The sequence below is a fragment of the Salvia splendens genome, chromosome 6 (assembly GCF_004379255.2).
Source record: "Salvia splendens isolate huo1 chromosome 6, SspV2, whole genome shotgun sequence".
Lineage (NCBI taxonomy): Eukaryota > Viridiplantae > Streptophyta > Magnoliopsida > Lamiales > Lamiaceae > Salvia > Salvia splendens.
In genome coordinates, this window is record NC_056037.1 from 33,557,723 (window position 1) to 33,699,413 (window position 141,691).

The window sequence follows — 141,691 nt, forward strand, 5'->3', positions numbered from 1 at the left end:
ATTTTTTTCATTTCGAGAAGTTCTCTCATAGTTGAGTCATTTCCATATATAGTAACTTTTTCTCTTTTTTACTTTACTCTCTTTTACTTTATTTACTTTTTACTTTATTATCTCTTACTATTTTTTTCTCCCTCGTACTTTTTTTTAATCTATTTATTTAACACATCAACTTCCCTTTTTTAAACTCGATGTCGAAAAGTTTAGCCTCAACTATGAGGGAATGGAGGGAGTACTATTTTATAGGAGTGTTGAATTGTTGATGATTTTCGCCGCTAAAACGAGTAAACTTTTAAAATTTTATTGATCAATAAATTATTAATTAAAGATTACAAAACATGTATTATTAGATATTTAATATTTCAAGCCCCCAATGTTCCCCCTTTTCCCACTAAAAAATACGTTGATAGATTTTATTTTAAGGGAAGATTTATATAGGCGTGTTTTCTTATTAAATGAATCCGAGATTATTTATGATTAATCCATGAAATCAAACATTACATTAATGTCTTTGTTTTTGACTAGGTTGGATAAATGAAGAGGACGTGGCACGCATTCATTGTCCGATTACAAAATGCTACTAATATTAACCGACAGAGTTGCATGCTGTAATACAACACTTCAATCCACTTTCATGCATCTACGTCGAACCTCCCTTCTTCACTCACCCATCACTCCTCTTCTCTCTCTCCCATACACACACATATATACACACACAACATTCACTCAAGCTTCTATTTCTCCTTCAAATCCACACGCACTTCTAAAATAAAATCAATTCGGATAAACAAACAAAGCCGAAGAAATCAATGGAAAATGATCATCATCAAGAAGAAGCGGAGACGTTCATCGGAATCAGGAAGCGCAAATGGGGGAAATGGGCGTCGGAAATCCGCGAGCCCGGCAAGAAAACACCCGGGTCTGGCTAGGGAGCTACGAGAAGCCGGAGATGGCCGCCGCCGCGTTCCACCTCAGGGGCCCGCCGCGCGCCTCAACTTCCCCTGCCTGGCGGGCCTCCTCCCGAAGCCGGCAAGCCACAGCGCGACGGATGTTCAGGCTGCGGCGCAGGAGGCCGCCATGCAGATCGCGGGGAGAGTGGGGCTGTCGGCGAGCCAGATTGAGGCTATAAGAGCATTAGCAATGGGGCGCCCTATGGCGCGCCACATCATCATTTTATTGTTTTGTTTAATTAATTTAACTGTTTTCAAATAACAAGTAACGAGTAAATAAAAAACGGTCTAAATAACAAACGGCGAAGTTTTAATAAAAAAGTTACATCATTGAACTAATAAAAAAAAAACTAAGTCGGACCAATTCCCAACTTCCGACGCAGCTCATCGAGTAACGCCCGGAGATATTCGGCTTCGTCGGGGTCGGTACACTTCTTGAGGGCCCTGTGCGTCTGCAACATCGTCCTTGCCATCGACGTTGTTGCTAACGACTCAAACGCGGTGGCCGTCTGGGTCGGGAGCTCTACCGGGTGCCATCGTCCGCGACCTCCACAATAGGGCGGACGATGGCCATCGTCAGCGGCCATCGTCCGCGCTATCCTCCGCGACCGAAGTATAGGGCGCGACTATCGTCCGCGCCCTATGGCGCGCACCCGCAATGAGTGCGGACGATGGATGGGGCGGACGATGCGCGCCATCGGGCGTGCCATCGTACGCCCATTGCGGATGCTCTTAATGAAATGCCACTTGACTCTGCCTAAATTGTGGATGCAGGGAATGGAAATGGGAGTACATGATTATTTTGTTTATAATCATCAGCACATGGAGCTTAATCATCATGATCAATTGGATTACTATCCCATTTGGGATTAATTTAATTAATCGACTAGTTAATAATTTTATTACTAGGTTACTAGTATTTTTTTTTCAGGCCAGCTTCTTGAATTTTCATAAGAAGGAAGAATTAAATTCCATTTACTTTTCCTCTTGTTATATACTACTCCATAATTCTATTTCTATATGTTTCCCTTGTTCTTTAATTTTTGTAGATAGCACACACTCAACTACGATGTTATTTTAACAAGAACAGAACATTCTTTGATCATATTACGTCAAATTCATCGTGATTTTCGGTCTAAGAGATGAGTATTGCTCGAGAGAAACACAACTATAGAAGCTACGCACTCGTCATTTTCGTAGAGGAATTAAGTGCCAAACAATGTCGATCTTTATCATTAAACCTCAAAGCGATGTGCTACGTTGGATTGAGTGCCAGTATATTAAGAATGACACCAAATTAACGCTTAAATTCTACTAACATTACTCTCGAATATACACGTGTATTTTGAGTAATTACATTTAGTAGTTTTAATTTGGCTAATTGTAAAATTAGGAGAAAATTGCAATGTATATATGACATTTGTGTATGGTAAGAGAAAAGTAGGATAGGTGCAATGGACTGAAGATATATAGCATGGAAAAAGAGGGATGGGTTAATAATATGGCAGAGTACACAAGAGTGGTGCTTTTACAAAAGCTGCAGTCCAATTTTCTGCTACTATTATTTGATTTCTGAATTGCATGCAAGTGAAAGAGATGATAGCTGTGCAAGCTGCAAATCAATGCAGTATTTGAAAGCCAGGTTTAGGCAGCAAACATTAAGCTAGCTGATTAAAGCATGATTAATCATTTGCCATTGCATGATTGCAAAGGAATAGCCAACTGATTAAAGCATGAGTTCATTGAACTACAATGCTTCTCATTTCCCATGCCTCCTGCTAAGATATTTTCTTCAATCTCACAAACTGCCAAATAATTAAAACCAATTCACAGTTATACTACTAAAATGGTATTCCTATACCCATCCTTGCCCAAACGCTACTCAACTCAACTCTATTTTTAAACAAGTGATAGAAGAAATGTTTTATTGCTTAAAAGTGATAGAGCAGCCATGATTAAGATCAAAACGGTCTGCGTTGTACACATCATTAACATAAGTCGAAATAGTGTTTAGTGTTAGGTTTTGGGCTCCCAACCACGAGGAAAATAAAAGGCCCAAAATAAACTTGGTTCATTTTGACCACTAAAATGAGCCAAGTTGTGTTTGAATGTTTATGAAACGTGCCAATTTTTTTTAACTATTTCGAAATTTAAATTGGGTAGTGATAAATTAACAAAGATTGTAAATACAAAATTGGATATTTTAGGTATTTTACACTTCAATACATTTATAATAATAACATATTATATATTTACCCTTATATGATCATTTAAGAAAAGATTCAGGTTTCTAAATTGGATATGTACAAATTTGTGAAATGATTAATTATAGCTTCCAAATTATATCTAAAGAATATAGCTAAGTAATGTTTGTTCTATATACAGTATAGACAAGAATATTAAATTTCTTCTTCCATTTCATTTTAAACTTTAACCTTTTTTATTTGTAAATCACAATTATGATTGTGCCTCGTTATCTAACAATTTTATAAGAAAATTAAATATGTTATGTAATAGTAATAAAATTTGAGTAATACTATCACCTAATTCATAATGTTGATTCCTTATATACTATATAACTATGGAAAAATATTGAAAAGAGATTAGACATTATATATAATAGTATTGAAAATAAATTAAATTGACATGATATATAATATTGAAAAATAAATGAAATTGACAATCATTTTAGTTTAATTATTTAAAAAAATTTCTGATGATTAAAAATTATAAAAAAATATTGCATGTATACTACATCTTCACACAAACACATAAAACGAATTAGATATGATACTATAATACTGGAATTATTTTTTGGTAAAAAGCTATTCTCATCTAATTATGTTATTGTTAAATACTAATTCTTAGTATTTTATATCATGTATACAGCATATAAAATTAAAAATAAATTAAAATAATAATGATCATTCACATTCAAATTTTAATATTGTACTATATATATGCATACTTATATAATTAGTGTGATCACCTAACTAATTGGTGATCATCAAGTCGATTTTCTTATATATATAATTTACATTTTCACAAAAGAATCTTGAAACAACTAGATATGTTTATTAAAAAATGAATTAAATGGATAATAGTCTTTCGCGTCTAATTATTTTATTAGTATTAATTGTTATTGTAAATTCTGAAAATGTCTTCATGCATATATATAGTACTACTACTTAATGTCTCAATGCTATCACCTACATAACTGATATTATAAAGTCGATTTCTTCGTATACTCTACATCTTTGCTCAAATATCATGAAATTAAATTAGATATTATGATATATAATAGTAAAAAATTATTTAAAATGATAATAATCATTTGCATACAATTATTTTTATTTCAAAATAATTCTTAAGATTGTAAATAACAAAAATTATTATAAGTATATATTTTTACTTTTTTAGTGTTATCACCTAAGTAATTGATAATCGATAAATCCATTTTCTTGTATACGTTGCATCTTCATGCGAAAATCTCAAAACAAAAATAGACATGAGTCTCATTGTATGCAAATCCACACCTTATTGCCGAATCACATAATCATACCAAATTAGGGCTTTTAGTGGATGAGATGCACAAATTTATAAATTATTTTCGCCTTCATCACGAGCCTATTTTAATTCATCCGAAGACAAATAAGTCATACTAACATGTTACGAAGATTTAACTTCATTCCAGAATATATTACTTCATTTCAGTAGGTTTTTACTTTATTCCAATAGGATTATTACTTCATTCCAGTACGTAAAAGCAGTTTCGCGGTCACTTACCGTTATTTCTCTCTACAATATCTATCACCACCGCCACGACGCTGATATGGTGTAATAAACACATGGAATGGTGTAATAAATTATTTGAATGAAGTATGTGTAGAAGCATTTGAAGTCCTACTCGAATGAAGTAAAAACATTATCCAATGAAGTAATGATGTTTCTGAATGAAGTAATAAACTCACTTGAATAAATTGCATTTTTTAAAGTGAATAAAGTAAAAACCCAGATCAATAAATTCGAATGAAGCATATGTTGAATCATTTCAAAACCTACTGGAAGCAAGTAAAAACATGTTGTAGTTTCAAGGTATTACGTACAGAATGAAGTAATAAACCTAATACAATGAAGTAAAATGGGCTTGTAATGAAGACAGAAAAAAATTTACACAGCATCACATCAAAAAACTAGATCTAATGGCCCTAATTTGGTCTTTAGTTCGGTCTTTACAATTGGTTCGACATTGATCACAACTCTGATACATAATATTGAAAAATAAAGTAATTGATGATTATTGATGGGTATTTTTCGAGCTTTTATATCAATGAATTAATAACACACAAGCTTAATAAAATAACTCTAAAATTACAACTTTCTGCAAGAGTACAAATGCAGTTGTAGCAAAAGAGTGTCGAACCACATGGAGGCGTTTGATTATTTAATAAGGTTTAACAAGATTAATAAACTAAATTTACAAACTAAGGTACGAGAATAGAGAAAGATGTCACTCCAAGTTGCTCACGAGGCTTGTATTATTCTACACCTTTAACAATGAAACATACGAAGGGATTAAAACATCAACCTAATCGCGTGCACTGAACATGTTTGCGACGTATAATTCACAGTCAGCTGAACACTTGTTCCATGAATTAATTTTCAATGATATTAAATTCCTGCGGAAGCGCGGGAATAAAAGATCATCTACTATAATCACCTACTTAATCCACCATCAAATTATCCTCTGAACAATTCTAATTCGATAGCAATCCAACAATCAAACACTCCTAAACTATGTTAAAGAGACAATAGCAAAGGAATTAACATCACTACATTATTAGCTAAAAACATAGTGAATAAATATTGAGCACATTGTTGGACACAAACATATGATATCAATGGTGTAAAAACATCCATACAAGCCTAGATTACAACTTGGAGCAACATAGAGAGCTTAGCCTAAAAACATTGTGAAATATGCAATAAAAACCGTAGGATTCAAGCTCTCGTTGAGTGGAATCGAGATTTGGAGACGGATCGTCAGAATGTTGGCCGGAACTTCTTCCTCCTCTCTTTCTCCCTTTTCTCTCTTTTTTCCTCTGCCAAAAAAACGTCTGACCCCCTTTTTCTCATCACCTCCCCTTTTTTTAATCAATTTCTATCTCTTCCTCCTTTTTCCAAAACCGTCCCATCCACTATCTCTCTCCCTTCTTTTCTTCTGCCACAAAACTGCAATATATTCTAATGAACTACCCGGCCGGGTAGAATTTTACAACTAAAAAGTCACCCGGCCGGGTGGCCAATTTCTAGGACTTGCTGGAATTTTCGCACAACCTTTTCACCATCCGAGCTTCATTCTTTGTTTCACCATTTATTCTTCTTCCTACACCACAAAACATACTTTTGCGAGCATCAAACTATATAAATCATGTAAAGTTAGGAGAATAAAAATGTACAATTTGATTCACATCAATTATCCTTCTCGTTTGATTATTTTATTATTAAATTCATTTTACTACTATTAACCATAGGTAGTGCTTGAAATCTAGGATTAAATACAAAAATAAAAATAAATTTCATAATTTTAAAAATGAATTAGCCATATGAAATAAGTCAAAATAATTTTAAATATAATTTTAACTTTATCCATTTTATTATTTAATGTTACATAGATTTGTTAGACAAAATTTAGTGATATCCTCCAAATAGAAGTATTAAAAAAACTAACTCTTCGATATGAATTTACTTAAATTTTGGAGTCTCTATAAATTCACAGATTGTATAAATGGAAATAATGAAGACATTTAATGGTGATATCTTTACAAATATAAAAAGGGCAATTTAGTTAGAAAATAATAAATTAATAAGTAAACCGGTTTAAAATTTAAGGGTAATTTGTGTATACAATTATTGTAAATTTATCTTTACTCATTTAAATTTCGACTTCGGTTTTGAAATTTAAACTGTATGATTGAGATGATTTTGAATTGAATATTAAATTCAAATTAATTAAAAATCTACACTCTCAATTCCATGATACCAAATAGAGTATATATCTTGAATTAATTTATCAAAATAGAAAATCCTCCTATCAATAAATCTCTTTTATTAAATCATGTGTGACACTCCATCTGTCTCATGTTTTGATCCACCTACAAATACATGTGTCATTTACATTTTACTAATTTTACTAGCTGGATTCCACTTTTAAAAAGATTTGTGCAATTAGTCGCCAATATAGATAATTTATCAAAATTAGAAAAAAAATGTGAAATATGCCCATGGCCATGGTGGCCATTTTAGCAGTGCGTTTTTCATTAACTAAAAACGTACTTACCAAATTTGTAAATAAAAAAATGTTTATGTATTTTCTACCAGATGATTGAGATTGGAATAGTAATTGTTAATTGTTTACGAGAAAATATGATAATATGAAGAATGTGTTCATGAATGACGAGGAGAATTAAATACTCTCTCTGTCTATGTTATTTTATTTGAATTTTTGGATTATAAGATCAAATAAGTTGATGTTTTATGATGAGGAAGATAAGAGTTAATGAATGACGAGGAGAATTAAATACTCTCTCGACTATCTGTGTATGTTATTTTATTTGAATTCTTGTTTATTAAAATGAAATACTAAATTGATGTTTAATGAATGACGAGGAGAATTAAATACTCTCTCGACTATCTGTGTATGTTATTTTATTTGAATTATTGTTTATTAAAATGAAATACTAAATTGATGTTTAATGATGTAAGAGATAATAAAATAAGATAATTAAACAGTATTTTTTTATCAATAAAGATGATTTGTTTTTCTTTGCCGTTTGTACCAATAAATATGATCTACTATTACTAAAAAGTAGAAATATTTTTTTTTCTTTTTCTTTTTTCTAACCGTTCAAAAAAAAGAGGATTATTCGTTGGGATTTAAGGGAGTAGGAGTAGGCCTGCAAATTTAATCCGCGGGTTTCGGGTATACCCGACCCTGACCCAATACCCGCCGGGTTTTGGGTACCCGAAACCCGAAATTATGGGTTCGGGTACGGGTTTGGGTAGTTAATGTTAGAATTTTTCAGATTTAGGGTACCCGACTAATACCCGATTAATTATGTATTTGTGTTAAACATTTGTGATAAATATTTTTATTTAGTATAGGTTGTTTTGACATTTTATTGTTCTATTATCTCGACTTTAATACTTCTTTACGTTCGTGTTATGTTCATGTTGCATTATTTATGTTCTTACTTGTTATCTTTTGAAAATATATAGTTATGCTTTCTCCATTTTATTTACATGTTCATTTAATGTCTTAACAAATTATTTTAATCTCGTTTCAATTTATGCCAAAATTTTCTTTATTTTAAAATTAAGTTGTGTCTATTTGTTTAATGTCTATTTTATATAGAGAAAGCTAAAACATTAGAAATTTAGAATTGAAGTTTAGACTTTTAATAATAGTCAATAAATAGTAGTATTGTGTTATTTTTAATAATTTATATTCTCATCGCAATATAATTTATATAAAAGAATAAATTTGAAATATAATAATTTCGGGTTTATGGGTACTCGGTTAGTTGGGTTCGGGTACCGCATCAGGTATTAGGGTACCCGAATTCACATACGAATCGAGTATTGGATATGATATTTTTGAGATTTCGTGTTCGGATGCCCGAATTTGCAGGCCTAAGTAGGAGTATTATTTTTTGTTTATAAAAAAAAATTGAACAATTGTATGGGATAAATCAGTTAAAGTAGCGTGGGATGGACGAGGGAGTAGTTAGGGTATCCACTATGGATAGCCGCTGCTATAGCCGCGGTTGGGGGCGGAAGCGGGGGCGGTTATAGTGGAGTTGGTGTACGCCCGCGGGGCGGACACCGAAATGGGGGCGGTAGGCGGCGGACGGGCTTCAGCCGACTCCGGGGCGAGGACGCGACTCCTCCGGGGCGGACGCGGCGATAGGTGCGGCGCCTATAGTGGCGGCACTGTCCGCCACGCCAGTTGACGATTTTTAATTTTTTTTTCATTTTAATTCACCTATAAATACACCCCACTCCATTAATTATTTTCACACCATTCCAACTCGACATCACTAAAAATCTCTCTCACTACAATTTGTGGTCGGAAATGAACAATTTGTGGAGAGACAGCTGGAATGCTCTAATTCAACAGGTGCAACACCAGGCCGCCCAGGAGGATGCGGCCCGTTTGACGGAGGAGGCGGAGGATGCGGAGGATGCGATCCCTCGTGCCATTACTCATCGGCGGACAATCCCACGAGACCACGTCGGTGCGCACCAGCGTCTAATGGATGATTACTTTGTGGATAACCCCCGTTATCCACCCGAGATATTCCGCCGGAGATTCAGGATGTCGCAACGGTTGTTCAACTATATAGCGACGAATCAAATTTTAAATTTAATTTTAATTATAATTATAATTTTAATTTTAATTTGTATAGTCATCTTCTTCTAATTACGTATAGCCTATTCATAATTACTTGAAACATTATAAAATAAAAATTGATTATAAAAATTGAGGGCTATTGGAAGTGTCCACTATAGTGGCAGAAACAAAATTTTAGAGCTATGAACAACAAAACTGAGGCTATAAATAAAAAATGGGGCGGGGCTATTGGGGTGTCCACGTTACAGTGGACACTCTTAGTTAGCTCAAGCTAAATGTAATTTTGCGTGGAATCTTAAATGTCTCGAATTGGAATCTAAAACCTTGACAAATCAACCCTGGCTTTTGGAACAGCCACTCTCTCTCTCTCTCTCGGCTGATATTATCAACAATGGATGGCGAGCTTCAAGACTGGGAGCTCCTCCACCACAATTCTGATTCCGAACCAATTCCCTTCGACGACATAGATTCCACCGGCTTCATCCACGCCGATTATTTCTCCCTGGACTCTCTCAAACGATACGCCCACAATTCCGATGACAACAACTCCGCCGTCTCCGATAATCCTAGCTGGATTGATCCAAGCTCCGACGACAATCCCGCTCGCTATCTCCACAAGGAATCCACCGAATTCTGGTCCGATTCCAGCAGCGAAAGGTCTGAAGATCGCAACAGGTTCACCGATTTCTCAGCTAGAAATGAAATAGGTTTTCACGAAGGAATTAGGGAAGTTGGTGAAAAGGGGGATAAAGTGGATTCGAATCGAATTGAGGCAAAGTCTAGCAGCGTTTCCGAAGAATTAGACAAAGTGGAGGAGAAGATGGAGAGTGGAGATGATCATATGGGAAACGAAGAGATTGATAAGAAAAGTAGTCATGTGGTAGTGTGGTGGAAGATGCCAATGGAGTTTGTAAACTACTTTGTGTTTCGGATGAGTCCGGTTTGGACAGTCTCTGTGGCGGCTGCTTTCATGGGGTTTGTGATTTTGGGGCGCAGGTTGTATAAGATGAAGAAGAAGAACAGGGCTAGGGGACTGCAGATTAAGGTTGCTGTTGATGATAAGGTCAATTTTTTCTTCTCCCTTCCTTATTGTATTTGTCTCTTTAACTCATCCTATCATATAGTTTTGCATGTTTCGAGCTTTGTTGAATACCAATTCAATAACTGTACTCTTTATAGAAATGAATATCTCTTCTTGGAACCTTGAAAACAGAATTATCCGATTAAGGAGGGTATTTGGCTGCTAAGTCTAGAAGATTGATGGCTGAACAGCGATATAGGGAGAGAGAATAGATAATAAGAGGAAGAAATAGAGTTAGATGGCAGATAGGGAAGGAAACAAGAGATAGAGAAACACAGTTTTTGTTTAATACTTCTTACTTATTTTCTTATCTAACTGCACGACACATATTTACACTATCAAAGGATTCAAAAATTTGGGAGGATATAATAAAAATCAAATCAAATCACATCCTAAGTACTCAAATTAAATATGGAAATAAATCATAAAGATAAGGATGACACTATCACAGAAATATACTAGAAGATTGACAGCAAAGGTTGGTTTTCGCATCTTGCTTCAAGTGATTCTGAGTGTGATTGTTGATTTGGGATGGATTACACTGCATCAATCTGTTCCTCTTCTCTTTTCTGCACATCACAACAATAGACCACCTTGCCGTGATTATACAGTCTCCCAGTTGAAATTAGTGCTGTTATTTTGTTGATTCTTCCTTTGCTATATATCTTCTGCTTTGGGCCTGATCCTCTAGATATATAATGTATTTGAAAATATATACTCCTATCCTCGAACCTATTAGGTGAAGAAATTTTGTAAATTCCAATAATATGTGTTTGTCACCGCACGATCATGGAGTTAGCTTTGGTTTTTTGGACATCTGCAGCTCCCCCGTTTGATAAAATTGGATATGCTTTGGTATTACTGTTGAATCTTACTCTGTTATACTTTGCATTGTTTTGAGAGTCTGAGACTGAAGCTCAAGGTGTATGTTTGGAAATGCATAGTTGCCCCTCAAAGTTTGAAATCCTGTCTATGATGAAATATGTCTGTTAATTCCTACATCCTGTGCTTGATGCAATCAGAATGTTTGACAAAGCTGAATTTCTCTAACTAACTAACTAACAAGAAAAGGTCTAATGCACCGTATGATTGGGGAGGAGCAGTTTAGATTTGGTATGGACAGAGTTAGGATTCTTTTCTGATGCGCTACGTAACCATCATAGTTTCCTATTCTTGAGCTGCTAGTCATTATAAAGAAAGACCTGGTGGTCTTTATCCTTGGTAAAATTCTTTAGGATTCTCTGATATATATTTATGGTTTTGTTAGAAAGGATTCATTGTTGATCTCAATAATTTTATAGAAATTGACTATCGCATCAATCCATCCTCCTCTCTTTTATGCACATCTCAACATCATATATATAGACAGGGGGGTGGGGTACTAAAGATAGCTCTGCTCCATTGGCTATAGCAACCATCTATGCTTCTCAAGAATTTGGTCGCCATAGAATATTCCTGTTGGTATTGTATCAGTGTCGTGTTCATCTGTGTTTTGCTGATTTCTGAAATGACCTGATCAATGATTATCACATCCAACTTTATGTTCGAAAACGCCTATTCACATGAATGAATTCACTTCCCATTACTGCCTTGTTCACCTTGGTAGAGCATACATAAATTTTATGTGTTTTGTGTGGTTTGGATTGTGCAGAAGGTTTCTCAGGTGATGAGCCGTGCAGCTCGTCTGAACGAAGCATTCTCAGTTGTGAAACATGTACCTCTAATTCGGCCTTCACTACCTGCCATTGGCATCACAAGCTGGCCTGCGATGGCTATAAGATAAGCGGGTCGCATTGCCTGTAAGACAGCTGATGGGGGTAGTATATGTATTATCAAGTTGAAGACTATGTTTAGTGTCCAGTTATTGTGTATAACGCAAGTATTGTATGTTTGGATATTCAATGTGAGTTGATTCATATCGAAAATGTGAAGCTAAAATAAGATCAACTTCAATACCTAATGAGGCACTGCTCCTCTCACCAATTGATTTAGGACAAACATCACAAAGGATTTGATTGATCTCCTTTTACATGTGATGTTCCTGTCCTGGGATGTGTTCATGCGGCCCTATTCTCCAGATTTATAGTACTTGTCATTGTGGCTGCTTTGTGAGCCATACAAGAGTAATTGTTAACAGATTTATAGTGATACTTAAAAGGGATAACTGCCTTAAAAGTCACCAACTTTGTCCGAATTCTGGTTTTTCCCACGAGCTTTAAAATTGGCGTATAAAGTCACGAACTTTGCATTTAGTCGCCGATTTCCCATGATTGTTTTTCCGGCGAAATGTTGAGTTGACGTGCCGTTTTTAAATGATGTGGCGTCTCGTGGCAGCTTACATGGGCATCATGTAGTGACTCTGAAAAAAATTAAAGAAATAAATTTAAAAAGAAAAATTCAAAAAATAGAAAAAACTTAAAACACAAAATTAAAAAACTTTAAAAAAACTTAAAACACAAAATTAAAAAATTAAAAAACATAAAATTTTAAAAAACTTAAAACACAAAGAATCATACAGTACTATATTGTTTTCAATTTTTATAGATTGAAGTAAGATTAATGAAAAAACTCACCAGCATCAAAGCCACAACTTCGCAATCGCGCCATTAGCCGCCGATTGAATTCCGGCGACGAATCCTCGCCGCCGATGACTTCCATCGCCTTCTCCACCGCAGTAGAAATGTTTCTCCCTACACTGTCGTCGCGATCAAACAATTTACTCAAACAATCATGAAACCCGGAATCCTGCGAATCACTCTCAAATTCATCATCGTCGATCTCAACTGGATTTCCGTTTCGATCGCCATCTCCGCCGATTCTCTGCTCCCTAATTTCTCTCTCGAAGAAGGAATTGACGAGATCGGACAAATCGGCGGAGTGCTCGCTGCTGCCACTCTCGAACGACCTATCTCTCGACATCTCGTCGAAGGCCGCCGCCATCCTTCCGAACCTCGCCGGAATATTCACCATTTCCGCGATTCCGATTTCCCGCTGAATTCAAAATTGTGTCTGTCTCTAATTGTTTTTACTGATTCTAGTAGAAATTTTGAGAGAGAGAGTGTTGGAATAGAAGAAGACTGATGAAGCTTTTATAGAGAGAGAAATATGTAAATATGGAGTTAAAGCGAATGGTGAAGATGTCGTGATTATGTTACGATAATGTTTACACCTTGGCTACGAGCGGGAGTCCGGAGGTACGATTGGCTGAGGAACGTGGCTGGGAGGATTCAGACTGCGGTGGGGGACTTGGCGACACAGGGAGAGAGGTTTCAGGCGTTGCGGAGCTGGTGGTGGCGTTGTCGACGATGGAGCTGGTGGCGGTGCTGGGCGGCGGAGGAAGAGGGCTGGCGGAGGAAGGGAGGAAGCAGCTGCGTAAAACGACGTCGTTTTAGGTGTTAGAAACGACGTCGTTTTACGATTTTCCGATGCCGGACACGTCAATATTCAGGCATGCCACATAGGATTTTGAGTTGCCGGAAAACACAGGGTCGGGTCGGGTTGGGAAATACCAGACTAAATGCAAAGTTCGTGACTTTATACGCCAATTTTAAAGCTCGTGGGAAAAACCGGAATTCGGGCAAAGTTTGTGACTTTGAAGGCAGTTATCCCTACTTAAAACTTGTGTTTGAATGTATTATTGTGCATATTAATGGACTTGACAACATTACATATTTTTCCTTTTAAATTTCTATGCAGAGTTTTTAAACTTTTGCTTCTTATATTCACGTTTCACAAGGTTTTTTGTTACAAATATATTTAATTATGGGAAGATTGGTCAGAAAAATCATGAACTTTTATAAAAAAAAACTTGTATTTCTCACAATCTTTAAAAGTGGTCTAAAAATCATCAACTTTTTGAATTGTGCGCATTTCTCACACTAAAGTTTTAGGCATAAACTTTGTCTACATGTGATGCTAAAAAACATATGTGTAATAGTTGGAGCTATATTCCATCTTATGAGGAAGATAAAACTGATATGATATGGATGCTCTAGAATTAGTGTTGGCAGTCGAGTAAGTAAAATTTATGCTGAAAATTTTAGTGTGGAAATTTGCATAATTGAAAAAACTGATTTTTAAGACCACTTTTATCTAGATAGTGGGATACCAATTGTTGTGAGGGTTAATGGCTTTGTTTTTTTTACCAGTTTCCCTTAATTATTTCACATTGTACTGCATCTTATTTCACATTGTACCGTTTTTGGAATTTTTTTATCTTTTTTGATTTTTTTTAAAACCCCAAAATCATCTATAAATAAACACATTCATCATCCATTTTTCACATCAAATTTATCTCTCATTCATCCTTTTTTCATACAACTCATCTACATCTTCCTCTCTCACTCAAACCCTCTCTAAAAATGGATTTCACCGATATCATGGCTGGAGTGAAGCGCGAAGAACAAGAATATTGTGAACAATATCGTGCCGCCTATGAAGCCTATGTTTCCGCCGCCACCCCCGCCCCTCCTCCTCGACCAACTAGATCAATTCGCCGCTACATCCCTCGAGACCGGGAGGGAGCCAATGAAAGGCTCGTTGCAGACTTTTTTTCCGACCAGCCGCGGTTTCCGAAAGATTACTTCCGGTGCCGTTTTCGCATGTCAAAACGGTTGTTTATGCGTATTGTCAACAAATTGTCCGCTCGTGTTGAATTCTTTCAATCAAGTAGAGACGCAACCGTTCGGCAAAGTCTCTCGGCGTTGTAGAAGTGTACTTGTGCCATACAACAACTTGCTACTGGGCAAACGACTGACCTCTTCGACGAGTATTTGCATGTGGGTGAGTCAACTGGAATCCTATGCCTCAAAAATTTATGCGACGACATTCATTATGCTTTCGGTGAGGAATTCCTTCGGGCACCAACCACCGAAGATTGTCAACGGCTGCTTCATCTTCATGAAACAGTCCACGGTTTTCCCGGTATGCTTGGCAGCATTGACTGCATGCATTGGAAGTGGAAGAATTGCCCGACTGCTTGTAGGGGCAATACTTAAGCGACCACAAAGGCGGAGGCCCAACGCTTATCCTTGAAGCGGTCGCCGACTACTGCCTATGGATTTGGCATGCATATTTCGGTGTTGCCGGATCCAACAACGACTTGAACGTGCTCTATTCTTCACCACTCTTCAATGATGTTTTGAATGGTGTAGCACCGGCGATCGACTTCACCGTCAAATGAAATGCATACCACATGGGTTACTATCTCGCCGATGGTATGTACCAAAGGTGGTCTACTTTCGTGAAGACGTTTAGCAATCCGCAAGACCCGAGACGGTTTCTTTTTGCGCAGCGTCAAGAGTCGGCTCAGAAAGACGTCGAAAGAGCTTTCAAGCCCGATTCAACATTGTGAAGGTTGTGGTACGTTAAGAATATCGCCGACATCATGTACACGTGTATTATCTTGCACAACATGATTATAGCTGACCAAGGACCGAGGGCGGCTAACTTTTACAACGCGGATGAAGGCGGAAGCTCAACCACGAGGTCTCCCCCACGCCGAGGTGTGCATACGACAGTGGGCGAGAGGATCGAAACAAGAAACACAATGCGCGATACCAGAACCCACACTGAGCTACAACAAGACCTAATCAAACACATTTGAGCGAAATTCGGCCACGAGTAGTGTGTTATTTTAATATTATGAATTTAATTATGTAATTTTTTATTTTTAGGATTTTAATTATGTAATTTTTAATTTTTAGGATTTTAATTATATAATTTTTAATTTTTTAGTAATTTGTAATGGTATCAGATATTTTTAATGCATTTTAATATTGTGGAAATGTTTTTAGTAATTGAAGTATTTAAATTAAATAATGGAATGGTGGAACCCTTGAGCACGTCCTTGCGGAAGAGCATGAATGTAGACGTTGTGCTCTTGGGGAAGAGCAGAGAGTAAAAAGGTAATAAATGTGGTCCGGACCCACATCCGTGCTCTTTGGTAAGAGCACGCTATACGGATGTGGATGCTCTGTTCAATTCGAATATAACTGTTCCAAAACTCAAAATCGGTAAGTTGACTCAATTGATAGATAAGGAAAATATTATCAATTAAGCATGGCTTTGTATATGGAGTATTTTTTTATAACTAAATACAATAAAAAATTATACTACCACACTAGCTATTGTAATGTTCAATTTCACAAAAATTAGTTTTTGCAATGATTCACCATTTATAAAATACCCATAAATAAAATAGAGATAGATTTGCTGATTTTGGAATTCGGTTGGGATCCGAACACCTCTAATTCGAGAAATTGAAGTATGTGTTTGTGACTTGTGAGAGTTGGACTGCTCTTAACTTCATTTGAATTTGTTGGCGTGAGAGTTGGACTGCTATTTGACTATTCAGTTGGATGAATTTCTGGTTTCAATTGGATCTGATCTGATTGAGTTCGCATCGCACTTTCAACAGTATGACTGAGGCGCAGCAGGATTCAAATCAACCGGTAAACCCTCCTTTTCATCGTTCCTCTTACTCGAATTCCGATCCGCATCCGCTTATATGATTAGAGATGATCTGCGTAGGTCGAGTCTAATGATGGCGCCAGAAATGTGCTGGATTTGGGAGCATTTGTTGGCGAATTGACTGATGAAGACGACGCGGCCAGGTTTCTAATTCTTCACTTGTTCGCTGTTAATACTACTTGGTTCACCCTATTTTCTTAACTTCTCCAATGTGTTGTATTGCCCTGCCCTATCTTTGCTGTCTCAGTGATGATTTCTCACTCCAAGGACTAGAGCAGGAGCTTGAAGACTGTAAAACTGACGATGTATGTCTTCACCACTTTTCCGCACTCTGCTACTGATCATCTTTGAAACTTGCCTCTGATTTTAATCCTCTCATTTGCACTGAAGGTGGTTTCTATGATACTGTCGAAAGGTTCATCATTGCGGGACTACACTAGGGATGTTGAGAACAATCTAAGGCAGACTGAACTCGAGTCTATTGAGGTTCGGATTCAATAGGATTGCAATCCTTTTTAGTTTCTTGCATTAGTACTAAACTGATACTGCATTTAAAGAGAAATAATTCTACATATGATATGGCTTTTTATGAGGGTCTGCTATGCCTTTAACCATAAAGCATCTAAAGAGAAATAATCCACAATACATCTAAGGATATTTCTACATTTTATATGTATATATTTGGGACTTACATTTGAGATTTGCTAACTTGCGGTGCCTGTTTTCCTTTTGGATCAATGCCAGGATTATATTAAAGAAAGTGACAATCTAGTATCACTTCATGACCAAATTCATGAGTGTGACACCATCCTTTCACAAATGGAAAATCTCCTTAGTGGATTTCAGGTACACATATTATTTTTAATTACGGCTCAGTTGCCTCTCAATCTTCGAGAGACTATTCATGCTCAAGAGTAAAATTGCTTCTTTTCTTTGTTGGGTAATGGGGCGATTTGCTTTGGTTTCTTTTCAGAAAAGTTTGGTATACCCCCTTATCTTTCGGTGTTACTTCATATTGCTCATGCAGTCATGTTTTTAGTGAATAACTTATTCAGTATTCTTTTTTTCCCTCTTTAGAATTGCAAGAGAAAGATCTTACTTTCAAATTCATTTAATAGGCAGAGATAGGTTCAATTAGTTCTGACATAAAGATTCTTCAAGAGAAGTCTATGGATATGGGGCTCAAGCTAAAGAATCGAAAGGTAGTATTATTCATACTGCCTTAGAATTTGTGTGTCATTGTTGCATGTATATCACCCTGTAGTTTCTTTGCATGCTTAAGCGAAAATTTGGTATTCCATTTGGTTCCCTTGTGCTCATATATGATTCCCTTATAAGTATTTGTTTTATCTGTCAGGCAGCAGAATCGAAGTTGTCTAAATTTGTTGAGGAAATAATTGTTCCGCCAAGGTTGATAGACATAATTGTTGACGGAGAGGTACTTGATGCCCCACTATCCTGTTCTCTTACTTTTATCTTTTATTGTTGAAAATAAAAATAATCTGACTTTGCTGGCTACATAGTGATATATTACTATTATTTTATTTGTCTGGAATGACATATCTCTTCCATCCTATCATATGGAGATTTGTTCTCAATGCTTTGGCCTAGAAGTGAAGTAACCTATTTTTCTACTTAACATGGTTTTAGTTTTATGCGTAATGGGTTTATAATTGTTGCACATTTCAATGAAGTATTGCTTTGTTTCCACACTGTTTGGTTTGCAATTTTTTTTAATGACATGGTTAGTGGACATTATGTTGATATGTTGATAACCCCACAGGTGAATGAGGACTATATGAAGACCCTTGAGATTCTTAACAAAAAGCTCAAGTTTGTTGAAGTTGATAGCATGGTGAAAACATCTAAAGCTTTAAATGATGTTCAACCTGAACTAGAAAAGCTTCGTCAAAAAGCAGTTTCAAAGGTATGTTCAAAGTGAATAATCATCAAGTTCTAGAGAAAAGTTGAGGTGTACATATTTATCACCGGCTATATTTTTTAGCTTTGGTTTCTTTTCTCTTTCTTTTTTGGGATTGGTCTTAAGTGGTGGGTAGGGTGCTTGATTTTATAATATTAGCGATTAGCGATTGGTGAGATCTGATATTATTTTTTTGGCCTTTTTCACATGGAGTTCTCGATTTTATAGGTGTTTGACGTTGGTGAACAATTGTTTTTATTTTCTTACTTTACACATTTTTGCCTTTGAGTTGATGTTTCTACCATTAACATACACGGGAACTTAATTTCCCCTGTTTTTAGGTGCATCTACTAGATTTTTTTTTCTTCTAGTTACTAGAATTGGAATTTGGACATTAGGTAGAGGTTGCTAATGTCAAACAAAGTCTTTGTGATATATTTAAAGACAACATGAAAGAGGATAAATTGACTTAATGAACAGAAACTCCCTAAACAAGGGTCACATAGTCGAAAGCTAGCATAAGCAGCAAAATAGTCTTTGAAAGTGATTACACCCAAACAGTAGCGTAAAACATATATTCATACTGCCATACTAGTCAGTAAGTAGTATGGCCACAAAATGCATGTAGCCCAAAAGAAATAAAACAAATAATAATAATTGTAGCAATAATAGTGAAATCCGTTAAAAACTCTAGTCCTCCTTTGCTTGAAACCTGCACCGAGTTCCACCCGCACTCAGAGCTGCTCTATGACTTTACGTATGTCTCAGCCATTCATTTGGATATATTCTCAGGAATATGTGAACAAAATGTAAGCTAATGCCTTGGAATGGTCTCAACACTGAATTTTTAAATGTTCTTCCTCTTACTAGTTTCTGATTATCAATCATACCTAATTCATTTAATTGACAAGTTGGTCTGTGGATAAACAGCTGACTGATTTTCCTTTTTCGCTGTCCCTTCTAAAAGGTGTTCGACTTCATGGTTCAGAAACTAACCGCTTTAAGGAAACCCAAGACAAATGTTCAGATTCTTCAGCAAAGTGTTCTTTTAAAATACAAGTAAGATATTCTCTCTTCTTGTTGGTTGAAACTACAATCTTGACCGATGCAACTTGGAGTTGTGCAGCATCAACGAAATTGATTTTCATTAAACATGAGCAGTACTCTGCCTTCTGTTTTGAGCTTTAAGCTTGAATTTAATTTCTCTCTTCTCTTAACAGATACATAGAATCAAAACTGATGTTGTTAGCTTGTAAAATATTTTTTTTGTGAACAAAAAACATACTAATATAATTGTGGTGTTTGCTTCAGTAATATTGATATCTTAATATTTTGTGTTGGTCATTGACCTATTAAATTGTGACACTCTGACCATGTGGTGATACAGATGTTTGTTGGAGGGGAGTGGTTTGGCCAGAATAATAGGGAAGTGGTTAATGGGGAAATCCCAAGATTATCTCGTCTGATTAGTTAGTTCAATTTCAGAGATTTTATTGTTATTTTGAATTATTGTAGATTTGTTTAGCTGCCTATATAAGGTGGGTCAGTAGGAGTACCTGATCATCTTTGGAGAGATCACCAATTTGGACGGTTGTAGAACGTGGCCTCCTTGTGAGGATTATTTTCTTGTATTTCTTTCTGTTAGGTTATTTCCATCCATTCTTGTTCTGTTCCTATTCAATCAAATTAGCCGAGAGTTTTATCCCAAAATTCTATATTGTTTTCTTGGAGCAATTTTATTAAGACAGATTGTGTGAGTGAGTATATCTTTCTGGAAGAAGCTATCGCGCACACCTTGTGCTGATTCGTCATCGACGGCCTTTACCTCCTAACAATTGGTGCGGTGAACGATGGTGGCTCCGCATAACACAGACACCCGTTTGGATGGTTTGGAGAAGGTTGTTGGCGATCTGGAGAAGAAGACGGAGACGTTGGCCACTATGGTCAATGAATTGAAAATTCAATGCCTGAAAATGGACGAAGGTGTATCGGTGCTGGGGTCTCAACTCGAGAAGTGCAGGGTAGAAATGCGGGCTGCTTTCTTTTACGGGAATCCAAATAGCACTATTGGTTTGTTCCCTAATGATTCGTCTAACGGGCACGGCTCCAACACGAAAATTCCAGGTGGCACACTACCAATCACAATCCCCACATTCGACGGATCCAATGCGATCGCGTAGCTCGCGCGGGCTGAACAGTACTTCCTGGTGTCAAAAATTCCACTGGAAAATCGCGTGAGTGTTGCCATGGAAGCCTTGGTAGGCCCGGCCTTACCATGGATCCAACTCCTTATGCGACGAATTCCCCACTCTATCTTGGGACCGTTTTACGCAGGAAATGATGAAACGTTTTGGTGATTCAATAGCATGGAAACCCAAGAGTGTTGCTGTTCGCCAGGAGATACCAACTATTACCACGTCAGCAATCCACACTGATATCAACACTAAAGCGATCAATAGTGTCCCTGCCCTTGGCGGTACAACAGCCCATTCCACCTCCAGTTTTGGTGCCTCTACCATCTCCTCCCTGTCCACCTACACTAGCAAAGGTGACAGCACCGCTGTTGTCCTCTAGTCCTCCTACAACAGCCAAGGAGAATAATCTACACGCCATCCAACAGCCCCTACCTATACAACAAACGTGCACACCCTTGACAGTACAACAACCCATTCCACCTCCAGTTTTGGTGCCTCTACCATCTCCTCGCAGTCTACCTACACCAGCAACTCCACCTACACTAGCACCAGTGACAGCACCGCTGTTGTCCACCTCCGGCCCTTACATTCTGCAGTTTCAATCTCCGTTCAAGTCCTTGCTGCGATGTTTAGTTTCCGCTGCCCACCAGTCCACACCTATGGCGGTTTCCTTTCCAGGATCTCTATTTTCATTGGCAGGCGCTCCATTCTCCTATCTGGTCATGCTGCGATTGCTACATATAGTTGGCAATCTTCTATGGTTCGATGCTCTGGCTACTACTCGAAAGCATTAGTTTGAACCTCCACCAGACAGAGTGATGTATTTCGAATTTTAACAGAGCCATGAGGACAAGGCTGTTTCGAGAGTGAGGTTGTTGATACAGATGTTTGTTGGAGGGGAGTGGTTTGGCCAGAATAATAGGGAAGTGGTTAATGGGGAAATCCCAAGATTATCTCGCCTGATTAGTTAGTTCAATTTCAGAGATTTTATTGTTATTTTGAATTATTGTAGATTTGTTTAGCTGCCTATATAAGGTGGGTCAGTAGGAGTAGCTGATCATCTTTGGAGAGATCACCAATTTGGACTGTTGTAGACTGTGGCCTCCTTGTGAGGATTATTTTCTTGTTAGGTTATTTCCATCCATTCTTGTTCTGTTCCTATTCAATCAAATTAGCCGAGAGTTTTATCCCAAAATTCTATATTGTTTTCTTGGAGCAATTTTATTAAGACAGATTGTGTGAGTGAGTATATCTTTCTGGAAGAAGCTATCGCGCACACCTTGTGCTGATTCCTCATTGACGGCCTTTACCTCCTAACATGTGGTTTTGGAAAATTGAATCTCTGCCATGCAATATCTGTTGACTGTACTTATGTTGGTCCTACATGCTGGAAGAATTATCTTTGGCGAATTTTCTGTACATTCTGTCATCTATGCAGCTTGATAGTATTGAAATCATCAGGAGTTATTGAGAAAAAATCTATATCTCCGAGAATTAATGCAGATGAATATGTTCACCATGTAGATTTTCTATGTCAAAATCTAGGCATGGTTAATATCTATGCTCCAGTGCGAAGAGGAATCTTAGAACTAGAATTAAAATTTAATATATGGTGTAAATTGTAGAGCAAGATAATGATTTCCTAGTTCTGTTTGGACTCTTGTGTATATATAGGTGCTTTGATAAGTGGGTGAATTTAGTGAACAGATTCTCCTACCTTTGAATTAACACAAAGCAATTATGATTTTTTACCATTGAGTGCTTTAGAGAAGCTGTCTCTCAAGTCTCAATTGGTTTGAAGATCTCTTATGTCCTGTAGAAATCAATACCAATATTCCTGGCACGCTCATGAAAGTCTGATTTAGATGCAAAGTGTAATCTGATTGTCATGACACAAGAGTCCTAACAGAACTAGGAAAGCACTAACTTGCTCTGCAATTTGTACCATATTACCATATTATATAATTCTTATTCTAACACTTTGGTAATTAAATGCTGCTGACATTGCTGGGTATAGCAGTGGCTATGTTCTTTTGGTAGAAAACTAGGCCATGTACTCATTGCATCTTGTATGGTTAACTTGATAATGTTGTGATATTGTGAATTTGTGGTTATTCTAAGCAATAGTCAACATATAATGTTTTAGTTTTATGTCAAACATGCAGATATGTGATTTTGTTTATGAAGGAACATGGGAAGGAGGTGTATCTTGATGTTCGTGCTGCATATATTGACACCATGAATAAGGTATTATTCTGAATGTTGTTGTTTGCAGATGATTAATTAGTGTATTTGCATCCAAATTGAAGTCATATCTTGAAGTGATTGTAAGTACCTGATCAATCTATTGTGGGGCAAGGGGCTCTCTGACTTGTCCTTTACACTCTTTTATGAACTTGATTGTCATCTTTATTTTTGTCTGGTTAAATATTTAACCATGGACACTTATTGAAGTGCCTACATCATTGAGTTGACCACTCTGGCTTTTCATATATTTACTGGTTCTGCAACTTTCAGTTATCATGGAATGGGAAAATTCTGTATCTAGCTTGTCTGACTAATTTCTTTCATGACAGCCCCACCAGAACATATAAGTGGATTTCGAGGAATGGAAACTCTTCCTTAAGATTCTTGAACTGGATTTTAGCGTAATTTACAGTTCTATTCTTGAGGACCTTATTTCAGTGGAAGTTAGTTTCCATATAAATACTTATGTTTGCTGATTTTAGAATTTCTTGGATTATTTAGTGTGCGATCTCTTGCTAAGTCATGATTCATGAAAATCCCATGGCCATTCTTTTTCCCTCTTGTACTAGTTGCACATGCTACTGAAAGCATTATTCTTAGTCTCTGACATAAACTTATACATATGATTCTATTATGCAGGTCTTAAGTACAAACATTCGAGCTTATATTCAAGCCTTAGAGAAGCTGCAATTGGATATAGCAACTTCAAATGATTTGATTGGTATTGACACAAGAAGCACCAGTCTTTTTTTGAGAGGAAGGGAACCATTGAAAAATCGGTCTGCTGTTTTTGCCTTAGGAGAAAGGATAAATATTCTCAAGGTGTGAACGTGTTATCTATACACCCTTTCAAAACCTGTTATTTCAATGCTCAGTGGTCATACCTTATTAAATTTCATTCTTTCATTCATCAATAATATAAGGTTGACTGTTGACGTCCCACAAAATTGGAATCCACCCTAGTAGTAGTAGTAGTAGTAGTAGTAGTAGTAGTAGTTGTAGATATCTCATGAAATCATCACGCTCTCTAATCTGTATATTAATCTGTGTAAAGCTGCACTTGTAGTTATAGATTTTCTATGGTATTGTGCTGTCATAGCCACCCTCTGCGTTAATCAAGGAGCTGAAATCATACCTTTTCAATGCACATCTTGCTTCTTCTCTCGTTTCTTTACAGGAAATTGATGAATCTGCTTTGATTCCACACATAGCTGAAGCCAGTTCTAAAAAATATCCTTATGAAGTCCTTTTTAGGAGCTTGCAGAAGTTGCTTATGGATACTGCTACTTCTGAGTACGATAATATTTTCTTGGATCTTATTTGAATTTCACATGTACTCTTCTACCATATGCAACTTATCTGGTGTCATCTTTCAGATATCTATTCTGTGATGAATTCTTTGGAGAAGAATCAATGTTTTATGACATATTTGCTGGTATGAAAATCTTTTTTCTTTCGGTGCGAAGTTTACCTCCTAACCTTTATCTGAGACGTTTTTAAGGCACCTCTTTGCTAAACTTTCAGGTCCTTTCTTAGTAATTGACGAACACATGAACACAATTCTCCCTAACTGTTTTGATGCCATTGGTTTGATGCTCATGATTCGTATTATATACCAGCACCAGGTAAAATATGAAGTGATTGGATCTTCTTATTTGAGTTCTGTTCAAGTTCTGCAGCATCCGCACTCTGATTCCTTTAAATTCATGTATTTAAATTTCAGGTAAAATAAAAAATTGTATTCTAGTTACTTTTTCCTTTATAGCAGTTGATAAATATTGTACTTGATGTAATTTATTTTCCTAAGGGTGATTAGTTGCATTTAGTGGCGATTCAAGGTCATTTTTTAAGGGTAAATATCACTTATTGTCCCAACGTTTGCAGCGATAACAGAAGTATCCCAATGTAAGATACTTGGACAAAAGTACCAATGTTTCCGAAAATTCACTCGTGTCCCAATTTTTTTACGGTGTCCAGATGATGAGGTGGCATGCCGGAATTCACATGTGGCATTTTTTACGTCTCCACAATATATGACATGAAGTTATTTTACAAAAATGTCTGATTTGAAAATGTAATTTACGCTCGATAACCTAGGTAGGAAGTTTTGAGATGCTCGATTGGGGCTACAATGATTGCGGCATATATTGTGGTTATGGGTACATCACCATCCAGGTGTAGAGAATTTTTGTTGGGACACAAACATGATTTTTTCGGAAACGTTGGGTGCTTTTTTCCAGTTATGCTTATGTAGGGACATATCTGTTCTACTTATTATTGTAACCATAGAAATTTTTGGTGCACTAATTTAAGCATTTTATTTAGCCTTTTGCTCATTCTCTACAGTCTCTTTCTTGTATAAATTCTCCCTGGAACATGTATCTTGTAACAAATGTAGTCTTACTGCAGTGGGTCTATTTGCATCTGTATAGTCTACCCTCTTTTACCTATTCACATCTGCTTTATTCTCGAGTTCTCTCTGGAAAAATCGAGCCACATCTAATCTTCCGTAAATTCTCTCTCTTTTTATTCAGCATTTTTTGAGGTCATATAATCTGAATCGTTTATTTTGTTTTTTTCTCAGCTTATAATGTCTCGGAGGCGAATACCATGTCTAGATTCATACTTGGATAAGGTACATGTCACAAGTTCTGCTAAGTGAACATATGGCATGAGCTCTGCGTGATGAATCTAATTGTTTTATCTTCCTACATCTGATTGGTTTTGTGTGTATCACCTGCTAGCAGATGGGTCTCTGGGGGGGTGTACGTGTGTGTTTTCTTCCTGTTGTCATTTACTATTATTCAACCTAACCCTTTTTTTAGTTGATTTCAGAGCAGGTATAGGTCTTGTGTTGGGTGAATACCTTGAACTATTTTAAGAAAACCGTAACTCATTTCTGGAAGGTGTGCCCTGTTGAGTCAGATTAGAATGGTGATTGAAGTAGGAGAATTAGTTTTAGCTTCACAAGAACAGAGTGTCTAGTTCCACAACCAGGCTTGAGTATGACCTGACCTATGTTTGTCATATGCGGTAGTCTAAAATATGAAATCCAGAGGCCAACAATGGGTTACACTGTAAACTGATGGAGACATTAATCATGCTTACATTAACCTGTAAGCTTATTACTTTTTTCTATTTCTAAAGTAGTGTAGGCTATAAATAATCATATTCTGGTGCAAACATTAAATAAGCATTTGGCACAAGTCGATGACATTTGGTGGTTACTCTGCTGAATGAATCTACCAGAAATTGCTTTGGTATGTGGCATAAATGATTAAACTCTTTCTGGAATGAATGCGTGCAGGTTAATATTTCTCTATGGCCACGGTTTAAGATGGTGTTTGACATGCACGTGAACAGCCTACGAAATGCCAATGTCCGGGGTTTATGGGAAGATGATGTGCGTCCACATTATGTTATGAGACGCTATGCAGAATTTACGGCTTCACTAATTCAACTTAATGTGGATTATGGAGATGGTCAGGTTGGAGATGCAAGGTTCTCTTTCAATAATTGCTAATAGGTCAAAATTGACCTGCAATGTCATTCTTATGTGTTACTGGCTAAATTATTGCAGCTAGAACTCAACTTGGAAAGATTGCGAATGTCAGTGGATGATTTGCTTGTCAAGCTTGCCAAATTGTTCCAGAAACCAAAGTCACAAACTATATTTTTGATAAATAACTACGACATGACAATTGCTGTACTGAAGGTACATTCTAACTGGGATTCCCAGAACTTTTAGCATATTAAGTTGGACTGCATCTTTGCCAAATAGGATTGATCATGCATCCCCCTTTCCCCAACCAAACAAGGAAATGATCAGCCTCCTGAAATTTCTAATCCCTACCACGTATGTTTCAGGAAGCTGGTCCTGATGGCGGAAAAATTCAAATGCACTTTGAAGAGTGGCTGAAGAGCAATACAACCATTTATGTGGTAATTTTGACAGATAAGCTCATTTAATCTGCTGTTGACTAATTTTTCAAGTAAATTGTTTATCGCCTTTTCCAATTGAACTTGGCATGTCAATTGGAGACAAAAAAGATTTCAAAATCATGTGAAGCTGTAGACTTGTCTATTTGGAGAAGAATCAGTTAAAACCAGATAGTAAATGTCTGGGTTGAATGCTTTGCTTAATGAACTTATTATGCAGGAGGAACTACTTGCAGAACACTTCCATGACCTAATCAAGTTTGTAAAGACAAGAGCTTGTACGTCTCGCAACATACTTTTTTTTCTATGATTGTAGTTCGTCTTTCTAGGATATTGGTCTGATTTGATTTTTATCCATGAATTGGCAGCTGAGGACCCAAGGTCAGGGTCAGGGCAGCCAATTACTGCGAGTGAGGTTGAAATTATCGTCAAGGACTTCGGTAGCAGATGGAAAGCTGCAATAGAGTTGATGCACAATGATGTTATTACTTCCTTTAGCAACTTCTTATGCGGTATGGAAATTCTGAGAGCTGCTCTGACTCAGTTGCTGCTTTACTACACCAGGCTTTCCGATTGCACGAAGAAAATTGCTGGTGGGTCTGCCTTGAACAAGGATTTGGTTTCCATATCTTCAATAATGTATGAAATTAAGAAATACTCTAGAACATTTTAATGTTTCACTTCATTTTTCTTGAGATCACTGTACTAAAAAGACAAACTTGGCGTTGGAAATTTTACTTGTAAGCTGTTTGTGCACTACTGTTTGCTATTAGCTCAGTTGTAATCAGCTCTGGATATTCTATTTGCATGTTTAGGTTTCTTTGTATAAACCACATGATCAAATGTAACATCCTTGGACCTACTCGAGTAACAACGAGGACTTGTACATGTCATGTTTATATCAATTATGATACTGATGATGTTTGAAATTATTAACTACATTTATGTTGGTTGTTTATATCAATCATAATACTGAAGTTTGAAAATATTAATACTATAACACTACATTTATATTGGTAACGAAAGCTATCCTCAACATTGTAAAATCAAAATTACACAATACAAGTGAGAGGGTATAGATACCACTAGCAAAGTATTAAAAATATGGAAAGAAGGTAGGTAGGCAAGATTTAAATTAATTTTATGTGGTGCCGTAAAACTTTCGGGCCAATAATTTTATGTTGTGCCGTAAACTTTCATACTCCATCCGTCCTCCATCCGTCCCTATGTAGCTGAGTCGTATTCGTTTTTTATTGTTACTATATTGTAGCTGAGTTATTTCTATTTTTAGCAAATATTTTCTCTCTTATTTTATTCTCTTTTCGTTTCTCTATCTTTTACCTTTCTACTTTATTCTCCATTTACTTAACACACTCAAAACAATTTTTCTAAAAAATCTTACTAAAAAGGAACGCCTCTACTACAAAGAGGGACGAAAGGAATATATAATAATGAAAACAATAAAAACATGAATAAAGAAATCAAAAGATCTATTCAAAATCATTATAGAAGAAAAGCAACTATAAAAAAAACACTAGAAGTAAAAAACACACACATGAATGTTATCCACCAACCTCATTCACCAGAAGAAGTGGTCTCACAACAGTTTCAAGCAGAATAATAAGTTCTAAAAATAGTCACAGAACACACAGACAAAACATCTACTGCTAGCCAAGCAAATTAAAGAAAGAAAGAAAGGATTATAAAGTAAAAACCAAAAACACAATAAACAAATAACAGAAGAACACGAAGAAATAGAAAACCAAACCACAAAGTTAATTTGATACAAGTATTATAATTAGGGTAAGGTAAGGAGATCGATATTGATATTGGTGGTTGTCAACATCTGTAGGCACACAAACAGCTGCTCTTATTTGTTTTAGTAGTCCCCCACTATTAAGAGCTACCAAAGACTATTCCCATATATTTTCATGCTTCCAAATAAATACCAAATAAACACATTTTTCGTGGTCCCCTTTTCCTATCATCATCGTCTTATTACTATCCATCATCTTGCCTCGCAACTTGTCCCACATATTAATTATTAGATGCTCTCATTTTTTGTGTAAACACAAATTCTCCTAGTTTTATCGTCATATGGATTTTCTTACTTGTTAACTAGTCCTTAGAATAAATTAAAGAAAATGGAGTACTCCATCGGATAAAATAATTGATTCCATCGCCAACACTTTTTTGCCAATTCATATTCGAGTACTTCGAAAATTATGTAATCTTGTATGAAAATGGAGGGTTTTCACTCTTACAAAAATGAGACTAATGTAGGTTATTCCATGACTGTATTTTAATGCATCTATTATGAGCACAATTGACTTGTAATCACAATAGTATTTTTATTTTGTTTATTATATTTCGGAAATTATTATCTAATTATCAAAAAATTGTTTCAATTTGGTAGCATTTAATATCTAAACGACTTGATCAATTATATTTACAAAGTAAGTACCTTGAATCGGCGACATACAAATATACTAATATAGGCATAATATTTTTAATGTATATAAAAACAATGTACTTGGATTACAATTTTTTCGTACATTTATTTATTTATAAAAACTATATTAAATATCTACATATTTTTGTAATTATGGCAATTCACATAAATGAAGACTTTCTAATTCTTAGTCACATTCTCTATTAAAAATTTAAGATCAAAATTTATGTATGTAATAATCTTTTGTCCAACAGTACATATTATTTATGATAATTCTGCTATATAGGCCCACGAAAATTATGCAACATTTGTTATATTGGGTGTCCATGAAAAATATTATTTCATTTCAGGACACAACCTCCTAGTTTATATTTCAATCTTGCGAACACATTTTATTTACAGAAAATACACTTTCTACGTAGTTGGAACATAAAAACACACCCAACAACATTTACCAACTACTTCCTCCCTCCGCAATTACACATGTTACATTTTGTCATCTCGGATCAGACCCCATACTCGAGTTGAATGAGTCGTTGGAGGTGATGCGACATTGAGGATCATGTTCATAAATAGAAAATATTCAGTGGACCTTCCACACCAAAGTGGCATTATGAGATGGTGTACCCAACCAATTAATCTTTGACAAATAGAAATTTAAGTAAACATAATTTTAGTAACCATTATGAGGTGTGTACTCATGCCAACTAATAGGAGAAAATATTCAGTGGATCTTCCACACCAAGGTGTCATTATGAAATATTCATGGGGTAAAACACTTTTATAAAATATTGCATAATGTTATAATATGAAAATATTTTTTGTACCTATATATAAATATATTTACATGTTATAATTTTATTTTATATTTATATTAAATTATTGAGTAAAAATTTGACCATTTAATACATTAAAAATAGCAAAATGAAATTATAGTGATGCTTTTTATTTGTGTACATTTTATATCATATATATATATATATATATATACATGTAAATATATAAGAAAAGAAAATTATTACCATAAAATTTTAGTATAATTTTCTCAGGAAAGAGAGTCCCAAATAAATATTTTAGTAACCATAATTTTAGTAGGAGTATTGTTTAAAATTTTATAGTTATAATTTATCTTTTTCATATATATTTATATTTTGATATAGAGGTGTGATCTGTTGCTAACTTTTCTTAAATTACTAACTTGCTAACTCATCAATGCAATATATTAAAAATGTCAACACAATGATATTGAAATGTCAACATAAACTTAAGTTGATATTTTAATACATTATGTTGACATTGATATTTAAATGTCAACACAGTTTATTAAAATGTCAACACAAATATATGTTGACATTTTTAATATGCTACGTTGATGAGTTAGCAAGTTAGCATTTTAAGAAAAGTTAGCATTTTAACGCACCTCTTTAATATATGTATATAATATAAATGTACGTACACAAATAAAAAGCATGACTATAATTTCATTTTTCTATTTTTGGTGTATTTAAACAGTTATAATTTACTTAGTAATTTAATATAACAATAAAATAAAATTATAAAAATAAGTATGTAAATTAATTTATACTCCATATAGGAGGAAAAAATATTTTCAATTTTCATATTTTAAGATTATGGAATACTATTTCATGAAAGTGGTATAATAAATATTTTCCAAAAATATCTCTATTAGTTGACATGTCTAAAATAACTCTATTCATTGGTTGAGTACACCATCTCATAATGTCACCTTGGTGTGGAAGGTCCACTGAATATTTTCTTGTAAAGTAGATCAATTTAAATATCAACCAAGTCATTTTAGTTCCCACCAATTAAATTTTATTAGATCTCATTGACAGTGCACTTCAATATATATGATCGTAATCGAATAAAACTTTAGCTAGAAACAAGTGTTTTTGAAACAATCTTTTCACTTGGACCAATCAACATATCTTAAAGTTTCAACCATGTTGGGCTTTGAAAGGTACCAATATAATCACTACTCATGTTTTACTACATTGTACTGTCCCATTATGAACTTGTAATCATAAAAAAGACAAATATTTCCTATCTGCCCAAAATTTACATGTAGCACAGAGCCACAGAGGAGCCTATAAGGTGGCAAATTATTGCACATGGTTTCATATATTTGTGAAGGGAATAATTATCTCATTTTCACATGAAGAATTAAATTAACTATTTATGGCTTTTAATGCATATATCTATGTCTCAACCCTTTTGTGGCAATGGCAGAAACTTCATTCATCCATTAGTTCATTTGGACAAACTTCATATTCCACAAAATGTCTATATTTTATGTGTGAAACAATTGTCAATCTGTACGTATTGCCAAAACGACAATTGTATACTCATTTTATTTTGCAGTATGCAATTTGTTTAATTTGCTGAGTCAGGATATAATTATATAATCGCACTATTATTGAGTTATGATTATGAATATAATTATGGAATGGACCAAAATAGCAAATTAAAATATAACTTCTATTGTGGGAAGGAGTGAATAGTGTTTTACTACCACCAAATCAATATCTTCTTCTCGTTTTAATCGTAGTGACAAAGATAAAGGAATTGCCTAAAATCAAAGTGATATTCGTTGTCAAAAACTACAGAGATCAAGATGAGAAGATATATTATAGATGAGATGTGTTGAGAGACCATTGCGAACTGCAACCAAATTCTACTACTCCGGATTGTTGTTATAAATTATGTGATTAAGCACCATAGATGACCCTTAAGCACTAATAAATTGAACACTAAAAATTAAAATAATGTCACATGGAAGGCTCTAATTGGGCAAAGAGCTAGGGACGTGCTCTTACACGATACAGCATGCTCAATGGCCATGCTTAGTTTCCATGATAGAGCACGTCGGTATGTGTTCTTACACGCGGTTGCGCGTTGTCAAATATCTTGAAAACGTTAAACCTTTTGACGCCAATAAGGTTACCGGTAAAAGCAACTAGTTGCAAGTATTGCTACAATATATAGTATGTTTGGCCTACGATCAAAAAGTATATTAACTACTACTTCAACTTCTCTTTTTCCCTATATACTTGCTTTTATGTAAGCACTTTTTATTCCTATATATTATTGTACATGCGATGTGCTGAGCTTTCACTACCTCAATTTTCTGTTTATAAAAAAATCCAGGAAAAAAGAAAAGAAAGGTACAAATGAGAAGTTATGTGGGTACTAAAAAAGTTTTAATTGTAGGTATATTAAATACTTATATAGATAGCGAAGGAGGTAGTAATAGAGTAGTGAGAGGAAGAAGAGAGTGACCCTTTTTCTTTCTCCTCTATCCTCTCTCTCTCTCTCACTCTACCTTGTCTCATCAATAACACTGTCCCTTGCTCAAAGATTCCAATTTCCAGCACCAAAATCAATTCACCGGAAAGGGATGTTTCCACGCTTCGATTCAATCATGTCCCAACCTTCAAAGGTACTTGATTAATTTCTAGTGCCAAAAAATAAAATAAAATAAAATAAAATAATACTCCATTTAAGTGATTCTTGAAGAAAGAAATTAAGATCATGTGTTTAATTTGTGCTGATTAGTCTTCTCTTTATCTTTGGTTTCTCTTGTTTTCTTGCTAGGAAGACATTAGCAAATAAGGAAGCAAACCTAGAAAAGTATCAATCTTGAAATTCATGTCACAAAGCTTCCATCAAGGCATCTATAGCTTTCCAAATGCATACGAACGATCCGAGTGGGTGATGAGAGAGCAAGGTGGCGGCGGAGCCACGGAAGATCAGATCCAGCCCACCCACAAACATCTGCCTCATAGTGAAGTGAGTGTTGCCAATTTGCAATATATTTCAGGGATGAAATTTTATGAACAGAAATATCATTTTTTTCATAGAATTCCATCCTAGATGAGTTATCTACCCTACATGTAACTAATCAAAGGAATTATATGCACATATAGATATAGTAGTATACTAGAATATACTATTATGAATTCTTATTTGATTAAATTTGATGCAGCTATCTTTCATGAATCCACCCACAGCTTCCTCTAATCTACAAGGGTTTCACTTAATCAGCCCTATTAATCCAGCTTCCAACATGCCGCCACCGCCGCCGTCTCAGATGAGCTGGATCCCGAGAAGCAGCGGGGGCGAGAAGGAGGGACAAGGCCTCTCTCTGTCTCTCTCCTCTTTGGAAGCCGCCAAATTGGAGAAAATGAATGTGGGAAACGGGGAATTATACTTCCATGGCAGCAATCCTTATCCATTGGGAGATCCGATGATGTTTGGGGATCACGAAAATCAGATTCATTTGGGGTATGTGGAATCTTCAAGAAGCACGACTTCGCTGAGGAATTCTTTGTATTCGAAGGCCGCGCAAGAATTGCTGATGGAGTTCTGCAGTGTGGGGAATGGGAGAGAGAATCGGATTGTGAAGAAACAAGGCAGAAACCCTAATTTGGCATCCGATGATAACGGCGTCCGTTTGTCTTCTTCAAAGAATCACCACTCCTTATCCCCTTCTGAGAGAACTGAGTACCAAAGAAGAAAAATTAAGCTCCTCTCCATGCTCGATGAGGTCGGTCTCTCTCTCTCTCTCTCTCAAGAATTATGCAACAGTTAGATACATGAAATTCAGTAATTTGAATATGTTCACATATTTAGAGTAGGTATTATCATACTATTATGAGTCTTAATTAATTTATTTTAGGGTAAATGGCTTAAAATCATAAAATTTGGTTGAATTTTACTTTGGTTCATCCCGTATTTGTTTGGAACCATATTTTGATTCTGCTAAACGATGTCATTTTATTTATAAATAACTCACTGATGGTGATATCGATGTATGATTTTACTGCTGCCATATTAGATACAGACAGTCTACTTCAAAATTTTGCCATTAATAATTGCGAACAAATTCATACTACTTCGACTAATTTTAAAATTACAATCGAGTCAATATTCGTATAAATTTCATACATTATACAAGTAGGGCATGCCTCCATTACTGGCTCTATATACATACCAGATTATAAAGGCTATATAATCACATAAAAAAATCATAATCTTGAATTCGTTAAATTAATAGCTAGTGCTGAATTATTGGAAGAAGACATCACGTGTGACTAATTTGTTTTACTTTGTCTTAATTATTTGACACTGAATCCCATTTGTGATAAGACGCAATGAATGCCATAATAACAGCTTTATTTAGCAGACATTCCTTCTGTCTAAATTAAACATGACTTTGGGGCTAGGTGGAGGAGAGATACATGAAATACAGCGAGCAGATGCAGGCGGTGGTGGACTCATTCGACGCGGCAGCGGGGGAAGGGGCAGCCGCGGCGTACACGGGGCTAGCGAGGCGCGCAATGTCGCGGCACTTCCGGAGCATGAACGACGCGGTGGGGCGCGAGATGAAGGAGTGCCTGGCGGCGCTGGGGGAGAAGGAGGTGGGGATCACGAAGGGGGAGACGCCGCGGCTGAAGGCGGTGGAGCAGAAGTACCGGCGCCAGAAGGCCCTTCAGCTCCAGCACATGGGGACGGGGACGACGGATCACGACTCGTGGCGGCCCCAGCGCGGGCTGCCGGACCGGTCCCTCACCATTTTGAGGGCATGGCTCTTCGAGCATTTCCTCCATCCGTATGTGTCTAATTACGCACTTGTCTCTGTGATTAATTTAGTTGGATTTGTGGAGGCTGAGATGGTTTGAATGTTTTGTTATAAGGTATCCAAGTGAAGCAGACAAACATTTGCTGTCTAGACAGACAGGTTTATCGAAAAATCAGGTACTCGTTGCAAAACTTGTGTTTATCAAAATCGATGGGTCATATATGCTGAAAGGGATATCTCATAATTACTTCGTTTTGTGTGAATGTCATCTACTACTTACCATATACTAGTAACAAGTTCAAATTGCATAATCAATTATTCATGACAATTTTTTTAGGATTTAATAAGTCATGGGTAAGCCATAGGAATTTTATTGGAAGTGCAAAAACTTAGTAATTGATCTATCGTATCTGCATGCCAAGATCATAATTGTCTTTGTATTCATTCACTTCATAATTGGTATTCTATTATCTCAAAAAAAAAAAAATTATGAACTTTGCAAAACTGTTTAATTGTATCCGGCATCAAATATTTATGTGTGAAATACCTGACACTTTGAGCCTAGTTAAATATTGTACTCCCTCTGTCCCAACTAAGTCGAGTCACATTCTTTTTTCGGACGTCCCAACAAAGTTTTATGCCTACTTTACTCTCTCTTATTTTTTTTCTCTCTCCTATTTTATTTATTATCTCATTCAACCCAATTTGTTAATTTCCGTGTAAAAAAGAAGTGACCCAACTTAGTTGGGACGGATGATTATGTTTTTAGTCATACAACTTTTTTTTACATGCATTGACACCAGAACTTTTGATGCGCAAAATTTTGGATGATGAGAAACTAAATTCAATTTGTGGCATAAATAAAAGGCCGAATTAAGTTGTCTTTGGTATTATTAACTTCTATGCGTCTTCATTTTTGTTCGGGCAAAAAAAAATACTCTCTTATGTAAGTAATAAAAAAGCGTCCTTAGCCGTTATTTTTCTTGTAGTGTACTATCCAACATTTGAATGTTTATATTATGACGATGTGACAAAAGTAATTATTACTCCATAGTGCATATTAAATTTTATGAACGTTTTATTTACTGTATTTTGGGCTGTTAAAATCCATATCCAATTTCAATTCCATATATAGAGAAAAGACATTGTCAGATATTTATCCCCAGTGATCATTTGCATGAACCAGTTTGTTTTTATGCATTAAATTACGAGCAACCTGAATTCAGTGTTGCAGAAAATTAATTATGTCCTCTCTCTCTCTTGCAGGTATCAAATTGGTTTATAAATGCTAGGGTTCGACTGTGGAAGCCAATGGTAGAAGAAATGTACCAACAGGAATTCAAAGAAGCTGCAGCAGCCAATGGTGCAGAAACCGTTGCACCAAAAAGGGACCCTTCAGAAACCACCTCATCCGCTGCGGAGGTGGGGTTGAGCTCAGAGATCAGCGGTGGAAATGCGGCTGCCGGAGAAGTTTCGCTTACATTGGGACTCCGGCGTTCGGAAAATTGTGCCAATTATGAGCCATCTCTCAGTTAGGGATTTCGGGGCTTATGAATAACTGCCAATTATTGAGTTTTTGAAAAGTGTCGAAATTTAACTATATGTCACATTGCTGTTTCTATAAAGGTATAAAGTGAGTGTAATAAGGAGTAGTTGTATAGACAGAGGTGACTGGTGAGATGAAATGTATTGGAATGCTTTGTTTTTCATTCAACTTGAATTATTCTATGATTTACATCCATCTACATAGGAAGGAGACTATACAAATAAGGTAAAGATTCACTCTAATTCTAATTACCTTATTACATGGTAAATTACTAGTCACAATCAATTTCATATCTCCTTGATTATTTGCTTGTGATTTGATTCCCTCTTGATTTCTTTCCAACACTCCCCCTCAAGTATCATCCAAACTTAACTTGCCCAATACTTCATGGAAACTTCTGGAGTCCACAGCTTTGGTAAGAATATCAGCCAGCTGGTCTTTTGATCGGACAAACGGTAGTTCCACAACCTTGGCTTCAATGTTGTCTTTGATGAAGTGTCGATCAATTTCAACATGTTTTGTCCGGTCATGTTGTACTGGGTTCTCGGATATGCTAATAGCTGCCTTGTTATCACAAAATAGTTTGCAGGGTCCGGAAGACATCAGTTCCAACTAGGTCATTAGCCTTTTTAGCCATAGGATCTCAGTCAATCCACTCTTGATCCCTAGAAATTCTGCTTCAGCACTCGACAAAGCTACCACCTTTTGTTTCTTACTTCGCCAGGTGACCAAATTGCCACCAACGAATGTGAAATACCCTGCGGTTGACTTTCGATCATTTGGATTTTCGGCCCAGTCAGCATCTGTGAATCCATATATGTCCATATGACCATGCTTCTTAAACATCACTCCATGTCCCGGAGTTCCTTTTAGGTATCGAACGATCCGCAGTGCTGCTTCCCAGTGAGCTTCTTGGGGTTTGTGCATAAACTGACTCACCACCCCAACTGCGTATGCAATGTCAGGTCTCGTATGAGACAAGTAAATCAGCTTTTCAACCAAGCGTTGATACCTTGTGCGATGAGTAGGTTCTGCTCCTTCTACTATCTGTAGTCCGTGATTCTGCACCATAGGAGTATCTGCTGGCTTACAATCCAACATTCCAGTTTCCGCCAGTAAGTCGAGGACATACTTTCTCTGGTTAATGAAGATTCCCTTCTTTGATCTCAATACTTCTATTCCCAGAAAGTACTTCAGCAGTCCAAGATCCTTCATCTGAAATTCTGAAAACAGGTTATGCCTCAACAATTTGATTTCTTCCTCATCGTCGCCGGTGAGGATCATGTCATCTACATAGATGATCATGCAGGTAATCTTTCCTCCCCTCTTTTTCAGAAACAAAGTATGATCAGAGTTGTTCGGTTTATACCCGTAGTTCTTCATTACTTCGGTGAATCTCCCAAACCATGCTCGAGGCGACTGTTTCAATCCATACAACGTCTTCTTGAGTTTGCACACTTGTCCACCTTTGAAGTCTTCAGAGAAACCTGGTGGGGCTTCCATGTATATTGGTTTCGAGAGTTCACCATGTAGGAAGGAATTAGTAACATCAAACTGGTGTAGGGGCCACTCCTTGTTGGCTGCAATAGAGAATAGAACTCGGATAGTGTTCATTTTGGCAACTGGGGAGAATGTCTCGGCATAATCGACCCCATATGTTTGAGTGTATCCCTTGGCTACCAACCTCGCATTGTATCTTTCAATCGATCCATCTGGTCTCCTTTTGATGGTGAATACCCACCTGCATCCTACAACTCGCACACCTTCTGGTTTGGCACATACATCCCACGTCTCGCTATTTATCAGGGCATTCATTTCTACCATCATCGCTTTCCTCCAATGAGGCATTCTCATAGCCTCTTCTGTTGTTTGAGGTATCTCTTCTTCTTCATACAAAGCTGTTGTGAACGCCTTAGCCATTTCTGTGAGATTGGCTTTAGCAAGATTTGCTACTGAGTACCTGCTTTTAGCCTAGATTTTCTCCGGACTGTATCTTTTAAGTGGAATCCCTCGAGTGCTGTGCTGGGGAAAAATGTATCGACCAGTATCTCCATCAATGGCAGTGACTTCATCTGTGCCAGGATTGTCAGTAGGAATAGATGTACTTTCAGGTTCAGGAGTTACCTCAGATATCACTGGAGGAGGATTGGACTGTACCGTGGTTGGCTGATGAGGATCTATAGTAGACGTGACCTGCTCGGCGGTGGCGGTAGCTTGTTCTGTTGGTTCCGCCTCGGAGTTGCTTGATTGATGCACCAACCAACTTGGAGGTCCACTTATCTCTCCTAGGCCATTCCTATTTCCACCTCTCTCCCCCTGACCTTTAAGTTGGGTTTGATAAAAATACTCACACTCAAGGAAGTTACAATTCATAGTAGTGATTATTTTCCTAGATGACGGATCATAGCATCTATATCCTTTTTGATTAATCTCATACCCAAGAAAGACACATTTCACAGCGCACGCAGAAAATTTTGTCCGTTCGTGTTTCGGAACATGCACATAGACAAAGCATCCAAAATTTTTAAGCAGAACAGTGAAGGGTTCCGGGATTTTCGTCACTTTTGAAAGAACTTGAAGGGGTGTTTTCATATCAAGTGTTTTTGTAGGGAGACGGTTTACAAGGTAGACTGAGGTAGCGACTGCTTCTGGCCAAAGAAATTTTGGGACATTTGAATCAAAAAACAAAGCTCGAGTTATTTCAAGAAGAATTCTATTTTTTCTCTCAGCTACCCCGTTTTGCTCCGGTGTATAAGGACATGAGGTTTGGTGCACTAACCCGTATGTTTTGAAAAAGTCTTCCATGTTTTTATTGACAAATTCCCTCCCATTATCTGACCTAAGGACAGAGACAGTTTTGTGAAATTGTGTCTGAATCATTTTAAAAAATATGACAAATTTTTCAAACACTTCAGATTTATTTCACAAAAAATACACCCAGGTCATTCTTGTGCAATCATCAACAAACAAGAGAAAATACTTAAAACCATGATCACCAGTAATAGGCGCAGTGCCCCACACATCAGCATGAACTAGGGAAAAAATGTCTTTAACACGCGTATTACAGGATTTAAAAGACTGTCTATGATTCTTAGCCAAAACACACGACTCACAAGAAATGTCTTTAAGATGCGAAAATTTCAGAAAAAACAATTTAAAATAACCCGCAGACGGATGACCCAATCTTCGGTGCCACAACCAAGCTTCTCTATTAGCAGATCCGTGAGCAAGCATTGCGGCGCCACCTTGGTGAACTATCTCGTCCACATAATAGAGGCCTTGACGCTCAGTGCCACGCCCAATTATCCTCCTCGTCCTGATATCCTGTAATACATAGAAGTTCGGGTGCATCAATAAAGTACAATTCAGTTCCTTAGTCACGTGACTAATAGACATCAATTTGTGAGACAATTTTGGCACATAGAGACAGTTCTTAAGTTTCAGACTTGGAGATATTTCAATAGTTCCACTTCCATGCACAGATGTTAATTTGTCATCGGCAGTTTGAATCTAGCTTTTAATTGCCCCATTAAAAGTAGAGAAATCTTCCCTATCATAAGTCATAGTATCTGTAGCCCCGCAATAAAAAATCCACTCACTTTCAGTATTACACTCCAAATTTTTTTGCCATGAACGCAATATGGGTGTTTTCAAGGGGTGCAAAATAATTAGGGCTAACAAATGAATTTTTTGAATTTGGGGGGTCAATTTTTGTATTTTCAGTTTTTAGAGGACTTAATTGCATAGTAAAATCATTCTGGGGTAAATTATGCAATTTATCGGATCTGGGGGACTTATGTGCGACAAGGGATGTAGGATGGGGTAGTTTTTGATATTTTACGGAAGTGGGGGTGTTATGTGCAAATAACAAATGAGGGCTAGGGTTAAACAACCCCAACCCTTTACCTCCAAACATCCCGCCGCCTCTCCTAAAATCGGTGATTGTTGCTTCTCCAATCGCTCCGCCTCTGTTCTCCGGTCGTCCTTGAGCGTCGATGGCCTCCGGGTTGCTCGCCCCGGTCGCCGGGAATGTGCCCCCTCCATTTTCAGTTACACCGATCACCAATTTCGCTTTGGCTTTTTGGTTCTCATCCCACCATTCCGGGAATCCAACAAGAAGGAAACACGATTCCTTGGTATGTTTGTGTTTTCCGCAGTGGGAGCACCAAAGTTTTGACTTGTCGGGCTTGAACGGTCGGCGATTCGGAGCGGTTGGCGTCCCTGTCCGATACTGTGGCGGTCCACTCCGTTGCTGATTTCGGGCCAAAAAACCGAGCCCGATGTTGCCCGATGATGATAAGGCGTCGTTGTTGCACCGGCTGGTTCGATGATTGTTGTCGGCATGATTTTCAGCCGCGCGGCTTCTCGCTTTATCTAGCCGTATGCAACTACCGCTGAGGGCCATGGTCGCTCCTTGAGGACTTCTCGTTTCATTTGATCGTATTTTGGATTGAGGCTGATCAGAAATTTGAATAGCTGGCGCGTCTCGATGTACTTCCGGAACTGCCCTACTCCTTTGTCACAGCAGGTGGCCAGTTTTTCTTGACACCAGTCCACGTCAATCCATGTCCCGTGTAAGTGCTGCCAATATGTTTCGAGACTTTGTTCCCCTTGTTTAATGTTCTCTGCCTTTTCTTCTAGGTCGAACAGTAGGAACTGATCGGATGTACATTCGAAAGTCACGGCTAGACTCTTCCATAGAGCCTCTACCGTTTGGTGATGAACAAAATCGATTACGATGCCGGTCTCGATGTTGTCTAGGATCCACGAGAAGACGTTTAGATACGTTTCCTCCCACTCCGTGTAGTCGTCCGCCCCTGGTTCGGGTGGTGGCGGATTGCCGTTGATGTGGCGGAGTACCCTCCTACTCCCAATCTGGATCTTCATCAGCCGTGCCCATATTGAATAGTTTGTTCCGTTGAGCTTTACGACGATAGTTACCTTTGTGCTGATCCTCAGCTTGTTGTCGTCTGAGGTTTTGGGTTTGTCGTCGTCGGCCATGGCTTAATTCTGCCTTAGGTCGAGAGAGGTATATTCTAGGCTGTGATGAATCTATTTCTGAGCCTTTGCTCTGATGCCATATTGAAATGCTTTGTTTTTCATTCAACTTGAATTATTCCATGATTTACATCCATCTATATAGGAAGGAGACTATACAAATAAGGTAAATATTCACCCTAATTCTAATTACCTTATTACATGATAAATTACTAATCACAATCAATTTCATATCTCCTTGATTATTTACTTATGATTTGATTCCCCCATCATTTCTTTTCAACAAAATGATTTTGCACTTATGTTCTCTATAAAGCTTTTTCTATAGTGTGGTTGGTTGATCTACTTCTTATTAGGTAAGTACTGGCTTATTAATAGTTTTTGAACCGTGGGCTAGCACCTCTAGAGAAAACTACGATAATCATCGTATGGATTCATTTGAACAACAAATTCAATATTTCTATGAGAATAAAAATTAAAACATAACTGAAAAGTTGAGTAAACCTTTTATGTAGATTAGAATTAAGAGAAAAAAATCCAGTTGGCTATTTATTTCTTTCAAATTTCATTTTTTTAAATTAAAAGTGTTATGTTTTACATGTGAAATAGATGACACAATTCAATGATGTATCAAATACTCATTCACTATGGATATGCCCATCTCAAGAGTCTATCTCCATTTCCTCACGCCACATTAGTATTTTACCCACATGGTCTATCTCCTTACAATAGAAGAACCTATCCCTACCTCTCATCTCATTTCCACGTCAGCATTATTTCTATATTTCATTTTTAACTGTTGGTATAAAATAAAATGAGAATGAAGGGGTGAATGTAAATATGAGGTATGGAGGTATATATAGAGAGTTAATTTTTTTTAAAAAAATAAATAAATTTAATAGCGCCTATGACCGCAATGGTGGACCGATCATGACCCTGTGGAGTTCGGCCATGGCCATTCAATCGACCATTTGAGGGAGGCGAGAGAGGGCCTATCATAGGCCCATTCTCCGCAATAGTGGCCGATCCATTGCCAGTGTCTAAAGATCATATCATAAACTAATGATGATATAATTCGAATTTGAGCCACAGAATAAAATAAAATTTTAAGTATGTTCTCTTCACCGCATGGACACACAACATTTTTATTATTCGTATCACCTTCTTATTTTATATTTTATTTATTACTATAATTCACATATTTTTGCACACACGCCCAAAATAACTAGTACTAGAATTCAACTCATGATAGGGCTGACAATTTTCGACACGACACGATAATCTGATACGAATACGCACGAAATTATTGGGTTGTGGTCAAGTCTTATTGGATCCATGTCCTTATCGGGTTGACCCATTAAGAACCCGATAATTTCGGGTTGGGTTCGGGTCGGATGCGGGTCGGATACGGGTAACCCATTAAGAAATAATATTATTATTTTTATTATTATTTAAAAAAATATATATTACCTTAATTTTTTAATTTATTATAAATTAGGTTTAAATAGTATAAAACGAATTTTAATTGTGTAAATTAGGTTAAAAATTAAGGTTTAATCGTGTAATATTAGGTTTTAATCATGTAATATCAGGTTCGGGTTGTTATCGTGTCGTGTCAACCCATATTATATCGTGTCGATAACGGGTTCGTGTCGGGTGCGGGTCGTGTTCGGATTTGAAGGTAGCAGGTCGGGTTCATGTTCGGAATTACAGTTTCCTTAACAGGTCGGGTTCAGGTTAGGCTTATTGGGTTGGGTCATTATCAGGTTGACCCGATAACGACCCAATCCGCACGATTTGCCAGCCCTAACTCATGAGAACCAATGAACTATATTTGACCATAGTAAATCTTGGACTAGTCGATTATGCCCTGAGTTAGAATCTGAAAATCTATAGAGTAATGCCTACAATTGAGGGCATGTTGGTCAATTCATCCCCGTTATCCATAACACAACACAAGTGCACAACTCTACCGACCCTCAAAACCGTATCAGCATAAGCAATCCTTTCAGCTCTGAATCAGTAGTAACGGCCATGGCAATGGCGACCTCTATCTCCGCTATCACCTCATCCTTATCTTCGCTATCCTTTTCCTCCCAAGTATCTCAGAAGCCCGGGCTTTCCACTTCTCTTCCGCCAAAGTCTATCTCCTTGAAATTTTCCGCCCCCAAATTCCCCACCCTCATCGTCGCCTCCTCCGCTGCCGTCGCTGAACCCGGCTTGGAGAAGCAGGATTTGGAGAAACTGGTGAAATCTAGGCTTCCTGGTGGGTTCGCCGCTCAGACTATCATCGGCACCGGCCGCAGGAAGAGCGCTATTGCTAGGGTTGTTCTGCAGGAAGGCACCGGAAAAATCATCATCAATTATCGCGACGCTCAGGTGATTAAAACACCAATTTTTAACCTTAATCGTATCAATTTTGTTGAATTTCATATTTTTTTCGTTTAGGGATACAGTTAATGCAATGAGTCCCGAAATGTGGTTAATAACTGAGCTCTAGAGAAAGAAAAGAACTATCATCCAAAAATTAGGTTAATAATTTCTACAATTAATGATTTAGGGGATAGAAACTCCTATTATAACAAGTTCTGTTGGTGGTGCATCAGTATATCTGTTACTCTTAACAATGTAAGAACTGCATCAGTGGTCACAAAGGTGTTATATTGAGTACATATTAGCATACACTATTCACAATGTTCATAGGAAAACATGAGGTTGGTGTGTAGATTGGTGGTAGCAGAGCAAGCAACTTTCACAATCCTGCAGTCAGTGTGCTTTAAATGTCAATGTTGATGATTGATATCTCTTGCGTAACGCAGGCTGAAACGATTTTGATGATGACTTGCGCAGGAATACCTTCAAGGCAACCCTTTGTGGCTGCAGTATGTCAAGACTCCTCTGGTGACATTAGGATATGAGAGTAGCTACGATGTCTTTGTAAAGGCACATGGTGGCGGCCTATCTGGGCAGGCCCAAGCCATATGTCTTGGCGTTGCTCGGGCCTTGCTCAAGGTCAGCGACAGCCATAGATCGCCTCTGAAGCAGGAAGGCCTACTCACCCGGGACGCCAGAGTAGTTGAGAGGAAGAAGCCTGGGCTAAGGAAAGCTAGGAAGCGCCCACAGTTCTCAAAGCGTTAAGGTCAGGAACATCTTGCACACTTGATATCCACTCTGTTTGTGATATTATAGCACTATATGTGTGGAGATATTTTCACCTGCGTAATATTGTTTGAAGAATATTTGAGGGTTGGAAGCCAGAAATCTTGGTGTATATCAGCTTTGTTCATCCCTACACAAGCTTTTGTTTAGGTTGTTTTGTTTCAGTATGCTCGATTCGAGTTCTTGATCATCATTTCTTGTTGTTCTTGATGTGTATCTTCAACTGTATGAAATGCAAGTTATTTCGGTTGAATAACATTAATTTTTATTGTCATGGTATAGCTCAAAGATGCTGCAATTTCTAAGATGGCCTACTTTCTGATGTTATAAACAGGATATTTTCGGGAATCCAATTCATAAGCAATTGTTGCCAAGATTTGTTAGTTTTTTGATCGAACTTATGGAAAGTGTATCTGGTTTGATACTTTGATAAGAATGGATGCGTTAGTGATGCTTTTGTGCACACAAAAGGCTACAGCAAATGTATAACTATTGTGGTGGGTAAGTAAATAGAGAATCACAACATACTAAAGCGTACTGATATGTAAAGTGGATATCAACCAAACCCTAGTGAGATTCTATCCTAAAAGGTAAATAAAAACTAACTAGTGACCACTCACTAGACATTCGGCTCGAGCATGGGGCATGCTCAGCAATCCACTGTTACAGCCAACTCATTCATGCTTGACATCGTCAAAGCTTCTTCGTCATGATCAATACCTAACCGTCTTTGTCGTCGAACAATTCCAACAACTTCTTCTGTCTTTCCCAAAAGCAGAAATGCTTCGTGCACAGTCTCGTCTCTCTTTCTAATGCAACTCTGGTGACACATTTTCATTATAACATGTGGCAAATTGGTGAGACACGCAACCAAAACATCTGCAATCATAACACATAATCTCTCCCACATTTCCTCACAACTTTCCTCTTCACCATAGGACAACAAAATGGTTTGACAAATTCTGTGCATGGAGTTTGCAGCCACAACTCTTACTGGGAAGTTTAGAGGATTTCCCATATTGGAATCTTGTGATTCACTCTTCAACTCCATAACAATCTCTTCGGATTTATCAGAGAGCTCTTGCAAGACTTGCTTGCTGTTTCTGCACCATAGAAATCCAGTTCTGAGATCGATCTCAGCCCACTTGGAGTAAACTAGCAGTTCCACCAAAATAGAACTTGCAGCATTCCTAATGCTCTTAAGTTTTGCATTTGTGTCCAAAGTTTTTTCGACTGTTGTTGCCAGAGAAAGGCCTTCACTCACACTGCTCAACAACTGCTTGCGTTGATGCTGGGAGATGTTGGGAAGGGCGAATGCAATGCTTGTGAGAGTGACTACTTGTAAAGTCCAACAATCATGAGCTAAGCCTAAAACTAAAGTTGCAATTTGGCTAGTATTAGAGCTATCAGATTTGTGTAGAAGATTTAAAAGATTGGAGGGCTTCTTTTCTCTACCTATCTTAATCATGCCATCAGCCTCGCGGCACATGCTTCTCACCAAGCTTGTCGGCAGCTTCACCTCGCCATCTAGTAACAGAACATAACTGCTTAGGTAGTTCAGATCTAAGTCGTCATCACCCGATGATGTATCATGATGCCTTCTCACATACATGTTGATGTGAGAGCAGCACAATACAAGTGGAGCCAACATGAAGCCAGAAATGAAGATGAGGGTTTTGCTTGCAAGAACAATAAAACTCTGAACTCCAATGCAGAAAGTTAGCACACTCCATTTTGCATAAAAAAGACATTTGCCCCATCTCTTTGGCCCAATCTTGATGCCTGCGGAGCTGTTTCTGCAGTCGTTGAGCGTCTGAATCCAGTAACTTTCAATCACCCATGTATTGGTTGATGAGCAACGAAACACGAGGGCGACTAACCATCTCAACATAGCCAGAATCACTGCTATCCCGACTCCGTGGGACTGAACTGCTACAATCCTTTTGGTGTAAACTCCATAGGGCGTTTTACCTGGCGCATTCGCACTTGTCCCTTCAAGAACATGAACCACAGTATATATGATGCCAAAAAATGAGGTGATCATAGATGAAGCTGCGCAAACACAAGAACGCGCTATCACAAACTGAGGGCAGCTGCTCTCTGCCATCACCCAGTATTTCATCATCTGTCTTCTTTGATCATCCATCTTGAAGCTCTCCACTAATTCTTCTTCCTTCTCCAAAGCTTCTCTGTGCTTCTCTTCGTACTTTTGTTTCAGACTCCTCTTCATCGCTGACACGCTAAGCGCCAGGCAAACTAGCATCGCAAGAGAAACTAACATTGCAACAGAAGGGATCATTGCTCGTGATAGGAAACGCTGTACCTCGATGGTATGAATGGCGATATTAGCCGTGATGGTGACCACGAGAAGGGCTAGGCCGACACAACTTGTGAGCAGATCTTTGTCGTTCATGGATCCCAAAGAAGGCATCACAATGTTGAGAGCTGTGAACATGAAGAGCAAGCTTGTGAACTTTGCAGATGTATCTGTCTCGGAGTTGATCATGACGGTGTTGATATCCATGGGAAGCTTCATTGCCACGGCTAGTAGAGTCAAAGAAGCGCCGTTGAGAGAGGTGTATTTGCAGGGAAACCATAGCTGCTTGCGCCGGAAGCTGTTGAAAGCGTCAGCCGACATTGCAAGGATGCACAGTGCAGAAGCCGCTGCGATGTATAAGCCCACCCATGGCATCGCTGCATCTAGCTGCTTCTGCACTGTGTTGTCGGAATCATAATCCATCAAGAAACTAATGAGTTGAACGAAAATTATTTGTGTTTGACAATTTGTTTTCAAACGTTTTATATCTATGTATGGAGGACATATTTTGCTCTTGGGAAAGGCTTAAATATGTGTACCGCTGACTTTTGGCTAACGGTTTTCTGTCAAAGAAGCATGTCATCATTTTGAATTGAACATTGCATTTTAATACTCAAATATATAATCGGTGGTCAAGTGTTGGACTGAAAATTCGCGCATTTCAATGAATCCCATTTAATGTGAGGGAAACTATAAAAGAGATGGTTTTAAATAGTTTGAGGAGACAAGTATAAAAAAAATTAGAGGACGTTTAAGATGGCAATGGGTAGCTAGTCTTTTTTATATGTAAAAAATATCACCACATTATTGACTAAATTGGGTAATTTGACTTTTGATTCGTTCAACTGAGGTCTCACTTTTTGTTTCTTGCATGAGTTAAGTTTCCAACTTTGTCTTATATACTATAGAAACTATAGAAATGAGGGAGGAAATTACAACTGATGTGGAAACTATAGAAATGAGGGAGGAAATTATAACTGATGTGAAGAGGGCTCCAACTTTGTCTTATATACTATAGAAACTATAGAAATGAGGGAGAAAATTACAACTGATGTGGAAACTATAGAAATGAGGGAGGAAATTATAACTGATGTGAAGAGGGCTTGAACTCGGCACATCATACAATAATGTCTAAGCTCCTTGCTACTAGGACAAAGGCTCTGGACTAAAATCTTATTTAAGTTACATAAGTGTTTATTGTTTTATTATTATTCCAATTTAATAGAAGATAATGAAATTAAATTATAATTTATTTTAAAAAATATTGAAATATTTTCATTATAGTTAATTTTTCATTATATCTAGTCCCATGATTTTTTTTTATTATGGATTCGTCACTTGAGTATGAGATAAAATAGTTTCTACTCTATTTGAGATAAAATAATCATATTCTCTTGTGAGTATGTGTGACAAAATAATCAGACTCCTCTTTTGCCCATCTATCAAGTACTACTACTATACGAGAGAGATGCTATCGGAATCATGATCTATCAGCGGCCACAGGTATAGCGCTATTGCTTGGGTTATTCTGCAGGATGGCACCGGCAAAATCATTATCAATTATCGCGACGCCCAGGTGATTAAAACGCGCTCAAATTTTACCTTTATCATATCAATTTCGATGAATTCGTTTATAATGCAATCAGTTTCGAAATGCACTTACCAGTTGTGCTCCAGAAAAAACAAAAAGAACTACTATCATCCAAAATTAGGTTAAAATTTTCTAGAATTGATGATTTAGGGATAGCAACTCTTATTATAAGTTCTGTTGGTGGTGCATCAGTATATCTCTTACTCTTATCAATGTAAGAACTGCATCAGTGGTCACAAAGGTGTTATTTGGAGTACATATTAGCATGCACAATTCACTATGCTCATAGAAAAACATGAGGAGAGGTTGGTGTGTAGATTGGTGGTAGCAGAGCAGGCAACTTTCACAGCTCTGCAGTCAGTGTGCTTTAAATGTCGATGTTGATGATCAATATCTCTTGCATAGCGCTGGCTGAAACGAATTGAATGATGATTTATGCAGGAATACCTTCAAGGCTACCCTTTGTGGTAACAGCAGTATGTCAAGACTCCTCTGGTGACATTAGGGTATGAGAGTAGCTATGATGTCTTTGTAAAAGCACATGGTGGCAGCCTATCTGGGCAGGCCCAAGCCATATGTCTTGGCGTTGTTCGGGCCTTGCTCAAGCTCAGTGACAGCCATAGATCGCCTCTGAAGCAGGAAGGCCTCCTCACCCTGGACTCCAGAGTAGTTGAGAGGAAGAAGCCTGGGCTAAGGAAAGCTAGAAAGCGCCCACAGTTCTCAAAGCGTTAAGGTCAGGAACATCTTGCACACTCCATATCCTCTCTGTTTGTGATGTTATTGCACTATCTATGGAGATATTTTCACCTGCGTAATATTGTTTGAAGAATATTTGAGGGTTGGAAGCCTGAAATCTTGGTTTATATCAGCTTTGTTCTTTCCTACACAAGTATTCAGGTTATACTCAATTCGAGTTCTTCATCTTCCTTTCTTGTTGCTCTGATGTGTATCTTCAAATGTATGAAATGCAAGTTGTTTCAGTTGAACAACATTAATTTTTGGGAATCCAATTTCTAAGATAGTCTACTTTCTGATGTTGTAAACAGGATATTCTTGGGAATCCAATTTATAAGCGATTATTGCCAACATTTGTTATTTTTTGATAGGAATGGATGTGTAACTGAATGCTTTTGTGCACACAAAAGGTTACACCAAATGTATTACTATTACTACAGTATTTAATTGTTTTTTTGGTGGGTAAGTAAACAGAATAGTAATTAGAGAATTACAATATACTAAGGCATTCTCTAGGGAGAACAACCCACCCAAAAAAAAGCAAGCAAGGGACCAACTAAGTGTTAGAATTTACAAATGTTAGGTAAAGTTTCATTTCATATAAGTAAAGTGGAGATCAATCAAACCCTAGATAGATTCCATCCTAAAACAATCAAACAACTAGTGATCACCCAATACTACTAGGCATTTAAGTTGATATTTTCTACTTAAACATTTTCTACGTGGACAATTCACATTGCGAATATCTCACAATCCTTATTCTAGATGTCACATTTGGCTCGAGCATGAGGCATGCTCAACAATCTACACTTCCAACCAAGTCATTCATGCTTGACATCTGTCGTCGAACAATTCCAAGAACTTCTTCCGTCTTTACCAAAAGCAGAAACGCTTCGCGTACGGTCTTGTCTCTCTTTTCAATGCAACTCTGGTGACACATTTTGGTTATAGCATGTGGCAAATTGGCGAGACACGCAGACAAAACATCTGCGATCATAACACACAATCTCTCCCACATTTCCTCACAGCTTTCCTCTTCACCATAAGACAGCAAAATGGTTTGACAAATTCTGTACATGGAGTTTGCAGCCACAACTCTTGCTGGGAAGTTTAGAGGATTTCCCATATTGGAATCTTGCGATTGACTCTTCCACTCCATGACGATCTCTTCAGCTTTATCGGATAGCTCTTGCAAGACTTGCTTGCTGTGTGAGCACCATAGAAATCCAGTTCTGAGATCGATCTCAACCCACTTTGAGTAAACTAGCAGTTCCACCCAAGTAGCACTTGGAGCATTCCTAATGCTCTTAAGTTTCGCATTTGTATCCAAAGTTTTTTCGACTACTTTTGCAAGAGGAAGGCCTTCGCTAACACTGCTCAACAACTGCTTGCGTTGATGCTGGGAGACGTTGGAAAGTGCGAGTGCAATGCTTGTGAGAGTGACTACTTGCAGAGTCCAACAATCACGAGCTAAAACTAAGGTTGTAATTTGGCTAGTATTAGAGTTATCAGATTTGTGTACAAGATTTATGAGGTTGGAGGGCTTCTTTTCTCTACCTTTCTGAACCATGCCTTCAGCCTCGCGGCACATGCTTCACACCAAGCTTGTTGGAAGCTCCACCTCGCCATCTAGTAACAGAACATAACTGCTCAAGTAGTTCAGATCCATGTCGTCACCACCCGGTGATGTATCATGATGCCTTCTCGCAAACATGTTGATGTGAGAGAAACACAATACAATTGGAGCCACCATGAAGCGAGAAAAGAAGATGAGGGTTTTGCTTGAAAGAACAATAAAACACTGAACTCCAATGCAGAAAGTTAGCACACACCATTTTGCATCAAGAAGACATTTGCCCCATCTGTTTGGCCCAATTTTGATGCCTGCGGAGCTGTTTCTGCAGTTGCTGAGCGTCTGAATCCAGTAGCCTTCAATCATCCATGTGTTGGTTGATGAGCAACGAAAGCTGATGGTGACGAACCATCTCAACATAGCCAGAATCACGGCTATCCCAGTCCCATAGAACTGAATCTCTATAATCCTTTTGGTGTAAACTCCATAGGGCGTCTTCCCTGGCACATACTTGACTATCCCATGAATTACATGTACAAAAGTATACAGGATCACGAAAAAGAAGGTCATCAGAGATGAAGCTGCACAAACACTAGAACGCGCTATCACAAACTGAGGGCAGCTGCTCTCTGCCATCACCCAATATTTCATCATCTCTCTTCTCTGATCACCCAGCTCAAAACCCTCTTCTTCCTTCTCCAAAGCTTCTCTGTGCTTCTCTTCGTACTTCAGTTTCAGACTCCTCTTCATCGCTGACACGCTAAGCGCCAGGCAAACTAGCATCGCAAGAGAAACTAACATTACAACAGAAGGGATCATTGCTTGTGATAGGAAACGTTGCACCTCAATGGTATGAATGGAAACATTAGCCGTGATGGTGACCACGAGAAGGGCTAGGCCGACGCAACTTGTGAACAGATCTTTGTCGTTCATGGATCCCAAGGAAGGCATCACAATGTTGAGAGCTGTGAACATGAAGAGCAAGCTTGTGAACTTTGCAGATGTATCTGTCTCGGAGTTGATCATGACGGTGTTGATATCCATGGGAAGCTTCATTGCCACGGCTAGTAGAGTCAAAGAAGCGCCGTTGAGAGAGGTGTATTTGCAGGGAAACCATAGCTTCTTGCGCCGGAAGCTGTTGAAAGCGTCAGCCGACATTGCAAGGATGCACAGTGCAGAAGCCGCGGCGATGTATAAGCCCACCCATGGCATCGCTGCATCTAGCTGCTTCTGCACTTTGCTATCGGAATCATGATCCATCAAGAAACCAATGAGTTGGATGAAAATATTTGTGTTTGACAATCTATTTTCATACGTTAGATATGTATACAGCTTATTTTTGGCTAACGGTTTTCATTTAAAGAAGCATGTATCATTTTGAAGTGTTGGACTGAAAATTTACCCATTTCTATGAATCCCATTTAATTATTTGTGAGGGAACCTGTAAAAGAGATGGTTTTAATTGGTTTGAGGAGACAAATATAAAAAAATTAAAGGATGTTAAAGATGGCAGTGGGTAGCTAGTCCTTTTTATGTACAGTATATATAAAGATCACCAGATTATTGACTAAATAGGCTATTATACTTTTGATTCGTTCAACTATGGCTTCAGACTTTTGATTCGTTCAACTAAGGTCTCAAGTTTTGTTTCTTGCATGACTTGAGTCTCCACCTTCGTTTTTTTTCTATATTTTAAAAAAATCCTATCCACCACAGTCCAAATAATAAGTTTATAAAAGTAATTCTAGTAAAATCTTATTTAAATTACATTAATGTTTATTACTCCCAATGTCTGACAATAAGAGTCTTATTTTTACATGTTTGTCCGTTTCATAAAAAGAGTTTTATTCTACTTTTACCATAAATAATAAGAAAGTCTTATATTCCACTAACTTATTTTACTTATTTTATTATTCTATAAAACTAACACTCACATTTTCTTTTTGGACCATTCACATTGCGAATATCTCACAGTCACATTTGGCTCGAGCATGAGGCATGCTCAACAATCTACACTTACAACCAAGTCATTCATGCTTGACATTGTCAAAGCTTCATTGTCATGATCTATACATACCTGTTTCTGTCGTCGAACAATTCCAAGAACTTCTTCCGTCTTTCCCAAAAGCAGAAACGCTTCCCGTGCGGTCTTGTCTCTCTTTTCAATCCAACTCTGGTGACACATTTTGGTTATAGCATGTGGCAAATTGGTGAGACACGCAGACAAAACATCTGCGATCATAACACATAATCTCTCCCACATTTCCTCACAGTTTTCCTCTTCACCATAGGACAACAAAATGGTTTGACAAATTCTGTACATGGAGTTTGCAGCCACAACTCTTGCTGGGAAGTTTAGAGGATTTCCCATATTGGAATCTTGCGATTGACTCTTCCACTCCGTGACGATCTCTTCAGCTTTATCGGATAGCTCTAGCAAGACTTGCTTGCTGTGTGTGCACCATAGAAATCCAGTTCTGAGATCGATCTCAACCCACTTTGAGTAAACTAGCAGTTCCACCCAAGTAACACTTGCAGATTTCCTAATGCTCTTAAGTTTTGCATTTGTGTCTAATGCTTTTTCGACTATTTTTGCAAGAGAAAGGCCTTCGCTAACACTGCTCAACAACTGCTTGCGTTGATACCGGGAGATGTTGGGAAGTGCGAGTGCAATGCTTGTGAGAGTGACTACTTGCAGAGTCCAACAATCACGAGCTAAAACTAAGGTTGTAATTTGGCTAGTATTAGAGTTATCAGATTTGTGTAGAAGATTTATGAGGTTGGAGGGCTTCTTTTCTCTACCTTTCTGAACCATGCCTTCAGCCTCGCGGCACATGCTTCTCACCAAGCTTGTTGGAAGCTCCACCTCGCCATCTAGTAACAGAACATAACTGCTTAGGTCGTTCAGATCCATGTCGCTACCGCCCGATGATGTATCATGATGCCTTCTCGCAAACTTGTTGATGTGAGAGCAACACAATACAAATGGAGCCACCATGAAGCCGGAAATGAAGATGAGGGTTTTACTTGCAAGAACAATAAAACTTTGAACTCCAATGCAGAAAGTTAACACACACCATTTTGCATCAAGAAGACATTTGCCCCATCTGTTTGGCCCAATTTTGATGCCTGCGGAGCTGTTTCTGCAGTCTCTGAGCGTCTGAATCCAGTAGCTTTCAATCATCCACGTGTTGGTTGATGAGCAACGAAACACGACAGCGACAAACCATCTCAACGTTGCCAGAATCACAGCCATCCACAGCCCGATGGACTGAATCTCTACAATCCTTTTGGTGTAAACTCCATAGGGCGTCTTACCCGACACGAACTTGTTCATCCGAATTATATTAACCGGAGTATACATGATCCAGAAAAAGAAGGTAATCATAGATGAAGCTGCGCAAACACTAGAACGCGCTATCACAAACTGAGGGCAGCTGCTCTCAGCCATCACCCAGTATTTCATCATCTGTCTTCTCTGATCATCCATCTTGAATCCCTCCACCAATTCTTCTTCCTTCTCCAGAGCTTCTCTGTGCTTCTCTTCGTACTTCAGTTTCAGACTCTTCTTCATTGCTGACACACTAAGTGCCAGGCTAACTAGCATCGCAAGAGAAACTAACATCACAACAGAAAGGATAATTGCTTGTGATAGGAAACGTTGCACCTCAATGGTATGAATGGCAACATTAGCCATGATGGTGACCACGAGAAGGGATAGGCCAACGCCATTTGTGAGAACCTCTTTCTCGTTCATGGACCCCAGAGAAGGCATCAGAGTGTTGAGAGCGGCTGACATGAAGAGCAAGCTGGTGTACTTTGCAGCTGCATCAGTGATGGAGTTGATCATGACGGTGTTGAGATCCATGGGCAGCTTCATTGCCACGGCTAATAGAGTCAAAGAAGCGGCGTTGAGAGAGGTGTATTTGCAGGGGAACCATAGCTTCTTGCGCTGGAAGCTGTTGAAAGCGTCGGCCACCATTGCAAGGACGCATACTGTAGAAGCTGCAGCGATGTATAAGCCAACCCATGGCATCGCTGCATCGAGCTGTTTCTGCACTGTGGTGTCGGAATCAGAATCCATCAAAGAAACTAATGGTGCTCGTATAGTTGAATGAAAATATTTGTGTTTTGCAGTTTTTTTTAAACGTTATACATCTGTGTATAAATTTTGTGACAAGTCCTTTTCAAGATTAAAAGAAAATTATGCCTTGGAACTTTGGAAATGTTCAAAGAACAACAGCAAATTTGAATTTTTTGGAAACTGAACTGCAGAAAGTCTTCAAATCTCATACTTGGATAACGAAGTTGACCTCTTTTGTGCACCAAATATAACTGTAGGAAACAACCACATTTAACAAAGAATTTTGTGAATAGAAGTATTGTACTCCCTTCAGCGTAAGGTAGTTGAGTCGTATTCCTTTTTCGGGCGGAGAGAGTACATAAAATGTTCTTCTGAGCGTATCAAAGTCTGACATTTGATTTTTCATATTATGCTCGATCTAACAAGAATTTATCTGCAACCAAGAGTTTGCCAAATAGATCAAAGTTGGGGATGATAGTAAAACTAAGGCATCGCATTGCCCATATCTAAAAATGATACTCCCTTCGTCCCATAATAGATGATACACTTGGGTAATGACACATGATTTTAGAAATTGTGTTTTTTGTATTAAGTGGATAGAGAAAATAATATATTTATATTAATGTGAGAGAACTATTTTCCAAAAGTATGTGAAATCTTTTATGAGATAAATTTAAAAGAAAAGGGTTACGTCTATTATGGGATGAATGGAATACTCTATTATTAATAAAATATGACTAAAGCCTCGTGTCTTCAATATATCTAGCCGATTAAAACTAAACTACTTTGAATACAATGCAGTTGGGAAAGACATGTAAGTTATAAATGTGTACACACTGACTTTTGGTTTTTGGCAAACGGTCCCTTTAAGCTACTCTTAATCAAATCCTACATTTTCTAAGTGAAATCTCCACAATGGGGGTGCATACCGTTAAGAAAAGTTGCATAAACTAATATTTAAATATTTCTCATTCTAATTCTTTAAAATCTTTCGAAAGTCATCTACAAATAAATCCGTGTGGATACAATAAAATATGAATAATGTTAAATTGTTGTGCGGTCGATGAGATCTTAACCAGCAGCGAACACAAAACTCAGTATGATGAAGATGATTTTTATATTACTCCATAAAACGTTGTTTGTTAAATGTTTATGTATTGTTATAGTAGTATTAGTACTAGTAATAAACTCCATTAATTGTAGTATAAAATAATAGTAGTAAATCATATTCCTCTCTCCTAGTTCTCTCCATCATTTCTCTTTCGCCAACCACCACCTATTCTCCTCGACTGACCTCCGTCTTCTCGGCAGCGGCACTGGTAACATTCACTTGCTCCGTTGTTTCGTCCATTCTTACCATCCACGTCATCTTTGATTTTCCGTATGGAGGCATGCCGACTGCAGTGTTAAGTTTGACATAATCTCAATCAATATTTCAGGCTGATCAATTTCATTGCTGGAGTTTGTTGAGTTTTGATTTGGCTTTCCTGCTCTGATACCAAGGCCTAGGTTAAAGAAAGACATGGAACTTATTGAACAATAGTGTAAAAACAAAAGACTTATGTTATGATTGTTGTTGATACTTTTACATTACAGATTCTGTTTCTACATTAAAGAGCTTAGAGCTTCTATTGGTATTGGTAACCTCTAAACTAGGAAGACATCTCACCTTTATAAGTAGTGCAAGTCTAAGCAATTACCTAAGCTCTAGTAGTTAAATAAGGAATTTTTGGTTGATGAGCTTTGTCTTCACTCTTCCAACAATAACCACAATCATAGAAGAAAACACATAGGGATGGGCTTACTCCTCCCAAAGAATAAGGTAGGCTTGCACACTTCCAACTTCCATTACTTCAAACTTCAGCATTCGCCACCATATGACTATTTTGATTGTCAAATATGGTGGCTAACACATGGTATGGACTGTCTTTGATAGTACTAACCACTTGGGTCATGGGTGCATTTTCATTAACTCGTGAAAACCACTTGTCACAACACACTACAAAGAAAAACGCAGTTTACATATTGCTATTATTCACCTATACTAGAGCACATTATTTTCCTGATGGATCATGATTCTGATAGCAAAGTGCAGCAGCAGCTAGATGCAGCGATGCCATGGGTGGGCTTATACATCGCCGCAGCTTCTGCAGTGTACTTCTTGCAATGGCGGCCGACGCTTTCAACGGCTTCCGGCGCAAGAAGCTGTGGTTCCCCTGCAAATACACAGCCCTCAACGCCGCTTCTCTCACTGTATTAGCCGTGGCAATGAAGCTACCCATGGATCTCAACACTGTCTTCATCAACTCCGAGACAGATTCAATTGCAAAGTTCACCAGCTTGCCCTTGATGTCAGCAGCTCTCAATAATCTCATGCCTTCTTTGGGCTCCATGAATGACAAGGAGCTTCTGGCCAATGCTGCCGGCCTATCTATTCTTGTGATCACCATCACGGTTAATATGGTCATCCAAGTCATCGAGCTGCAACGTTCCCTAGTACATGTAATGATCCTGTGTGCTGCGATGTTAGTTTCTCTTGCGATGCTAGTCTCCCTGGCAGTTAGCATGTTGGAGATGAAGCAGAGGCTGAAACGGCTTTTTCATGAGAAGCACGGGGAGTTGGTGCTGCAGGGTTTTGAGATGGAGGACCAGAGAAGAGAGATGATGAAATATTGGGTGATGGCAGAGAGCAGCTGCCCTCAGTTTGTCGTAGCACGTTCTTGTGTTTGCACGGCCTCATCTGTGATCACCTCGTTTTTTTACATCGCAGATACTTTGGTTCATGTTCTTAATGGGACAAACACGAATAAGCCAGGTAAGTCGCCCTATGGAGTTTACACCAAGAGGATTCTAGATATTCAGTCCATCGGGCTGGGGATGGCTGCAATTCTGGCTACGTTGAGATGGTTCACTATTTTGTTTAGCTGCTCATACTCCGACACTTGGATGGTTGAAAGCTACTGGATTCAGACGCTTAGCGACTGCAGAAACAGCTCCGCGTGCATCAAAATTTGGCCAAACAGATGGGGCAAATGTCTTCTTGATGCAAAATGGTGTGTGCTAACTCTCTGCATTTTAGTTCAGAGCTTCACTGTACTTGCAAGCAAAACCCTCATCTTCTTTTCTAGATTCATGGTGGCTCCATTTGTGTTTTGCTTCTCTCACATCAACAAGTTCGCGAGACGCCATCATGATACATCACCGGGTGATCTGAACTACCTAAGCAGTTATGTTCTGTTGCTAGATGGCGAGGTGGAGCTTCCAACAAGCTTGGTGAGAAGCATGTGCCGCGAGGATGAAGGCATGGTTCAGAAAGGTAGAGAAAAGAAGCCCTCCAACCTCATAAATCTTCTACACAAATCTGATAGCTCTAATACTAGCCAAATTACAACCTTAGTTTTAGCTCATGATTGTTGGACTCTGCAAGTAGTCACTCTCACAAGCATTGCACTCGCACTTCCCAACTTCTCCCGGTATCAACGCAAGCAGTTGTTGAGCAGTGTTAGCGAAGGCCTTTCTCTTGCAAAAATAGTCGAAAAGGCATTCGACACAAATGCAAATGCTAAGGGCATTAGGAATGCTGCGAGTGCTACATGGGTGGAGCTGCTAGTATACTCCAGGTGGGCAAAGATCGATCTCACAAGTGGATTTCAACGGTGCCGAAACTGGGAGCAAGTGTTGCATGAGCTCTCCCATAAAGCCGAGGAGATTTTTAAGGAGGTGAAGAGTGAAGAAGTGCAAGATTCCAGCATGGGAAACACTCTAAAATGCCAAGCAAGAGCTGTGGCTGCAAACTCAATGTACAGAATTTGTGAAACCATTTTGATGTCATCTGGTATAGAGGAAAGCTGTGAGGAAATGTGGGAGAGATTATGTGTGATGATTGCAGATGTTTTGGCAACGTGTCTCACCAATCTGCCACATGCTATAATCAAAATGTGTCAACAGAGTTGCATTGAGAAGCGAGACAAGACAGTACGGGAAGCGTTTCTGCTTTTGGGAAAGACGGAAGAAGTTGTTGGTATTGTTCGACGACAGAAACGGTCGTGTGTAGATCATGACAATGACGCTATACCTGTGGATTGTTGAACTCATACTTGAAGTTAGTGTAAGATGATTTTTGTTTCTTTTTTTCAAGGTAAGTGAGTGGAAGAAGATGACAGTCAAATTACTCAGACAACCATGATTTGTTGACAATTTCACCTCCAATTCCATGTACCAAACGCAGCCTCACTCAACTAGTATACATGGATATGCATATATTCGATGGCTAGATGCATCAGTACATGTCGCATGTATATCTAGGTCTAGTTTTCTATAGGAATGACCTATATCATCTCATATCTCCATCCCGATGATATATATATACTTGGTGGGCTCATGCTCGTTGCCTCACCAGCCAGTGTATAGTTTGATAGGGCGTGGAGAAAAATGGGAGGGACAACCCCAGTAGCAATGGCTTGTCAAGATAATACGATATAGCATCTAATCCACGACATCTTATGATAAATGTGGGGAACTTTTGGGTGAAATTGTCCATTGAGATAGGTCAAGCCAGGTATGGCCTAATTAGCTTCTTAACAAAAAAATCCTAACACCACATTAGTAATTAAAGACAATGTAAAATATACATTGAACTGCCTGTTAATTTGTCAATGTAAATTAAGCTGATTATCGAAATTTCATTAGAAGATAGTAATATGATTTGAAACTACTTATTAATATCTCATTTTTAATCCATTTTATGATTCGGAAACTACTACTTACTAAATTACCAACAAATGACATAACAAGGTCAAGGAGTACAAGTTCGGAAGCACACAGTACAAGCAACCAAAACAGAAAACGGAAATATGCTGTCGAAACCCCTCTTAACATTTAACAAAGGTGATCGCCAGGGCTAGCACGAAGATTACGAAAATAGCCTCTAGGGTTTGCCTCAAAGACGTTCCTCGGCATGGTGCAGTTCCGGCCGGGGGCTTTCAGAGCATCTCCAATGCCGGCGTCAAAACCGCGACGCCGATTTTTCGCCGACGCTGGTTCTGACGCCGAACCATTGTGACCGGCGTCGGCGAAATCGGCGTCAAAATCGGCGTGGCCATGCCGATTCGCGCGATGACGCCGGTTCTGACGCCGATCCTCACGGCGCCATTGTAGGCCCCGGATCGGCGTCAAACCGGCGTCAAATTTTTAATTTTTTTTTAATTCGAATTTTAAAAATGCAAATTTAAAAAAAATTTTAAAAATACTATTTATTTATGAAAATTGTTTTTAATATTTAAAAACAATTTTTACAAATAAATTTATACAAGAAATTCGTAATAGCCCATATATATTTAATGGGCTTGCGAATTATGAAACCATTCTAGGTTGTGTCTCTTTTATAGAGACATCCTTGAATGTTTTATGTTCCACATTCGATGTGGGACAAAAACCACTCTAGGTAGTCTCTCTTTTATAGAGACATAACATTCGATGTGGGACAAAAACCACTCTAGGTTGTCTCTCTTTTATAGAGACATCCTTGAATGTTTTATGTTCCACATTCGATGTGGGACAAAAACCACTCTAGGTAGTCTCTCTTTTATAGAGACATCCTTGAATGTTTTATGTTTCACATTCGATGTGGGACAAAAATCATTCTAGGTTGTCTCTCTTTTATAGAGACATCCTTGAATGTTTTATGTTTCCATATAGAAATATTGTACTTTTTTAATTGTACTTTTTAATTTTTGTACTTTTTTAAATTATTGTACTTTTTTTTAAATTAATGTACTTTTTAAATTTTAATAGTATTATTCGATTTTCCCGTATTTGTCTCGTAAATTAAATTCCGTATGTTGATACGATTGTAAATTAAATTATATAATTGTTATTAGTGATGTGGATAGGTAGTGTGAAGGCTATGTGATGGCTATTTGATGTCCAGTTGATGTGGCAAGCTGATGTGGCAGGAGAATTGTAGTGCTGATGATGTGGCAGTGTGAAGGCTATGTGAGGGCTATTTGACGTCCAGTCTTACTGGAGATGCTCTCATCATCCTAACCCTCCTCATCCTGCCGCCGCAGCAGCAGCGGTAGACGCAAAACAGCACCGTCAGAGCCACGTAGGGGTGTGCATTCGGGTTTCGGTTCGGTTTTTTGCCAAAACCGAACCAAAACCGAAAAAACCGAATTTAGTTCAAAATCCAAACCGAACCGAACCCGAATAACCGAAAAACCGAAACCGAAAAACCGAAAACCGAACTTAAAAAACCGAAAAACCCGAACAAAACCGAAAAACCCGAAAAAAAAAACCCGAAAAGCCGAAAAAAATAAATATAATATAAATATATATTTATATATGTATTTTATTTTATTTTATATATACTAATAGAATATTTATATACAATATGAAATTAATAATACATATAATATATATTATATAGTAGAATATATTAAAAGAATATATATATATATATTATATAATATAATATATTAAATTAATAGAATATATATATAATTCGGTTTTTCGGTTTTTCGGTTTTTTTCTTCGCCCGAACCAAACCGAACCGAACCGAAAAACCGAAAATTTTTTATTTTTAAAACCGAACCGAACCGAAAAACCGAAAAAAACCGAACCGAATTTCAAAATTTCGGTTTGGTTCGGTTCGGATATTCGGTTTCCGGTTTTTTTTACTCACCCCTAGAGCCACGGCAGCGATGATCCATGGCAGAGCCACTTGGAACCAGTGGCTGACGGTATCGCCCCTTGTTTCCGGCGGAAACACACCGTCGAACCAAGCGAGAGCCTCGCCGCCGAAATTCTCCACCGCGAGCAGCGCTTCCTTCAGCTTCTCCACCACAAATTGCATCACCTCATCCAACCCCATTTCTCTCAGTAGTCCAGTGTTAGTGTGTATGATTTTAATTTTCAGCTTGATAGTATAAATGTGTACCGAATGATAGTTGAGGGGCCCACAATAGAGAAAATGATTTGACTAAATACAGTGCCAAGGCAAGAGCGCATCTCCGGAGCTCATCTCAGAGCTATCTTTATTTTTTCTTGCCACGTCAATAGGCTCATCCCAAAGCCTATCTTCTTGCAATGAGAGCATCTCCAATGGAGGCTAGCGGATAGGCTAGCAGATCGCAGGCGCTAGCCGATCCGCTAGCCAGTCCGCTAGCCTCCATTGCGACAATTTAGGCTAGTTGATCGGTGAGCTCTAGCCGATCCGCTAGCCGCCATTGTAGCCTCGGAATCGGCAAGCCGATTTTTTTTAATTATGTAATTTTTTTTATAATTTATTTTTTTTAATTTAAATAAAATTATTGCATTTTTCTCGTATTTGTATCGTAAATTTAATTTACTTTTTTATAATTTTTAATTATGTAATTCCGTAATTCGTGTGTGGAAGAGGGGTTTTTTAAATTATATAATTTTTTTAATGTACTTTTTTTAATTTAAATGAAATTATTGAATTTTCCCGTATCTGTGTCGTAAATTTAATTCTGTATTTTGTGTGATGGTTAATTATTTATTTTTTATAATTTTGTTTATTGTGGCTAGCATATTACTTGTCCAGTTACTTGTGCTGATGATGTGGCAGGAGGAGTTTGTGGCTAGCCTATGGCTCACCTATTTATCATTGTGGATGCTCTAATTGTGTCCAGATGGCAATTATGAGTGTTTCTCTAAAAGCGTTTCATAATCATATGGACTTTATGAGCAACATGGAAACATAAACTTTATTGTTATTGACAATCAAATGGATCTCAATATCAATAAACTTTAAAGTTGGGAGTTGTGAAGCTCCGCAGCAGCTCACAGTTCTCACCTTTGCGGACGGAAGCTGTAACTTGAAAGGATAGATGTTATTCTCCTTGCAATTCCTCTAGCATTCTCTTCGCACTATTCACCGCTGATTCGCTGCAGTCATCACAGACTTCAGTGTTAGAATTTCACCAAATTCTGCAGGGTCTCCTTCAAATGTTCCTTTTGAAGAAGGGGTAATGTACTTACCTTTTCCAATATGTCTTCCATTCTACCCCAAGGCATTGTAAGAGCCAGACTCTTAAGAGAGTGTGGAAAAGTAAGCTTTCGCCAAAAATCACATCTTGAAAACCAATAGCAGCTAAGAGATTCCAGCTTTTGCAGATATACAATATTTTGGGTACAAAAGTTATCATCACGATAAAGACCCAATTTCTTGATATTGGGAATTCTACGGACCATCATCTCATCACACTTGAAATTCCTTACGGGTTTGTAGATTCTCCATAATCACAATGTTGTCCCTTCTAGTATCTGGGAGATGCATTCTTGAAAGCCTGACCTTAACATGCCTCAATTGAATGGTTAGGTAATAGAGCCCACATTCCACTAACTCATTGTTACGGACACAACCATAGCTCAAACAATGCCAACGTCGCAAGAACCAGAGCAGAGGAGTGAAGCTACAGCCGAGGCATTTCCGGTGTTCGATGCAGGCGAGACACCGAGAGACGAGCAGGAAGTAACGCAGGAGCGAGAGAGGCCGCAGAGGCAGAGGCATCCGCCGGATTGGTTGGGGGACTAAGTCTCTCGTTAGTTTTGACTTTTATTTTAATTATGAGACTATAAGTTTTATTATTATTTTTGCTTTAAACATTAGACTTTAATTATTTGGGTCGAGCGGATCTATAAGCTCCTTACCGGGTTTTCTTCGTTGATTCTTTCCGGTCCGTAAGTCGAATCAACCCTAGGGTCCTTAGATATAAAAAGGAAAATTGTTATTCTTTTCTCGGGAGAAATAACATAATCAATTTTCCAATTTCTGTCTCTTTACTTTCTGCTCAAGCTACGCTAATTCTGGTGTGTTCGGCCGGGAATCGCCTGCGACTAACCCCGGAAATTATTACCTGATCATCGCTCGAGGTCGGTCTCGACGGTGCGACGTTAAGGCAGCGAAAACCTTAACACTCATTTCCCTCACATTTTATTATAAAACTAATAATATAAAAGTAGGATCCACATTCCACTAACTTTTTCAATCCACTTTCTATTACAATTTTTTAAAATTCGTGTCGGGTCAAAGTGTGACATTTAATGGTGGACGGAGGGAGTATTATTTTATGCCTAAAATTTGCTTTTTTTGTGGCTGCTATCAAGGACTGTGATATTCACAAGCTAATTACACTGTGCAGTCTGTATGACCTGGCCAATGTAGTGCCCACTTTAGCGAAGTTTTATCACCAAGCAAGTGAAGCATATGAACAAGCCTGCACACGCTTTATAAACACAATTATCTTATATGTAAGTTATTCTCTTTTATGTGAAAAGGTCTTATCTCTATTCATCACTCTTACAAATAATAATACTATTAGCATCCTATAAGGCCACCCGCAACGCGTCACTCGGGTGGCCCGGAACCCGTCACGCAGGGACGGGCAGTGGCGGATCCACTTGAGAACAAAGGGGTACTGAGTGTACCCCAAAACAAATCACAGCAAGTGGTCCAGTAGTAGAAAGCTCTACTATGTTTAGTGGAGGCGCCGGTTCGAATCTGTCATGTGCAAGATTTTGTATAATTTAGCATTTAACTTCTCATTTTCATGTTTTTGAGCAGTTATGGATTCTAAATCATTACTCCATTTCATTTCTAAATCATTTATCTCTCCTCTAATTATTATACATTTACGGAGTACATCTATTTGTCTTGCTCTTCCAAACGTCTAATATATTTCATTCATGTAAACCATTTTTAAAATTTTTTTAATACAATTCATATTTTTTCATTTCTCAATTTCTCATGAATTAATTTAATTATCGTCTAATACATTTAATTTCTTATCTGAGTTAGTAACTTTAAAATTTTATTCTTATTATCTCTTTTAGAACCGTAGAACGTGCTTTCAATTCCTAACACATTTATCTTTATCTAAGATAATTTATTTTAAATAGTGGCAGGTAATAATACCAATAAGTAACTCACTTTTACCGATAAATATTTTTAATAAAAAATTATATAGATTTTGGTTGAAAAAAATCTATTAGAAAGAATATAAAAGATTCGTCGAATTTTGAAACTTCAGATCACTAGGATTATTTATTGTACCCCCAAACTAAAAATTCTGGATCCGCCACTGGGGACGGGACGGCAGCGCGACGCGTTGCGGCGCCCCGTCTCGTCCCCAGCCCGTTACCATCTCGTCACGAAACCCGTTCCGCCTGGACGTAACGCGCTCCCAGGCCATGCGTGACGCTCACTCGTCGGCCCGCAAGTGGGCGTAGTCACGCTGACGCAATAATTAATTTTTTTAGAAAAAATCGAATTAAATAAAAAAATTTAAAAAAAAAGTGAAACGGTAATGTTACCGTTTATCAGAGCCGTTTTCAATTTTTTTTTATTTTTTTAGTCTATAAATACTCTTAATTCATCCTCATTTCACACACAACTACACATCTATTCTTCCAAATTCATCTCAATTTCCTCTCCAATTTTCATCTAACATCTAATCACAAAATATCCGGCGAGGGAAACTCCGGCGGTGGCGGCTCCGGCGCGTGGGATCTCAACGCGTTCGGCGACTGGGGGAGCATGTACAACACATTGGGTGGTTCCGGTTCGTCGACGCCGGGCACCTAGGGTTCGGGCACGCCGGGGGGTACCAACCACCCAATTTTGATGTTGATGCATACGTCCGTCCCTCCGCCCCGCGGTATTCGCAGGGATTATCCCAGATTCGGGAGGATTATCCGGTTCAACCCACTCCGGAAGAAGGCCGAGGCGAGGGATGAGGCCGAGGCGGGGGAGGCTCTAGGGCGGAAGCGGAGGCAGAGGAGGAGGATCTAGGCCGGCATCCGTACGACCCCAAAGAAACGCTGACGGTGTACAACGCCTGGATCAGCGTCTCGTACGATCCCATCGTCGGGAATCAACAACCCCGAAAGTGCTTCAGGGAAAACCCGCCGCCTCACATATAAGATGCTCCGCGCTCACTTTGACCTAGTCGACAGAGAGGTCAAACGATTCTGCGGCATCTACAAGAATGAAGCGGCTCAGTACCAAAGCGGAGCCACTAGAGCCGACATTCTAAGGTCGACTTTGCGGGTCTACTACGAAGACACTGGCAAACAATTCAAATATGCCGATGTTTGGGAGGTCGTCAGGGACGAGGAAAGGTGTGCGGTGTGCGATCCAGCTCGGGCTCGACCTCGAAGCGCACGAAGCACACGGCGAGTGGCCAATACTTGTCTGGTGAGGGCGGTTCGGGCATCGGGCCACAAGAGTTTGCCTCCCAGGAGAAGGAGACCCCGGCAGACGATGTCGGGGGGTCCTCTCGTGGGCACCGTCGGGCGCAAGGGAGAAATGCGGCTAAGGCGGCTAGAGGGAGGAGGGGCCGAGCCGAATCAAGCCAGGCGGGCTCGGGCTCGGGCTCAGGCTCGGGGGACCCTCGAACTCCCTTATGTCCATGTACATGACCGCCACAATGGCGGACACTTCCCGCTTTACGCCCACCCAATACGAAGCCTGGCTTAACGGAGTCCTGTTTATGGCGACACAACTTGGTATCCCGCCTCTAAGTGGCCTTAGGGCACCTCCACCACCTTCGGGGGATGATTCGTCGGCGAAGTAGTTTTTTTATTTTCTATAAAATTGTATTTTAAATTATGTCATTTTTATTTTTTTAGGATTTTAATTTTGTCTTTTTTTATTTTTTTTGAATTTTAAGTTGTATTTTTATTTTATGTTGTAATGTTATTTTATTTTTAATGAAGTGTGTTTTTATTAATTGAATTTGGTGGAAAAAAATAAAATAAAATAAAATTGAATGAATGAATAGTAATTTAAGGGACGGAGGGTTGCAGGTTCCGTCCCTTAGTTAAGGGATGGAGTAAAAAAGTACAATGGGGCCCGCAAATAGTGTTTTAAGGGACGGTATAGTGACAGCGTTGTGGATGGCCTAAGATGCCTTGCAGTTCTCTCATTTTCTTGCTTAGTTAGAGCATCTCCAATAGAAATAGCCCAACCATAGCATAGACACAAACTCCTCCTGCCACATCAGCAGCACTAAAAACTCCTCCTGTCACATCATCAGGACAAGCAATAGGCCAGCCATAGCTTAGCCACAATAAACAAAATTATAAAAATAAATAATTAACAATCACACAAAATACGAAATTAAATTTACGACACAGATACAGGAAAACTTAATAATAATATTGAAATTTTAAAAAGTACATTAATTTAAAAAGTACATTAATTAAAAAAAATTACATTAATCTAAAAAACAACTCATCCGCCACACACGAGCCCTCTGCCTCCGCCTCACTCCTCGCTGTTGTCGCCGCTATCTTGGACCCCCAAATCTGCGGCATCTGAGCCCCCCATCTGTGCCGCGACGGGATTCAAATCGGCCCGCATACTCACGAGCATTGTGTGAAGAAAACTCTTCTCCTCGGGGTCAGTTGCCGCCCTCCATTCAGCTAAGATCTTGTACATCTGAGCTCGCGTTTGTTGACGTGCGAAGAAGAGGAGCTCGGCTGTCGACCCGCCAACAGGGGGGATGCCGACTGGACCTCCTGGGAGGCCTAGCGAGCCCGTTGCGCCTGCCTTTGACCAACCGGGCGAGTGCGGCCAGCAAACGTGGGAGGGGACGGGAACTCCTGTACATCCTCGGGGAGGTCGTGGGAACCGCTGCCGCTGCCGCCGCTGTAATCACCGGTATAGTTCAGGCACTGCTTCTTCGGCCAGCCAACATCGACACCTGCCCGAAACTTCTCGGAGTCCATCAGCACCTCATAGTAGTTCCAGTAGGTGAACTCCTTATAAAGTCCGGGCACGGGGAATGCTTTCTCCGCTATCCTCCTGCAGTCGTCCTCAGTTTGGCCACTGGTCTGCATGCGGAGGGCATTGGTGTACAAGGCCGAAAATCGGGAGACCCCAGCCCTGATTCGGTCCCACCCCTTCCGGCACTCCTCCCCGCTGCGTGGCCTCCCCTCCGGGCAAAATGCCTTATAGGCTGCTGCTATTTTAGCCCACAAGTTGACGATCCTCTGATTGTTCAAGGCGAGGGGATCATCGCAATCACTCACCCACGCCTTGGACAGCGCGACGTTCTCCGCGTCCGTCCATTTCCTCCGTGTCAGGCTGTCGTCATCAGCCGGCTGCGACGACTCGCCGACCACCCTCTTGCCCTTCCCCTTCTTCTTCTTTGGCGCACCCCGACCCCGCCCTACTCCTCCCGTTTGAACGGGGGTGTCCGCATCCCCGAGATCTATCCCCAACTCCTCTAAGGAGAAAGTATCACACCCAGTGAACTGTGTCTCCGATTGGGTCGATGTGTGCAAAAAAGCAGTCACAAAATCAAAACTGGGGCGATAGACGTTGCCCCCCCCCGACGTCCCCTGCATCCCCGAGTACCCCGGCATCATCTGCATCCCGGGTGCCCACCCCGGCATCATCTGCATCCCCCGGTACCCCCTGCCATCCCGGCATCGTTGGCCCCCCCGGTATCCCCTGCCATCCCGGCATACCACCCCCGAATGCCATCCCGGGCATCATCTGCTGCCAAGGGTACATGTTGTAGTACCCGGCCATCGGACCCCATCCACCTCCCACGGGTACCGTGGAAGTATGAGACCCGCTCGTCCCTGGAGTAGGCTCGTTATTGTGCTCTATTTCGCGTTGTTGCTCTTGTACAGAAATTAAGATAGAGAGAATATTAGTTAAAACAAGTGGTGCAAATGAAAATGACGTGCAAATCGCGTATATATGGTGTTTCAAAAATTAAATAATAAAAAAAATCTGATGGCCGATCGCTCGCCGATCGGGAGCCTGCAATGGCGGCCAGTCGATCGGCGAGCGCATCGGCCAGTCGATCGGAATTGGCATGCGCTCGCCGTTTTTCTCGCCGATTTGGCGCTTTCCTGCTGCAATGGATCGGCGGACGCCAGGGATTGACTAGCCGGTCCGCTCGCCGCATTGTGGATGCTCTTAGCCGATAAGAATTCAACTTTCAAACACTAATTGGAAGTCCCTATCTCTGATGTTATGTGTGATGTCATATATTGAATGAAAATATCTGTGAAAGAGAGAAAAATAAGAAAACTCTATAATAAGTGATCTCTACAAGCTGCTTTCGTCCCATCACCTGTAGTCACTTCTGAATATCCACTGACATCATCAAGCTCTGGTGCGCTAGGCTTTGAGTCCGAGAGTTTGCTTGTGTTGCTCTTTTTTGTTGTTTTGGATGCTCCTTCGTTTTTGGTCCCATCACCTGTAGTTGTCGGCTAGTCCTGTATTAGACAAGTACTCTTATTCTTTTACTAGCGCTCTCTATTTGATCGTATTCTGCTATATTGGTTTCAGTTTATGGAATTTGAACCGCTTTTCCAGTTTCTTTTACCAGCACTCTCCATTTTACATACTATTAGATAATTTATTTCATGTTTCCAATGAAGCAATTTGAACGGCTTTTCCAGTTTTCTCTCAGAATAGAGGACTTAATGTACACAATTACACCAGAAGAGGTAAACCTGAAGCAGATGCCTTATAAATCTCACTGGTTCTAGAATTTAATTATTTTTCGTTTTTTCTTGATCATCTTCTTCGTATTCTCCACCACCCCCAGTTTTTAAGTCTTCTCCTACTTAGTAGCATATTCATGACATTTCTCACTCTATCTTTCATCATTTCTTGTAGGGATAGTGATTGTAATTTTCCATCTAAACTGTGTATTTATCATTTGTGTATGAGTCATGAATGATGCATACAAGCTTCAGTTTCTAATTGATGCCATGTCAACTTCAGCATCTAAGTCTTTTAGTCTCCAGAGCGTTTTGTACTATATATAGACTGAGATTAAACATGAGATAGTGCAAGATTTCAGATACCATTCCAGCTTGGATTGTCAAAAATGGATTTACGCAAAGTTGTGAAATCAAGTCTATCTGGGGTACGACTGCTTACTGACTTTGAGATTTGGCATCTGACTAGAACAATCTCCTATAACAAAAATTGTTCCAACTTATAACATGTAGGTTGACAAATCCATCGGAGCAATGTATAAACGATTACAGAAGAATTTGACCTCAGAGGAGCTGTTGCCTTCACTATGAGACAAGTGCAAGGTATTCTTTACTTATATAGTAATCTCCTTTAAACTTGAAACTGTCGTTGCAATGATAGTGGCCAATTATGTGTTCCACGGTTTTTCTCCTTGTTGTATTCTTTACTTATAGTAATCTCTACTATCTTACTGATGTATCTAAAACTAATGGCAGAAAGAGTTTCTTGTGAATATCAGTTTTTGTGTTATGATTGGAAAAAGATGTTGGTCATATTCATTTTCCTTTTCTCTCTTCCCTGTATTTTGGCGGATGCTCGCGATCTGTCTGTTGTATTAGAGAGATTACACGCTTGATTCATGATCGTTATGCTTAGTGTAAAATCGTGAATCTATTTCTTCCAGTAGCTAATTTGCGTATTTCTTCTTGTAATCAATGAAATTGTGGAATATATATTCATAAAATTGATATTTTCCGGTTAATGAATTATACAAATCAAAGAATATACTAGAATCTAATTTGCCTGTTTCGAACTAGTTTGCATGATGATGAAATGTTTAGTGTTTGTGGAGGTGGGCATTGTCAGGGATTCTAGAGAGGACGAATATAGAAGCCGAGGATAGAAATATAGCCCCAGCAAAGCACGCGAGATCCATGCCACTGCTCACTCCTATGCTCCTGAATTTATCCAGCACTTGCACTTGCAGGATCAGCATTACAGCATGCCCGATTTTCGACTTTGCTTCCATCGCAGATCCCCTCCCCATCCACTTCTGAAACCACACAAACGAGAGTAATGTTTAAGGATGATGCTCATGCCACACGGTATGTGGCGTAACAATGGAAACACATTTAATGCTGTTACGAAGCTAACTACTTTCGTTCAAGAATGGGGATTACCTTGAGATCGAAGTTCTTGGACAACTCAGAATCCGGTGATCCGACGAACATAACGTATAATGCCATTGCGAAAACAAGCATTGCTGTTCCCATGATGAACATATCTGCCATGGAGATTTGAAACAAAGAATCAAACTTTTGCAATATACTAATACTTGGAAAAAATTTGGTTTGTGGTTTATATATAATTGCACCACTATTCACAATAAATACTCTGTAAGAGCAAAACAATGAAACAAAATGATTGGCTCATACCAATAGCTTCGATTAATTGGTGTACCACTTGCGCTTGCTCCGACATTCGTAAAAGTGCATGAAAATACGATCCTATTACTAGAAAACACCCCTGCAATCAATCAGATTTTAATTATATTCAATTATGATTATCCTGAATTTCATGATTTTAAATTCATCATTACCTCCAAAAAACATAGAAGGGAACAAATCAAAGATCCACCAATCGCCAACAATGCAAAGAATCGGCAGTCGACTATAGCCTGCAGTCAACAAAAAACACAATTAATTCTGCTATCAAATCCACAGATTAAAATAAAAAAAAATAAATAAATAATCCTACCTTTTCAAGGAACATCTGTATATGCAATCCCCATGCCCTTTGTTGTAGAACAAACTTCCTCCAATAGGAGAAAGCATCAGCAACATATCTAAACAGGAGCTCCAAATCCATCCTTTTCTCCGTCTTCGGCTCCGAAACGGCAGCGTAGGTTGAGCTACAGCCGGCCGCCTTCACCGGAGCAGGGTTCCTCTCACCGGCACCGGTGGGAGAAATGTTCAGACACATTAGTGTCTTGGGCCGCCTTGACGAAAGGGTTTCATGAGTAAAGCCTAAAGGCTTAGACAATCTAAGCAGCCTAGTTGAGGCCATGGATTGGAAAATGTTGTTTGTTGATGTTTAATTATGGGTGTGATATTTTTCACGTTGTATAAATAGATGGTGCATGAATTGAAGGAAGGTTCATTGCATATTAGCTGGAATTGTCAGTATGTGGTAGCTAAGATGACCTTTTTGCCTTTTGCAATACACTTTTCTTGGGGAGAAATATGTGTTTTTGATGACCAATCTGGTGTAGGGCGCCGACAACGTGTGGGGCCAGAACGATTTAGAGCCGGATACAGTAACACACCAAATTTTGTACTCCTATCTTTTTGGAGAATTTTATTGGTCTAATAGTTTTGGCCGTTGAGTTAGTCGTAGGAGAAATGGAATTTGGAGGACGCAAAATGCTGATTCCCACCTTTCTTATATGTATATCACGGTATATACTTTAGAAGCTTCATTTAGTTTACAAATTACAATTATGAATATCCTGTTCATACTTCGTGTCTCATTACTAGGTAGTATTCATTGAGTTAAAATAGAGTATATACTAGCCATTTCGAAGCAATGTTAGAGCAAGTTGCATGACTATTTATCTCTACAAAAGTCTGTAGTATTTAATGAATGATCAATCAATTAAATAGAAAGTGAAGCAAGAACCATTAAATCATCCACATGAGCCAACATATAGGAAATAAGTATCTTATGTCTTAGAATTCGACAAAGAGATCTAGCTGCTCTGTGTTCAAACATTACAACAAAAAAATTTTAAGAACATTTTTCAATACAATTAAGGACGCTAATCTGTATTTCTAAAAATAGTAAAATACCACAATGTTTCAAAAAATTGTCATTATTGTTGATATCTTAAGACACAAATGAAAGCATCCTGAAAAAATAGAAGATTAAGTTAATTTATCATTCATTTTGCATCCTACAACGTCAAGTAGCAGCCTCTAACTTCATCATTAAGTTGTGTGGGCCTCTATTCTTCCTCCGTTTTGACCATTTTTCACCTATTTCTTCGCATGAATTACTCAATAACCTCGTCAAAGCACCAAATGGTATGAATTGATTGGAAAGCTAACAATTATGCTGTAAAACGTATAATAAGTACATGGGTCAATTCTAATTCCCTACAAACATATCAACTTATAGACATTTTATTTTTTGTTTTTACTTTACTTACTTTCTTCACTTTGTGCAGGTGTTACATATAAACATGTTGTAATAAGCCATTGTTAGAGCCAACATGATCCTCCTATCGTATCGATTATGCATTTTGAAGAAAGAAGCTCATATAGCAATGACTATGATTGAAGATCATGGTGAAAAGATTCATATTACAATACTAAAATTTAATGGTGATGATGATGGAAGATGTGAATTTTATTCAAAATTAAAGATGTGAATTTTATTCAAAATTAAATGGGGCCAACAAATTAAAAAAATTTAATGGTTATCCCCCAATCAGGGAATAGTAATAATCATGGTCATGCTAATCTTTCATATGACAATACTAATAATAATAATGCTCTCAGTCACCAATGGGGTGATAGATAATGCTAAGAAGCAAATAAATTAAGACCAGCTAATAGCTTTCATGAGATAAACCAAAACATTCATGAAAATTCCAGGCTTCCAGCTCCAATATTATGTGCATCAGAAAATCAAATTCAAGCTACTTCCGGTGAATTTAATTTCGGTCAATTAATTTTTAAAAAAATTAATGAATATAAGCTCACATGCAAAAAAAAAACCATAAAAGAAAGGACAAACAAACTGTTGCATTCCATAATGAAAATATTACACTTCCATTATATATCTGATTATCATCAGATTTACACTAAGATCATCATCGATTCATCATCACACTAACAAAAATAACAATAGTGTAATTAATTAATTAGCTAATTAATATGTAATTAAGGTGCAGCATAAGCATCATCCACCCATCTAATCCGAGGAACTGAACTCTGGTTTCCATCAGCAGGAGGAGGAGGAGCAACAACACTTTGCAAAGCGGACTTGAGCTTGTTCACTCGCTTACGGTGGCGGATGCGGCGGAGCACCACTGCTTTGTCAAGTGTGCCGGTCGGCTTCAGATACAAGTGGCTGCTCACAGTGCCGCCGTCTTCCTCCTGTTCATCTTCCACTTCTTTCTTCTTCTCAACTAATTGGGAGTTCATATTTGTTTGCTTTTTTGCAAGTGCTAATTAAAAGGAACTTTGATATCTGATAAGGTTCGGATTTCTTCTCTTTTTTATATGCCTAAGTGAGGATTAAAATGTAATAAAATAGTTTATGTTGTCGGTGGGAGATTCTTTCCATTTTTGCTACTTTATTATTTCATGCACACTGACATGTCGGTTCAAGGATTCTTTCTATAGGTCTAGTGACTCACCATGCTTTTTTCTTGTACTACATTTCTTTTCATTTTGTCTTCCAATAAATTATGTGATTTTGGAGACATACCTCCCTACTAATTTAACCATACTAAATTGCCAATTACACTTGTTAAAAAATTAGTATACACACCAATTCATATTTTGCCAATTTAGAGAACTTTTTCTCATGATTTTAATAAAAAAATATTTCTTTGATTTCTTTCCTCTTTCTTTTTTTTCGCTTTTCTTTCGCTTTTCTTTCGCAAAAGCTTGTTTCATTTTTTTAGAAGTGAAGAGTAGCTCTGATCTTCTAGAATTAATTTATATGGAGTAGTACATTTTTTTGAAATGAATAATGAAGGCGATCCAATAAATAAGGAAGAAGACAGTGAATTAGGGTTCGGGTTAACTACTAGGCCCAATAAAGGCCCATTAAACTAAGGTCCATTAGTTGAAAACGGGCCAAATGGCCCCGAACAACAGATTTTAAATAAATTAATTAGACCAGAGTTAATAAAATTTTATTTATAAACTATTGAATTTTATTTTGAATCATTGTAAACTAGCCATATGACTAAATTCTATAAAATAATTAAAGTGTAACTAATTATTATATAAGCAATTCCAAGTTTAGTCATAATTTATTGAATATTTCCTAATTATAGTACATGAAATAGTAGATGTTGATAACTAGGTTCAATTTCTATTAATTTTTCCCTTATAATTTGTCACCCAGTGTTATCAATTTATATTTCACATAATATTTCAATTAGAGACTAATATATTATGAAAAAAATCCTAAAACGCTTTATCACTAAAAAGGTTTTGTAGTAAGTCATGGGCTCAAAATATGCCTTTTTATATTATAAATGAAGCCCACTATTAAGTCGGCCTTTTAATTGGAGCTGTATAAAAATGATAACAATAATAGTAAAAAAAATACATAAAAATTGAAACATGTTCATGTAAGATATTTTTCACGTTTTCTTATGTTTTAGTATTATTTTTTAAGTTCCTCATGTATTGCTGTTTACCTATTATGACACGAATGTGACTTACTCCACATCAGACATTAATTTCAACGTTGTAAACTTTGCATTCACATTGTAAGAATATTTGAAATCCCAATAAATGTGCACAGAGAAAAACCATTATTAATGTCAAATTAAGTATACAGTTACTGATAGAATATACTATACTACTACGTAATAATTTCTATCAGCATTATCATCACTAGTAGTAGTAGCATTGTAACTAGTGATGAGACTGATGCATGCTTCCATAACGCAAAAAGATGATAACCTCTCATTTATTAATTGTTATTACTATTATTATATAAGTTTTCATCAATAACATCTCCAGGTGTCATTATTGAACGATTGGATCACAAATCCTAGCCAAATTTGATACTACATAGTTCTAGATGCAACTGAGATACTGTAGGCCCCATTATTCTAATACTGATTGGTTTAAAGTATTTATAAAATATCGACAATCAATCTCAATAATTCCTTCTTTTTCATCAAAATAGTAATAGTCTAGAGGTAAATGTTCCTACATGCTTATTAATTTATGTTTTTTTTCCATATGTGACTATTTCACTATAAACACATTTTAATAATTTTGTTTGTTTGACTATAAAATCCATACTTGCTATTTTGGTGTGCATTGAATAAACTTCCATTTCTATATGATAAATTGCAAATTAACAGGAAAAATACATAACACTTAAAAATAAGACGTATGCTACGGATACATTTAAGGATTACGGTCTTGGAATATGGGTGTTCAATTTATGGACTAACGTGAAGAGTACAACTTCTAGATCCTTTTATTCTAGCTATACTGATTCGGGATACTATAAAGATATGATGTGTCGTATGAATATTCACTTTGTCACTAAATCATCTTCCAAAACATGTAACATGTTGAACGAATCTTTGGGAAACACATGTAAAGCAATTCATTATTCCAAATGTTTATCCTTACTTAAAATGCTGAAATATGAAGAGTTATGTAAATTGGGTGGAGAATTCCCATTGTAGTAGACGAAGTCATAGTTTCCTAAATGGATGGAGAAGTTGTGGATTTTGGTAACGTGGCAACCTATGAGAATGTCTAGAGATGTGTGCCTACCTGCCTTTGTCCATTCGTGTCGAGCTGTGATGGGGTGGTTAACGAAACCGTTGATCAAGATATTATTTATTTTTCTGCATTTACTATTTTGGTAGGGAGTTGACAAAAGATTAATATAAAGGGGGCATAATGTGCTTCTTGTTATTTCATCGTGCGTGGGAGAAATGCTCTTTTTGTGGAAATAAATTTATATTTGATGGAATGTGTGTGGCCGTTAATGTCTTATCGCTTACTATATGCATAAAAAAAGTGGCAAGATTTTGTGAATCGTCCAAAACAAAATTGTAAAAGTTAAATTTAGTTCATTGGATCAGTGACGGATCTGGGTATGGTCGGGGTTCATGGGCGGACCCAAATGGAGGTGACTAGGGGCTAAATCCCTTAATGAATTTATTTGTTAAATATTTTTCTATTAATTTTTTATGAAATTTATTGATATATAATGTAAATTATTGTGTAACAGCCCTTACAAATGATGAATATTGTTCAAAAATATACATTGAAATAAAAAATAGAAATCTCAGCCCCTATCGAAATATATTTCTGCGTCCGCCCCTGTCGGGGTTGATTGATCCCACCTCCGATCCAAAGGGTGTGGAATTCTATTGATTTTTTAGTGTTTTGAGTTGCCATCGATCACACGGTGATATAGCTTTATCTAACCGTTACAGGTTAGGTTTTACGCCCATTCTTTATTTGTCATCTAATAGCATCAACAACTTTTGCATCACTTCTCTATAATATTCATTGGAACCAAATGTGTTTAATTAGCTGAACTTATACACTTCTCAAAACATCTTAGAAGATATTTTAGATCTCTGAATATGTTTGTCAAACTAAGCGTCTTCAAAATTAAAAAAAAGCTCATCATTCACAATTTTTTTTCATGACATTATTAGCAACAATCGATTTGTAAATATAATTATATTTTGTAATTTCAAAAATATATCCTTCACATTTTATCCCTCTCTAATCGATTTGTAAAAATATATATTTTATTCTCAGTCTAACATGTAAGTTTAAATATCCATTTTGATCATTTATAAACTTTTCAAATATTCTACTATTAGAATTTTGAAACATCTAACCACAAGTTTGAGCTCATGAGATGTCCAAATTAAACATGCATTGTGGTAAAATTAAAAAATATATTAAACACAAAATGGTTAATGGATTTCATCACATTGAGATTCTAATACTGTAAATAGAAGTGGTGGATGCAAGAGAAACAACATGATTTTCTTTTGGCAGTTGTTTTTTTTTTCCTAATTATGTGACAAACTTTATCGATTCCCAAATTTTCAAAAGACATGTTATAAAGCAAAATCTTCACAATCAAAAGCATGTTCAAGTTCTTGCGCCATATTAATGTGTGAAAATCATAGTATGTTGTTATATGTTGTGTGAATATCATATGATAGGTTTTTTTAACAAAACTTTAATTTATCACATTATAGGTTAGATACAGGGAGAAATGAGCCATCTAGTCATCAGTAGTTTTATTTCTTTTTTGCTGATAAAATAATCAAATTTTATCGTAGTGTGATTTCTTCCATAAACAAAGATTAGTTGCTGGAGGCGAGTAGTCTATATTAAAATTTGTTTGTTAAATCATTAAAAAGATGACCACTAATAAGTCACATATAGGCTTTATTTAAAAACAATTAATTAAGTCACATAACCACTTGGCTACACAAACAGACATACAGTTAATTTCTTGTAACAGAAAATGCAAAACTAATTAATACATAATTTAACTAGAGTGTGGTTGAGACCAATTGCATTGTGGGGATGTCAAAGGTAGTGGTAGCAAGTTAAAATATAGAATTCAGAACAACCAAGAAAAAGACTTATTTATAAACATTATTGTTAGAGACAAAAAATATAAACGATGACAAATATTTAGTCCGCCTGCAAAAGAGCTACTAGATACACTTATATTTAAATGTCGCAGCCACGATTCCCTTATGCCTTGGCAAGATTTCTACACCTTACAACTATACCAAGCCCACGAAAATCAATATTTGCAACTCCAAAAATAGATGGTCCGATAATAATCAATTCCCACAATTCCTTTCTTGACCTAGTGCCGGCGTGTAAGATTCACTAATATTAATTTTGTTGCAAATTTATATCCACATAAGAGCATATGTAATATCGTGTAAGATTCACTTCTTGACGACGTATCAATGTACTATACCGGCATCGTGAACCATTGGGCATGTCGAGCTTGTATGATGTAACGTGTGTAAGAGCGCACCATTTTGTTGCCTGTTGCCACATGAAATCATTTAAATTTTTTAGTATTTAAGGATTGTGGGTAGTGCTCAAAAGTATGTGAATATGTGTTCAAGTGTTCAACTTATTTGTGCTCGATGATTGTGGACAATGCTCGAAAAACACGTGAATAGTATGTGTTCAACTTATTTGTGTTCAACATTGTAGATACCAGAAAACCTAGATATAGTTTGATAGTCGATTTATCATTTTATGCTCAACATTGTAGGGCCGTTTGATAGTCGTGTTGGATTAAAGTCCATACTTATTTTAAGAGTATATTAATATGAGTCTGGTATATAACGTTATGGTTAAAAACAAGATAAAAACAGTAAAATGTTTGATTAATTAGATTAAAAACAGTAGTATGTCGATAAATCGACACTGTAAGTGGCGCATGGTGAAGAGAGGGGAGGTGGTGGCGCAAAGAGGAAAGAGGAGAAGAAATGAGAAAACATAAGGTTATCAGAGCATCTCCAGTAACGGCGTCAAAATCGCGACGCCGATTTTTCGCCGACGCCGGTACTGACGCCGAACCATTGGAACCGGCGTCGGCGAAATCGGCGTCAAAATCGGCGTGGCCACGCCGATTCGCGCGATGACGCCGGTTCCGACGCCAATCCTCACGGCGCCATTGTGGGTCCCGGATCGGCGTCAAACCGGCGTCATATTTTTTTTTTTATTTTTTTTTTCTTTTGAAAACACTATATATACGCGCTTTGAACGTCATTTTCATTAGCACCACTTGTTTTAACGAGTACTCTCTCTACCTTACTTTCTGTTCAAGATCAATAACGAGCAATGGAGAACAACTACGAAGGTACTCCAGTGACTCCCGGGGGATGGTCTCAGACTCCCCCGCCTCCCGGTGTAGGGTCTCAGACGGCCCCGACTCCCGGGGTAGGGTCCCATACTTCCCCGGCTCCTGGAGGAGGTGGTTGGCCTCCGATGACCGGGTACTACAACATGTACCCGTGGCAGCAGATGATGCCGGGGTGGGCACCCGGCATGCAGCCACCGGCGCAGCAGATGATTCCACCGGCGCAGGGGACGCACGGGGGGGACAACGCCTATCGGCCGACTTTTGATTTTTCCACCGGTTCTTCGCACACATCAACCGCAACGGATGCACAGTATACGGAGACCTTCTCCTTAGCGGACTTGGGTTTTGATATGAACGAGGTTCCGGAAACTCTCATTCAAAGCCAGGGAGTAGGGCGGGGTAAGAAGAAGGGCAAGGCCAAGAAGGTCGGCGAGTCGTCGCAGCCGGAGGCGGAAATCCGGGGCCGGAGGAAGTGGACGGACGCGGAGAACGTTGCGGTTGCCAAGGCGTGGGTGAGTGTCTGCGACGATCCTCTCATTTCGAACAACCAGAGGATCGTCAACTTGTGGGCCAAGGTAGCCGCAGCCTACATGGCATTTTGCCCTGAAGGGAGACCGTGCACCGGGGAGGAGGTCCGGAAGTGCTGGGACCGAATCAGGTCTGGCGTCTCTCGATTTTCGGGTTTGTACGCCAACGCCCTCCGCATGCAGACCAGTGGCCAAACAGAGGAAGACTGCAGGAGGATTGCGGAGAGAGCCTACCCCGATCCGCAGAAGAAGTACTATGAGTTCACCTACTGGAACTGCTACGTTGTGCTCAACGAGTCGGAGAAATTCCGGGCAGGCGTCGACGCTGGCTGGCCGAAGAGGCAGAAACTGAACTATACCGGAGATTATAGCGGCAGCAGCGGTGGTTCGACAGACCTCCCCGAGACGGCCCAGGAGGTCCCGACTCCTCGTTCGTTCGGTCGCCGACCTCGCCCGGTTGGCCAAAGGCGGGCGCAACAGGTTGCGAGGGGGGGCACCCCGAGTTCCCAGGGGGTCCATTCAACATCCCCCCACGGCAGGTCTACCGAGGAGCTCAAATTCTTCGCGCGCCAACAAACGCGCGCTCAAATGGTGAAGACCTTAGCCGACTTCCAAGCGGCGGTGGACCCCGAGGTGAATGATTTTCTTCGTGTATTGCTCCATAGCCAGCGTGAAGAATTGGAGGCGATGAGGAGGGACACCGGCGGGAATAGCCGCGGCGTAGGTGGCGACGGAGGCGGCGGCGACGACGGTGAAGAAGCGCTGGGCGACGACGGAGACGAGGACGGCGGCGAGGAGTGATTTTGTTTTACTTTTTAAAATTAATGCACTTTTTAATTTTTGTACTTTTTTAAAATTATTGTACTTTTTTTTAAAAATTAATGTACTTTTTAAGTTTTAATATTATTATTCGAATTTTCCGTATTTGTCTCGTAAATTAAATTCCGTATGTTGATACGAGTGTAAATTAAATTATATAATTGTTATTAGTGATGTGGATAGGTAGTGTGAAGGCTATGTGAAGGCTATTTGATATCCAGTTGATGTGGCAAGCTGATGTGGCAGGAGAATTGTAGTGCTGATGATGTGGCAGTGTGAAGGCTATGTGAGGGCTATTTGACGTCCAGTCTTACTGGAGATGCTCTCCTGCAATCAAGACAGAATAAAATGATGAAATCGAGCTTTAGGGCTTATAAACACAGTATACCAAACCCTAATTTTTTTTATCACGATTAATCTTCACCATCTAATAAGTACATTCAACCAAACAGCACCTTAAAGCGCTCGAATTAGACACCCCAATCCTTACATGTGTCCAAAAGCTATTCGCTACATATATCCCCATTGCTTACTTCTCCCGCTTTTAACCTCTACAAATACTCCATTCTCCCTCCACTCTTCCCAAACACACTCCCCATCTCTCTCTATTCACTAGTTTGATTTTTCCAAGTAGTGACTAATTCAAGAGCAACAATTTGTGAAAAATTGAGATTTAATCAATGGGAAGGCAAGCACTCTTATTAGCAAACATGGACAATTACAAGACCTCCTCATCCACATCCTCCGCCGCCTCCAGCGACGACTACGCCCTCGACCGCCTCAGCGCCGACAGCTCCCCACTCATGATGTCCCCATGGAACCACGCCTCCCCCCTCCCAAAACTCCCATGGGCGCCGCCGCCAGCCGCCCTCTTCGGAACCCTCCGCCGCAAGGAGGGCCACATATGCTCCCTCGCCGCCAAGGACGGCCTCCTCTACACCGGCTCCGACAGCAAGAACATCCACACGTGGAGAGACATGAAGGAATTCAGCTCCTTCAAGTGCCGCAGCGGCTTCGTCAAGGCCATCGTCATCTCCGGCGACAAAATCTTCACCGGCCACCAAGACGGCAGGATCCGCATCTGGACGACTGTCAGCGGGACCCACAGGCAGATCGGCACGCTTCCCTCGTTCTTCGCCGTGGTTAAGGCCTCCATGCGGCCGAAGAACTCAGGGCCGGACCTGAGGGGGGGCAAGTGGAGCGGCCGCCCTGGGCCCCCAAATTTGCAGGGCCCCTCCCTAGCCTCAGGTATATATATATATATTATATATATGTAAACCCATATATCCTTTTCTAGTATGACCATTGCCAAAAGTATTGCATCTGAAATGGGTGTAGAGCCATCATTTTCAGTGAAGCGCAAGGCTTATCGCATATTATTTACTGTGCCTGTGACTCAGGGCCGGACCTGAGGGGGGGCAAGTGGAGCGGCCGCCCTGGGCCCCCAAATTTGCAGGGCCCCTCCCTAGCCTCAGGTATATATATATATATATTATATATATGTAAACCCATATATCCTTTTCTAGTATGACCATTGCCAAAAGTATTGCATCTGAAATGGGTGTAGAGCCATCATTTTCAGTGAAGCGCAAGGCTTATCGCATATTATTTACTGTGCCTGTGACTGTGGCATCGGCAGAAAGAAGCTTTTCAAAGTTGAAACTGTTGAAGAATTATTTAAGATCTACGATGTCTCAACAACGGCTGAACGGGCTTGCCACTTTATGTATTGAGAAGAAATTATTAGACGAGGTTGACAGCAACACCATCATCAACGACTTCGCATCAAGAAATGTTAGAAGAAATTTTTTAAGGTAATATGTAATAATTATTTGAAGTGAATTTCTTTTGATATGCTATTAGTTTTTTGCTGGATGAAACTTATTATAAAATGGAAGGAAAAAATATATAAATAGGGCCTCAACTTTTAGTCTCGCCCCGGGTCTTTGGAACCTCAGGACCGGCGCTGGAAGAACTACGTCCCCGTGGCGGCGAAGCACAACCGCGCGGCGCTGTGGATCAAGCACGCCGACGCGGTGTCATCGCTGAGCATGAGCGAGGAGAGCGGCCTCCTCTACTCGGCCTCGTGGGACGGGACGTTCAAAGTGTGGCGAATCCAGGACTCGAAATGCGTGGAGTCCGTGGCGGCGCACGGCGACGCCGTCAACGCCGTGGCGGCGGGGGCCGGCGGGGTGGTCTACACGGGCTCGGCGGACGGCGCGGTGAAGGTGTGGAGGAGGGAGGCGGCGGCGGGGCGGCACCGCCTGCACCGGACGCTGCTGCGGCAGGACAGCGCCGTGACGGCGCTGGCCGTCGGCGGGGAGGGAGCGGTGGTGTACAGCGGGTCATCGGACGGGGCGGTGAACTTCTGGGAGGTGGAGAAGGAGGAGCTGACCCACGGCGGGGTTCTGAGGGGCCACGAGCTGGCGGTGCTGTGCCTGGCGGCGGCCGGGGACCTCGTGCTGAGTGGCTCAGCGGATAAGACGATATGCGTGTGGAGGAGGGATAGGGGGGTGGAGCACACGCGCCTGGCGGTGTTGGCGGGGCACGTGGGCCCGGTGAAGTGCCTCGCGGTGGAGGCGGACGGCGGCGATGATGGGAAATGGAGGGTTTATAGTGGTAGTCTTGATAATTCGGTGAAGGTGTGGAGTGTATAGTAGTGTAACATAAACTCCCACTCACTTTTCCAAATTTATGCTAGTAATTTGGTGATTGTTTCATCCTAATAGCAAAGTGAACTAGAATGTGAATGCTCATGATCTTATTATCCAATCTATACATATGGAATACATCAATCTTCATGGGTTCGATTGCCGTTGGTAATTGGTATACTATAATTATGATTAGAAACTTGAATTGGTAATAACGTTTCCAAACGCTTGCCGGCTTGTTACGTGGTGGCGTGTGTTATATTATAATAATAATTGATATATAAATTTTAATTTATGAGAGTAAATATCTCGTCGTATAATTCATCTTAGAATATCTTTCAAAAATAGAATTTTATGAAATTGAAGAATGAATTTTACAAAATTGAAGAATGGGTGACCGATTTAGTTAAGCTACTCTAGTCAACTCTGTAATCGTTTAATATTTAATAATAGAGCTGTGACATTGTAAGTTTGAATACGTCGTATGGACCTTACACGTATTAATGCAAGACAAATACATAAATTCGTAATTGTGATATGAGTAAACAATTAAATAATACTATATGCGTAAGGGCTACGTGCTATGATCGACAATAGATATTTAGGTTGAATTTTTTTTTTTTTGGGAAAGATACGAACTCTGCTGCGTGTGGATATGAGTGTGTGATTCATTCATTGAATTAGTTCATGTCGATCACTTGGTTAGCAACTACTTATTGACTATTTATGGTTTCAAAGAAATATTTGAATATTTACATAAAATATGTCTATAATATCTGTGTGTGTACACGGAGTTGCTATTTTTCGAAGTCACTACAAAATAGGTAAATTAGAAAGCACTAAATTGCTCGTTAGATAAGCAAAAATGCTACTCGCTCCATCCTCATCATGTATCTCACTTTGATTCAACACTGGTTTTAAGAAATATAGAAAAAAATGTATAAAAAAAGTTAATGAAACGTATATCTTATATTTATGTATTAATTTTATAGTAAAATATGTATGAGTGAGATAATTAATAAGCGTCAACCCAAAATAAAAAACTGAACCACGAAACAGGAGATATGGAAGTAGATAAAACAATTGGGCCTATTATTAACCATTAAAATGTTTTATTAAAACAATTGGGCCTATTAGCCCAACTGATCCATTGAATCATTTGGTCCAAAATAATCCGAGACTCTCTTCTCTATCTCTGGAATTTCAGAGAAAAGCATTACAGTATTTCACTTCTTCAACTGTGCGATTCTCACTTTTGGCCCTCACGCCGTTTACTACTCCGCCACACCCTTGTAAGCTTAATTCTTGTGTTTACTACTTCTCACTCTCTTCATCAGATCTCTGTGAATCAATGCTGCCTTTTACTAAATCTGCTAACTTCTAACCATGGAAGTTCAGCTCGTTTCTTGTACTAGTTTATAAAGATATAGTTTTTACATTATTTATTTAAGTGGAAAGATTTGGATTTGGTAAATGGTTGCATTCAGAATGTAAATTAGGAGATTATGCAATCGGCGGCCTTAGACTTCGAATTGTAGGAATGATTCTTTGCGTTAGGCTTCATTAATTTTCACGAAAATTTAGTGGAAGTAGGAGTGATTGCTGGATTTCCAATAATTTTCCTAATTTATTGCTTTCCCCTTTAATGTTCTATAAAGTTAGGTTCTGGTAGCTGGAGAGGATGTTCTTAATCAGGCCAAATTCCACAAAACTACCTCCTGCGAGCTAGTATCCGCCATTTGTACCCGAAAAAAAAAAATTTCCGGAGAGGGGAAAGACGCTAGAGGCTCTTGCGTGTTTGAATGATACACGTGATACACGCATTAGGCAAATGCGTCTTTGCCTTGGACACAGAACCCAGCCCACGCTGCTTCTGCCTGTCATTCGCCGAACACGAAAACCCAGTCCACGCTGCGTTTCTTTCTCTCTCCGATTCAAATGCTAGTACGAAGGAATGTCCTGCTTTCGCCTGCTGCAGCATTCCCGCCGCCTCTAATTCCACATAGCTAAGCACAACAAGAAAATTGTTTCGAGATTGTTTACATCAAACTTCATCGATGATTTTGACATAGTGCTACTTCAAACTAAGAAGCTAGATGTCGGATTAACTTTGATTTTCGCCGGCTGGAGACGGTGGGAGCGAGGGGCGTCGCGCAGAGTGAGAGAGCAGAAGCAGTTGATGGATCAGTATTGAAGGCATAGACTCATCAGAGTGATGCGTGTATTAATAATACACGCATGAGAGAGATGCGTGTTTCATTTAAAACACGCAAGAGCCTCTCGCGTCTTTCCCCTCTCCGGAATTTTTTTTTCCCGGGTACAAACGGCCGATACTAGCTCCCAGGAGGTAGTTTTGTAGAATTTGGCCTCTTAATCAGGCTGAGACCTACTTTTGCTCGTGTAATTTAAGCCACAACCCTTGCAAAAATGTTTTCGGAAAATGTATTGATTTGTAGCCTTGAATGCTTTGAAAACTTGTTCATTTTCTCACAATTGTGTTGGGGAAAGTTCTGGTCTATTATCTTGACCAATTGTATCTTACAGATCCGAGTATGATACCATTGGTACTTCGATCAGAGCGGCTGGTGTTTATCTTGTGACTGCATTGGTGAAGGTTAGTCATTCAGATCGAAATAATTGAATGCATCTACGTTGCTTCTTTATAAGTAGTCGAGAACTCTTATTCATTGCATCTCTTTGGCAGCTTGTATGTCTTGCAACCTTTCTTAAGGTGTCTGAAAGCGACAGTTTCGACCCTTATCAGGTATTTACTTCTCTTGGGATATTGTTGCAATTTATCTTGTCTTGTTGATCCCATGTTTAGTATGACTGTATGAGGCCTTAAAGTAAGGTTCATGTTCACTGGAGTTACAACTCACAAAGTAGGAGTAATTAATACTCCTATCTACTTAATGTAGAATGGTTTTTGTCTGCCTTTTTTTGTTGTTTGTGAATATGTTACTAATATTTGGATTGTATGAAGCCACGATATAATCATTTCAAAACATTTGAGCAGTGCCTTATCCATTCCTATGACAATTCACTGAAATGACAAGTATTGATAAACGATCTTCTTTTTTGGGAAATGGCTTATATATTACCGAGGGTTTAGGATTTAGTGCCTCGGTTTGATTCTCTTAACTGTTAAAAGAACATTACTGATCTTGACAGCAGATGATTCATTTCTTTAAAGTTTAAGGATCTCTAATTTGTTCCAATCTTTAAGTTCTGTTGTTCATTGTCTTTCAGGAATCATTGAAAGCTTTGATTGGATTCATAGATGTTGCTGGGCTTTACTATGCCTTGACACAGTTAACTCATAGGAATATTTCTCAAAATCATAAATTCCAAGCTGTTGGACTTGGTTAGTGCAGTACTAATTTCATCTCATAATCATTATTATGATCCCCCGCACTTCCACCTGGATTGCTGTAGTTCTTACAAGATATCATGTATGATGTATCATGTATCAGTCATCTCAATTTTCTGGTATTCAAATAGTTTATAGGGAAAGAAAACTGTCCTTTGACCCGTGCTATTGAATCTCTTCATCTCAGCTTGCCAAATGGAGCATTTATCAGAGATCACAAATCAATAGTACATTAAATTTGATCTCACCCGTTTATTAGTATCTTTTGGAAGGGTAACATAAATTTTGGCTACTCCTGTTTGCTTTGGTCCTGGTAATGCTAAAAAAAGAATAATTTTGAGATATTTCCTTTCTATAGTTATTGATTTCTTAAAACAGCCTTAACTATATAGTAGGCCTAAAGAGCTTTCAAGCTATAAAAGGTATTCATTTCTGCTACTAATCCTTGCATTTGATAGGTATGAATGAACATAGTTTGGCTGATACCTTCCAGCCAAGACCTCTTTTCCCACTTTGCTTCTCTCTCTCCACATCCATCTTTTATGAAAATTGACTGTCACTGTCTACATCATACACCCTGAGCTTGGTTTGTGGGAACTTTAATAATACACAGAAGAAGCTGGTCATGCACATTATGTGAAGAATTGTTTTCAGTATTTGAAGTTAGTGCATTTCAGCAGCTGTTTTGTTAGCTTGCACTTTCATTAAGGATTTTGTTGATGAAAGGAAAAGAACAGTCGTTGATTACACCAAAATGCCTTTTTTACTTTGCTTGCTTCCCTTTGCCATTTAACGCCCAGTTTATTCTGTTGGCAGGTTGGGCTTTTACTGACTCTGTCCTTCATAGGCTGGCACCTCTTTGGGTGGGTGCCAGAGGATTAGAATTCACGTGGGATCACATGTTGCAGGGTCTTGAAGCAAATGCTAATTTGGTAATGCAAGTTTATCATGACATTAACTAAGTTCATTCTCATTTGTGTAATCTAAATGACTAAATGTATTTCGATAATAGTATTTCAGGTGTTGAGTATCTCACTAGCTGCATTAGGCTCTCTCATGTGGCTCAGGAAAAACAAGCCCAGGACTTTAATTCCTATCATATATGCTTGTGCAGGAATAGTGGCGACAATACCATCTATTACAAGGTATGTTACTCAGAATACATTATCGTTTTGGCTGTTCTAGGAAACGCATAATTTATCAGAAGATCCAGTATTGACATGATTTGAACTTTTGAGTTGGAATCAAATGCTGTGTTGCAGTTATCTGAAACTAGGCTTGGGGTGGCACTTCCCGAAGGTGGTAGGTTTCGAGCTGTTCACTTCACTGGCGATGGCTTTCGTTAGCTGGCGGTTGTTTGCTGCATGCCAGAGACCGTCTAAATGAGGGCGGTGATACATGTCTAGGTAGGTAACTGTTTCACTTCATCAATTTGAGGCTGCTGCTGCTGTAGAATTTGTGGTAAAACTCAGCCTGTTTGAGAATCTCTCTCTCTCTCTTATACATAGACATTGTAGCTGAATTTTGTGTGGTGAGACGATAGCTGAACTATTCTTACTCAATTGGTTAATTTGCATTTTTGTAGAGTCCTGAATCTCTGGGGAATCTTTGTTTCTGTGTCAACCCAAATTGGACCACATATGTAATTCACAGGTCTATGATGGTAAGAAATGTATGATTTGACATGAGATTGAGATTAATTAATTTAGTTGGTAGATGAGTCATACATAAATAAAATGATTGATTGTAGTTTCTGACATTAATTTTAGCATTTTTTTATTAACGGCCCGAACTTTAACTTATTTTATAAAATCGAGGGAAATTCCAAAATGCATTGTATTTATACACCAATATTAAATTTTATGTAAAACAAAGATTAGCTAGTGGTTTTGCCAATTTGCAACCAATTAAATCTACCATATACAAGAAGATAATTTAGCGATTGCAACTCAAAATAAAAATTCGCTGAAAATGAAAGTTATAAAAAATTCAATGTAATATTGGATTTTTTATATCGAGAGACGAAGAAGTAATTTAAAAGTTTGAAGAGGAAAATTTAAATGTAAAACATGAATAGTTGGATACTTTCGAAATCACAGATTGATTAAATGATCAGTTATCTTTTGCTAAAGCACCTGCCATTATAAACGACAATCTTGAAGTCAGTTCTTTCCAATGAAGATAAACTATGAATATCATATTATTATCTTTTGCCATTTTGGGACTCATTATTTAGCATAGAATCAGTGCAAAGATAGATTCCTTTCATAAAATAGAAGCAAAAAGACAAGATGTACATTAATCGGCCACCATGATAAATAAGTTGAGCGTGTCTGCCATCCAATGGTCGAGCTATAAGAGCGGTAGCAATGGGGCCGATCGGACCCCCCCCCCCCTACACATCAGGATGGGAGCCGATGACCACTCTTTTCGGTATCCACGCCTCAGCCGATGTATTGGCTAGGCCGATTCTCTTTTTCTTTTTTTTTAATTCATTTTTTATACTCTATATATAGTCCATTCTCCATCAATTATTCACATTTAATCTCATTTTATTTTATCTCACTCTACATTTTACTTCTCTCTGGTCACAATATTTTTAATGTTTTTATCAATATTTTTAGTTTATTTTTTCTGTATTTTTTTATAAATGTAGGATATTTTTTTAATGAAATTTGTTTTTTATTGAGTTGTCTTTAATTTATTTATCTTGCTATTTTATATCATTTTATTTCAGACTAACAATTAAAAATAAAATATAAAAATAGTGCTGATGTGGAAATGAGATGGGCTCTAGGATAGGCTCTCATTATAGGGAAATAGGCTATGAGATGGATATGCTGATGTGGCAGAAAAAAATGGAGATAAGCTCTGAGATGGGCTCCGAAGATAGGGCACCATTGCTAGTGCTCTAAAGATATTATAACATATTATTATATAAAGAAAACAATTTAGCATTTAAATCCAATATTGTGAATTACAAAGTCACCATTTAATTATCCAAGTTTTGCTACTCCAGCTAGCTAAAAATTAATTTATTCATTTGGATGCATAAATAGCTAGTTAGCTTAGCAGTTGACCAATTTGACACACAAGCCTTTCGAAATCGGCATATTTGACCATTAAAAATAGGATCTTCTGTTATCCATTAAAGACAACAGTGAAAACAACTTTGCAATCACGTCTTATATCGCAAAAGATTTTCATGTTTTATACAGAATGCTTTTTTCGCAAATCCCGAACCACTATTTTTTTTATCGATAATTCGAATTTGGGACATTGGTGGAATTCAAACTTGAATGTGTTTCTCCATTTTCAGGCTCAATACATTTCAACTTTTGAAGAGACCATTCATTATATACATTTCTCCTAAATCCTAAATTAATTATCATCTCTATATCATATGACAAGTTCCCGCACATTATTCACGTGAATATATATTCACACTCGATCAATTTGACTAAATTCAGATCTATATCATGCCGAAATTTTTTATTCACAAGACAATTAAGAAAAGTGTTAAAATTCTTATATAATTAATCCTTTTTAAAAATTGTGAGTGGACCAGAATTTGACATGATTCTTTTAGCAATTTACTCTGATTATGTATAATATTTATTGGGATATTACCGATGTAATTATGCAATAATGTTGTTTGTTCATTTTTATATATGGCAAATGTCACCAAAACACTATAAAACTCTTTGATATGACATGACCATGTAAAGCAATCATTTTGGATAAAAATCGGGTTCTAGAGTAGTGATGAAGATGGGTGAGATTTTGAGTTTTGAAGGAATGTGGTTTCAAACAGCAGCTGCCATTGTTGGTGTTGGGCTATCCACTCTCATTTTTATCATCAGTAGATATGCATATGGTTCCAAGAAGACAGCTTCTGGCCTCCCTTCTCCACCTGGTATTCTTCTACTTCTCTAAACTTTGTTTCTTTTCCATTGAAGGTGAAGAAATGTTGAAGGTGTGCCTTTGACATGTTTGTAGAATTGATCGACTAAAATTTGATTAAATAGGACTGTTTGGTGATACAATTATGAAAAAATTTCCTACTTTGTTTGAACAAAAAAAGAAAAGAACAATCCTGCCTTGTTATTTGATAGAAATGCTGATCAGATGCAAAGATTTATTTAAACTTGATAAAAATGGAGGGAAAGATTTATTTAGGATGAAAAATGCAGAATCTTCTGGCTGTTTCTTGATTGTGTGTGATGAACAAGTGGCTTAAAGCTTAGCAAAGTCTATGGTTTGATTAAATTCTATTGTAATAAGTTGGATTAGGCCAAGATTGGTCATGACTAAGACAGAAAGGTTGATGTATTTGATGGAAATAATGCAGAGATACCAGGGCTGCCTGTGTTAGGAAACCTGCTGCAAATGAAGGAGAAGAAACCACACAAGACTTTCGCGAAATGGGCTGAGAAATATGGCCTTGTTTACTCAATCAGAACAGGTTCCATCAAACTTGTCGTCCTCAACTCCAGTGACGTCGCCAAGGAGGTGAGTCGGGTTTGCTTTTTTTGTCTGTAATAAGCCAGATCTGTCGAGTCTGATTCCACTTGTTAGTTAGACTCAGCTGTTTATTGTGTAAGATGTGTGGGATTTTTCAGTTTTGCTGTAATATTATGTTTTGGTTTCTATAGGCGATGGTGACAAGATACTCATCGATCTCAACAAGAAAGATGTCTAATGCCATAAAGATCCTTGGTTGTGATAAAAGCATAGTTGCGTTGACTGATTACGGTGAATTTCATAGAACAGTCAAACGGCATATCCTCACTAGCACTTTGGGAACCAATGCTCAGGTACATATATGATATATACATGCTGCTTTACTAAACTTGAAGATGCTCAATCACTATTTACATTCTTAAATGTGTAATTTCGTCCATCATTTCAGAGGCGGCACCAAATTCATCGGGATACCTTGTTAGGGAACGTTTTAGAGAAGTTCCAGGCTCATGAGAAAGAGAAGCCTCTTGAAGCTATAGATTTCAGGGAAGTGTTCCACACCGAGCTTTTTGGATTGTCGCTGAAAGAGGTACTCGCATTCACTCTATTGTTGTATCTCAAATCAGACTAGGACTGAGAGTAATGGAACCTTTGTGATGTCTACAGGCTCTTGGTGATGATGTGGAGTCTGTATATGTGGAGGAGCTAGGGACCACTTTTTCGAAGAAAGAGATTTACGAAATCTTGGTGGTCGACCCCATGAAAGGCGCCATTGAGGTTGATTGGAGAGACTTCTTCCCGTATCTAAAATGGATTCCTAATGAAAGCTTCGAGAGGAAAATTCAGCAAATGCATATGCGGAGGCAGGCTGTGATGACTGCTCTCATTAACCAACAGAAGAAACGAATTTCTAGTGGGAAGGTACATACATAAATAGAGCTAGCTCTATTTGGGAACAATTCTCTACTAATATCGAATACTCGATCTTATGTATTGTCAGGAAAGAAACTGTTACCTGGACTACTTGTTGGTAGAAGGAAACTCGTTAACTGAACAACAAATTCTGATGCTGTTGTGGGAAGTCATAATTGAATCATCCGACACTACTTTGGTGGCGACTGAATGGGCCTTGTATGAACTCGCCAAAGATCCTCAACGACAGGTCCAACACTTTTCATGTAATTTAACACAGCTACTACTGTGAATGTCTCTATTTGCTACCTACAATTGCATCCTTGTTGATTCAACAGGCTCGTCTCTTCGAGGAAATCCAAACTGTTTGTGGAACTGAGGAAGTAATGGAGACGAACTTGAGCCAACTTCCATATCTGTCTGCTGTTTTCCAAGAAACTTTGCGAAAGCATAGCCCTGCTCCTATAGTTCCTCTGAGGTATGTTCATGAAGACACTCAAATAGGAGGCTACGACATTCCAGCAGGAACTGAGGTAATTGGTCTCGTATATATATCTACGCTCTCTGCAATCTTTATTTATGAACTTGGTGGCTTCTTCTGCAGATTGCTATAAATTTGTATGGATGTAACATGAACAGAGATTCTTGGGAGAGTCCTGAAGAGTGGAAGCCGGAGAGATTTCTTGATGAGAAATACGACACAAACGATCTATTCAAGACCATGGCCTTTGGAGGTGGGAAAAGGCAGTGTGCAGGTGCTCTCCAAGCCATGCTTATTTCTTGCACAGCCATTGGGAGATTGGTGCAGAAGTATGAATGGAGTCTCAAGGATGGTGAAGAAGAAAACGTCGATACGCTGGGTCTCACGACGCACAGACTTCATCCCTTGCAAGCAATGATAAAGCCAAGAAATTGAGATTGCTGTCACTGGATTCGAGTGATCATTATCATGTGTGGTTAGAAACTAGTATAACTGTTTTATTACAGCAAAACTCCATCTTATGTTCCAAATACATATGTAATTCAGAAATTAAGTTGTTCCTCTCCAAACAGATTCTTATCTTGAATTCACAAAATACTCATGTCATAACACAATTTAATTTATCCAAACATCAAACCTTGCATTTAATTAAAAAATAAAGAACTGAATCAAACGCCACAAGAATACAAAAAATTGAACTATTATTGGTGGAGTGTGCCAAGCCCATGCAATAGTGTAACGCATGGGCGACACGCAAAGGCTCAAGTAGCAAGCTACTTTAGCAAACCTTCCTCCTCAAAAAATAAATTTAATATCGTGTGAGTCAATGACTCACATATCAGATATTAAACTGATAAGAACAGATACTACACTTGATCTTAGCCAAAAGGCCGAGAAAGGTATGAGTTTCTGCATCTACATACCTCCTTTTTTATACACGCCTAGAATCTAGTTTTCTATTCATACTCGATGTGGGATTTAATTTTGCCGCGGTAAATATGAAGTAGAGACTTCGGTAATTTATTATTTATTCATTTTTGTTATCCATTTTGATTTTTCCCTTTGAGTCATGTTTCCTTTCTTTGCAAAGTACTAGAAATTTAGAATTGATTGGAATATCTATGTTTTTTTTTTTTTTTTCACTGACAATAACTCTTGTTTGGAGAGCAGAATCGTTGGCAGTTCATGATCTTATGAACGTGAATTGTATATCTATACATGAGCATGTCCTTAATATCATGAATCATCTTAGTGAGATTGCAATATTGGGTTGATAAATATATCAATAATCTCAAATAGGCATCATTCTCGGTCACTGTCGAGTAGCTTTCAGAATTTCTGACTTAAGTATTATATGATGAAGAGGGATCATAGATTCCTGTTAACAGAACTACAGTCGGTAGAGGCACTCAGAAACAAACTAAGGAAGCATTAATTGCGAATGCTCGAGTCTTTGTAGTTGAATCATGTTTAGCGTTAGTTTCTATTTATTCGTGTATAGTGGATACTGGAGCCACTGATCATGTTAGTTTTGGTGTCTCTGTGTTTCATGGGACGCGGAAACTGATGAACGAGAGATATCTATCCGATTGAGTGATGGCAACCTTAATATCATAATGGAGGAATGATAAAGCTAAGAAAGTGAGATTGTTGTCACTGGAGTTGAGTGATCATCATTATGTGTCGTTAGAAACTAGTAAGTACTTTCTAATGTTTTATTACAACACCAGCAGCTGCAAAACTCCATCTTGTTTCTTGCATGTTTTATCACCTTGATTCTTGCATGTTAATCAAAACATACCCAATATTTTTAGAAAGACCAATGCAAATAAATAATTCTGCTCCTACTATTTATACAAACCAAACCACAAAAAAAAAGAATTAACTACTAAAAATCAAACAGCACTGAATAAAAAAAGTTTAAATATTATTGGTGGGGTACACCTGGCCAGTGCAATAGTGCAAAGCATGGGCGACACACAACAACTCAAGTAGCAAGCTACTTTAATGAACCTTCCTCCTCAAAAAATAAATTTAATATTTAATATCATGTAAATCAATGACTCACATATCAGATGTTAAACTGATAAGAACAAATACTACACTTGATCTTAGCCAAAAGGCCGAGAAAATTATGAACTTCAATATCTACGTGCCTTCTATTTTATACATGCTTTTAGAATCTAGTTTTCTACTCATATTCGAGGTGGGATTTCAACCAACTTCATGTACAACCAAATATATTAGCGTTTTTAATCATCCGTTCTCTAGTATACACATTAACTAGAATTTATTAGTCATGATTAATAGTATAATTTAATTAGAGCGAATGTACCGTGACTTTTTAATGATGTTGAGTTTTCCTCTAATTAATTTGGTGGAAAGAAAAATGGAAAAATGCATTGCCATTGGTAGACCGCAGTATACCAAAGTGCTAATTTTCAGCTGTTTTTACTGACTAGGAGGCTGCAAAGCATCGTTTAATGATACTTATGGAGCATTATTACACTCACTCCACCAATAAACTATAATCATTACTAAATTATCTTTAGCTAAGACCATCATTACATGTATTCTTCCCTGGTTAGTATTCCTTCCACTAGCTGATATGCAACACGTTTGTTACAACGGTTTAAATTTCTAGTTGTTCCCTACCGAAGCAACCTAAGTCGGAGTATTTAGGATAATGATTTAGTATTGTTTGTTGTCTTGGTTTCATTTTTCTTTGTTGTTTTGATAAAACATATATTACGACATCAACACATTTGATTGCTATAGGAGATAGACGGGAATCTAATATTTTTGTATGTTTTTATCGTTTGTTAGTTTATAGGTATGATGTTCTTTTGGAGGCTTTGAGCATTTTTACATTATAAAATAAAGATACAATACCATTTATATTTTCATTATAAATAGTGGAAGCTATCTAAATAGTAAAAATATAGTATAAAATAATTTATTTTTATTTACAATGGAAATATTTTTATGAAAATATAAATAAAGATTCTATTGAGAAAATAAACAATTGAGAAAACATAACAAAAATAATAAAGAGGTTTAGCTTAATATTGAAACTTTAAGTCGTCGTAGTAATTATTTTTTTTCGCACTATCAGATTAAAAATTCTGAATCCATCACTGTACAATACAACCTTATTATCCCGCCAAAGCATCAAGCAAGAAATTAAAGAGGCTAAGTCAAATAATTCTGGAAGCAAGAAACTTTTTATCTCTAACTATTATTAGTCATCCAAGAATATTTATGATAGAGCACCCTCTTGTTCAATGAATACAACATCATAGTTCGAATTCCATGATGAACGATTTTTTTAATACTACTATAATCTATGTGAATACAGTGAATTTATACGTTCAATATAAGTTCTCATGAAAAATGTGAAATTATACGTTTAGCATAGTTTTATAAGTTTGTATGAAAAAATAGTTTTCACAATAACTCAATTATGCATTTATCATAAAAAAAAAATTTAATGTCACGATAATTTATCAGTGTTCAAACATGTGGCGATGAATACGAACAACGAGAGCGAGTCACATAGCGTATACTTGCTCCTGAATCTATACAGCTACGTGCAGTGCGATTTCAGCCGAGCTCAGCTTCTATCGAACCCGAGCCAAGTTGAAGAAAGCGCCGGCTTCTCGTACCAGCTAACACAGTGGCGGCCTCAGTATTTTGCAAGCGGAGAGGGTGACGGCAGTGCCGATTGTAACAAAGGGTTGATGAAGTTCGTCGCTGTACCTCTTCCTCGTTGGTTCAATTAGATACACATATTTTTCAATTGACTTCTATGAACTATAGTGATTCGTAGAAGAAATCAATAATTTGTACTTGCATATGCATATATTTGTGTGATAGTAAGAATAAAAGAGTGCCTTATAACTTTGGTATGGGTATATAGTGTTATGTAATAAAGACTAGTTTCCAAAATCGAATTTAATGTTTTGGAGTTATTCCAATTTGGAGTATAACATCTTATCATAAATTTCAGTCTTCCAGTTTCAGTTTACTACAGTAGACTTTTTTCGGGGACCCTAATAGAAATTTTAATTAATAATTATATATTATAAACTCTTCAGCAAAATAAATCTTAGATTCTAAATAGAAATAAATTGTGGTTCCAATCTTGATATAAGTCCAAATTTCGATTAATTCGTTGGATCTAGGCAATCTGCGGGCTCAATTATATAGGACTCTAATGAATTTATATCGTTATATATATTCACATTAAGCAAGAAATATCTAAAGTGCTATGTATCGTAAAAGAGTTTGTGATTGTGACTAATACCTGAATTTAATCATATTTTCATTATTTTCTTACAAAAATGCTATAAACATGTGTAAACTTTGCCTGATCAATAAAACGAATCGTGGTTTATATTTTGGATGTCTTGGAAATTGAATTGATATACACCTAATTCTAATTGCAACCACATTGTGTTCACACAAATTTATAATAAATGGAGTGTACGAATATGCTAAATTCGAAAACAGAGAGAGTCTATGATCATGATTCCAGTATTCAAAAAATAAATAAATGATGATTTTAATAAATTGAGTTACATTAAAATTAATATCTAAGTTGGAAATTAGAGGGAAATAATTATTATTGAATGCTATAATAATTTTTAATATTAAAATTTTTAGTTATATTTAAAATATTTGATAAAAGGTCTGGTGTATTATTTATTGTTACATTAATTGGTAATTTTGTAGGTATTTAATCCTATTCATATCAGGACTATATATGGTTTTTATTTGTCATTCACTAATTTAGTTTTTTACTATATTACTATATGTTATAATAGTATTTCAAGTCAACAAATAATTATATCCGTCCAATCAATTAAACCGATAATTTCACCCATTCAACTTTTAAAACACTGATTACACGTGAAAAGGTTAACAAAAGAGTTTGCATTCTTCCCACTTAAGCATTATATTCCCAAACTCGAGTAATTAATTGTTAATAACAAAACTATATGGACATAAAATTTATACTATTAGTAATAAGTAAAATTTAAGTAAACTGCTAGACGACAAACACGATTTAATTGATTATCACAAACGAAAGTTCTGAAACATTAATGATTAAACATTATAGACTAATTGCGCAATTCACTCTTTTAATAATATATTAATGATTCTAGTTTATTATGGAATAAATGATACAGTAATTTATTAGTAACCTTCTTTCAGAAAAGGAAAAATATAGATTTTGTTTTTGAATGTGTAGATTTCCACCAAATCTAAGTAGGAGTAATATAATCTTCATATTTTTACGATTTAAATTTGACTTTGATTAGAAAATTAGTGTAATATAATCCCACTTAATAGTTTTTCTAGTAGAGGTGAGTCCACTTATTCAAAATTAAAAAATTAAATGAGATTTTCGATAATAAACTGTTTAAAATAACAAATGTGGATATTATTTATTAAACATGGAGTCTATACTTAGGGTTGGATAAATATACCGAAAAAATGGTATATCGATCGTATCGTACCGAAAAATATCAAAAAATATCGAATTTTTGGTATACCGAAATTTCGGTACGATACAATATCGTATCGTAAATTTTTGATACGATAACGATACGAATTTTCTTATACCGCGGTATACCGTTTTATATCAAATATTTGATATATATCGATATTATTTGTATACCGAAATATATCAAAAATCAATATGTATTGAATTATCGATACATACCGTTTATACTGATTATAATAATAATATAATTTATGTTGTTGTGTATGGCTATGGCTTAGAAGGTTTTGTTACAGGAGAAACTGAACCGCCTCCACAGATGATTATTGATCGAGATGGAGAGTCCATGGTGGTAAATCCTGCGTTCACGACTTGGCAAAGACAAGATAGAAGGGTGGCTGAATGGTTGTTGTCTTCTTTATCGGAAAATGCTCTAACCTTAGTGGTTGGACTCAGATTTGCCATAGACATATGGAATGCTCTGGAGACTAATTTTGCAAGCCGCTCAACAGCAAAGGTTATGCAATATCGACAGCAGATGCAGAATCTGAAGAAAGAATCGATGTCCATGACTGATTATTTGGGAAAGATGAGAACCTTTTTTACTTGCTGGGATCAGTTGGCTGCAGAATTTCAGAGGGAGAACAAGTTCTTCACATTCTAGGAGGGCTTGGACAAGACTATGATCCTGCCGTTTGTGCAGTTACCTCCAGATCAGATCCATGGAGCATTGGAGATGTTAGTGCCTTTCTACTGAGCTTTGAATCAAGAATGGAGTCTACCAGGGCTCATTCAATAGTCTCAGTTGGATCTCAGCCTTCACTCAATCTTGCCAGCATCAACCTGGTCAGAAAAATGAGCAGCAAAGTTTCAACAATAGCAGATTTGAGTCTGGAGGTGGAAGAGGTTTTGGAGGAAGACATAACAGAGGAGGCAGAGGTGGAAGAAGATATGGCAAAGGCAACAACAAAATCATCTGCCAATTGTGTGAGAAGCCTGGCCACACTGCTGCGAAGTGTTGGCACAGATTTGAGCATAACTTCACACCTCCACAAGTCCAGTTTAGAGGTAATTCCTCACAGCAGCAAAATCATGGATTCTTCAATCCATCAGCTAATCTGGTCCAATTAGTGCCTAGATCTCCATCAGCTTCCTTCTCAGTTGGAACACCATCAGAATTCAGCTACGCTTATAATCCTTTTTCAAGCTGGTATCCTGACTCGGGGGCAACACATCATGTCTCCAATGACTTGAGCAATCTCAACATAAGCACTGAGTACACAGGAGGTAAAAATCTCTTACTTGGAAATGGTAGTGCTGTTAATATTCATAACATTGAAGAAAGTACTTTTAAATCTCACTCAACTAACTTTTCCAGACAACTTCACCTCAAAATTCTCTTGCATGTCCCTGACATAACTAAGAATCTTCTTAGTGTGTCTAAGTTTGCTCAAGATAACTCTGTGTTCTTTTAGTTTCACCCGAGTTTCTGTTTTGTCAAGGACCTGAGCACCAAGGAAATTGTGCTCAAAGGAACTCTTGAGAGAGGTCTATACCACTTTCTAGTGGATCATACCCCAATCAAGCGTGGCTCAGTCCCCTTTTCTTCTTCCAGACCAGAGAATCCAGCTGCTCATTCCCTGACCATGGGCACTTCACAGTATGTTTCTAGTTCTTTTTTCTGCCCAGATTTGTCTATTTAGCACAGTAGACTAGGGCATCCCACTTTAGATGTAGTGAAAAGTGCACTTAACAGCTATAATATCTCCTTTAAAGTAATAAAAACTCCTACACTTTGCTATCCTTGATGTGTATCTAAATCTCATAAATTGCATTTTCCTCGGTCTGTTTCACAGCATAACTCACCCCTTGAGCTTGTGCATAGTGATCTTTGGGGGCCATCACCAGTAAAATATAGGAATGGTTATTCATATTATGTGTCCTTCATAGATCATTATTCTAAATTCACCTGGCTTTATCTTCTTAAACACAAAAATGACTTGTTCACTGTTTTTAAACAATTTAAAGCCATGAGTGAAAACCTGTTGGGATCAAGAATTAAAATACTTCAATCTGACTGGGGAGGTGAGTTTCAAGGTCTAGTGCCTTTTCTTAAAGAGTGTCATTCATCGAGTATCATGCCCATACACTCCACAACAAAATGGTTTAGCAGAAAGGAAACACATGCACATTGTTGAAACTGGGCTAGCTTTGTTAGCTCAGTCTTTTCTTCCTCAACGATTTTGAGATGATGCTTTTGTCACTGCGGTTTACTTGATTAACCGCATGCCATCTAAGGCCATTAATAATCTCTCTCCACATGAAAAAACTCTTTCTTAACAAACCTAACTATTCAGCCTTGAGAATTTTTAGTTGTCTGTGCTTTCCCCATACCAGGCCATATAACAAACACAAGCTTCAGTTTAGATCAGTTAGGAGATCCTTTTTAGGGTACAGTTTGTCTCACAAGGGCTATAAAGTACTCCTGCCTGATGGGAAAATAATTGTCTCTAGAGATGTTGTTTTTTATGAATACACTTTTCCCTTCCAGACTTTTGTTTCTATCCCATCTTCTTCATCAGTCACACCGTGCCATCACTCTATTTCTCTTCCCATACTTTCTTCATGTTCCAAATAGTCCATCACCGCATACTTCACCTTCAGCTTCTTCCTCAATACCTTACACTGATTCTACTGCCAGCTCTCCTACTCAAGTTCAACATCATCCACATACTCATTTTCATGATTCCCCTGGATCTTCTCAAACTGATCCTACCCCTGCTCCACCCACCGCTCAAGTCACTCATCCCATGACCACCAGATCCAAGGTTGGTATCTTCAAGCCTAAGATATACACTCTTTCTGTGTCAACTCCTCTCTTGCCCAAATCTGCATTCGAAGCCCTTCTAATTCCTGACTGGAAAGCTGCTATGTTGAGTGAATTTATGCACTTATTCACAATAAAACATGGATTTTAACAACACTTCCTCCAGGGAAGAATCTTATTGGTTGCACTTGGATTTTTAAGCTTAAATTACATCTATCTGGTGCTATTGCAAGATATGAGGCTAGATTGGTTTCTCAGGGTTTCTCTCAACAACCTGGTTTTGATTTCAATGAAACTTTCAGTCCTGTTGTGAAACCTACTACTATCCGAATAATTCTCAGTCTAGCCGTCTCACTTGGTTGGTCAGTCACTCATCTTGATGTGAATAATGCTTTCTTAAATGGTGAGCTCAAAGAAGATATATATATGAAGCAACCTATGGGTTTTGTACAAGGTGGACCTCATTTGGTATGTAAACTCAACAAGGCTATCTATGGTTTAAAGCAAGCTTATAGAGCTTGGTTCTTTACGGTGCATTATGTTCTCATTAGTTTGGGATTCATCCAATCAAAGGCCGATGCTTCAATGTTCATCAGACAGGAGGGTGCAGACATTATCTACCTTCTCATCTATGTTGATGATATGCTCATCACTGGCACCTCTCAAGCCTCTATACAAAAAGTCATCTTTCAATTGAATTCATGCTTTTCTTTAAAAGACTTGGGGAGGTGAGTTTGTTTCTGGGAGTTGAAGTAGTGAAGACCATCAATGGAGGCCTTTACCTCTGTCAATCTAACTACATCAAAGATCTCTTAAAGAAAGCTAACATGACAGGTGCAAAAGGGTGTCCAACTCCAATGATCTCGAGTTTAGAGTTGAGCAAGCATTCTGGGGAACCCATATCTGATCCAAAATTTTACAGGAGCATAGTTGGAGCCTTGCAATATGCTGCAATCACTAGGCCGGACATCAACTTTGCAGTGAACAAAGTGAGTCAGTATATGGCAGAACCATTGGACACACATTGGAGGGAAGTTAAAAAGGATCTTGAGATATCTCTCAAGAACTTTGGATCATGGAATTCAGACTAGGAAATCAACTGGAGACATTTCTGCCTTTTCAGACTCAGACTGGGCATCGGACTTGGATGATAGGAGGTCTACTACTGGTGTTTGTGCTTATCATGGAAGAAATCTTGTGTCATGGTGTGTGAAGAAGTAGACTGTGGTTGCTAGATCTAGCACAGAGGCTGAATACAGAAGTATAGCTCAAGCGGCTGCAGAGGTGAGCTGGCTATCTTCAATGCTTGGTGAGTTGAAGATAAAGAAGAAGGGAAGTCCAGTGATCTGGGTAGATAACATGAGTGCTATCGCTTTAGCATCGAACCCAGTGCTTCATGCAAGGACCAAACATATTGAGCTGGATATACATTTTGTTAGAGACAAAGTACTGGGTAAGGAAATTGAGTTGAGACATGTTCCTACGGCTGATCAGGTAGCAGACATTTTCACTAAGCCATTAAGTCATCAACCCTTCGTGAAGCTAAGAGAAAGGTTGGGTGTAGTGTAGTTAGCCTCGCTCGGGTTGAGGGGGTGTGTTAGAAGAGATGATCAGACGCCTAGGCTGGATCAAGCTACTGCTAATCAACTTGATCAAGCCACTGCATGCCGACGCTCACATTGCATGCCGCAGCTGGATCAAGCCGCTGCTAACCAAGTTGATCAAGCCGGCACGTGCCGAGTTGATCAACAAGCCGCGATGCCTGATCTCATGTCACCTGACCGCCAAGCTGATCAAGCTGCAATATATTGTCTCAAGCCACTGGACCGTCAAGCTGATCAAGCGGCAATGCGTTGTGCACGAGCCAAAGCAATCACGAACTCCACGAGAGCTAAAGCTGAGAATGAGACAAAGAAGAGTAAGGGGTGTGCGGCACAAAAGGAGCCAATGATCAACCTCGCACGCGTTGAAACCACGGACAAGCCAACTAAGATGGAGGACCACATATGTACTTGGCGCGACGTGGTGTTGCGCGGTTTAAAGAGGAAACATGTCTTGCAGAGTTTGTTAAAGTATATTAGTACGATGTTTAGAGTTTGTTAAAGTAGATTAGTACAATGTTTTTAGATCATTTGAATCGAGTATATATGTATCGCATCTGGTTACATTTGAAGTAATGAAAAATGCCGATTTGAGTTCTCTCTCTAAACATATCTCCAGTATGTGTGTCTGCATAGCCTCCGCAGCTTCTTTTCAGAATTCTCGTCTTCTTCTTCGTCTTTTCTCTCTCAAGAATGTGTATGGGGGTTGCTAAATGGTTGGAAATCGTGTCCTAAGTCCATTTATACCTACGGTTGGATTGTAGGATCAGTTACGATTCTCATCGAGTCATTGGGTTCGCAAGTGTGTTGAACCCAACAAGTCGCTAGATGTGTTTTGGAATTACAATGTCTTTCCAACGAGTAGCTAGATGTATTCTGGATTAAAGTGGCTTTCTAGGGAGTCGTTGGGTTCGCTAGTGCATTGAATCCAACGAGTCGTTGGACATGTTCTGTAGTACAAAAGCTCACCAATGAGTAGGTAGGTTCGCAAGTGCATTGAACCCAACGAGCAACTAGTATGTGCAGTTTCTCCTTACTTGAACTCGAGCTCCACTTTTCGTCTATTTTAACCGTTTTGAACCCTTTTTCTACACATCCTTCCCATTATTCTCAAACTAGTCAAAACACTAACCTCATCAAGAATTCAAGATAAAGACATAAGCATGTCATTTCTTCGCAAAATATGATCAAAATCATACAAGTCTAATCTCTAAAATTATGTGAAATCCAAGCGGATCGGCGACCTGCGACCCTTGATTGTTGTCGCACTTTATATTGTAGTCTCTGTTTAGATTATAGATGACACCACTACACCCTAGGATTCCAAACAATTGTGTGTTAGAACTGTTGACTGCACATTAGTTTGATATTGTCCGCTTTAGAGTTCAAATACCTCCTTCACGATTTGTTGAAGTTTATTTATGTAAACATTTTTTACAAGGTTAGAGCATCTCCAACTAACGCTAAACTCAAACTTATTTTAGTGTAAATGTTGCACAAAATATTGATTTTACTACAACCATTTACACTAAACTCAAACCCCAAATAATATTTTCCACTCACTTACTTTTTATACTTTTCAGTGATACCTATATATTTTATCAAAATTACACATTAACCCATGCCATTTTGTCAATAACTTAAATTAAATTAAATATAATAGTAAGATTTATTAATTAATATAACTATATATGAAATCTATTGTTCATTAAATAAAATATTACTATATAATTTGGAAAATTATATATGAAACCAACAATATTGGAGGATCTGATTTTGATTTACAAGATTATTATTAGATTGAGATTTTTAATTGTTATAATTTTAATTATTAGTCTTCATATTTTCTATCGTTTGCTGCTGGACATTAGAAGCATAATATTAGTCTAACATTACTATTTCTGTTAATTTTTAAACTAAAATAAACCAATCCTTAATATTGAAAATTAAAAGCAACCAAATTATGTCGTAATAATTTACTAAAGCTTAACTAATCAATATTAATAGGCATAACTAAGCAATATATATATTTGTTATATTAAACAAAACGTGTAGTATATTTAACAAATCAATAAAAATGTGGGCCAGCCAACTAATTAATAACTAATTATCATATATTAATAAGATTAAATTAGATTATTTTCATATCTTCTTCTCCATTCCGTCACCGCTTTCTGTAAGTTTTTCTTTTGGTTTACTTCTCTTTTTCTATTTTGATAAATATAAATTAATTTGGACTTTGAATTCATTAAATTAAAATCTGAAAAGTTAGTGTAGTTTTAGTGCAAATCTAAACATAAGTATTTTTTCTTTAAAAACCTATAATAGGATTGGTTTTTGCATTACGGTTGGAGGTATTATTCTACTGCATTTTTAAGTTTTGCAGTACTGTTGGAGATGGTCTTATAGGTTTCAACTTCAAATCCATCATATCGCAATCTTTAACTTTATGTTCATTAGATAATAATAATATGTATGCTATAAACCAAACAAGCGACAGGTGACCGCCGCCGATTTGCAGACAAAGTAAACAACGATTTTCAATCGAGTATGACCCTATTTGTAATAAGTGGCATACCAAACATGGATTTATCAATTGTTTGTAATAGGCTAGACAACTTTCGACACGATACAAATATGAATAAAAATAATGATTTAAGTTAAGTTTTGTTTGGTTTATATCATTATCGAGTTGATCCATTAGGAACCTAATAATTTCAAGTTGGATTCGAGTAACCTGATAAAAAATTAATACAGTACTAATAGTATTTTAACTTTTTTTTTAAATTATACCTTAGTTTTTCATAGGCTTTTGTAAATCAAGTTTAATAGTGTAATATCAAATCTTAATTGCGGGAGTATCATGCTTTAATCGCGTAAATCAAGTTAATATATTTATCGTGTTGTTATCTTGTCGTACAACTCATATTATATCGTATCATTAACAGGTTCGTCATGTTATGCAAGCTAATAATTTGTACTCTAAAATTAACAACAATAGTATTTTGTTTTAACTAGTAGCCCGATCGATACGATTGATTAAAGTATGAACCGATAGCTTTAGAGCATCTCCCGTGGTCGGCTAGCGAGCGGCTCGCCGATTTTTGGCGCTCGCCGAACTATTGCAGCCGGCGAGCGCCAAATGGGTGAGAATTTCGGCGAGGGAACGCCGATTCCCTGGCGCTCGCCCATTCTCTCGCCAATCGGCTCGCCGCTATTGCAGCCTCCCGATCGGCGAGGAACCGGCGAGCCAATTTTTTTTTAATTATGTAATTTTGTTAAATTATGTAATTTTCTTTATTATGTAATTTGTTAAATTATGTACCCTTTTTTTAAATTTAAATGAAATTGTTGAATTTTCCGGTATATGTGGCGTGAATTTAATTCCGTATTTTGTGTGATTGTTGTTTTTAGTGCTGATGATGTGGCATGGCTGTGACTACTTGTCCATTTGCTTGTCCAGCTGATGTGGCAGGAGAAATTTAGTGCTGCTGATATGGCATGGCTGGGCTATTGCTTGTCCGCCGACCATTGTGAACGCTCTTATGGGTCCGATTTTTACAACATTGAATTGATGGGTGCTTTTGGCGAAGTAATTGTATTTCTCAAGGGTCAATATTGCAAATCAGCCTAACCAGTTCTTCATCGCACTCTGCAGCTACTCGTTTGTTCTGGATATTGGTGAATTTGCCGGTAACGTAACTTTTGATCTGGAGTTTTGTTCGGTTGATCTGCTCGAAACTAGCGCTAGTTTCTGTTTATTTATTTTGCTGCATTCTGATCCCGTGGTATCTGTAGGGAAGCCACATTTCATTCTCTATAATTTATAAATCTTAGGTTTCATGTATCCGTACGTTTTACGAATTTGAAACCTAGATCGTTCCATTGGGCCGGATCTGGATCTCCTTATTCATCCTGTGATTGTGTAGCTAGGGTGCTGTGATTTATTTTCACTCGTCAGATTCAATTGATTTCGTTTACTTCTGCAAATTTAAAGGCTCTATTGTTGCTTTGTAGGTGTTCTTTCTGTTGCTACTTTAACGTTTATTTAGATTTGTGTCCGGTGGGGAACTGAGAAAACAAGATGGTGCGTTTTGTATGTCATTTTTTCTTTTTGATTCTCCTAATGAACTGCTTCCCTGATTTTGTGACGTTTATCTCTATGATGCAGGTTGTACTTGCGGCTTCCATCATAAGTAAATCTGGCAAAGGTAGGCTCCTGATTTTCTTATAGGAGTACTACTTATCCTAATTTTGAAATTGTAATTTTGATTTGAGAAGATGCTTATATTTGGTCAATGCTTTTAGTTGTTATGGCTATTTCATGTCCGTGTGTTCAATATACGAAAAATGTTTTTGCAAAGTGAGCATTAAAATGACCTCAGCCCGTCTCCTAAGTTCCCTTTTAGAACATTTGTTCAAGAATGATTAAGTGACTGTGTATATGATTAGGCATGTATGGTTGTATTTAATTTTTCTGGTTGCAGAATCTCTTAGGCATGTATGATATTTTGATTATGCCCTTGTTTTCACATTCTACATTTCTACTAACCTCATTCTATTACTATTCTAATAAGCAAATTAGACCCAAGTGTTGATGAGGATGAGATGATCTGAGCTGCAAAAGAAGCATGTAGAAGATATTGACTTATATTATGTTGTATATCTAAATACATTCAGTGCATAAATCTGCCTTTGACCATAGCCTGAGACGCCAAAACTAACCATGATTACAAACACATTCATATATTCCCTTCACTTAATAATTTTGTGGAACATGCTGATGAGGACATAGGAATTATAAAAATGTTATTTTTAGCTGTGTCCAAGTTGACATAAGGCTCTTAATCCCGTAGAATATTGGAAGTAGAATAAGTGCTTCATTGATTTTCGAATTATTTTTAGCGGACTACGTCAAGAGCATATATTTGTTAGTGAGCTGTAAATTCTAAAAAAATCTAAAGTGCTACCATTTCTGGGATCTAAACTACTGTGTTTGTGTATCCGTGGTTATAGAGCTATTTTATGCCCTTTGTTACATTTGGAGTTGGGTCAGTTTGTCATATCTTTTTAATTGAGATTGACTATCTTAAGGGCTGTACTGATTAATTTAGATATACTAGATTTCCTTCTTCTATGTCAGTATTGGCCTCAGCTTAGTTTGGTTCTGCCTATTTTGTTTCAAATCTCTCTGCATTTTCCGTGCATTGCTTTCTTTAATTACACATTTGTTCAAAAAGTCTGCTTTATGGTGCATGTGCCTTCTGTTCAACTTTCTTTACATGCCTTTTCTAATGCTTATATTTTTCACATTTGATCTTAGTTATTGCTGATCAGCCTTTCTATCTATTCAATTTATTTAGTCTACATGTGATTAGTTTTGGCAAGTTCTCTGAACAATTTTTCTATGATGTTGATTTTTATGTCCATTCCTTTGATTAGCACAGTTTTATGATGTGATTTTGTATCTTTTACAGCACTTGTCTCGAGGCAGTTTGTTGACATGTCTCGTATACGAATTGAGGGCTACCTTGCTGCTTTCCCCAAATTGGTGGGAACAGGGAAACAACATACTTATGTTGAGACTGAGAATGTCCGTTATGTTTATCAGCCAATAGAGACCCTATATTTGCTTCTTGTTACAAACAAGCAGAGCAACATCCTCGAGGATTTGGAGACACTGAGGCTGCTTTCTAAACTTGTATCCTTTTTTAATTATTGGCTTGAATTTAACATTCTTAAATTCTGAGTTTGCTTGTTCGTGCACATTCTGTATTCTACTTGATCTTCCATGTGTCTTAGTTCTGTTGAACAAAAGTTTTTCTTCTTCCCCGCTTGAAGTCATTATCATATCTAACACCAGAAATTTGTAGAAAATTTTGACGTTCTTGGTATTATTGTATTCTGTAAACTGTACCATTCTTTCTTTAACCATCTTAGGTGCCTGAATACTCCTATTCCCTAGATGAGGAAGGCATTGGCAAGACAGCTTTTGAGATTCTTTTCGCGTTTGATGAAGTCATCTCGCTGGGACACAAGGAAAATGTCACAGTTGCACAAGTCAAACAGTATTGTGAAATGGAAAGTCATGAAGAGAAACTGCACAAGTTGGTCCTACAAAGTAAAATCAATGAAACCAAGGATGTCATGAAACGGAAGGCCAGTGAGATTGACAAAAGCAAGGTAAATGGTTTAAATTCAACATTGATGCTCAAAATATCTAATTGTCAGCATGGATGGATTAAGTTATTGTGTGTTCTGTTCTATATAGATTGAGAAGAATAGAGGTGACAAGGGAGGTCTGGGAGGATTTACGTCATTTCAATCAGTGACTTCTGGAACGGGCTTTGGCAGTGACACCGGCATATCTAGCAGCAGTGGTGGTTTTGGAGGTGTTTCAAGCTTTGGATTAAACACCGAAGGGGAGTCCTTCTCTAAGTCCAAAGGTATGCTCTTTATATATGTTTGCAACTACTTGATATCGGAACTACTGACCAGGATCATCGTGATGCTCTACAAGTTTTATGAAGATGATATAACTTTAATCATAGCTAATAGGGATAATTTCATAGTCAAATGGTTAAAGATTACTTCATCCTTTGTAATGTGTTTCTTGAGTACATATTCTTGGTTACTTTGCTGTTATTTTAGCTATAGAAGACACCATATAGTTGCAGCCTCCTTTAAAAGTGAATACAGTTATTGGAATCCTATGGTGGACCTGGTGGTTAAATGATAAATTTATTGAATTTAGGCTACATTAATTCGTTTGCTTCTTTTCTGTGATTAGTTCATCCATCATCCTCTGCTTCAGCTCCGCCAAAAGGTTCTAGTATGAAGCTTGTGACAAAACAAAGAACCAACCAATTTTTGGAATCTCTTAAAGCTGAAGGTGAAGTGATTGTTGAAGATGTGAGACCAAGTGTTGGTCAGTCCAGAGCACCTGCTTCTCTGCCAAGTGACCCTGTTACATTAAGTATCGAAGAAAAGCTTAATGTAACATTGAAACGGGATGGTGGCATTGGAAACTTTGATCTGCAGGGTATGCTATCACTCCAGATACTTAACCAAGATGATGGATTCATCCAAGTTCAGGTACCTCAGTTCTCGTTCCTGCCCTCAATCTGCATTCACTTCTATCCAGATCTGAAAAGTGTGTTTTTGTTCATGTTGAATGCTTCTGAGACTGAGAGTATTGTTTCTGATGTTGATTCAGATTGAGACTGGTGATAATCCTGGAGTTATATTTAAGACCCACCCCAACATTAACAGGGATTTATACAATGGTGAAAACATTTTGGGTCTTAGGGACCTAAACCGCCCATTCCCTTCTGGCCAGGGCAGTGAAGGTGTTAGTTTGTTGAAATGGAGAATGCAAAGTGCAGATGAGTCACTTGTGCCATTGTCAAGTAAGCTTTTCTTGTGTATCACCCAAGCATTGAAGACATTAGAAAGATGTGCCATCTTGTAAATGGTCTACTACTTGAAATTATTTTGTCATTGCAGTTAGCTGCTGGCCTTCTGTTTCTGGGAATGACACGTATGTGAACATGGAGTATGAAGCTCCAACTTTTGATCTACAAAATGTTGTGATCGCCATTCCTCTTCCAGCTCTTAGAGAGGCACCAAGAGTACAACAAATTGATGGGGATTGGAGGTGTGGCTTCATCTTATTGCTTACTATTAACATTTCATTGATAAATTGTTATAAGAGATATCATGTTTCCTCTATTTTCTATCACTTACTATCTCTTCTGAGTCCTGACTAGCAATAGTTGTAAGTTTTGGATTGGAGTTTCTCAGTGACTCCTTTGAATCCTTGATACATCTGAAAACTGTCTACTCTTTATTGTGTTTGGTATTGTTTTAAAAATGTATAACTCGTACATCTAAAAGTTGACTACTAGATCAGAAGCTAGAGTTTTCTAATCTATGAAGTTAAGATATAGTTGTATGAGGTATTGCTTGAGCAAGTAAGATAGTCTCTCAAAGATGCGTCCGTAATAAATCTAATGATCGGTGGAATTTAACACCATTTATTGCCACTTCAATGTGTGGTTCTGCTTGTGAAACAAACTCATTGCGATAAGCTTATTAATGTTCAATGCAAGCCACACTGACTGATAGGGCTACCTAAGCCCACTTGATAATCTGAAGGCACAACGGCTAGAATCAGACCTTGGAGTATCCGAGGCTAATGGCTAGCCATCCTTGTTAGGTTTAGCTTATTATTTAACCAATGAAATGTGGTTGCTTTTCATTTAATTTTTTGATGATTGTGCTTTGCATGATGCAACAAAATCGATCCTTGTCATATGAGTTTGGTCCCTGTAATTATTTTACTAATGTGACTAGGTATAAACTTTTAGTTTGAGATGCTGTTTTGAGTGATGTTAAGTATAACACCTTATTGATTTACCAATTAGTTATATCAATCGTTTTTATAGAGAAGAGCAAGTCAAACAAATGGGTCCACATGTAGCCTGCTTAGTGTTTAGCGTGAAATTGTATTGAGACGATTATTGATTCTAAGGCTTTTAATCCTGTGATGCTCATTTGATTAATTTCCTGTTCAATACATCAAGTAAGGAGTGAGCATTTTGAAATATCAATTGCAGGTATGACGCCAGGAAGTCAATTTTGGAATGGTCCATTGTACTCATTGATAACTCCAATCGCAGGTTAATTGGCAGTGAATTTTTTCTGCTTAGTTTAATCTGATTCCGCTGTGTTTCTGATTTGGCTTATTAATGTAATGTTGTGCCTGCAGTGGATCAATGGAATTCGTAATTCCTGCAATCGATACATCAGATCTTTTCCCAATTTCTGTGCGCTTTACTTCTACAAGAACTTTCAGTGACCTAAAGGTTCTCTTCTGCCCTCTCTGCATCACACGCTATACATCATTTAGACCTGTTGATGGGTATTTTTCATGGAAGAGAATAGCTATAGCTGTAATGATCATGAGATGATCCTAGTAATATATGTGCCTATTTCTGAATGAAGTGTGTATATTATCTGTTGCAGGTGATTAACGTTTTGCCTCTGAAAGGAGGAAATCCTCCCAAGTTTGCTCAGAGAATGCTACTCTCTGCTGAAAATTATCAAGTGGTATGATCATTGCAAATGTGTCGCCGTTCTATTGCAGTGTTGGTTTGTACCAAACTCTACTCGGTTCTATTAACTTTTTTTGCAGAATCTATACAAGTAAAGAGGTTGAGTTGTTGATACATTTGACACGGTTTTTGTAAGGAGTTTGTTCGTTTTCTCGACTGTACAAATTTACTTAATAAATAACGCTGGTTTTACTGATTAGAAGTGTGGCCATTTTCATGTCATATGCATATTACTCGTACGTTGTGTTCCTGATATGAATGCGAAGATGTTTAGAGACGCCCCATTGTTGTCGATGTACTAGTTTTTATGAGGTGATTGATAATGGTGGTAGAAAAGTGCGGGGGCGGATATAGAGTGAGGCTGATGACGAAGGTGGGGTGGTGGAATCTAATGGAATACTCCATTTCTTTTCAAATTAATTGATCAATGTTTATATAACTACTTAACAAGATGAATGGACACATAAAACGGATAAAACGTGAATATTAAAACTATGCACATGCCTTATAAAACGTGATGTTCATTTCAATAATACTTCCTTTCATTCCAAAAAAAAATAGACAACTTTATAAATGTCATGGCTTTTCATGTATAATTGATAAAGTAAGAAAGAGAAAAAAGAGGAAAGGGAAAAAGTAGTAGAAGGCATATTAGTGAATTGTGCTATCCACATTGTAAATGATGTGTAAAATTATTATTTCTGGAAAATCTCATATTTAGACTTGGTCTAATTTTGAGAGACGATCTAAAATTATAAAACTAGTACTATATTTTTAGGGACGAAAGGAGTACTACATTCGCTCAATATCAATTATCTTAGTAATGGATATATGAATTTTAATATTATACTCGTAATAGATGGTACGCTTGGCAGTGAAACGAGATTTTGAGAGATGTTGTTTAGTATATTAAGTGAAAAAAGAAAATGATATATTTATATTAATATGAAAGAACTTTTTTTAAAATAAAAAAAAGTGATATTTTTTATGTGATAAACTAAAAAATGTGATATTTATTATGGGACAGAAGAAGTAATAATAAAGTACAATAGATATAGAAATTTCTTTTATGCTAAAATTAGCAATCGGAGAATTTTTGTACGACATACTATAAGACTTCTGTTTTTTACAAGAAACAAAATATAGGAAAAATGAAATTAGTGATTTCTTATGAAGTCATTAAAATAGTGAAAATTGAGGAGAAGATTCTAGAATTGTACACGTGTCTCCAGCTTCCCCATAAACCCCAACCCTCTCCTCTTCTTATCTAATCTCCATTCTCCAAAATCTTCAAGTCTCCCAATTCTCATTTCACATTTCTCATCAATTGCCACAAAATGGCATCCTCAACTGCTCAAATCAACGCTCTAGGCGGCGTGGCTCACTTCACAACCGTCAAATTCTCCAGAGCTCATCCCAATAGAACCGTATTTTTCGGCACCAAGCTCAACGCCAGCTCCGGATTGAAACTCAAGAGCAGTAAGCATCGGCGCGCCTCTACTTTCCGTGTGGTGGCGGAGAAAGTAGTCGGAATTGATCTCGGCACCACCAATTCCGCTGTGGCTGCAATGGAGGGTGGAAAACCTACCATCGTCACCAACGCCGAAGGCCAGCGCACCACGCCCTCTGTGGTCGCCTACACTAAAAATGGCGATAGGTTGGTAGGCCAGATTGCGAAGAGGCAGGCCGTGGTGAATCCAGAGAATACATTCTTCTCCGTGAAGAGGTTTATTGGGAGGAAGATGTCCGAGGTCGATGACGAGTCCAGGCAGGTTTCGTATAATGTCGTCAGGGATGAAAACGGGAACGTCAAGCTTGACTGCCCTGCCATTGGGAAACAATTTGCAGCTGAGGAAATATCCGCTCAGGTTTTGTATTCTACCATTCATAAATTCCTATCAATTTGCCGATTTGTTTTTATACCTTTGCATTGATTTCTGTTTCTGGTTTTAGGTTTTGAGGAAGCTTGTTGATGATGCGTCAAAGTTCTTAAACGACAAGGTCACCAAAGCAGTAGTTACAGTCCCTGCTTACTTCAATGATTCTCAAAGGACAGCAACCAAGGATGCTGGTCGCATTGCTGGATTGGAGGTTCTCCGCATTATAAATGAACCTACTGCTGCATCGTTGGCCTATGGTTTCGAGAGGAAAAGCAATGAAACTATTCTGGTTTTTGACCTAGGAGGTGGAACTTTTGATGTCTCAGGTATATTCATTTTCCATTTCTCTCTAAAGAACTATTTCTCTCTTCTTCTCTATTTCTTGTTATATGTTTGAAATGATTTGTTTGGCAAATACAATGAGATTACAGATGATGAGTTAAGGTAAATTTGGTTTATCTTTTACAACTGTCAATGTTCTGGCATCTTTGATGCACTTCTTTGACCATATATTTGGTTACTGAAGTTTGAGTGATAGTAGTACGAATGCTAAACTAAATAGAGTATAAGAGGAGTTATATTGATGATGCGGTAAACTCTTTCCGCAACATTTTACACCATCTTATTTGAGCATTCTACAAGAAAGCTTAATAATTTTCATTTGCCTGCTCTGATTCAGTCCTTGAGGTTGGTGATGGTGTGTTTGAAGTGCTTTCTACTTCCGGAGACACTCATCTTGGTGGTGATGACTTTGATAAGGTTGGTACTCCTAATCATTCATTAAATTTGACTAGCCATCTCTCTATCTTTCTCACACACAAAAACAAATTCATGCATACTGTAAATGTCGGTTGTTTCATGTTGTTCAGCATGTTGTTTCTGGGGTTTTTTTATGGTATTTGACCTTTTTAAGTCATTTACATTTTTTTAATTTCTCAGAGAGTTGTTGATTGGCTTGCTGCGGATTTCAAAAGGAATGAAGGGATAGATCTATTGAAGGACAAACAAGCTCTTCAACGTTTGACGGAGACTGCAGAGAAAGCCAAAATGGAGCTTTCCTCTTTGACTCAAACTAACATTAGGCAAGTTTCTATTTTTTTTTCTAAATTCTTGTTGCAACATATTGAATGTCTACATACTGATTGTTTTGTTTGCCTTTTTTTTGCCAGTTTGCCTTTCATTACTGCCACTGCAGATGGCCCTAAACATATCGAGACCACACTTACACGAGCTAAGTTTGAGGAACTGTGCTCTGATTTGCTTGACAGGTGAGCTTATTTCATCGGTTCATTAGAACATATGTGCAATTTGTATTGTATACTCCAGCTTCTTGATGTAATGATGTCCCTTTCCAGGCTAAAAACCCCAGTTCAAAATTCATTGAGGGACGCGAAGCTTTCCTTGAGTGATATAGATGAGGTAATTCTGGTGGGTGGTTCCACTCGTATTCCAGCAGTTCAGGAGCTTGTTAAGAAGATGACTGGAAAGGACCCAAATGTTACTGTGAATCCCGATGAAGTGGTAGCCCTTGGAGCTGCTGTTCAGGTAATATCCTGATCTGATTTGTTGCGACTTCTTGTCCTGAAGTTAATGTCGTCTAAACATCTTTTGTTGCTTGTTTTATCTGTTTAGGCTGGTGTTTTGGCGGGAGATGTTAGCGATATTGTCCTTTTGGATGTATCACCATTATCTTTGGGACTGGAAACACTTGGTGGTGTGATGACAAAGATTATTCCCAGAAATACCACATTGCCCACTTCAAAATCAGAAGTATTCTCAACTGCTGCGGATGGTCAGACCAGTGTCGAGATCAATGTCCTTCAAGGTGAAAGGGAGTTCGTTCGGGACAACAAATCCTTAGGCAGTTTCCGCCTTGATGGAATTCCACCTGCTCCCCGTGGTGTCCCACAGATTGAGGTCAAGTTTGATATTGATGCGAATGGAATCCTCTCAGTTACTGCTATAGATAAGGGAACTGGGAAGAAGCAAGATATCACAATTACTGGTGCCAGCACATTACCTGGTGATGAGGTGAGTTTTATTGATAATGTCTTAGCTAAATAATATGCTTAAGAAGCTTTATGCATACTGTATTGGAGCCAGTATTATCTTTTGATTGAATGGATGGGTTTTACTGACAGATTAGAATCATTTTTTAGGAGTAGGTAATTGTCATTACTAAACGAGTTCTGCAAGGAGGATTGTCTCTCAGTCCCTTATCCTTTAGGTGATTAATTTAAATTTTTCTGAATGAACTACAGGTGGAGAGAATGGTCAGTGAAGCTGAAAAATTTGCAAGTGAAGACAAGGAGAAGAGAGATGCAATAGATACTAAGAATCAGGCTGACTCAGTAGTTTACCAAACAGAGAAGCAGTTGAAGGAACTTGGTGACAAAGTTCCTCCCCCTGTAAAAGAGAAGGTCGAGGCCAAACTTGGAGAACTGAAGGATGCAATCTCTGGAGGATCAACCCAAGCAATGAAGGATGCCATGACTGCACTAAATCAGGAAGTCATGCAGATAGGCCAGTCGCTGTACAACCAACCTGGTGCAGAACCTGGCGCAGGCCCAACCGCTGGTGGTGGTGCTACTTCAGAATCATCGGAGAAGCGACCTGATGGTGGCGATGTCATTGATGCAGATTTCACAGACAGCAAATGAGAGCATAAGATATTCTTACCAAATTTTGTGGACATACAAGAGAAGTAGCTGGGACAAGGGGAATTGAGAAAACAATAGGACCTGAGATAGAAAGATTATAGATCAAGCAGCAGTTATGCCAAAATTTCGATTGCTTGAAGGTATGCCTAGACTATCAAGACTTGTTGTGCTTGAATAAGTTGGTAGACTATATTTAGTTGTCAACGTGTCTGATTTTTGAAAGATATTCTAGTTTCTGTATTTCAGATGAAGAGAATGATGTCCAAAAGTTTTAAGGCTTGCATATTATTGTTTAAATCGTGCATTTAGAGCTGAATAATGTAAAAAATGTGTTGATCCACTAAAATAAATAAATAAAAGTGAATATATTAGTGAAATGACGTTGTAATGTCTATACAATACAAAAAAGTTAGCAACGCACTCCCTGCTCAGTGCTCACTATTCCCTCCCCAAGAAAAAATATGATGCTCGAAAATAAGATGAAAGTGAAATGTTTGTGTTTTGATGGTAAGGTTCCCTGGCCACAATGATCATTGGTGCTTGCATTTGTTGCAATGTTCTATTCCTCCGCCTCGATTGGGATCTCTGGATGGATTGTAATAAGACGTGGGAGGAGCAGAGTTATCTTGTTGGAGCCTAGCAGCTCCGGACCTCATCGGACTGGGAGACCTAAAACTGTTGGTGTGGTAGTATTGAGGAGGAAGTTGCTGCTGATGATGGGTAGGAGGAGAAGAGTAATGGTTCTGTTGGGGGATGTTGAGGAGGTTGCATATGCTGGGTGAGCTTTGGATCCTCTGAATATTTCCAAATGTATGAGCTTCAGCAGCGTAGCTGTCAGGAGACCGGGGGGATGTGCAGGCGGAGGAGGCGAGGGAGCTGACTCTGGTGCGCGACCGGGGGGATGTGCAGGCGGAGGAGGCGAGGGAGCTGACTCTGGTGCGCTTGCTAGAGTTAGAGAGGTGCCTGGGAGTGATGAGGCCATTGATGGAAAAGATGTAGCACTGATCCAACGTCAGTTGGTCGTCCATCACCATGTTGTTGTTGTTGTTGTTGTTGGGTTTGTGGTTGTGGACGGGGAAGAGGAAAGTCCGCATTCTGGGAAACCCCATCATTTGGTAATTCTCCACTTCGTCGAACATGTTCCCCAAATCCTCGTCCGATTTCACCGTCACTAAGGCGTCGAGATCCTCCGTCGCTAGCTGGTACCGGAGCACCATTTCCCCCTCCATCATGTAGGTCAATCGCTTCATTGCTTCTGTAAATAAATAAGTTCATTTATTAAAATTTAATCAAATTTTGTGATCAGAAAATTGTGCGTTGGTGTGTATGTATTTTCATTTCTCATGTAATAGTAATGTTATTCTCGAATTCATGAGGATTGCTCTTATTTAGATGAAGACTATGAATTAAGATGATGGTCATTTTATAACAACGGTGAATTTGCATGATACCTTTGAAAGAGATATCTCTGGGAACGGAAATGACGCGGGTTTCGCCGCCGACATACTTGAGCTGGCCATCGGAGGGGCGGGGGAGGATCTTGCCGCCGTGGCTGCACAGGAATTTGACCCTGCTGCGCGGCGAACTTGGGGCGGAGCTCGGCGCTGATGCGCACGACGCTGTGCGCCTCGCAAACACGCCACCACCGTCGGTGTAACAGCTCATTTTCGATCAACTTTCAATCTCAAATCCAATTCATTCTCTTCTCGTTTTATGGAGGGAAAGGAATGGAAGGAGGGAAGCCCACCTCTAATTATACGCATTTTATACATTTAGTTATATTCAAAACAATTAAACGCCATACATATTATTAAACCCTTTATTATAGTACTCCTTTTCTTGAATTTGTATTTTATTTTATCTTAAAATAAGAGTAAAAATTAATGTTATTCCAATTGAAGAAGTTCCATTCAATTGGGTGGAGAACAAGCACGGAAGGCAAACCAACTCTTGGACATGTATTAAAATTAATTTCGACAGAATATTATTTGTGAAGTGGGAATAAGATTGTTACAATCCACACCGACGCCCGGAAAATCAGAATCCCCGCAGCATAAAAGGAGTGAATGGCCAAAAACAAAGCATTCCGCCGGAGAAAACTATGGTGGGTTAGTTTTTGAACACTCATGGATCGTTCTATTTGCAAGATTGTATTTCGAGATTAAATATGTAGTGTGTTTAGTTAATGAGATTGAATCTCAACTCAATCCTAAATGGATAATCATGTGATAATTAGTCATCGACAACTCCTCAAACTAAAGTAATCTCACAACAATATAAAGCAGAATACATGGTTATGTTCTAAAAAATTAGTCTACTTGACAATTGTTCTAAACCCTTCATAAACATAGGGAATAACACTAATGGGATTGTATATCAGAAGAAAATCAGTTTAGATGAAATCCAATATGCTTAAACATTTTATTCAACATCCAGGATAATATTGAGAAAGTAACACAATATTTCATTCTCATTTCAGGGACGACTATATCATATAACTCCCATCATCTCATCTTTAAAATCATCTTTACACTCGGCACGGTCTTGAAGTAGCAAGATATTTGAGAAAAGTGAGATGCCATGAAATGCTCAATCTATTTCTCATTCAAATCAACAAGCAATTGAGCTAAAAGCACACTGTCAAGCTCTGGCAGTCATTCTCAAATCCCGTTTCCTCAAGATACACACACAGATTAGTTGGGCATCATACAACTAAAACCACTTACAACTGGGTTTAAGCAAAAGCTGGTTACAGTAAATCGCGGTACTAACCAGGGTCTATAATCATAAATTTACTGAACCCAGGTAGAAGACTGCTGGACTAAACATATATATAGCAGTAGCAGTATACTGCACTTCAGATTTGTATTTACAGTTCAGCGAACGAAGTCATCATCCCTGATAGAAGTGAATCAATGGCAAGAATTGGAGATGCGTAGCCCTGTCAATTAGTATAAACCTACCAAAGGGACACCGATCAATATGGTGGTGTTATATGCTCGACATATTCACCTTCGCAACTTCTTGCTTTTTCCCTGACCATCTTCAACTTAGGATCATAATTTCTTAATCCACCAAACAGTAAATACACCATCTGTAGCATTCAGGCAAAACTGAAGGCCTCTATGGTCTTCCAAGCAAAACACATCTGTCTCCACATACACTGCATTTGCAGGATATTCTCTCTGCCATCCTGATTTATGCTTCAATATGGCAATTCACAAAAGCATTTCACTGCACAACCAATTTCAAAACCGTGAGTTGTGAAATAAACTGGATGGTGATCTCTGCATGAAACTAGATACAACCTGCACTACCCAACACTAGCTCGTTTAAGGTCTTACTTATTATGTAATCTGGAACAGGTACTAGAAGAGACGAGAATCAAAATCAATGGGAAATGCAGTCATTAAGAACAAACTCACCATATGCAACCAAACTAGGTAGCTGAACTGGACTTTTGGACCCACACTTGTTTCTGTCATTTTATGGAAACATGTATAAGCATGCCATACAACTGAATTATGAGTTTGAAAGTTGTTCAAGTGTAGCAATTTACAAACCTCTTGAGAAGCATAGCCAGAAGAACCTCCCCTTTTTGAAGATTTCCCCTCTACAGCAGAAGAGCCATCTGCTTCCTTCACATTGTAAGTTGAGCCACGTCGAACCCCTTGCCTATAAGACCCTACAGTATTTCCTAAACCATCAGTGTACAACTTACAAATGCAACAGATTATATATCCACTTATTGCCCCAATTTTTAAACTCAACTCACCATTGTCAGATGAGTAACGCCTACCACGACCACCACCACGTGTGACCAGTATATCTTGTTTTGATTCTACATGAGTTCCTGAAGGCATAAACAATTGTATAATATACACCTTATATTAGATAAAATTGAGAGCAAGTACCTTACCAAATTACGCCACCTAAAGAAAATCTTAAATTATTAAGTCTTAGTGGTGTGATAATGTGATGTCAGCAAAGATAATAATCACTTGAACAAATGTACAATCGATCCAATAATTCAGCTTATTATATACCTTCAGCAGAATCCCCTGCTTCAGATATCTGTGAAGCAGACAAGGATAATGAGTCATCACTAGAATGCAATCCATCCGAACGTCGAAGTGGAGTCCAAACACCACGATCAGGTCTATCCTTGTTCCTTGCCCGCCTTTCCTGCTTCTCTGTGGGGCCGGCATGCAAATCATTGGAGACTAACTTATCCTCAGGAACCCCATTTGTATCCTTCGGAAGTGATTGCAGACTTGGGGGTCGAGGAGGTTTCTTGTCTCTTTCCTGATTAGGAGACTGGATAAGCAGTTCTGATTGTGATCCCAAAGACGGTTGATTTTGACGAGTATCCTTGCTGAGAAGAATGCTCCTGATTATCTTTCCACTAGCTTCGCGCTGCTGATTATGTTTTTGGGCAGCAGCTTTGTCAGGAGAGACTGTATTCTGTTGCAGTAACGGACCGCCAGAAACCTACAGAAGACATACATGATTGCATGTGAAATCATTGTTTTTCATCCATTATTATCTCAGATATGCTAAGGCCAGAACATGATATCCAAGATGTACGCTCACCTCCAGAAGACAAAAAAGTAACATTTGATTCTCTTATAGTGGTAATGGTAAACATGATTGATGGTGTATTCATATTAATGTGCTTTATAAACAGAAACCAACCAATCATGAGTCATCAGAACAAGAAAATCATCTACTTTATGCATAAAAGAGTTTTTATAAAAACAGCAACATGATGATGACACAGAAGTTTCATTTGATTAATTTGGATGAACTCCAAGAGAGGAGCTAATAGCAAGGCACTTGACATGATACAATTATCCCAGTACTAATGGAAGTGGATACTAATAGAGCCTTAGATCCTAGATTTTATACCTACAAACAATAGAATGATCAGAATAAGTCCATCCATTAATGTTGTCACAATTCACATTAGCAAAATAAGGCACAAACAAGATATAGTAAAGAACTCAGCAGAGATCATAAGAAATTAAGCCAAAGGCAATTAATCCAATTTAAATAGCAGGTTCATATTCTCCCCTGTGATGGGGTTATATCAGAACTCAGTGAAATTAAATTATTAATCACTGGGACCAGTTTGAAACAAAAAGTATTTAAAATTCCATGTATCAAGAATATGGTACATAGTGAGGTTGAGGAAATCAAAACTGTTGGTACTCATTATGGACACATGGTCGAAAGGGGAAACCTTTCACATTCAAACCTTCCAATTATGTCCCATGCGAGAACTACTATGCTGCACATGCAGTCCAAGGAAAATTTATTTCCTCTTCCTAGGTACTCTAGTCACAAACCATAATACAAAACCAAAGAAGACTTACATTAGGAATTTCCTTTTCTTTTCCTTTTAGAAGTAGGATTTTTTTCTTCCCGAGACCAGTGGGTCCTGTACCTCCTAAAAGAAATCAAATAGTATAGCATAAAGGAACTGCAAGAGGTGGTGATAAACACAAAAGGATAGAAAAGAAGTTAAATGTGGAAAGAGATCATCTTTCTTATAGTCTGAAAGATTCAGTAACTTGAACTACTATGCAGATCAACTTTCACCACACACAAGAACATTACAAACAATCAAACCCACCAACCAAGTAGAGACAGTTAGAAAAATAAGAAAAACATTAAAAATATGTGCCAATGAAAAAGTAGAATTCAAACAGCTATTATTTTGACACATTCGAGTAACTAAAATGATATCAAACAGGTGTTAAAATGAATTTAAGCAAATTAACATTCATGATCCACTACAACACACAAAATACCAAAGAGGAACTGTTTCCTACTCGAGATCATAGACAACCTACAGCCTTCATGATCCATCAAAGTTAGGCTGCTCGAAGAGAAAGAGTTAGTCAATACCTCTAAATATACCAGAGAAAAGCATTGGATACTGACATTTAGAATTGGTTCATTATCTGCGCATACGATCGGTATCCAGTTGTAGTTCAATACTCAATGCTAGCCAATTGACTTTCCATAATAACCATGATAGACTCAATTATTACGATCAGAGGAATCAAACCATGCCTCATGATCCACTATAACACACAAAAGATCAAAGAGGAACCGTTTCCTACTCGAGATCCTAGACAACCTATAGCCTTCATGATCCATCAAAGTTAGGATGCTCGAAGAGGAAGAGTTAGTCAATACTTCTAAATATACCAGAGAAAAGCATTGGATAATGTAACATTTAGAATTGGTTCATTATCTGCACATACGATCGGTATCAGCTGTAGTTCAATACTCAATGCTAGCCAATTGACTTTCCATAATAACCATGATAGACTCAATTATTACAATCAGAGGAATCAAACCATGCCGGGGTGTACCATTAAAAAGTACTCCCTCCGTCCCACCACAAGTGATCATCTTTCCATTTTGGGTTGTCCCACCATAAGTGATCAATTTCCTTTTTTAACAAAAGACTAAACTTTAACTCTCTCTTACTTTATTCCATCTCTCTTACTTTATTCTCTCTTTCTTACTTTATTCTCTCTTTCTTACTCTATTCTCTCTTTATCTCTCTTACTCTTTCCTCTCTCATAATTTATTCTCTCCACTTTAACTCAACATATATCATTTTCTTAAATCCCGTGCCCAAAACAAATCCATCACTTGTGGTGGGACGGAGGGACTAAGTATTTCCATTTGAACTACAGCCTCCTCCAGAAATAAGTTACATATACTGTAGACGTCTATATCTTTCTCACATGCATATAAAGAGATCCCCATGTAAAAGACAACTTACACCCTCACTAGAATGAAATGTAATAAAACAAGAGAATAGCTCACATGTCAGATAGATAAAGTGAAATCTCCCACTAGGGTAAGCAACATAAATTTCAAAACCAAAATGACATTGGATAATCTAGCGCAAAAGCAGAGGATACTATCTATCATTAATGAAATTTCTAAGGCAAGCAATAAGAAACATACCATTTCCCCCTTCTAATGCTTCATTTCGTGCTATAGATGCTGAAGTGATAGATTTGTCATTCAACTGTTGATCATCTAGTTTACGGACCAATGAATAAGATGATTTATCTTTGTTGCCCATAATCTTGGAACTGTCCCTTAATACATACTGCTAACAATATAAAGGAGTGAGACGATAGTGCTAAAACATCAATCCAGTAAAACATCAAGAACAGGGTTACTGATCTGATGCTATACTGAGAGCAGAAGTAACATGTCAAGAGAGTTAGAAGAGTCCAAAAAACTGATCAACAAGCACTGATGTCCATTATAAAAATTCATCAGTGCAAGGGGGAGTTACAACCATCCATAATCTCTGTTAATGGGTGTGAAAACTCAACACTGCAGTCAATAGCAGTCTAAAGCACAACTAAGAAATCCATTTACCATAGTAGTAGATGCCCTCTTCTCAGAGCCTCTTTTCGAAGAACCAGAGACTTGACTCCTAGATGACATTCCACCGCCTCTTCTAGCTGGCTTTCCATTCATCGCAGTCCTCTATCAAATTGTAAGAGAAATCAGGCATACATATAAATTATACCCAGAAAAGTAATACTACAAGGAGTGGTGACAGAAACAAGTTAATGGACATACAACCAGCAATAAAAATTTAAACATAACTGATAAAATTGAGATCTTAATTCAGTAAAATGCTGCTGGTGAGAGATATAAGTGATTCAGTGGAACTATTATAATATAACAAAGCTATCACAATCTAGCTTCTCATTTAATTCAAAAAATGTAGCAATTTAAAGAATGATAATAAAAAGAAAGCAAATGGTATTTAAAATAGAAATAGGCATGTATGGTAATATTCAAATTAACCAACTTATGTCTCTCAACTTTAAAGCATTTTGATTTGACCACCAAACCCTTCGACAAAAGGCAATATGAGTCCAAGCCAATTAACATAGCATAAGACCTCCAAATCGTAACAACCTACTCGTCACTGTTGCTGTGACATCAAAATCACAATGAACAAAACTTATTATGGTAGGAACTGTTCTTCAGGATAACTTTTGCCTAGGTAACTTTCATTTTCTGCCGGTCAGAACATTCACTGATGCTTCTTCCATCCTCTAAAGACAGACTAACGTGATAGTAAGAGCGGGAATTAACAATAGCCAAACAAATTCACAAGCAAGAGTGGACAAAGGTCTATTCACACTCCAGAAACTTATTTTTCTTGCACACTGCAAACGAAGTATGTGACAGCCTTGATTGAGGAAATGATAACAAGATTACTGAAGCACGTGGCAAAGAATTCATTTACTTAGAACCAATCTATCTACTTCACTATATCTCACGTGGAAAAGGAAATGTCGTCAATCACAAGCAAAAAGTGATGAGACCTACCCGACCTCCACCCTTTGCAGCTCTTTTCTGACGAACAAAGTCCATTAACGGGGTGACTATAGGAGCATCCTTTGGAACACCTAAAAAAATGCTAAACGAATCACACAGAAGAATATAAATATTACCAGCTCATTTTTTTATCATATATGAGCTTGTTACGTTCAACACATGAAATAACATTTAATTAATTCTGACCAGCTCGTTCTGCTTCCTTCCTCTCCAACTGTATCTCTGCACTGGGAAGATTCTCAACAGGCTTTGCAAGAAACTCAAGGAACTCCAAGTATTCAGGATCTACACAAAGTCAACAATTTAACAAAAGTTGGCAAGCATTGATTAACATGCAATGAGCAGACATATTACCTTTCAATATAGTCCCTTCACGGCCATCCTTCTTAGACCACTGTTTCGGTACGCGTTGTGAAGGAGCATACTCAACAATTGTTCTAAACTGTGTACCTAGGGAAGATAAAAGGTCACCCGGTCAGAAGAAAATTTATGTAGTTTCTCATAGTGAAGAGAACATAATAAATAGAGTCTTGAACATTACACAAACCAGAAATTGAAGAGACCAAGCATAAGAAGTGAACCTAGGAAAAGCCTAGATAATAAAAAACCGATCACCTTCTATAAATTAATGTTCTAAACATTACCTTTCTCATTGACAAAGACATGGCCCTTAAAAACCTCGGCAAACTCAATCACATCATCTGACTTGTTAAAGTCAATGTAAGCTCTAGCGTATTTTAGATGCTTTGTGCTGCAGAGAGAAATGTAAACATTCAGAATAATGCTCTGTGGGGACATCTTAGCTCATGAAAACTAGGACTAAAACCAGCTTACATATCTAACAATTTTCTTTATATACCAATGCCAGTCAGGTCAGTAAAGAGACAAACATAAATCACAAGAAAAAGATTTTTCAAGCCTAAGACCCCTGATCCCTCCACTTCCAAATAGCACGTGAATCACAAGCACCCAATAAGTGATGACTTTTAGATTGCCAGCAGTCTCACAGAACCCCAAGTCCTAAGAAACCGTCAGTTGCAGCCATATTCAACAGTGAACAAGTCAGACAACTAACTTCCCATAAGCAGTAGAAGCATACACCAAGTAGCACTAAATTCCAAAAATATAAATGAACATCAAAAGCTATATAGCAATTTGTCATCAACACACAACACCCCAAAAAAAAGAAAAACACAGTTATTTGACACAGCTGCAGAACAAATTATTCCATAACTCTCCACATTAGTATTTTAGATCACCAATATCTTTACTTAGTCAACAACAATTCTTCTGATACCTTTAGTTCAGAGCATTTAAAGAACATAGTATATGTTAAATAGAGCCAAAACAGACAAAAAAACAGATTAAGCTTGATTCAAAGAATCCTAAATGGTCCAAGAACCAAACAGTAATAGCTGCAGATGCAGCTATATTGTTTGAGAATTCAACCTATAAAACAAAGCCACATGCCACAAACACAAAGGATACTTAATCCTCATATAGCACATAGACAAGCTAATCTAGATATTTTCAAGGTTTCCATGTCATTTTAACACCATTATATTTTTACATTTAAACTTGATAACAAACATAAACCTTACAGAAAATACTTTAGTACCCCAAGACACAAAAAAAAAAAAAAACTTTTGGAATAACCTACAGATAATCAATTAGGAAAACGTGTTTAACCAACACAAAACAACATGATGCTATTATCAACACTATCTAATTTTAGCACTGACAGCCCTAACCACCAAAACTGAAAAGTAAAACAGATATCTGAATGTTATATTAGGGAAAAAAACACAAAATTTCCATTTAGCACCAGATAAAATATTAATGCCTTACAACTTTTCTAGGATACTAAGGTTCTATAAACATGAATAGCTAATCGATCTTCTTAACTGGCCACTTTCTCAATAACCAAACAAAGCTTTGCATTGCAGACTGACACTAGACACTTTCTCAATATACGATAGATACCTAAAACTCCAATTTCTAAAGTTCCTAAACCTAACCCAGAAAGTTTGCAGGTATCACACACCCAGTCGAATTCCCAACCTCATTCCTTCTTAACTAAGTAGCGAATATCAAACAGCCTCCCTCCACACAAAAATGTCCGTACACATCTAACAAGGCCTAAACACATTACTAATCAAAACCAAGCAAAGGCAAGTCCATTTAACGTGTTCCCGTGAGCATACAGGGAAGTAAAACCTTACCTGGATTTTCCAGGTCGAAAAGCAAGCCAATGGTAGCGGCCGGAGAAGCGAGAATCAATTTGGTCGACAAGGTTTGACTGAGTAATCGTCGGCGGCAAGTGCCGCAGCACCACCTTCGTTCGATCCAATGGGCCCTTCATGCGCGACAAAACCCTAACACCGATTCTAGATTAAACCTAAAAAATAAAATAGGCGATTAACTCGATTCCCGTGAGGATAAGCCTTGAAAGCCCTAAAATTACATCTCAACGCGGTTTTCAGCAGCGATCGATTATGTTTCTCCCCCTGAGCCCTAATTGTGAAATTTGGATTTCCGAATTGCCATGCAGGAGAGAGAGCGCAAAGACGGAAGTTAGAGAGAGAAGAAGAAACCTGGGAGAGGAGTTGAGGGAAGAGGATTTTGTGCGTGCGTGTGTATGTAGTAATAATGCTAGATTAACCCAATTCAATCCAGCCCAATTGACTTAACGCTTCTGCTATTTTCTTTTTGATAGTTAAAATTTACTCTTTTAATTGCAATTTTCATAGTATAATCTTATCAATTATGGAAATATATAGTCGGTATATCCGATAAAAGTAGTTTGTGATAGCTAACCATCAATAACTAGCATTTGGTTAGGAAGGTACCGTTTCTGCATGGCCTGAGCATTGGAGATTGTTAATAATAATGACACGTATGTCGATGAAAAGGAGTTCGTTATTCATCGTGATGGTAAATAGTACTCCAAGAATCAAGTAAATCCTCATTCAATTAGCCTGGAATGGATCGACTCTTCAAGTATACTTTTCTTGCATTTTGGTGCTATTTCTTCTCAAACAAAAACGATGTAAGAGCGCATTTGTTGTTAGTGTCTACTTTACTTGATTAAGAAACCCATTTTTCTCAAGGTATCGCAGTATATCACGTGTTGAAAGTTTATATATATAGGAGTACAACTCCTTTTTGGTCCAAAACATATGCTCAAATTACGAATTTTGTCCGTTACATTCATTTTCAGGTTTTCGGGTCCATAACATACAAAAATCGCTCTCGGTTAGATCCTTTTTGGATGGCTCCGTTAAAATAGGCAAGTCAACCGTTACTTAGCAAAAGTTTGACTAAAAGCAAAACACTAGATTATTAGTGACTAAATAATTTGCTAATTATTTTCTTCAAAAATACCAATTACTTCTCTATCGCCCTCGCTATGCTCTCCGCCGCCGCCGCCCCTCCCTCCCCCCTCAGATCCCCGCTCCTCGCCTCCGCCTTCACGAACGCCAGGCAGTTCCCGAAGTACTCCGAGGGAAGCGCCGGCCGCAACCTCCCCCGGCAGTCCGCCCCGAAGCAGAAGTACTCCGCCTCGTCTGCTGGGGGTGGCGCCGCCGCGAGGCAGCTCCACATGAAGGCGCAGGAGGCGGCGAACGTCGTCGGACGGAGATCCGGGCGACGGCCCTGCACGTGGCTTTTCAGGCGGCGGATGTCGTCGGCTGTGAGGATGAAAGTTGCGCGGTGTTTATTTAGGGGGAAAGTGACCGGCGGCAACTCGACTGCGCGTGATTGGTTCATCAAGTTCCAGTAGTGTGAATTGAGGCCGCTGGATCGGCCACGGCGGATCTGTCGAATGACGGAAGCAGCAAGTTGTTCTCGAATTGGGCAGAGTTTTTATTGACGGCGGCCCATGCTTTGATGAATTGGACGACAGAGCTGGCGTCGGCGATGGCGTGGTGGTTGGTGAAGCCTATGCAAATGCCTTGATCGGGGAAAAGTGTGATTTGAAGAGATAGAAGGGAGAAAACGACGTCGTCGAAGGAATTCAACGGCGGCGGGGAAAAGTGTGATTGGTTCATCAAGGTATATTCATTGCCTTAGTGATATACTTAGATGCAGTTCCTCGAAAGCTTCTAAGATGCTAAACCCAATGATCAGTAGAATTACACGATTCGAGTATTCCTACTTCTCGTAGTTTCTCCTTTGATAATAAGTACTACCGTCCGTAGGAGAAGTAAGTTGCTCAATCCTTAGCGCGTAATCCAGATCCATGCAACTCAGAGCAATCAAAATATAATCATTGCAATCCTTAAAATTTGACCCATTCAACACTAACATATTGTTCGTGTTGGAAGAAACCGCAGAAGCAAACATCATAAATGAACAGAGAACAAAACCGAAATAATTGTCATGCTCACATAATAAAATTCAAATAAGAAGGTAACATCTCGAGGTACCGGCACAACATCCATATCAAGTCTTTTGACAGTGATATGAATTTGTAATTGATAACCTCATCGTAGTGATCAAACATTGACAATAAGATCGGTCAAGTAGTGTCCACGTTTTGGCATCACACTACTCACATGAACACTGAATAATTATCACGTATTTATCACCACATGTATGTATGTATGTATGTATTCCGTGCCAAACATTAATCTTCCTTTTGGCCGACTAACATCCGCATTAAAATACACACACACGTACCGTCCTAACATTCGCAATAAAGAAGTCTAGACAAGATAGGTTACTTTTGTAACGTCTAGCTTCGACTAATCTACGTTGAACATTAGTAAAACATTACGAGGTTCCGAGCACAACATCCACATCAAGTCTTTTGACAGTAATATGAACTTGTAAATGGCAACATCCTTACAGTGGTTAAACACTGACAATAAGATCCTGTTAAGTAGCATCCACCTTTTAGCATCACACTACTCACAAGAAAACCGAATAATTCTCACGTATTTATTTCCACAAGTATATGTGTATTTCTTGCCAAATATTAATCTTCCTTTTGGCCGGCTAATATACGCATTAAAATATACACTCATTAGTAGAAAATAAGGAACATGAGATGTACCCAAAAATTTGGATTTAAAACTTTAATTAAATTCTATAAAGAATTCTTAATTCCCAATTAATTAGCCAATTAATTGAGACTTTATGTGAATTAATTATCATTAAAATTCCTTAATGTGCATTACACACCGTAAATTGAGACATTAATTCACTTCAACATAACGTACGCATAAATATGAAAATAAGAGATTTCTTCTAATTTAGACTAGAACCAAAAATCTCAATTATTATGACATACAAACTCAATAGTCAATACAGTACATGTGCATATTATGTCTATTAATTCCATTCCATATAGAATTGCCACAAATTGCAACTCAATTCATCCATCAAAATTCCTTTTGATAAAAACAGAATCGTGAGGACACAATACAAATAATAATTGAGAAAACAATTCATCATCAACCCAATCTGGACCAGTGCACTGTTGGGGAATATTTTGGTTAAATAGAATTAGGAAATCCTATTAGAATGACTTGGATAACTCAGAATCGTGTAGAACACTTTCAGATCAAGTATTTTGTGTAACACCCCCTATACGATCGGCGAACGGTCGAATAGGAAATGTCACAATTACGGTGCCATAAATTATGGTCAATTAAAAACCAAACTTAATTCATTAAACTATTAGCAAAAGTTCCAACACTATTTACAAACACAACGTAAGCTATTACAAATATTCAAATACTATACATGCCACATCTAACAGAAATGGACACAAACGCCGCAAGCAGTGACCAGTGACCCACCGAGGATGTAGTGCTGGCGAAGAAACGAAAGAAATATTCAAAGGAATCCCCGATCCAATTAACCTGTAGCACACTCAACACTTCAGCCACAATTCTCTAACAATCAATAATCATACAACTTAAAATTTTTTAAATTCTTATTATTTTGTTTCAATCATCACTACATCTATCATATCATTATTGTCTTATTAATTTCTAACGTAAATTGGACAGCAACTGCCCTATAACCGACACGTGCCCAGAATCCAACAGGAGACAATATTAATCCCAAAACATATCAACAATCATCAGTATTCATATGAAATGTCAAGTATTCCACATGATATCCACACATCAACACAGACATATCACAGATGTCATCACACGTATCAACATACCTGTACCAGTAGTCAAATCTTCGTCCACGACTTCAAATTTCCAAACTATGTCATCAGAACGGTATAATAATACAAAACTTCACATATGTCATAAATTATGTCTGCAAGTCTCAGATTTTCAATATTTATATCAAAACTCTCAACAGAACCATGTGACATAATCCATTTTCGCGTATAAGATATTATCATATCAAATTATAACAGATGTTTCACATAATCGCATATTATAACTCATATATTGTCATGCACATATTGTCACATATATTATCACGAATATTTTGATCGACATTACACATAATTTCACACATGGCCCCTTAATGTGCTTAGTGACAGACTAGGGTACGCGAACCAGATCAGAATCAGAATCAGAATCAGATACAGACGCGGATTTTGTCCTCGAGAGGACTCCGCACAGACCACCCAATTAGGGTGCAGACAGATAATCATACCACCCATTTCGGATGCAGACAGATAATCCCGGGAACACCACCCATAGGGTGCAGATCAGACAGATCAGATAACAGACGATCCTCGCTTCGGTTATCCAGAAGACGAGAGATCACAGATGATGCAGCGCTGCTGTCCTATGGCATGCCAATTGTACCCACATAATACACTCAAGCACGAGGCGTAAACACCATCAAATCTACTCATTTTCATCTCAATACATATTCTAAACTATTTCTAATATAACACATCAACAACTTATTTTCACACCATATCATATCGAATTTATAAATTAAATTCCGACATTCTCAAAACCATACCAGATTTCCAACAACACAGACAGATCATACCTCATCACAGATAGATAGATAGATCAAGAATCATCACATTTAATCATATTTGTATACATCTCATCATCATATATCATTTATCATATCCTCTTTAATGCTCATTTCCACATTACCTACAGTTACAACCATATTCTTCCCTTTTCACATCTCAATGCCAACTCATTCAATAATTCATCATATTCTCATGTTTTACTTCATAAGTCTTTTATCACATAAATTACTCATAATCTACTAAGATAATAATATATCAACACAGACAGACAAATCAGACCTCATCACAGATAGATAGATCAGACATCATTACATTTAATCACATTTATTTCCATCTCCACAACGTATACTCTTTTCACATATTTCATTATCAAATCAATCAACAATCCATCATATTCTTATATTTTACTTCATGAATATTTAATCACATAATTAATCATAAATTATGTAGACAATAAGTCACGTAATAATCACGGAAAAACACGTAAGAGAATTAGGTCATTTAAGTGTTGAGCATGCTACCTGGATGACGTTATTTCCAAACCTTTCCATTCGACATTTCTTCTTTCGCCGATCCTTTTTTCCTTTCATTTGCTACATTTGGGTGTAGCTACCTCATAGAATTATAACACAAATTAATTTATTGAGAAATAATATTACTATAAGCTAAATTCTCCCCTTTATTCTCATCTAATATCCTAGATGAAAGTAATTCCATGATCTACCAATTTACTTTTAATATATCCACTACATTGGACTGTTTTCTCGTTAATGTTATGTAATCATTTAAAAGGCTTTAGAGGCGCAACCTAGTATTTTCAAATACCCTTGTAAGTCTAGTTTACAAAGCAACAAGATTCACTCGAAAATTCCTAATAATTCGAGAGATATTCTCCTTTCACCACAGACTACCAAAATCGAGCAATTTCTGGCAATAGTTTCTACACAATTTTTATAAATAGTATTTGTACTATTTAATCAGAGAACAACTAAACAACTTATAGTTAATTTAGAAAGTATGCAATCAAGTTTTCATCGATCTTAAATTCCCTGAATATTTCGGATAACACATACCAAAACATGACAAAGTACCAGAATTTTGACAGTTCGTAGCTGTGTTGTTATAACAATTTATACATATAGTAAACAAACTCCTAAATTCTCCATAAATTTCAGAGATCATCTAGTCTCATCATAGTTATTATATAAATTGTTAAACCAAAGTTTCCACTATTCTACTCATGCCAAACAATTTGGAACAGGTCACTGAAAAACAGGGGATTAAACCTTGTTGAACAAATTATATTTCAGTTCATGTTAACTCAACTCTTAAATCATTTATTTCATCTATCATGAACATCTAACCACCAACCCATAAACCCTAAGGTATATTTTCAGTCTCAACATCAAGTTCATACCATGGCAATTCTACTTTGAAATTACCCATCAAAACGTGGCATACGACGTCCATACACTACGTATTCAACAATTAATCGAACATAAATCCATGTATCCATCAACATCTATGGAGCTCGAAATTTTCAGATTTTTAACCTCAATATGAATTGAATTTCATGTTATAAAAATAGTATAGGAAGAAAGACCTTACTTGATTTCATAACGTTTACACGATTAAATCGACGGTTCGACAGAAAATCGGGGTGAGACTTATTTGAGAACCTCACGATTTTTCCTCTCCCATGGTGGACGGTTTTTCTTAGAAAAATGGGAGGAAGAAGATAGTTTTGGTATTTAATTTAGTCTTCATCAATTATTGCAATGTATGGAAATAGTTTTGTCATTTGGCACCTTTTTATTAAGCCACATGTTATACAATTTCTCTAGAATTCTCTTTATGTTTCACACTTTAAAAAATGAATTCTCATGCCTAATATACTTTAAAAAAACGTCACTTTTTATATAGGACATTAGATTAGTTTAATTAATTTAGAAAGACCATTATGCTCTTCTATCGCGTTTCCTATACGGGCACCGATTTAATTCTAATTTCTTGCTCAATCGTACTCACATTACACTTATTTAAGACTTATATTTCAGTACTCCATGATTTATTGAATTATCAAAATTTATTTTGTTATTTATTTTGAATTATTCGCTGAAAACCCTAATTTCGGCGATTTACAGCACCAGAAATTCACTTTTCCGTCTAAGGTGGATTTTGGGGCATTACATTTTGAGTGTATCAAAATCAATGATCGGATAATACTAAGTTCTTAGATTGTGTTACTGATTTCTGTCATCTATTTAATCATAACAAAACATTTAATTAACTGTTTTAAACTGCCAAAGCAGTTGCTACCAAATTCTGATCCAAAACAGTTAATAACTGTTTAAACTGCCAAAGCAGTTGCCACCAAAATCAGAATAAAATAGGAAAAGGTTCAACCGAATCAACCGAATTAATTCACCAGAATTAAAGTGTTAATACACTAAAATTCCAACATTCCTCCCCTATTTTAGTGTATATATAAGCATGATCAAATAAACAAAACAGAAAACAAAATTATGCATAAATGAAAATATCACATGGATTGAATTTCCATTTTAGTATATTAATGTACAAATATTCGAATTATAAGAGTGGTCTAAGACTTGAACTCTTACAATTTCTTTGAATATCAGTCTTAAGATACACATAACTTTCCAACTAATCAATCTAAACCTGACACCTTAATAACAAGTCTAGTGTCCATATCCTTCAATAAACATTTATAAGGCTAAGTCCAGAGCTTTATTGGAACAACTTGGATTCCATGTTTATATAGGTAGCTTTTCATCTTGTCCTGCCAAAACAATTTGTCAAAAACTATTAAGTAGCAAAGCTTCAACCTCCTTTAAACTGACAGAATAATACACATACCTCGGATGGTTTGAACATGTGTCAATCTCACATGTTTAGGCTTTCCACATTGAATTCCACATCTAACATCAAGTTAGAAGGGAATTGGGTATCCCAAACAGATAAGATTAGATGGACTTAAGCCCCACCCTTTTAGCAGATTTGATAACTAAATCTTTTGCCAAGCCTTTGGTTAGATGGTCTGCCAGATTTTGTTGTGTCCCAACAAATTCAACTGAAATGACCCCATGAGTGATCAGCTTCCTAACCATGCTATGTCTGACACCTAAATGTCTAGACTTCCCATTGTAAACTTGGCTATACAGTTTAGCCAAAGTTGCAGCACTGTCACATCTCATTGAGATAGGTGATATAGGCTTAGGCCATAAAGGAATTTCATATATCAAATTCCTAAGCCATTCTGCCTCCTTTCCAGCTGCAGCAAGTGCCACAAATTCTGATTCCATTGTAGAACTTGTGATACAAGTCTGTTTCTTTGAAGCCCATGAGATGGCTCCACCTCCCAGCAAGTAAATCCAACCACTAGTAGAGGAATGATCCTCTAGATTGGTTATCCAACTTGCATCCGAATATCCTTCCAAAATTGAAGGAAAATCAGAATAACACAAACCATAGTTCATGGTTCCCTTGAGGTACTTGAATAGCCTCCTCACTTCCTGCCAGTGATGTATGCTTGGATTATGAGTAAACCTGCTCAACCTTCCAACAACAAATGCTATATCTTGCCTAGTGCTGATCATAGCATACATCAGGCATCCAATTGCTTTAGAGTATTCCAATTGGGAAATTGTCTTGCCTTTATTAGGCAAGAGTTTTACATTAGGATCTATGGGAGTACTTACAGAAGTACAATTTCCATAATTGAACTTCTTCAATACTTTCTCAATGTAATGAGATTGTGTAATAGAAATCCTGTTAGGTGCTTCTCTTTTGATCCTAATCCCCAATATGACTTCAGCCTCACCTAAGTCTTTCATAGAAAACTTAGATGATAAGAACTCCTTTGTTTCATCTATTTGGTCTTGACTAGTACCAAATATAAGCATATCATCCACATAGAGACAAATAATGACTCCTTTACCAGATTTATCAAACTTTGAATAAACACACTTATCAGCCTGATTGAGAAGAAAACCATTTGATAAAATAATATCATCAAACTTTTGATGCCATTGCTTGGGTGCTTGTTTCAAACCATATAATGACTTGATCAACTTGCACATCTTGTGTTCATTTCCTGGTAAGGTGTATCCCTCAGGCTGCTTCATATAAATTTCCTCATCCAAATCACCATTCAAGAAGGCTGTCTTGACATCCATTTGGTAAATGATGAGTTTATGAATAGAAGCCATAGCCACTAGTAATCTGATAGTGGATATTCTAGCCACAGGTGCATAGGTATCAAAATAGTCTATGCCCTCTTTTTGTCTAAATCCTTGAATGACAAGCCTAGCTTTGAACTTGTCTATGGATCCATCAACTTTCATCTTTCTTTTAAATATCCATCTACAACCCAATGTTTTGCAACCAGGGGGTAAATCAGTTAACTCCCAAGTGTTATTTTGGAGTATAGAATCCATTTCATCATCTATAGCTTCTTTCCAAAAAGAGACATCCCTCGATGACATGGCTTCTTTGAAAGTCTTAGGATCCTCTTCAATAATAAAACAATAGGGGTATTGGAATTGCAACTCATCCCTTGATCCTTCAATGAGATGGATTTGAAATCCCTCATCCAGGTTACTATGAGTCCTAGGCCTAACACTCCTTCTAACCCAATGTTGGGTTGAGAGTTCCTCTGATTGTTGTTCAGAGCTTACCAATCGGTTTTCAGAATTTGAAACCAAATCCTTAGGCCTTGAGATAGATGTGAATCTATTCTCATCAAAGATTGCATCCCTTGACTCTATTACAGAGTTCACAGAAACAAATTTATTAGGTTCTAGAACATAAAACCTATAAGCTTTGGAATGACTTGCATATCCAATGAAAATGCAGTCAATTCTTTTTTCACCCAATGTCCTTCTTTTAGGATCATTAAGTCTTACCACTGCTCTGCAGCCCCATACCTTAAGATAGTTCAAGTTTGGAGGTTTTCCAAACCACAACTCATAGGGTGTTGTTTTACTTTTCTTATTTGGAACTCTATTCAAAAGATAACAAGCAGTTAACATAGCTTCCCCCAAAATCCCTCATTTAGTCCTGAATATGAGAGCATAGAGTTAACCATTTCTTTCAAAACTCTATTCTTTCTCTCTGATATTCCATTCTGTTGTGGTGTGTAAGGGGCAGTAGTCTGGTGAATTATTCCTACTGATTCAAAGTAATGAGGGTCATAATACTCACCTCCCCTATCTGATCTAAAGACTTTTATACATTCACCCTTTTGTACCTCAACTTCTGTTTTGCACACTTTGAATTTCTCTAAGGCTTCATCCTTAGAATTCAGCAAATATACATAACAAAATCTAGTTGAGTCATCAATAAAAGTAATGACATACTTTCTATTTCCAATTGATGGGGTTGAATGAAAGTCACAGAGGTCACTGTGAATCAACTCCAGCAATTTTGATTCTCTCACAACATCACTAAATGGTTGCCTTGTTATCTTTGTTAACATACATGTTTTACATTTATCTTTGCTAACATTAAAGGCAGGGATTAGGCTACTTTTAGACATTTCAACAAGTCTTTTATAATGAACATGTCCTAACCTCTCATGCCACAGATTTGAAGTTGATTGTTCATTAGTGGTAATCACATAAACAGATTTATCCTCAAATGGTGATTCAATGTTTAATCTTAACATTCCATTACATAAATAACCAAAACCAACAAACACACCATGTTTAGATAAAACATATTTATTTGCTTCAATTACTTGTTTGTAGCCTAGGTTATTTATTACAGTACCACTCATTAGATTCTTTCTAATAGTGGGAACATACAATACATCTAATAGCAACAATTGTTTTCCAGAAGTAAACACAAGTCTAACATTTCCTATTCATTCTACTGATTCACTAGAGCTATTCCCCATCCTGATCACTGATCCATCAGAGATCATCTGCAAAGATGTAAACCATCTTTTATCCTTGTATACATGGTTTGTAGCCCCAGAATCCACCCACCAAGTGAGTTCATCATCCTTGAGGTACATTGGGATCCTTAGATGCACCAGTTCCAAGATTGGAGCCACTGGTACTTGTCCCAGTCTTGAACCCTTTCTTTCCAGACCTACAATCTTTCTTGAAGTGGCCTGGTTTCCCACACTTCCAGCAGACATACTTTTGTTTCTTGTTGGCAAATGATTCTTCTTGGTTCATTTTCCTTTTCCCTTTAAACTTCTTTCCATTTTCTATCATGTTGACAGAAGATGAAATAGCAACACCCTTTTCCTTGTTCTTTTCCATTTCTTGAGTTCTTAAAGACTCTTCTATCCGGAGATGAGAACCAAGTTGCACCAAGGAAAGTTCTTCCTTTTGATGCTTTAGAGTGTGTTTGAAGTCTTTCCAAGAGGGGGGTAATTTATCAATGACACTAGAAACTGAAATGGATTCATCCATATTCATCTGGTGTTGTTGAAATTGTCCAAGAATCCTTAGCAATTCATTGTATTATTCCATCACTAGCCTAGAGTCTAACATCTTATAATTATTGAAATTACTAACAAGAAATTTCTTGCTAGAGGCATCCTCTGCCATATATTTAGACTCTAGAGAATCCCAAAGCTCTTTGGATGATTCAACATTTTGATAAATATCGAAAAGAGAATCTGTCATACCATTAAGGATGTGCCCTCTGCACACATAGTCATCATTTTCCCATTTCTGCCTTCTTCTTGTCTGTTCTAGGGATTCATCCTCTGCAGATTCAGGCATGGTGGTGGTGAGAACATGAACAACCTTCAGGGTGGTAAGCAAGAAGTGCATCTTCTTTCTCCATCTTCGAAAATCCACTCCTTCAAACTTCTCCAATTTTGTGAATTTTGCAGTCATATCTCTAACAGAATCATGTCCAGTCATCTTCTAATACTTGATCTTTGTTGGGGAATATTTTGGTTAAATAGAATTAGGAAATCCTATTAGAATGACTTGGATAACTTAGAATCGTGTAGAACACTTTCAGATCAAGTATTTTGAGTGTATCAAAATCAATGATCGGATAATACTAAGTTCTTAGATTGTGTTACTGATTTCTGTCATCTATTTAATCATAACAAAATAGTTAATTAACTGTTTTAAACTGCCAAAGCAGTTGTTACCAAATTCTGATCCAAAACAGTTAATAACTGTTTAAACTGCCAAAGCAGTTGCCACCAAAATCAGAATAAAATAGGAAAAGGTTCAACCGAATCAACCGAATTAATTCATCAGAATTAAAGTGTTAATACACTAAAATTCCAACATGCACAAGCAGTAACCAAATCTTAACCAGTAAAACCAACATATGCGGCGGCCGTAATTGAATGACAAAACAGAAAGTCGATCTAATTCATAGTATACGCAATTGATTCACCAAAATCAGCAACCCAAATAGAACACGTATTGGAAAGCGTGCAAAGCAATATTGACAATTCAATTCTCAATACATCACAAAAGCAGATAACTGAATTTTGCAATGTTACATAGCCACACAACATTACATCAAGAATGAATTCATGAATTTCAGTATATACAAACAACCTAAATTTCTCATGAAATCACCATAACCAAATCCGGCGTGAATAATTCAATTCATTAGTGAAATAAGAGTCGATTGGCGGCAACCAAAATTAAATAAACAACCACAAACCCTAATATCAAGAAATTTGATTTCTTGATCCAAAAGACAAACGAAAACATAAAACCTTAATTCACCTTTTCCAATTCGAGAATCATCAATGTAGTGGCTCTGATATCACTTGTTGCATTAATTGAGTAAACAATTACATAAAGCTCTTTATGATGATTAACCGAGAACGACGAAGAAGGAGCATAAACTGTAGAGCGGAAGCGTACCTTGATCCATAACGAATTAAACGGTGAAATTTCTTTGCAGCGGCTATGGATCTTCCAAACGATCAGAGACGTCCTTCGCAATAGTCTGCCGAGAGAATACAGAGATATTGAACGTTCTTCTTACGTCTGGACCATAACCCTAGCTTATATTTATATTAAATATAAGACCCTTTATTTTCTATTCGGTCCCTCATCAAATAGAAAATCTCATATGGTATCTACACTTATTTCCATAACAAATAAATACACTTTAGTCAAACCTTAATCTTTAATAGATCACTTTAATTGGGCAACTGAAAGATACTCATACACATTAAATTAGTCATGTGGAAGCCAAAAATTCTAACAGATGAAAGTTGCGCGGTGTTTATTTAGGGGGAAAGTGATCGGCGGCGACTCGACTGCGCGTGATTGGTTCATCAAGTTCCAGTAGTGTGAATCGAGGCCGCCGGGATCGGCCACGGCGGATCTGTCGAATGACGGAAGCAGCAAGCTGTTCTCGAATTGGGCGGAGTTTTTGTTGACGGCGGCCCATGCTTTGATGAATTGGACGACGGAGCTGGCGTCGGCGATGGCGTGGTGGTTGGTGAAGCCTAGGCAAATGCCTTGATCGGGGAAAAGTGTGATTTGAAGAGATAGAACGGAGAAAACGACGTCGTTGGAGGAATTCAACGGCGGCGGGAGGTGGGGGACGCAGCCGTAGAAGTTGTCGGCGTTGCGGGGGTCGTTGGTGGTGAGTTGGGAGAAGTCGTGGTCGGATTCGGCGACAGTGAGGGAGACGGAGTCGGCGGGGGAGAAGCGGGCGAAGGGGGAAGCGGAGGTGAGGGGGAGGAAATGGGAAATGGGTTTGGTATTTTTTGGTATTTTTTGTTTAATTTAGTCAAACTTTTGCTAAGTAACGGTTGGCTTGCGTATTTTAATAGAGCCGTCCAAAAAGGACCTAACCGAGAGCGATTTTTGTATGTTATGGACCCGAAAACCTAAAAATGAATGTAACGCACAAAATTCGTAATTTGACCATATATATATATATATATATATATATATATATATATATAGCTACAATTTACGAAATGTGATTTGTTTTGGTTTATTCTTTTGCAGTTTGCTCAATTTGGTGAAGCTAAAAATTTTGAAGGTGAGTTTTTCATTTCTAATAACTCGCTCTTTTGGTGACATATTGAAAGCTATTATAGTTGATTTTGAGTTTTAGGTAAAATCTAAGTACAAATAGTTGAATATTTCTATTGCGCAATTGCTTGCCTATGAAATGAAAAAGGCCGAAACAAACAACTGCTCAAAATAAAGATTTCCATTTCAGACTTTTGAAAATTTCACGAACATATACATTTTCATACACAGGGTTTTGTGCAATACTCCATCCGTCCCTTATAATTTGTCACCATTTGACCCGGTGTGGGTTTTAAGAAATGTAACAAAATGAGTTGGAAAAGTTAGTGAAATATATTCCTACTTTTATATATTAATTTTATAATAAAATGTGAGTGAGAATGAGTTATTGGAATGTGAGATCAATTACTAAAAATGATAAAAATGAAATGTGACAAATTTTTTGGCACATACGAAAATGGAAATAAGTGACAAATTTTCATCAACGGATGAAGTAGAATCTATTTGAAGGTTGAATGGTCTCTCTATAATGTTGGTATTGTTTAATATTATAATAGTACTATATGCTTTTCTAAAACAATTTTCATTTATAATTCAATTTATAGTTTTTCCTTTGTGTTATTGTGTTTTTTTTCCTTCAAGTTGTTCTTTTTTCCCGTAACGTATACATCATCAATGGAGTGTTAATGGAATCATTTTCTTTAATTTATAAAAAAATGTAAGAAAATATTAGACATTTATTTTTCTAAAATTGAAATTATATAATAATGAGAATAATAATGTCTTAATTAAAAGGGATGATTACTTTTTAAGTCACTATTTTCAAGGTCAATCTCATAA

At 37.8% G+C, this 141,691-nt stretch overlaps 17 protein-coding genes, 2 long non-coding RNA genes, 2 other non-coding genes and 1 pseudogene across 38 annotated transcripts; 12 read left to right on the forward strand and 10 right to left on the reverse strand.

Annotated features, from left to right (window-relative positions):
• The first annotated feature begins 9,667 nt into the window (after positions 1-9,667).
• On the forward strand, positions 9,668-12,401 carry LOC121807169. The gene is made up of 2 exons (XM_042207372.1): positions 9,668-10,423; positions 12,093-12,401. The coding sequence occupies exons 1-2, from the start codon at positions 9,752-9,754 to the stop codon at positions 12,222-12,224; spliced, it is 804 nt and encodes a 267-aa protein (XP_042063306.1). The 5' UTR covers positions 9,668-9,751; the 3' UTR covers positions 12,225-12,401.
• A 596-nt stretch (positions 12,402-12,997) lies between these two features.
• On the reverse strand, positions 12,998-13,411 carry LOC121809156. Its single transcript, XM_042209698.1, has one exon. The coding sequence runs from the start codon at positions 13,409-13,411 to the stop codon at positions 12,998-13,000; it is 414 nt and encodes a 137-aa protein (XP_042065632.1).
• A 3,168-nt stretch (positions 13,412-16,579) lies between these two features.
• LOC121808255 (vacuolar protein sorting-associated protein 52 A-like) lies at positions 16,580-28,102 on the forward strand. The gene is made up of 20 exons (XM_042208652.1): positions 16,580-16,893; positions 16,973-17,055; positions 17,160-17,217; positions 17,303-17,398; positions 17,657-17,758; positions 18,031-18,114; positions 18,270-18,350; positions 18,696-18,839; positions 19,801-19,892; positions 23,194-23,275; positions 23,915-24,097; positions 24,453-24,568; positions 24,652-24,710; positions 24,800-24,900; positions 25,860-25,910; positions 26,583-26,762; positions 26,856-26,990; positions 27,143-27,217; positions 27,435-27,492; positions 27,583-28,102. Exons 1-20 carry the CDS (start codon positions 16,861-16,863, stop codon positions 27,885-27,887), a joined length of 2,118 nt encoding a protein of 705 aa, XP_042064586.1. The 5' UTR covers positions 16,580-16,860; the 3' UTR covers positions 27,888-28,102.
• A 4,826-nt stretch (positions 28,103-32,928) lies between these two features.
• Positions 32,929-36,982, forward strand: LOC121807741 (BEL1-like homeodomain protein 4). Of its 2 annotated transcripts, none has more exons than XM_042208042.1 (6): positions 32,929-33,126; positions 33,282-33,476; positions 33,673-34,233; positions 34,913-35,298; positions 35,384-35,444; positions 36,535-36,982. In XM_042208042.1, the coding sequence occupies exons 2-6, from the start codon at positions 33,336-33,338 to the stop codon at positions 36,802-36,804; spliced, it is 1,419 nt and encodes a 472-aa protein (XP_042063976.1). In that variant the 5' UTR covers positions 32,929-33,126; positions 33,282-33,335; the 3' UTR covers positions 36,805-36,982. The 2 variants fall into 2 exon arrangements, with proteins under 2 accessions (XP_042063976.1, XP_042063977.1); XM_042208043.1 differs by having other exon boundaries at positions 33,286-33,476.
• A 6,804-nt stretch (positions 36,983-43,786) lies between these two features.
• LOC121809997 (30S ribosomal protein S9, chloroplastic-like) lies at positions 43,787-45,245 on the forward strand. The gene is made up of 2 exons (XM_042210869.1): positions 43,787-44,191; positions 44,663-45,245. The coding sequence occupies exons 1-2, from the start codon at positions 43,847-43,849 to the stop codon at positions 44,948-44,950; spliced, it is 633 nt and encodes a 210-aa protein (XP_042066803.1). The 5' UTR covers positions 43,787-43,846; the 3' UTR covers positions 44,951-45,245.
• Positions 45,246-45,620: 375 nt separating this feature from the next.
• Positions 45,621-47,711, reverse strand: LOC121809157. Its single transcript, XM_042209699.1, has one exon. It carries the CDS (start codon positions 47,709-47,711, stop codon positions 45,621-45,623), a length of 2,091 nt encoding a protein of 696 aa, XP_042065633.1.
• A 496-nt stretch (positions 47,712-48,207) lies between these two features.
• LOC121809158 lies at positions 48,208-49,955 on the forward strand (annotated as a pseudogene).
• A 1,253-nt stretch (positions 49,956-51,208) lies between these two features.
• Positions 51,209-52,447, reverse strand: LOC121809159. Its single transcript, XM_042209701.1, has one exon. It carries the CDS (start codon positions 52,445-52,447, stop codon positions 51,209-51,211), a length of 1,239 nt encoding a protein of 412 aa, XP_042065635.1.
• A 742-nt stretch (positions 52,448-53,189) lies between these two features.
• LOC121809160 lies at positions 53,190-55,271 on the reverse strand. Its single transcript, XM_042209702.1, has one exon. It carries the CDS (start codon positions 55,269-55,271, stop codon positions 53,190-53,192), a length of 2,082 nt encoding a protein of 693 aa, XP_042065636.1.
• Positions 55,272-57,389: 2,118 nt separating this feature from the next.
• Positions 57,390-59,360, forward strand: LOC121809161. The gene has a single exon (XM_042209703.1). It carries the CDS (start codon positions 57,390-57,392, stop codon positions 59,358-59,360), a length of 1,971 nt encoding a protein of 656 aa, XP_042065637.1.
• Positions 59,361-69,408: 10,048 nt separating this feature from the next.
• LOC121807249 lies at positions 69,409-71,001 on the forward strand. The gene is made up of 3 exons (XR_006051776.1): positions 69,409-70,189; positions 70,275-70,364; positions 70,874-71,001. It is a non-coding gene; the product is annotated as an uncharacterized LOC121807249 (long non-coding RNA).
• On the reverse strand, positions 70,743-72,097 carry LOC121807248. The gene is made up of 5 exons (XM_042207469.1): positions 71,779-72,097; positions 71,621-71,698; positions 71,457-71,547; positions 71,202-71,305; positions 70,743-71,074 (listed from the first exon to the last, which is right to left on the reverse strand). The coding sequence occupies exons 1-5, from the start codon at positions 72,085-72,087 to the stop codon at positions 70,859-70,861; spliced, it is 798 nt and encodes a 265-aa protein (XP_042063403.1). The 5' UTR covers positions 72,088-72,097; the 3' UTR covers positions 70,743-70,858.
• Positions 72,098-81,614: 9,517 nt separating this feature from the next.
• On the forward strand, positions 81,615-83,798 carry LOC121809439 (protein JINGUBANG-like). Of its 11 annotated transcripts, none has more exons than XM_042210059.1 (4): positions 81,615-82,256; positions 82,349-82,483; positions 82,576-82,822; positions 82,907-83,193. In XM_042210059.1, exons 1-4 carry the CDS (start codon positions 81,689-81,691, stop codon positions 83,055-83,057), a joined length of 1,101 nt encoding a protein of 366 aa, XP_042065993.1. In that variant the 5' UTR covers positions 81,615-81,688; the 3' UTR covers positions 83,058-83,193. The 11 variants fall into 11 exon arrangements, with proteins under 11 accessions (XP_042065993.1, XP_042065996.1, XP_042065998.1 ...); XM_042210062.1 differs by having other exon boundaries at positions 82,925-83,193; XM_042210064.1 differs by having other exon boundaries at positions 82,967-83,193.
• Positions 83,799-84,832: 1,034 nt separating this feature from the next.
• Positions 84,833-88,788, forward strand: LOC121809441 (transmembrane protein 147-like; the record flags this gene model as incomplete). The annotated part of the gene is made up of 7 exons (XM_042210071.1): positions 84,833-84,951; positions 86,204-86,273; positions 86,364-86,423; positions 86,909-87,023; positions 87,846-87,961; positions 88,050-88,174; positions 88,292-88,788. Coding segments are annotated over 7 exons (729 nt in total), but the record flags the coding sequence as incomplete, so codon positions are not given.
• A 1,938-nt stretch (positions 88,789-90,726) lies between these two features.
• On the forward strand, positions 90,727-93,491 carry LOC121809438 (ent-kaurene oxidase-like). The gene is made up of 8 exons (XM_042210058.1): positions 90,727-90,945; positions 91,381-91,541; positions 91,685-91,846; positions 91,942-92,082; positions 92,160-92,414; positions 92,494-92,655; positions 92,744-92,938; positions 93,010-93,491. Exons 1-8 carry the CDS (start codon positions 90,795-90,797, stop codon positions 93,319-93,321), a joined length of 1,539 nt encoding a protein of 512 aa, XP_042065992.1. The 5' UTR covers positions 90,727-90,794; the 3' UTR covers positions 93,322-93,491.
• A 102-nt stretch (positions 93,492-93,593) lies between these two features.
• Positions 93,594-93,789, reverse strand: LOC121810117. The gene has a single exon (XR_006052378.1). It is a non-coding gene; the product is annotated as a U2 spliceosomal RNA (small nuclear RNA).
• Positions 93,790-94,819: 1,030 nt separating this feature from the next.
• LOC121810119 lies at positions 94,820-95,022 on the reverse strand. The gene has a single exon (XR_006052380.1). It is a non-coding gene; the product is annotated as a U2 spliceosomal RNA (small nuclear RNA).
• Positions 95,023-106,362: 11,340 nt separating this feature from the next.
• LOC121807006 (coatomer subunit delta-2-like) lies at positions 106,363-112,132 on the forward strand. 2 transcript variants are annotated; one of them, XM_042207192.1, is made up of 12 exons: positions 106,363-106,513; positions 106,838-106,907; positions 106,992-107,031; positions 108,298-108,521; positions 108,761-109,003; positions 109,092-109,266; positions 109,611-109,915; positions 110,037-110,229; positions 110,327-110,477; positions 111,439-111,501; positions 111,591-111,687; positions 111,848-112,132. In XM_042207192.1, the coding sequence occupies exons 2-12, from the start codon at positions 106,905-106,907 to the stop codon at positions 111,935-111,937; spliced, it is 1,584 nt and encodes a 527-aa protein (XP_042063126.1). In that variant the 5' UTR covers positions 106,363-106,513; positions 106,838-106,904; the 3' UTR covers positions 111,938-112,132. The 2 variants fall into 2 exon arrangements, with proteins under 2 accessions (XP_042063126.1, XP_042063127.1); XM_042207193.1 differs by lacking the exon at positions 106,363-106,513 and adding an exon at positions 106,556-106,754.
• A 1,074-nt stretch (positions 112,133-113,206) lies between these two features.
• LOC121807005 (stromal 70 kDa heat shock-related protein, chloroplastic-like) lies at positions 113,207-117,863 on the forward strand. Of its 2 annotated transcripts, XR_006051733.1 has the most exons (9): positions 113,207-113,804; positions 113,890-114,142; positions 114,496-114,575; positions 114,756-114,898; positions 114,986-115,084; positions 115,172-115,361; positions 115,449-115,847; positions 116,078-116,616; positions 116,989-117,863. XR_006051733.1 is itself a non-coding variant. In XM_042207191.1 (8 exons), the coding sequence occupies exons 1-8, from the start codon at positions 113,274-113,276 to the stop codon at positions 116,474-116,476; spliced, it is 2,094 nt and encodes a 697-aa protein (XP_042063125.1). In that variant the 5' UTR covers positions 113,207-113,273; the 3' UTR covers positions 116,477-116,773. The 2 variants fall into 2 exon arrangements, 1 of the variants encoding a protein (XP_042063125.1); XM_042207191.1 differs by lacking the exon at positions 116,989-117,863 and having other exon boundaries at positions 116,078-116,773.
• On the reverse strand, positions 117,007-118,245 carry LOC121807007. The gene is made up of 2 exons (XM_042207194.1): positions 117,928-118,245; positions 117,007-117,731 (listed from the first exon to the last, which is right to left on the reverse strand). Exons 1-2 carry the CDS (start codon positions 118,139-118,141, stop codon positions 117,007-117,009), a joined length of 939 nt encoding a protein of 312 aa, XP_042063128.1. The 5' UTR covers positions 118,142-118,245.
• An 807-nt stretch (positions 118,246-119,052) lies between these two features.
• Positions 119,053-127,553, reverse strand: LOC121808386 (regulator of nonsense transcripts UPF3-like). Of its 5 annotated transcripts, XM_042208851.1 has the most exons (14): positions 127,335-127,553; positions 127,093-127,268; positions 125,515-125,621; positions 125,225-125,320; positions 125,057-125,155; positions 124,862-124,941; positions 123,893-124,003; positions 123,467-123,617; positions 121,852-121,925; positions 120,523-120,967; positions 120,252-120,329; positions 120,040-120,173; positions 119,902-119,954; positions 119,053-119,710 (listed from the first exon to the last, which is right to left on the reverse strand). In XM_042208851.1, exons 2-13 carry the CDS (start codon positions 127,230-127,232, stop codon positions 119,916-119,918), a joined length of 1,554 nt encoding a protein of 517 aa, XP_042064785.1. In that variant the 5' UTR covers positions 127,233-127,268; positions 127,335-127,553; the 3' UTR covers positions 119,053-119,710; positions 119,902-119,915. The 5 variants fall into 5 exon arrangements, with proteins under 5 accessions (XP_042064785.1, XP_042064787.1, XP_042064784.1 ...); XM_042208853.1 differs by having other exon boundaries at positions 120,040-120,161; positions 127,093-127,553; XM_042208850.1 differs by having other exon boundaries at positions 127,093-127,552.
• A 2,960-nt stretch (positions 127,554-130,513) lies between these two features.
• Positions 130,514-133,542, reverse strand: LOC121807053. The gene is made up of 3 exons (XR_006051737.1): positions 133,449-133,542; positions 132,362-132,449; positions 130,514-130,737 (listed from the first exon to the last, which is right to left on the reverse strand). It is a non-coding gene; the product is annotated as an uncharacterized LOC121807053 (long non-coding RNA).
• Between the last annotated feature and the right edge of the window lie 8,149 nt (positions 133,543-141,691).

Bases quoted from the DNA above. Each gene is read 5' to 3' on its own strand.
- LOC121808255 (XM_042208652.1), top strand. From the start codon at position 16,861: ATGACTGAGGCGCAGCAGGATTCAAATCAACCG. The intron at 23,276-23,914 runs GTATTATTCTGA...TCTATTATGCAG, and splicing joins ATATTGACACCATGAATAAG to GTCTTAAGTACAAACATTCG. The intron at 24,569-24,651 runs GTACGATAATAT...GTCATCTTTCAG, and splicing joins ATGGATACTGCTACTTCTGA to ATATCTATTCTGTGATGAAT.
- LOC121809438 (XM_042210058.1), top strand. From the start codon at position 90,795: ATGAAGATGGGTGAGATTTTGAGTTTTGAAGGAATGTGGTTTCAAACA. The intron at 92,083-92,159 runs GTACTCGCATTC...TGATGTCTACAG, and splicing joins TTGGATTGTCGCTGAAAGAG to GCTCTTGGTGATGATGTGGA. The intron at 92,656-92,743 runs GTCCAACACTTT...TTGATTCAACAG, and splicing joins CCAAAGATCCTCAACGACAG to GCTCGTCTCTTCGAGGAAAT.
- LOC121809439 (XM_042210070.1), top strand. From the start codon at position 81,689: ATGGGAAGGCAAGCACTCTTATTAGCAAACATGGACAATTACAAGACC. The intron at 82,171-82,977 runs GAAGAACTCAGG...GGACCGGCGCTG, and splicing joins GTTAAGGCCTCCATGCGGCC to GAAGAACTACGTCCCCGTGG.
- LOC121809997 (XM_042210869.1), top strand. From the start codon at position 43,847: ATGGCAATGGCGACCTCTATCTCCGCTATCACCTCATCCTTATCTTCG. The intron at 44,192-44,662 runs GTGATTAAAACA...TGACTTGCGCAG, and splicing joins TCAATTATCGCGACGCTCAG to GAATACCTTCAAGGCAACCC.
- LOC121807006 (XM_042207192.1), top strand. The intron at 110,230-110,326 runs GTAAGCTTTTCT...TTGTCATTGCAG, and splicing joins GTCACTTGTGCCATTGTCAA to TTAGCTGCTGGCCTTCTGTT. The intron at 111,502-111,590 runs GTTAATTGGCAG...TTGTGCCTGCAG, and splicing joins ATTGATAACTCCAATCGCAG to TGGATCAATGGAATTCGTAA.
- LOC121807741 (XM_042208042.1), top strand. From the start codon at position 33,336: ATGTCACAAAGCTTCCATCAAGGCATCTATAGCTTTCCAAATGCATAC. The intron at 33,477-33,672 runs GTGAGTGTTGCC...AATTTGATGCAG, and splicing joins AACATCTGCCTCATAGTGAA to CTATCTTTCATGAATCCACC. The intron at 35,445-36,534 runs GTACTCGTTGCA...TCTCTCTTGCAG, and splicing joins CAGGTTTATCGAAAAATCAG to GTATCAAATTGGTTTATAAA.
- LOC121807005 (XM_042207191.1), top strand. From the start codon at position 113,274: ATGGCATCCTCAACTGCTCAAATCAACGCTCTAGGCGGCGTGGCTCAC. The intron at 115,362-115,448 runs GTAATATCCTGA...TTATCTGTTTAG, and splicing joins CCCTTGGAGCTGCTGTTCAG to GCTGGTGTTTTGGCGGGAGA. The intron at 115,848-116,077 runs GTGAGTTTTATT...AATGAACTACAG, and splicing joins GCACATTACCTGGTGATGAG to GTGGAGAGAATGGTCAGTGA.
- LOC121809161 (XM_042209703.1), top strand. From the start codon at position 57,390: ATGGGTGGGCTTATACATCGCCGCAGCTTCTGCAGTGTACTTCTTGCA.
- LOC121807007 (XM_042207194.1), bottom strand. From the start codon at position 118,141: ATGAGCTGTTACACCGACGGTGGTGGCGTGTTTGCGAGGCGCACAGCG. The intron at 117,732-117,927 runs GTATCATGCAAA...ATTTATTTACAG, and splicing joins CAGAGATATCTCTTTCAAAG to AAGCAATGAAGCGATTGACC.
- LOC121809157 (XM_042209699.1), bottom strand. From the start codon at position 47,711: ATGGATTATGATTCCGACAACACAGTGCAGAAGCAGCTAGATGCAGCG.
- LOC121809160 (XM_042209702.1), bottom strand. From the start codon at position 55,271: ATGGATTCTGATTCCGACACCACAGTGCAGAAACAGCTCGATGCAGCG.
- LOC121807169 (XM_042207372.1), top strand. From the start codon at position 9,752: ATGGATGGCGAGCTTCAAGACTGGGAGCTCCTCCACCACAATTCTGAT. The intron at 10,424-12,092 runs GTCAATTTTTTC...TGGATTGTGCAG, and splicing joins AGGTTGCTGTTGATGATAAG to AAGGTTTCTCAGGTGATGAG.
- LOC121809156 (XM_042209698.1), bottom strand. From the start codon at position 13,411: ATGGTGAATATTCCGGCGAGGTTCGGAAGGATGGCGGCGGCCTTCGAC.
- LOC121808386 (XM_042208851.1), bottom strand. From the start codon at position 127,232: ATGAAGGGCCCATTGGATCGAACGAAGGTGGTGCTGCGGCACTTGCCG. The intron at 121,926-123,466 runs GTATGTTTCTTA...GATTTCTTTTAG, and splicing joins AGCATTAGAAGGGGGAAATG to GAGGTACAGGACCCACTGGT. The intron at 119,955-120,039 runs GTTTGTAAATTG...ATAAAATGACAG, and splicing joins CTGGCTATGCTTCTCAAGAG to AAACAAGTGTGGGTCCAAAA.
- LOC121809159 (XM_042209701.1), bottom strand. From the start codon at position 52,447: ATGGATCATGATTCCGATAGCAAAGTGCAGAAGCAGCTAGATGCAGCG.
- LOC121807248 (XM_042207469.1), bottom strand. From the start codon at position 72,087: ATGGCCTCAACTAGGCTGCTTAGATTGTCTAAGCCTTTAGGCTTTACT. The intron at 71,306-71,456 runs GTATGAGCCAAT...TCTCCATGGCAG, and splicing joins CCAATTAATCGAAGCTATTG to ATATGTTCATCATGGGAACA. The intron at 71,075-71,201 runs GTAATCCCCATT...GTGTGGTTTCAG, and splicing joins CCAAGAACTTCGATCTCAAG to AAGTGGATGGGGAGGGGATC.